This window comes from Panicum virgatum, chromosome 2N, assembly GCF_016808335.1.
Source record: "Panicum virgatum strain AP13 chromosome 2N, P.virgatum_v5, whole genome shotgun sequence".
In the NCBI taxonomy this organism is placed as follows: Eukaryota; Viridiplantae; Streptophyta; class Magnoliopsida; order Poales; family Poaceae; genus Panicum; species Panicum virgatum.
The window spans coordinates 584,667-718,639 of record NC_053146.1 but is presented as its reverse complement, the minus strand read 5'-3'; the positions used below and the strand labels follow the sequence as shown (position 1 = coordinate 718,639).

The 133,973-nt window shown below is 46.7% G+C and overlaps 9 protein-coding genes, 1 long non-coding RNA gene and 1 pseudogene across 13 annotated transcripts; 5 read left to right on the top strand and 6 right to left on the bottom strand.

Moving 5' to 3' along the window:
- Positions 1-5,090: 5,090 nt before the first annotated feature.
- LOC120659220 (casein kinase II subunit alpha) lies at positions 5,091-10,151 on the top strand. Its single transcript, XM_039937277.1, has 10 exons — positions 5,091-5,440; positions 7,057-7,186; positions 7,334-7,528; positions 7,860-8,017; positions 8,491-8,581; positions 8,694-8,759; positions 9,079-9,161; positions 9,254-9,317; positions 9,406-9,474; positions 9,723-10,151. The coding sequence occupies exons 1-10, from the start codon at positions 5,355-5,357 to the stop codon at positions 9,777-9,779; spliced, it is 999 nt and encodes a 332-aa protein (XP_039793211.1). The 5' UTR covers positions 5,091-5,354; the 3' UTR covers positions 9,780-10,151.
- A 255-nt stretch (positions 10,152-10,406) lies between these two features.
- LOC120659221 (uncharacterized protein At2g23090-like) lies at positions 10,407-12,010 on the bottom strand. 2 transcript variants are annotated; one of them, XR_005668938.1, is made up of 4 exons: positions 11,761-12,010; positions 11,624-11,664; positions 10,552-10,773; positions 10,407-10,498 (listed from the first exon to the last, which is right to left on the bottom strand). XR_005668938.1 is itself a non-coding variant. In XM_039937278.1 (3 exons), the coding sequence occupies exons 1-3, from the start codon at positions 11,831-11,833 to the stop codon at positions 10,654-10,656; spliced, it is 234 nt and encodes a 77-aa protein (XP_039793212.1). In that variant the 5' UTR covers positions 11,834-12,010; the 3' UTR covers positions 10,407-10,653. The 2 variants fall into 2 exon arrangements, 1 of the variants encoding a protein (XP_039793212.1); XM_039937278.1 differs by having other exon boundaries at positions 10,407-10,773.
- A 2,927-nt stretch (positions 12,011-14,937) lies between these two features.
- Positions 14,938-17,126, bottom strand: LOC120659070 (GTPase activating protein 1-like). The gene is made up of 3 exons (XM_039937135.1): positions 15,651-17,126; positions 15,346-15,441; positions 14,938-15,270 (listed from the first exon to the last, which is right to left on the bottom strand). The coding sequence occupies exons 1-3, from the start codon at positions 15,759-15,761 to the stop codon at positions 14,938-14,940; spliced, it is 540 nt and encodes a 179-aa protein (XP_039793069.1). The 5' UTR covers positions 15,762-17,126.
- An 18,145-nt stretch (positions 17,127-35,271) lies between these two features.
- On the bottom strand, positions 35,272-42,458 carry LOC120659219 (MADS-box transcription factor 15-like). The gene is made up of 8 exons (XM_039937276.1): positions 42,030-42,458; positions 38,957-39,035; positions 36,677-36,741; positions 36,424-36,523; positions 36,229-36,270; positions 36,019-36,060; positions 35,787-35,938; positions 35,272-35,696 (listed from the first exon to the last, which is right to left on the bottom strand). The coding sequence occupies exons 1-8, from the start codon at positions 42,212-42,214 to the stop codon at positions 35,558-35,560; spliced, it is 804 nt and encodes a 267-aa protein (XP_039793210.1). The 5' UTR covers positions 42,215-42,458; the 3' UTR covers positions 35,272-35,557.
- Positions 42,459-64,736: 22,278 nt separating this feature from the next.
- Positions 64,737-65,033, top strand: LOC120659158. The gene is made up of 3 exons (XR_005668917.1): positions 64,737-64,771; positions 64,846-64,914; positions 64,996-65,033. It is a non-coding gene; the product is annotated as an uncharacterized LOC120659158 (long non-coding RNA).
- A 5,025-nt stretch (positions 65,034-70,058) lies between these two features.
- On the top strand, positions 70,059-71,755 carry LOC120659068 (probable C-terminal domain small phosphatase). The gene is made up of 7 exons (XM_039937134.1): positions 70,059-70,320; positions 70,430-70,511; positions 70,593-70,659; positions 70,902-70,984; positions 71,022-71,088; positions 71,178-71,238; positions 71,343-71,755. Exons 1-7 carry the CDS (start codon positions 70,059-70,061, stop codon positions 71,498-71,500), a joined length of 780 nt encoding a protein of 259 aa, XP_039793068.1. The 3' UTR covers positions 71,501-71,755.
- Positions 71,756-74,117: 2,362 nt separating this feature from the next.
- Positions 74,118-76,880, bottom strand: LOC120659218 (probable LRR receptor-like serine/threonine-protein kinase RPK1). The gene has a single exon (XM_039937275.1). The coding sequence runs from the start codon at positions 76,796-76,798 to the stop codon at positions 74,642-74,644; it is 2,157 nt and encodes a 718-aa protein (XP_039793209.1). The 5' UTR covers positions 76,799-76,880; the 3' UTR covers positions 74,118-74,641.
- A 3,021-nt stretch (positions 76,881-79,901) lies between these two features.
- On the bottom strand, positions 79,902-86,713 carry LOC120659217 (protein LEO1 homolog). 2 transcript variants are annotated; one of them, XM_039937273.1, is made up of 11 exons: positions 86,344-86,713; positions 85,409-85,791; positions 85,139-85,253; positions 84,533-84,715; positions 83,744-83,920; positions 83,253-83,384; positions 82,988-83,167; positions 82,138-82,269; positions 81,322-81,429; positions 81,003-81,233; positions 79,902-80,261 (listed from the first exon to the last, which is right to left on the bottom strand). In XM_039937273.1, exons 1-11 carry the CDS (start codon positions 86,611-86,613, stop codon positions 80,109-80,111), a joined length of 2,064 nt encoding a protein of 687 aa, XP_039793207.1. In that variant the 5' UTR covers positions 86,614-86,713; the 3' UTR covers positions 79,902-80,108. The 2 variants fall into 2 exon arrangements, with proteins under 2 accessions (XP_039793207.1, XP_039793208.1); XM_039937274.1 differs by having other exon boundaries at positions 85,451-85,791; positions 86,344-86,709.
- Positions 86,714-98,036: 11,323 nt separating this feature from the next.
- Positions 98,037-111,620, top strand: LOC120659216 (sister chromatid cohesion protein SCC2-like). 2 transcript variants are annotated; one of them, XM_039937270.1, is made up of 28 exons: positions 98,037-98,530; positions 98,615-98,745; positions 100,820-100,953; positions 101,021-101,126; positions 101,212-101,462; positions 101,611-101,712; positions 101,812-101,923; positions 102,784-102,874; positions 102,971-103,157; positions 103,239-103,670; positions 103,832-104,358; positions 104,426-104,633; positions 104,701-104,751; positions 104,879-105,037; positions 105,115-105,279; positions 105,833-106,132; positions 106,206-106,358; positions 107,318-107,487; positions 108,362-108,467; positions 108,720-108,881; positions 109,165-109,269; positions 109,355-109,588; positions 109,670-109,803; positions 109,886-110,137; positions 110,222-110,519; positions 110,631-110,723; positions 110,811-110,936; positions 111,056-111,620. In XM_039937270.1, the coding sequence occupies exons 1-28, from the start codon at positions 98,295-98,297 to the stop codon at positions 111,311-111,313; spliced, it is 5,283 nt and encodes a 1,760-aa protein (XP_039793204.1). In that variant the 5' UTR covers positions 98,037-98,294; the 3' UTR covers positions 111,314-111,620. The 2 variants fall into 2 exon arrangements, with proteins under 2 accessions (XP_039793204.1, XP_039793205.1); XM_039937271.1 differs by lacking the exon at positions 98,037-98,530 and having other exon boundaries at positions 98,614-98,745; positions 100,812-100,953; positions 111,056-111,574.
- A 1,149-nt stretch (positions 111,621-112,769) lies between these two features.
- LOC120659215 lies at positions 112,770-125,448 on the top strand (annotated as a pseudogene).
- A 221-nt stretch (positions 125,449-125,669) lies between these two features.
- LOC120659214 (probable WRKY transcription factor 57) lies at positions 125,670-128,649 on the bottom strand. Its single transcript, XM_039937269.1, has 2 exons — positions 128,212-128,649; positions 125,670-126,870 (listed from the first exon to the last, which is right to left on the bottom strand). Exons 1-2 carry the CDS (start codon positions 128,520-128,522, stop codon positions 126,129-126,131), a joined length of 1,053 nt encoding a protein of 350 aa, XP_039793203.1. The 5' UTR covers positions 128,523-128,649; the 3' UTR covers positions 125,670-126,128.
- Between the last annotated feature and the right edge of the window lie 5,324 nt (positions 128,650-133,973).

Here is a 133,973-nt window from a genome sequence, read left to right as displayed (position 1 = left end):
GATATTAAAATAATAATATTATGAGTTTATTTACATCCTATTATAAGAAATAAAAATAGGATAACATGAATCTATGCGAATTAGAAGAAAGTTTAAATAAGTAAATAAGAGAAAAGAGGAAGAAATAAATAGAAAAAGAAATATTTATCGGTTCATCCGGTACTACTGTAATTTTACTGATCGTTCGGGCAACGGCTCTTTGAAGTTGTTGGGCTATTTATACCCTATTTTTCGCCCATTTGAGTTTGCTGGAATTTAGAGTAAGCACATACACATTGAAGAATACATCCTAGCCACCATAGTGCTTAGGTATCGAATGCGCGTGAAGGCTTTAACATAGGCTTTGAAAGTGTTAGTGCTAGATTAGATCTAGAGAGAGTGAGATAGAAATGGTTTGCTGCCCTATCTTTGGTTCTAGAGTGAACCACCGCTATAATCTTGGTGTGTCGGCATCTTGGAGTCTTGGTCGCTCGTCGGCAAGTTATCGATCCTCTGATTTGGTGTGGAGTGGGGATGATGGCTGCGTTTGGGGGTTGAGGAGCCACCTCCTTCGTAAGAAGCTCTATAGTGAATAGTGACCGGTGCAAGAGGTGGTGAGTATTGTCTTTGTGGCATGCTACTTGGTGTGAGTCTTAGCGGTGAGATCAAGTTCTTGTCCGGAAGAGACTTGGTGATCGGGACATATCTTTGGTGGAGCTCTAATGTCGACTAGGGGTAGCTTTAGCCCACCGATACCATAGGAAAAAATTAGCATGCCGAGTTTGCATTTCTCCAACCCTCTTTCTTTACATTTTCGTATTATTCATTCTTGTAACTTTGTGTGCCTTTATCTTCTTAGATAGAGTAGTATCTTGCTAGGATTAGCTATAGGTTGCAAAAATCTTATCTAGGTAGGGTTGAAACACTAGGTGAACCGTAGTTGCACATCTAGATAGCATATTCTAGTTTATGTTTTGTGCAATTTAGATATAGACCATGGGTTAAGTAAGATTTTTAAGTTACCTAATTCAACCATTTTCTCTTAGGCTACGAGTATGGATTCATTTGGTCATGTTTATTGCCATGGGTCGCACACGCCTCGTCAGCAGGTTAGTTAGTCAGGTCGAGAGGCTGGCTGGCTTCAGGGAAGGCTGATCGATATTGAAAGCTCGAGTTGATCACGCTCGCACATATATATGTTGCGGTTTTTGCTAGAGTTAGGATGAGTTCATTTTCAAGTCATCAACTTGTGTTGTCCACTTAATTTTTAAATCAGTTTCTGGTTACAGGGATCCTAATGTACTGCAAGCCATGCTAGGGTCGATACATCATAAGGCTTTCCTAACTTGTTTCTTAACAAGGATCAGAGATCCAAAACAGTCATCCTCACAGGCAGGTGCAAGGGTCATACTCATACTCTTCTTCCTTGCATTGGCTAGCTGTGGAACGGTCGGTGAGGAGCTTGCTGTTCGCCGGCGGCAGCGGCCACTGACTCATCTGAAATGCTTTGTCACGTTGGTCATGTTCGCCGTGGTTGCGAGGGTGCGAGTTCTATTTATGATTAGGAAATGATGTGCACACACAGACAGACACACTGTCTGCCAGGCGATGTCCGATCCGAACTAAATTACAAAGCGGTTACTCCATCTGTGTTGGTAAAGTAAGTCATTTTGAGTTTATTGTAAGTAAAATATTTTAAATTTTGACTATAAATAAATTTTTAGAAATAAATTTTTAGGTTGAGTTCAAAAATATGAAAGCGATGTAATAAGTAGATTTATCTTGAAATATAGTTTCGTAATAGTATATATTGATTATATATTATAATTTTTTTATAGTAAAAAATAGTGGTTAAAATTGTTTTTGAAGACCGTGTCGATGGCTGAATGACTTCCTTAAGAGAGTACCTTAATTTTGTGTCCATCAATCGAAATCAGAATCAGAATCTGAACAAATCAATTGAAATCATAATCGGATGTCGCATGATCACGACACGGTCTATACATGGACTGAATGAGTATAAAGTTGGTGATATTATTTTGTTGGTGATATTATATAGACATATTATATTACCTATAACAATGCACGCGTACTGTACTAGTTAAGTTACAAAGTGATTACCTTAATTTTGTGTCCGTCCTTGAGTGCACCGCACCATCAAATTGGCACGACGCTCGGACCAATGGGAGAAGGCAGGTGCCCAAGATGGTCGTTGAAACCAAAAGGGAAAATATTCCGCGAGACGCGTGAGCAAGAAAGAACGCGCATACCTGCACATCGAATCCTACGAACTTGGATCACAATGCCGTTGGTTCAGATCAGATCAATCCCTATATCACCAAGGTTGCATTGCTCAAGCGACCCCAAGCAGCGCGTTTGCAATGTCTCGGCCCAAGCGCAAGGTTGCCGACCTCGGCGACGACGCGCTCTCGGCGGCGGTGGGCGACGTCGTGGCCCGGACCATGTCCGCGGCGGTCGGCAGGTACGACGCGCACGCGGGCGCGGACGACCAGGTGGAGCGCCTGGGCACGCTGCTCCTCATGGTGCACAGCGCCGTGGACGAGGCCGAGCGCGTGCACATCGCCGGCTGGTGGCTGCGCCGCTGGCTCTGGAGGCTCCGCGACGCCGCGCTCGACGGTGACGAGGTGCTGCGGCTCTTCAGGCAGCGGCGGGCGGACGCGCTGGCGGCCGAGACGGGGCGCGGCACGCTCTGGAACGCCGCGAGGCGCGTCGCGCGCTCGGCGAGGAGCTTGCTCGGCGACGGGGACGGCGTGGACCGGCTGAGCCGCACGGTGGCGAGGCTGGAGAAGCTCTGCGCGGGCCTCGGCGACTTCCTCAAGCTGCTCGAGCTGGAGATCATGCGGTCGCTGCGGGCGCCGCCGCCGTCCGGTCCCGCGGAAGCTCGCGGCGATCCGGCCGAGTCCGGCATCCTCAGTCAGCCGGACTACCCGAGCCTCGACGGATCGGAATCCGAGCTCGACCTCTCCTACATCTCGGACGACGAGGAGTGCATCTCGCAAGCGGAGTACATTGCCTGCAAGGTCTCGATCGGCCTGCAGATCGTGACCCGAAAGCTCCGGCGAGCGACGGGCAGGCTGAGGACGCCGGCGCCGCCCGGCTCCTGCAGTAATCCCCTGACGCCACCGGGGCTGGAGCCCGACTCGGGCAGGCTGCAGTGGATGGTGGCCGACATCCGCGACGCCGTGGGCATAGGCGGCAGGGCGGGGGTTGGCGGCAGGCGCAGGTGGCTCGCGGAGTGGCGCCGCGAGCTGCAGGCCGTGGCGGACAGGGCCGACCGCGTGCTGCCGCAGCTCGCCGCGCCGCCGGTGGCTGTTCCTGCGCAAGCAGCCGGCGGTGGAGACGAAGCTGGTGCCGCGACCTCGCTCGGCGACGATGAGGTGTGGAGGACGGCGCGGAGTGTGGAGACGGCGGCGGCCCATCTGAGGGCCTATGTCACGTTGGTCAGGCTCGCTGTCGTGGCTAATGCCGTGGCCTAGCTCGTTTCAACACATTTCACTTTCAGAGCAACGCCTTGTGTCGATGCATAAAAGTAAATCTCGTTTGTATTTGATAATTATTATCTCGCCATAAGTTAACTAGGCTTAAAAAATTCGTCTCGCAAATTATAAATAAACTGTGTAATTAATTATTATATTTAGTTACATTTAAAACTTTATGCATGCGTTTAAAAATTCGATGTGACGTGAAATTTTATAAAATTTTGTAATTTTGAAGGGAACTAAACAAGACCCAGGATGGAATCTCTGATAGCCCTTCAGTCAGTCTGCTGGCTGTAGTCATAGAACAACCTTGTTTGGCTAGCTGTGGTTGATAGCTGATACTGATTTGTTGTCAGAGAAAAGTATTGTTGGTTGGTTGCTAGCTGGTAGCTGATACTGATTTGGTGTAAGAGAAAAACACTATTAACTGACTGACTGATAAGATTTTTTATGAAGGAAAAAACATGTAAGCAAGCTAGCGAAATCACATGTTCAATTTTAGGCTTTGTTTCTCGGCACCCTACCCTGCATATAGAAGCTATGCGGTGTTCAGGCTTCAAATATCGAGGTCGGAAGAAATTCACGAAATCAAGGCAATTTTTGTCGAGTGAAACAAACTGGTACTTTTCTTTTTGTTGAGGGCACTGTTAATTATATTTCCAGCTGAAATCATACGGCAACAGGATGAACGTTTCTTCTTCTCTTTGCTGGCTCAAACAAATGGTCAGCTCGCAATCTCTTCTTCTTGGCCGGCCGGAGATGTCCCATCCTATTCGGTTGCACTTGATGGGCTGGTCTGGAGTTGCTGTAGTTACAGTAATACAATGGTATGTTGCCCGTTGTCTGCTAATTATATATAATAATAAGTCGCTACAGTAATCAGCCGCTACAATATTTGCTCTCTCACAAAATCAGCTGGAACAGTAATCAAGCCCAGCCATTCATTTCAACCGAATAGGCTCTCGACAGATCACCGTCGTCGAGCGAGAAAGGTGCCGTTGAGTTCGCAAACCAAAAATTTTTGGTTGTCAAATCAACAGTTTGATTAGATATTGGGAAGATTTTTCGGACACTAATTAAAAAATTAATTTTAAAACTCAATTGAAAACCGCGAGACGAATTTTTTGAGACCTTTGACCGCATCATTAGCACATGTGGGATACTGTAGCAGTTATGGCTAATCATGCACGTACTAATTAGGCTAAAAAAATTCATCTAGCCGTGTACATCCAAACTGAATAATTAGTTTTGTTATTTAACTACATTTAGTATACTATACACGTGTCAAAGTGAGGGGCACAAAGTTTGAATTGAAAATTTTTGGGAACTGAACACGGGGAATCTGATCGCCGGTCAGGTCAGGTGGCCCCACGCCCCTACCGCCGTCCCGACGAGGCTCCGCTGCAGTTGGCTGCCATACAGTTGAGTCACTGCGCGTGGGGCCCGCACGCGTGGGGCCCACGTGGCAGTGACCAACTCGAGGGGAGGTAACTGCATCCGGTTCCCGCCGTCCCTTTCCCTTGCCCTTTCGGCTTCCACTCGCCATCCCCCGCAGGTGGACAAAGCCCCGTGGGGCCCACACGTCAGCCACCGCATCTCACGTGTCCCCCCTTAATCCCAAAACTCCTTTCTTTTCCGGGAGAAAGAGGAAAGAGAGGAAGGAGCAGATTCCTTCCTCCTCTCCCCCCCTTCCCCACCTCGTCGAAACCCTAGCCCCCGCCTCGCCGCCGGCGGTGGTGGCCGCCTGTCCAGCGCCCAGCCCCGCCAGCCCGCTGTACACACTCTCCCCGCCGCGCGCTCCCTCCCGGAGCCGTCGCGCCCCACCGATCGATCGGCCTCGCCCGACCGTCGGCGGATCCCGATCGGCCGGCCGCCATGTCGAAGGCCAGGGTCTACACCGACGTCAACGTGCTGCGCCCCAAGGAGTACTGGGACTACGAGGCGCTCACCGTCCAATGGGGGTCAGTCATCATCCCTTCCCGTCCCCTCCCTCGAATCCTCCTCTCCTGGCGCGCGTAACCCTAGCTTAAAGTCTCGTTTTTTTTTCTACGCGGTACGAACTTATGTCCGTGTGGCGAATTGTTTGGTCGGTTCGTAAGGTTGGGGTCAGTAGTAGGCTGTTCAGGTGGAGTTCAGAGACGTGGTTGTGATTGCCCCCATGCTTATCTTGATTGGATCGTGTGATTTGTTTGGTACACATGTTCAATTTAGTAGTAATTGGGCAACTGGCATGGTAATGAGTTAGTTAGGCTGGTTGAACTCCCTGATAACACAGGTTCTATTTAATTGCACCCTCCCGTCGCGCTGTATCCGGCTATCCGCCGCTGATTATTAGGTTTCGAAGCGTTATTTACAAAGTTCGGCAAGGCGACGCCTTAGGTGCGCCTAGGCGCGCTTACGCGCTGGGCGGAGGGGTGCCGCCTCGCCTAAGGGGTAGGCGGAGGGATAGGCGAGCGGAGGTCACCAGTGGGGGAGAGGAAGACCGGCGGCCGGCGGGCGGAGGTCGCTGGTGGAAGAGGACGAGCGGACGACGAGCGGAGGTCTTCGGTGGGGGCAAGGAGCGGCGGGCGGCGTGCGCGTGCAGGCGGCTCGCTGACCAGAGGAGATGGGGAGAGAGAGATGCGGGAGGGAACGAGCGGCGGCGGCGGCGGCTGTATGCGTATGCATTGCGGGAGACCGAGCAGAGGAGAAAGGGATAAGCTGATAAGGTGTTTGGGACTTGGGCTTTGGGCCGTTTACTGTTTTATGGGCCTTTCTCTTCCCTGAAGTCCAGTTATCTGCTGTTTTCTTTTTCTTTTTTAAACATATTTATGTGTCTATACTAACGCCTAGAAAACGCCTTGCTAACGCCTAGGCTGGCCTAGGCTCGCCTAGGCTCTAGGCGGTGACCCACCGCCTAGAAAACGCCTAGCGCCTTGCCGAACTTTGGTTATTTATGAGCTCAAGGTATTTATTTAAGAGAGATTTAATGGAAGATTCATCGCATGCTTATGCTGCGAATATCTTACTTTCGCCATTCAACTTAATTAAGAAGCTGGGTTAGTTTGGTGATCTTGCGTGACGGCGTGTTCCTTTCCTTAGTTTTGCAGTTTGTTGATTGATTTGGCTTCCATTAAACTGGTTTCAATGTTCGGAACCGCAGCCAGCCAACTTCCATTATTACTGTTATCTCCGAGCCCAGAACATATATGGCTATTTCATATGTGCTGATTCTGTGTAGTCTTAAAGGAAAAAAGGAGCAAACTACAACTCTTTTGCAGCTGCATTAACAGCTCTGTAGAGCAGCACACAATGAATAAAATCCAGTTCATGCAATGGAATCTACTGCAATCCCCATGGTTTCTGTATTACTGAATTGGCGTAGCTCCTTGAGTTAATTTAAGATTGTAGTCAACACTTGATATTTATAATGATGATTGCAATTATACTTTAAATCATTTATTTAGTTATTACTCTCAGTCCTTTGGACAGTCATGCTGTGACTGACAGCTTTAAACTTTTTTACTATATTGTGCAGTTATCTTTTCTAACCCATTAAATTATTTGTTTCTGACAAGTATAATATCTCTTTGATCAGTGAGCAGGATGACTATGAAGTTGTCAGGAAAGTTGGTAGAGGAAAATACAGCGAAGTCTTTGAGGGCATCAATGTTAACAACAATGAGAAATGCATCATCAAGATCCTGAAGCCTGTGAAGAAAAAGAAGGTAGACCTGAATCCTATTATTTGTTCTTTATAGTTATCCCTTGAGCCTACTGGCTTAGCAAGAACAGGCTACTGTTTTCATTACACATGTTCAGATTTTGATGGCATTCTTATCAAGATTTTAACCTACACCTCTCGTGCGGTGCAGATCAAAAGAGAAATTAAAATCCTTCAGAATCTTTGTGGAGGCCCTAATATTGTGAAGCTGCTTGATATTGTTAGGGATCAGCACTCAAAAACTCCCAGCTTGATCTTTGAATATGTCAACAACACAGATTTCAAAGTGCTTTACCCAACATTGACAGATTATGACATTCGCTATTACATCTATGAGTTACTCAAGGTTTGATTCTTTCTCATCCTTTTCTTATTGCATAACAGGCTAACGGCTAATATATTTCCTTCTCTAAAGAAGTCTTGGTAACTCCAGTTTGCTCTGGGGTAAAGGCTTGGTTTATGTTGTTTGCGTAAAGAAGCATTGGTTATTTAGAATTATCTATATCTGCTGTTGAGTTCCAATGTCCCAATAGTTTCTTTTTGGGGTTCGTTGTGAAGGAAATGGGAACTCTGCGTATGTAACAAATGACCACACCAAGTTACTTTTGATCTGATTATCAAGTAACTATTAGTGAGTCTGGCTCCATTATCTTACTGTTTCTGTTTTATGTGCACAGGCATTAGATTACTGCCATTCACAAGGTATCATGCACCGAGATGTGAAGCCTCACAATGTTATGATAGATCATGAGCTTCGTAAACTCCGGCTGATAGATTGGGGCCTTGCTGAATTCTATCATCCTGGCAAGGAATATAATGTCCGTGTTGCCTCAAGGTAGCTGCAGACCTTTCACAATAGTAATTGCTGGTTACTTTCAAAAAAAAAATATATTGTATTGCTAGTTCAGCATTATTGCACTGACTAATTAATGGCAAAACCTTTGTAGTGTGCAATTTTGAAGTTGCAATTAGTGAGACCATAATATACTTCATGCACTATTATTTCTTAATTCTTATGCCTTTATTGCAAGACTAAATTGCAGTTGTTTTCTCTTGTTTGGAACTCACGTTAGTTGTGGTTCATTCATGCACATTTTTTTCAGTAAACATATAGATTAAGAACATTACATTAAATGGTGATATTATGAATGCACTATATGACTTCTGTTGTCACAGAATAAAATGAATGACATTCCACAGTGAATCATATGGCTCAATTGACTCTAAAGCATGCAGTATTTTCTCTTCGATCTTCCTCAACCTTTCTTTCTCAACGTTTTCATTTGTTATTTTTCACCTGGAATTCAGGTACTTCAAGGGACCTGAGCTTCTTGTTGACTTGCAAGATTATGACTACTCTTTGGACATGTGGAGTCTTGGCTGCATGTTTGCTGGAATGGTATTTTTCGCATGATTATTCTACCTATTAGTTGTCCATAGCTTCATATATTTTGGGAGCTTTATTTGAAATAACTGATATTTTATTGTTGACCATATGCTGCCAACTGCAGATATTTCGTAAGGAACCATTTTTCTATGGCCATGACAACCATGATCAACTTGTTAAGATTGCTAAGGTATTACTTCAGCCTTTTTTTTCATTTAACTATCTATGTTGCTTATGTTTTCATGTGCTGTAGCCAGCGACATCGTTTTATCTGTCGCTGTTAGCCCTGTTGCATTCAGAAGCAACAGTTTGGGCTATTCTTTTTTGAATGAACTTATACTCTGGAAATAATTAGTTGTTTACTTTTAGTCTGTGCCTGCACATTTACTTGTTGCTTCGTTTGTTCATATCTGCTGATATATTGTGTCATCGGACCATTACTGCTGCTATATCTGCAGAACTTTTTGAAGCATCAGCATTAATTTTTGTCACATTCCTTCATTAATCAGGTACTTGGAACAGATGGGCTGAATGCTTATTTGAACAAGTACAGAATTGAGCTTGACCCTCAGCTTGAAGCCCTCGTTGGAAGGTACAGTATACCAATATACCGTGGCTCACCAGGCCTGTGATGCAAGATAATTATTTATGTGAAAGTACATTTGCATCCTTTTTTGGATGCAGGCATAGCAGGAAACCCTGGTCGAAGTTTATTAATGCGGATAACCAACACCTAGTATCTCCTGAGGTGTGCGCTAATGGTTCTTGCATTTCAAATTTACTTAACTAGGATCGTTAGTTCTTGGCTCTAGCTTGATTTCTTTGTTTATCTATAGGCCATAGATTTCCTCGACAAGCTTCTGCGTTATGATCACCAGGACAGGCTTACTGCACGTGAAGCAATGGTAAGTGTACTTATGCTTATTTTGGTCAAATGTAACTGCCTGCTCACTGATACAAAAGGTCTCCAGATTCTCAGTTGCGAATGGTATTTTTGGCTGAGCATTTTGGTTTCTGAGCCAGAGCTTTTTGCATGCAAATTCATAAGACCCAACAGATTTAATTGATTTATGCTGCATAGTATTTCCTCTTGATAATTTATTAATGTTGCCACGTCTGTCTCATCTTATACTGGATACTTGTATTCTTGTAGGTGCACCCATACTTCCAACAAGTGAGAGCAGCAGAGAACAGCAGGACACGCGCATAACAGGCAAGGGCAGAGATGCGCTAACCGATCATCAGCTGCGCTCCATTGATGTTCAATCATATATAATAGCGGTTGGGTCACTTGACAGAAACAAAAGATTGTGAGGGAGCCTCAGTTGTAGCCTGTCTTTAACCGCATTGAGAAGGAACGCAAAATTATCCGTGTTGTGAGCTTGAGATGTGATTGCGAACATTATTCATGTAAGGTGTTTGCCATAAAAAGGTTATCTGTTGGCAGATTGTACTACTGTATTATTGAGCTTGTAAAGACTAAAGAATACCCCCAACCTTTTGTTTGGACTCCAACGAGCTCTTGTAGACAATTTCTTCGCATTATTACCTTAAGAAGAGAAATGCCATGTTTGTTTGCACCCTTGCCCTTGTAAATGTTTCCTTCCTTCCACTAGCTAGCAAGGTTGAGCCAAGAAATCAAAGACTTGAAAATTTTCGCTTAAATAGACTTCCAGGTGATTTGTCAGTCCTCTGGTTACTAATCATCATAGTGACATGTATGCATTACAGCCAGCCTGACGAGATTAGATCCAGGCATGGATTCTTCTAGAATCAAAATCCCAAGATGTCATGGTTCCACAACACGCCCAAATTTAGAACACAGAGCACGGTGAAATTATTGAGCAAGCACGGGCATCACAAATCCACACAATCGATGTTGTAATGCAACAGGTTGACAGCGAAGGATTACATAATTAGATGGGGCAAACACAACCGAACCAGCAGCAGCGACAGCAGTTCAGACCCGTAATACAGAGCAACCAGTCATAACGTACATGATGACGGTAACAATACTAGTAGATCACGGAAGTTCTCTTTGTGGTTCTGGTGGAGCATATGCCTCTTGTCAGATGAGGCATATACTAGTTCTTGAGATGGGGGAAGCACTGGTAGAGGTCGTTCTTGGGATGCCTCGCCTCAGCGTGCTCTTTGCACTTGGCCTCAGAGGTCGTGCAGATGAAAGTCTGCATGCAGATCTTGCACTACATTGAAGAAATTTTCAAGATGATCAGCATCAGAAATGTTTGAAGAAATCATATATGGTACGGTACATCAGACAAAATGCAGTTAACCACATTACACAGCAGGTAACCAACCTGTTATTTGCAAGAGCTATCTGAAAACCCAAGCCCTCCAGTGCAGTAGTGACTAGTGAGTTTCAAGGTTCATCTGGGGTTAAGAAAAAAGGACTCTATTCCAGTAGAGACTTGCCTATCACTATCATGGGTAATTGAAGAGGTAGGCTAGAACAGCTGGGGGCCACGTTCTGATGTTCCTGAACAAGACCAAACGATTAGTGGGTTAACACATCTGGTTGCACCTATCTCCCTGATGATAGGTAAGCTGGTACGGTGAACTCGCCTTACCACTACAGGTGCAGGCAATAATGCCTGCGATTGGACGCAAGAGTTGCGGACTTGCAGCCCTTATGAAGGTATAGGAGTAGAAGCAACCGAGGCAGCCAGCTCCCACTGCTACCATGAAAAGCTCAGGTCCATACACACACGAGTGAGGATTTTGTAACGGAAAACTAGTGGATCGGCGTGCACCGAGGTTGGGCGCGTGATTTTAGGTTCGGATCAAGTGATGGACGAATGGGAGCAATTAATTTAATTATTAAGCGCGTTCTATTCTCATGACCCCCCGGGCGTGGTTGTAGTTGTTAAATTCGGGGGGAAATCAGGCAGGCAATCGAATCCAATCCCTCGTCAGTGCAAAAATCGCAGGGAGCGATGAGTTGTAGAGGCCTAGGGTGGCAGATCGGGCGGGGGGCCAAGGGGGCACCAAAGGGAAAGGAGAAGGGGGGGAATCGAATCCGCATCGCGCACGCACCTGGATGTTCATGGCCTTCTTGTTGGCCTCGAGCTGGCTGCCTGCAAGGAATCGAGAAGAAGCCCCAATTTACATCATCATGGAGTTGAGATGGATCAAGACGAATCGACGGGAGGGATCTAGTAGGGCGTGCGTACCCTTGGATGCCTTGTTCTTCTCGGCGTTCCTCTCGCGGGCCATCTTGGACTTCTGGCCGTTGCCGCCGCCCATGGCTTGCTGTGGTTCTTCCTCCTCTGCTCCGGCTGCGAGGGCGACAAGGGTTTCGTGGCTAGCTTCGGGTGCGGCGCGGTGCGGGGTGGGGAAAGAAGAAGAGGAGAAGCCTCCTACCCGTGGCGACGCGTTTATTTAATTTAATAATGCCAACCAGTAGGGTACACCCAGGGCAGGTCGGCCGCGGACCGGTCCAAATCCAAGCCCGTGTGGTGTGTGCGCATCTGGACCGTCCGTTGGGGAGCGCCCCCCGCTTCGGCACGACGCAACCAGAAGGCCAGGCCAGTCTTGCTCGAGCCGACTCCGTGGAGCAACGGGTGGCTGGAGATCGCCGGCGGCGGGGCCCACGGATCGGCCCTCTGCGCTGCTCGCTGCGACTGACCTGATCCCACCAACTCACCCAACAAACCCGCACCCACGTCACGTGGGGGCGCACTCTAATCGGCTGAATCCGACTAGGAGAATAAATAGTATTATATGAGAGGAGATAAATTAAAATAAATCGAGACAAGCTGAAATTGGATCGGCCGTCCAACCCCAAGTCAGTCACCGCGAGAACCTTCCGGCATCTGGACTCCTTGATTTTCCCTCCTCCCTACGCTAATCCTGTACTAATCATCCAATCCAAAGCCCACCAATGGCAGGCAATTGACTCTCGGCAAGACCAAACAGCTGGTGGGTTACAGCAACATTCGATTAACGATTGTTAGATAAGAGCATCTCTGTCAGTTTGTCAAATCGAGTTGTCATCTTTGATTTTTAGCAAAAACATTAAAAATACTCCTCCAACAGTTTGGCAAAAGACTTAGCAATTTTTGGCAACTTGGGAAAAACCAGCCTCCAGCGCGTAAATATACGCGCCCGGCGCGCGGTTGTCATCGTGGTTTCTAGTCAGGTGGGAGGGTGAAAAAAGAAATAAATAACAGAGAAGGGTTCCTGATTTAAGTTTTCAAGAGGTGGAAGGACATAAATATAATTTTGTTTCTCTCTCAGGGTTCCTGATGTAAGTTAGATCTGGATTTGTCAAGTGAATTATGACAAACTGTTGGAGATAAGCTCTTTTTTTTACTTGGCATATTTTTTTAGAAGTCGGCAAAACACAAAATATGCCAAGTAAAATATGGCAAACTCTTGGAGATGCTCTAACAGTTGATGCAATCAACTGCAACTCAACGCATGATAGATAGGAGAAGCACACAACCTATGTCAGTTATATCTTTTTTTTATCAAATGCGTAATAGATTTGTACATCTTTATAATTAATTAAGGTAGAAAAAAATATCCTTATAAATGACACACTTATTAAAAGCGCCCTACAAGGTCGATAGCAATAGCTGGAGCTGTTGAACCGTCATACATACAACAGATTCAGAATTCGAAATTACACAAGATATACCGTCGAAGCATGCACAGCGGAGCAACCTAAGAGGATGTTTGCCCCTTCGCTGTTGCCGGCACGACCCTCTCCCAACGTCGTTGAAGAGCGTGTCCAAAGCCTCCCCGCCTCGTTTGGGTAGAAAGACCCGAGGCGAAGCCCGTACTCTGGAACGAAACTGCAAATCACTAGTTATAACAAGTGGTCTGTTTGATTTTACGGGCTAAACTTTAGCGCTTGTTATCAAATATAATCTGTTTATAAAACTTTTTTTTTCACGGATAGGTGCTTATTTGCGAGACGAATCTAATAAGCTTAATTAATTCATGATTTGCTATATTGATCCTACATTAACCATCTATTAATTATGAATTAATATGCCTCATTATATTCATCTCGCAGTTTAGCCCCGGGTTATGCAATTAAATTTGATACTTCTAAATACTAAGATTCTCTTTGACGTGACATGGTGTAAAGTTTAACCCTGGATTTGTACTTTTGGGGTGTTGTGTTCATGGTTATGTTCCTTTTCTTCTTTATTTTTTTCTCTCTTGTAACTGCTTGACCTCTCTTTTCCCACTATTACTGCAAGAGCAGAGCACCTATTATAATTCTTTAAAAAAAATGAAACGCAAACTTCAGTGACAACGCCATTGCTAGCCATGGGCAGCGATGGATGTTTTGCCCGCGCTCTGAAGCAATACCTTACCGTTTATCAGGATCGATGCAATGGCAGGAGAGGAAAGCAAACAGTTGCAGGCCGCACGTCCTAGGATGGAGGGCAGAGATTGGTAGCATCAATTGCTGCGTTCGCTGACCGATTTCTTAAGCACATGGCGATCCATCAATACAAGCATCGGTCTAGCATTGTTCTTTATCACCGATCTCTTTCTTTTCTTCATGCAGAGAGGACCATCAGTTTTAGATGATTCTCCGCTCCGGTGTCAACAACACCAAAGAGAGGAAGGGGATTTCTGTTGAAGAAGAACAACCAACCAGGTGACTGTAAAAAGTAGCTCCTGATGCTAGTCAGACACCAACTGATGCAACAACTATCGCAAACCGTGGACAGAAATTCAGAGTGCAGATTATTTACGACCTCACAATGGCCCATGGCCTCATCCTCATCGCATACATAAATCAGCACAAAGTGAAGACTGAAGCAAAGTAACAGCTTCGCTGCTTTTGACACTATACAATCTTCACTCCACAAAACTTAACTTTTCCTCCATCTGGAAAACAAACCGGTTCCACTAACAAAGATACTCGTTCAATAATTTGGAGTCGTATCGATCGAGTCAAATAGTCATATCATATAGAGTAAATCAATAGCATGTACCCCGGTATATGTTACAGTTACACAAGAAAGCAGAATACTGAAGTAGTAGTAGGTACTGATTTTTTTTTTTTTTTGAAAAAAGCATCTAGCAGTATTGATATGCGGGATGGATATTGCTTGTCTGATTGTCTTCCTCCCAATGCTCACATTGGGTATCATGCCAAATCTGCAATACCATCAGATTGAGTCTGTTAAACGTCTCTCGGTGCCACAAAATTGACTGGTCCAGATGAAATGTTACTAGTAAAATTTGCATACCTATCGTGCAAATTCATTGACAGCAGTTCAGTTCCTTTAGCCTGACGTAAAAGGAAATTCATCAGCACTCACCATTTGTGATCTACTACAGCAAGAATGTAAAGTTCATGTGCCCTTGGCAACTTGCTGTGTTTAGAGTAAGTGATCTGAATGTACTGTGTAGTAGCAGTGGTATTGCAGTTTGTTGTTACCTGGGATGCTGACCCATCTGAGCTGCAGGTGCACGACGCCGGTCTCGACATTCCTGAGCTTGAGGAGGAGGTCCTGCACCACCTGGCCGTTCTCCCAGATGATGTGGCTCTCGTCCGCCAGGCAGCAGTGACTGCCGGGGCGAACGGTGCGGACCACGGTGCCGCTGCGGATGTCCTCCAGGTCCATCTGGATGATCTGCATCAGCGCCTCGATGTCGAACTCCGCGTCGCCCATCTGGTCGTCTTTGCTGAAGGTGTCCTTGTCGAAGACCTCCTGCATTGAGTTGTGCAAGAGGTATCGTTGAACTGAAGGGCTGGATCGGACAAGCAAGGAGATGCAGATGCTCACTAGCTTGATGGGTGTTGATGCGTTCTTCACAGCTAATGTCAGATCCTCGTTCCAGACTGGGTTAACCGTCTTCTTCATCACACCTGTCTTCAGTTTCTGAAGAACAGGTAAATAATAGAATAGATGGCAAGCCAAAAAGAAAAAAAAAGGAGTCAGATCAACAATGTTCAGAAAATCGACCGAATCCGGATAGACTTTCAAAAATTCCATCAGCTATGAAATCAAGTTACCAAGCATGCATGGCTTTCCGGTTGAGCAAGTTACCAAGTTAATAAACATGTTACCAAGTTAATAAACATGTCTACCTGGCCGTCCAGGTTGAGCACAACATAGGGATCGCTACCCTTTGCATCACGGCTAACAAGGTTTACCCCTCGCAGCACGCGCACGGACAGGAAGCCCGGCAGCGTAGACATCTCTCTAGCTTGTTCTTCACGACCACCTCAACCTGCCGAACCACCCCCAGGAGGACTGAATTGTGGATGGAAGAGCCGATCATCCATTCCAAGAGTCATTCAGATTCAGCTACCAAGCATGCATGGCTTTCCGGCTTTCGTTGACGGGCTCGACAGCTGGACGAGTCTCGGCCTCAGGCTTTCAGGATTTGACCGTGTCTTCTGGACATGTTTTCCTCAAAGTTTCAGCACTGGTGCCCCTTGTTTGGGTGGCCTTCTATTCTTGGTCTCTTTCTCTCTTGGAAAGAGGCTGCGAGCATCATGGGCACAACGAATGTGTACTGCACAACACCGTGCCTGTATAAATGTTCAGACTACAGCAAGAAAAGCAAAGGGCAGAAATTGCGAGATGGTAATGCTTTTGAGAAACATTAGCCATACCATGCAGTAGCATTTTGTTTAGGATCAAATAAAGGAGTCTGCAGCAAAAATCAAATCAAATCAAATTTAGGACAAGCTAGTACAACTGATCAAGGGGAACTTGCAGGCCAATTTAAGCCTGCGTCCAGCGCGCCAAATTAAAGGCGTCCGCAGCCCAAATGCGCAACTTGGAACGGGCGGGCCGCAGACCTAGGCCCAAACAGTGGGGTCCAGCCTATTCGACGGTGTGTGTGGGCTTCGGCCCGGGGTTGGGGACGGGCCCACGGGCTAGGTGCAGCAAAACTTGAAGTTTTTTCGTTTTTTATTCCTACTCCTCCTCGTTGTGAACTGAGTGAGCGTCTCCAGGGATAGCTCCTATTTTGGTTCCCTATTTTAGAAACTATAATTTTTACCCACAGCTCCAGCAACGGTCCTCAAATTTCAGCCCCTACTCTCCTATCATATGTGGGTCCAACTTTCAGCGTCTCATTTCTTTTACCCCTTTCTTTTCCCCCCTCCCGGGTCCCGATGCATCTCTCCCTCTCGCATCTCTGTCGCATCTCTCTGGCCTCTCTCTTGCATCTCTCTAGCCTCTCTCCCTGGAGGCTCCATGGAGGCATGAACTATCTCCGAGCATCACCGCCCACGTGAGGAGCAGGTAGATGTTGCCGCCATCCTTCTACAGCAAGGGTGGAGTCTGAGCAGGAGCGACGCCGCGAAGCTGATGGCGAGTTGAAGTAGTAGAAGACGATGTAGTGCCTGTAGGTGGTGGATGTAGTGCCGCTTAGGTCCGCCCAGGTGGTGGACGCCGCAGTGCTCGGGCCCGCGCAACGGCGTGGAAGGCGTTGCCTTTGCCGGATCCGGAGGCCACGGCGGCGGCGCCCCTGCATCGGCATCGTGACCATGGGCGGCGGGCACCCTCGATGCAGAGGAGGCGGTGGGGGAGTTCGATGTCACGGGCGCCGGCGAAGCTCGAGGTGGCGATGGAGCTCGAGGTCGCGGGCGGCGGCGGAGCTCAAGCTCCGGGCTGCACGGGAGCCCAACCTCCGGCGGTGCGCATAGAGATCCAGGCAGAGGCACGCGATCGGCGGCGCGGAGGAACCGAGTAGACGGTGCGTGGGGCCGGCCGCGCGGCCTGGCAGGGCCGCGGCATGGACACCGGGGCGGTAGAAGAGCACGGAGGGAAGGGGCGGAGCGGCCGGCTCAGAGCGCGGCGGCGGCGGCAGCGGCGCACAGGAGCGGTCCTCGTCTCCGCGGAGCTCCTCACCGGATCCGCCCTCGCTGCAGGCCCGAGCTCCCCACCATGGCGCAAGGACCAGGGCGGCACCGCGAGCCTGGCCTGCGGCGGCGGCGCCGACGAGAGGGACTGCGCTGCGAGCCCGGTCGACGGCGGCGGTACGGAGCTGGAATGGCGCTGCAGGCCCGGCCCACGGCGGCGGCGCACAGGAGCAGTGGCAGCGCTGGCGGCGCGCAGGAGCCGAGTAGGGGCCTCCCTAGCGACTCGCGGGAGATGGGCCTGCTGGAGTGTGTTTTTTTTATTCTCAGCCCTTACTTTGAAAGTAGGGGGGTTAAGTAGAGTTTTTACTAGAATTGCTATAAGTAAAAGACACAAAATCTACGCGATGGCACAAAATCTACGCGATGGCTATATATTTGCTGGCGCGACAAACCATTTCCTGAAGTGAAACGAATTTGGCCCAAACAACCTAGCAGCTTCTTTCTTCTCTCTCAAGCTCGCGGTGCTTGCCGGCCTCCTCACCGCAGTTAGGGTATGGAGATCCTTTTGAATCTACACTGAGATCGGTGCAGAGATCGAGACGATCACTAACGCAAAACATATCAAACCGTGCTAGCTCCTAGCTCTACTTTCTGCCGTTTTTATGTTGCCGGAGTACTTTGTATTCATCGCGAGTACTCCTTGAGTATTGCATTATAAATAATTTTGACACACTTGTTGTTCTATTAATGTTACTTTTGGGGGGGGGGGGGGGGTGGGCTAAAATAAATAGATAATTCCATTTTATATTTCTCCATAAACTTTTTTCGTCTACTTTATTTTTATGTAAGAGTTTGAGTGACCATAAGATGATATATACATTTTTTTAAAGAAAATGTACTATAAGGGCGGATCCAGAATGGAGGTAGAGGGGTTGCTTCCCTACCCTATTGTAAGCATCTAGGCCCTCAAGGTATGTTTCGGTGATTAATGACAACCATTATTGTGACTAATGAGTTTGTGCAGCTTAAAAGATCATTATCGCTCATTTGGTCATATGTCAAAAGAGGCCCCTCAATTTCATTATTCAAAAAGGCGATCTCGGTATTCAACTCAATTTTATGTCAAGGCTAAGGATCTTTCTAGTCCTAAGTGTCACAAGGTTGAGAAGGACACTTAGGTTAGTATATGTTTTATAGTTTTGTAGTGATCGCACTATTAAGAGGGGTTAAAGCTTAGTAACTTGAGCATGGACATGGTCATTTGAAAATGGATGCACACTATGGTCACTCAGGTTTCTAGAAGTTCAAATAAGTGGTTCTCAAACTATATCTCAAGAATATTTGGATTTCATTCAAGACTCAAATCAGAAAAGACAAAATCAGAAAAAGTCTATACACCGGTTTAACCGACGCTCTCAATTTTCCATACGTCGGTTAAACGAAGTCAGCAGAGTCTGGACAAATTCAATACACCGGTTAAACCGACGTGTTTGAATTTAACGTCGGTGCATTGGTCCAGAGTTGGTTTTTCCAGGGAAATTCAAGTTCTATTCACCGGATTAACCGACGCTGTTTGAATCAAGACGTCGGTGCAATGGACCAGTGAGATGGTTTTTTCAGAGGAATTTAAAAGTTGTACTCACCGGTTAAACCGACGATAGGTTTGAGTTAACGTCGGTGCAGTTGTCCAGAGACTTGGTTTTTCAGTGGTTCAGTGGACAACTACACTCACCGGTTAAACCGATGCTACGTCGGTTAATCTGCCCCAGTTGTAACGGCTAGTTTTCAGAAGAGGCAGTTTACATTCACCGGTTAAACCGACGATGACAATGGGGGGTACGTCGGATTAACCGGCGCTACGCAGTTTTCTGGCAGCTTTTCTCCAACGGCTCTATTTGTGTGAACTGCCTATATATACCCCTCCAATGGGTCATTTCGCCTACTCTTGACACCAGGCAACATCCAAACACTCATACCATAGTCAAGAGCCACCTTGAGCTTCATCATTCACATACTTGTGCTTTCAATCAATCAAGAAGCAAGATTAAGGACTTGAGTAGAGAGAAGCTAGTGTGCATCCGTTCTTGGTGATCGGTTCTTGCTCAAGTGAAGGCCTTAGCTTGTTACTCTTGGTGATTGGCATCACCTAGGCGATCTTGGTGATCGAGGTGTTTCTCGCGGAGCTTGCCAAGGATTGTGGGAGCCCGGAGAAGAAGATTGTACGTGGCTTGATCTCCACCACGCCGGGATGGTGAACGGAGACTCTTAGTGAGCGCCCTCGTCTCGGTGACTTGGGAGGTGACAATACTCTTTGTGAGTGTCACAACGTGGATTAGGGGTGTGTGCCAACACATCGATACCACGGGAAAAAATCCGGTTGTCTCTTGTCCATTCCTTTTATTCAAGCATTTTCTTTCATGCAATTTACTCATGTGCTTGACTTAGAGATCATAACTTAGCTCTACCTTGCTAGGCTTTACTTTGTTTTAGCTCTCTTAGCTTGTGTTAGAAGCTTAGTTATCCGGTTGGTGAATTGGTGCCCTACTAGCATTGCATAGGTTAAGGTTGCTTTACTCTGTTTTAGAATTTGAAAAAGGCCCAATTCACCCCCCCTCTTGGTCCATCGATCCTTACAATTGGTATCAGAGCCTCGTTGCTCATTTGGATCATTAGGCTTCACCGCCTAGAGCTATGGCCAAGATGGGTGGTTCTCCGCCTCACTTCGAGGGCAAGAACTTTGCCTATTGGAAAGTTCGCATGGCCGCATACCTTGATGCGATTGCCCCCGAAGTATGGTTGGCGACTAAGACCGGGTTCATCGGAACTCCCACCACCGAACAATTAAAATGGAATGCTAAGGCTAGAAATGCAATTTTCGAAGCCATTAGTGAGGAAGTCTTTGCTAGAGTTAATGGCATGGACTTAGCAAGTGATATATGGAAAGAACTAATTGAAATTCATGAAGGCTCCACAAAAGTCCGTGAACAAAAATATCACATGTTTAGAGCTAAGTATGATTCTTTTAAAATGCTAGCTCATGAAAATTGCAATGATATGTACTCTCGCTTGAATGTCATTGTCAAGGACATTAATGCACTTGAAATATCCAAAATTGACAGTGCCTCCATCAATCGCAAGATTCTCATGCTCCTCCCGAAGCCCAAGTATAACATCATCAATGCTATGCTTCAAAAGGAGAATCTTGACACAATGGAAGTAGGAGAACTTGTGGGCGAAATTCGCGCTCATGAGATGAGTATCCTTGGTATGTCCGAAGAGCCAACTTCAAGCAAATCAATTGCTCTAAAGACCAAGGCAAACAAAGCCCGCAAGCTCAAGATGATCAAGCAAGATTCAAGCTCAAGCAATGAAGAAGATGATCAACATGAAAGCTCATCCGATGTTGAAGATGATGGAGAGCTTGCTCTTATGATGAGAAAGTTCACCCGCTTGAATGACAAGATCAACAAGAAGGGGTTCAACTTTGACTCTAAAAAGGGAATGTTCCGGCCAATGGATGTCAAGAACAAAATTTGCTACAATTGTGGAGAAAAAGGTCACATCCGTCCAAATTGCCCCAAGCCGGACAAAAGAAACAAGGATCACAAGAGCAAGCATCGCCATGATTCAAGCGATGATGAAGAAGAAGAAAGGAAGAACAAAAACAAGAGACTTGGGAAGAAAAAGAGCCATGACAAGAAGACCAAGCTCTTCCCAAAGAAGAAAGGGCACACCAAGAGAAGCTTCTTGGTGGAAAAACAAGAGTGGGTGACGGATGTCTCATCAAGCGAAGATTCAAGTGATGAAGAAGACATAGTCACCATCGCCCTCACAAATGAAGAACCATCACTACCTCCACTTCCAATGTGCCTCATGGCCAAAGGTAACTCTAAGGTATGTGAGAGTGAAGATGATAGCGATGATGAGCTTGACCCTAATGAGTTTGCTAACCTCATTAATGAGTATACATCCGTCATCAAGAGGGAAAAGGGCAAAGTCAAGGTTCTTGAGAGCACTCGTGCCAAGTTAGAGCTTGCCCACTCCGATTTGCTTGGCAAGTATAATGACTTGCTCAAAAAGCACAATGAGTCACTTGTACTTGCTAAGCAAGTTGAAGAGAGCCACAAAAAGCTTAAACAAGAGCATAGGGAGTTGGCTCACAAGTATCAAGAACTTGAATTTGCCTATGAAGCAATTGACCCAAGTCTTGAGAACTTTGCTCATGAAACTATTGAGAAGGTCAATGCTTCTACTTCATGTGATGACCTACTCATTAATGCAAATGCTACTAATGCTTTGCCCGAGCTTGCACCTTCTAGGGAAAAGGAATTGATGGATCAAGTTGCAAGCCTCAAGAGTAGTGTGGAGAAGCTCTCAAGAGGAGAATACATCCACAAGGAAATTCTCTTCAACAATGCACGTGACTATGGCAAGAGAGGTCTTGGTTCATTTCCGGAGCCAAATCAAGGCACTACTCCTTCTCCGGAGATCAAGATTAGCTTCATCAAGGAAGTTGGATCATATTGCCAACATTGCCAAGTCACCGGGCACCACACTAGGGAGTGCACTTTACCATCACGTCCTCTTCCTAATTTACCCAAGAATTACTCTTCAATGTTTCAAAATAACCATTTTCTCTTGAGTAAAGTGAAGGGCAAGGTGAAGGCCAAGTTTATTGGCAAACTCACTAAGGAGTCAAAGAAAAAGCTCCCCAAGCAACTTTGGGTCCCAAAAGCTCTTGTCACACATGTGCAAGGCCCAAAGCTTGTTTGGGTTCCCAAAACTCAAAAGTGAATTCTCATGTGTGTAGGTGAACTACAAAGCCGGTGGAAAACATTGGGTACTTGATAGCGGTTGCTCTCAACACATGACCGGCAATGATAGCATGTTCACCTCTCTTGAAGACCCCGGCGATCATGAACATGTCACCTATGGTGATAACTCAAGGGGAAAAGTTTTAGGTTTGGGTAGAATAGCTATCTCTAAAGATTTATCAATTTCTAATGTCTTGTTTGTAGAAGCACTTAGTTTTAATCTTATTTCTATTGCTCAATTGTGTGACCTTGGACTAACGTGTACCTTTGACAAGAATGGTGTTGTAGTAACTCTTGAAGAAGACAAGTCAATGGTATTCACGGGGTTTAGGCATGGCAACATCTATTTAGTGGACTTCTCTTCAAAGCAAACAAGCACCATGACATGCCTCTTCACCAAGTCTTCTCTTGGGTGGCTTTGGCATAGAAGAATTGCTCATATTGGCATGAGCAACCTCAAGAAAGCCCACAAGAGAGGGATGATCACCGGCTTGAAGGATGTCACGTTTGACAAGAACAAGCTATGTAAAGCATGTCAAGCCGGGAAGCAAGTTGCAACACATCATCCCATCAAGACGATGTTGTCTACCTTCAAGCCGCTCGAGCTACTTCACATGGATCTCTTTGGTCCAACTACATACAAGAGCATTGGTGGTAACCTCTATTGCCTAGTAATTGTTGATGATTTTTCACGTTACACTTGGGTTATGTTTCTAGGCGATAAGGGTGAAACTCCGGAACTCTTCAAGACATTTGCAAGAAGAGCTCAAAGGGAGTACAACTCCCCAATTGTGAAGATCCGGAGTGACAACGGCACCGAGTTCAAGAACATGAAGATTGAAGAATGGTGCGATGAAGAGGGCATCAAGCATGAGTTTTCCGCCACCTACACTCCTCAACAAAATGGAGTGGTGGAAAGAAAGAACAAGACACTCATCACCCTAGCTAGAGCAATGTTGGATGATTATGGCACGTCCGAGAAGTTTTGGGCGGAAGCAATCAACACGGCGTGTCATGCATCCAACCGAGTGTATCCCCACCGACTCCTCAAGAAAACTCCATATGAGCTCATCACCGGGAAGAAACCAAATATATCATACTTTCGAGTCTTTGGTTGCAAATGCTTCATCTATAAGAAGAAAAGGCTCGGTAAGTTTGAAAGTAGATGTGATGAAGGTTTCTTTCTTGGTTATGCATCAAATTCCAAAGCATATAGAGTATTCAATCAAACCTCCGGGTTAGTTGAAGAAACATGTGATGTGGAGTTTGATGAATCTAATGGCTCCCAAGAGGAGGTTGTTGGCTATGAGAATGTAGGTGATGAGGAGATTGATGAAGCTTTGAAGAATATGTCCATTGGGGATATCAAGCCGGAAGAGGTGCATGAAGACAATGATCAAGGGGGAGGACCTTCCTCATCTACACCAAGCACCTCCACGGCGCCCCAAGTGGATGAAGATCAAGAAAAAGATGATACACAACCTCAAGAAGATGTGCCAACGCCAACACCCCAAGTTCAAGAACAAGAAGAGCAAAGTGTTCCACCACAAGCACAAGTCACTCATGATCCACCCCAACAAGCATCAACGCAAGTACCGCTAGTGAAGCATGGTCGGATCTCCAAGGATCATCCAATTGGTCAAATCATTGGTAGTCCTTCCAAGGGAGTAAGAACTCGCTCTAAACATGCTTCATTTTGCGAACATCACTCGTTTGTTTCTTGTATTGAACCCACTAGCATAGAGGAAGCACTTGAGGACTCGGATTGGGTGATGGCCATGCAAGAAGAGTTGAACAACTTCACCCGTAATGAAGTTTGGGTCCTCGAAGCTCCTCCGAAAGACAAGAACATCATCGGCACCAAGTGGGTCTTTCGAAACAAGCAAGATGAACATGGGGTGGTGATACGCAACAAAGCAAGACTTGTGGCAAAAGGGTTCTCTCAAGTCGAAGGTTTGGATTTTGGTGAAACTTTTGCTCCGGTCGCAAGACTTGAAGCTATCCGTATCCTTCTTGCTTACTCTTCACATCATAACATTAAGTTGTATCAAATGGATGTGAAAAGTGCATTCTTAAATGGCGTTATTAACGAACTTGTTTATGTTGAGCAACCTCCCGGGTTTGAAGATCCGAGGAATCCTAACCATGTTTATAGGTTGCACAAGGCACTCTATGGGCTCAAACAAGCTCCAAGGGCTTGGTATGAGAGGCTTCGTGACTTCCTAATCATGCAAGGCTTCAAGATCGGGAGGGTGGACACCACGTTGTTCACAAAAGACGTCAACGGGGATCTTTTCATTTGTCAAATTTATGTTGACGATATTATCTTTGGCTCAACTAATGATTTACTAAGCCATGAGTTTGCTACCATGATGTCTAGGAAATTCGAGATGTCCATGATTGGCGAATTGACCTTCTTCCTTGGTTTTCAAGTCAAACAAATGAAGGAAGGGACATTCATCCATCAAGAAAAATATACTAAAGATATCTTGAAGAAGTTCAAGATGGATGAGTGCAAGCCAATCAAGACACCCATGGCAACCAATGGGCATCTCGACTTGGATGTGGACGGTAAACCGATTGATCAATCCCTCTATCGTTCTATGATAGGGTCTTTGCTTTACCTTACCGCATCTAGGCCCGATATAATGTTTAGTGTGTGCTTGTGTGCCCGTTTTCAAGCTAACCCAAAGGAGTCACACCTTTCGGCTGTGAATAGGATCCTTCGTTATCTCAAGCACACCCCTAGCATAGGCTTGTGGTACCCCAAAGGCGCTAGTTTAGATCTCTTGGGATACTCGGATTCGGATTTTGCCGGAAGCCGTGTGGATCGCAAGAGTACCTCCGGGGGTTGCCACTTGCTTGGGCGTTCTCTAGTTTCTTGGTCGAGTAAGAAGCAAAATTCCGTGGCCTTGTCCACCGCGGAAGCGGAATATATAGCGGCCGGTGCATGTTGTGCCCAAATCCTATATATGAAGCAAACCCTTTTGGACTTTGGTGTGAAACTAGATAGGATCTCACTCCTTTGTGACAATGAAAGTGCCGTAAAAATTGCCAAAAATCCGGTTCAACACTCTCGCACAAAGCACATTGATATTCGCCATCACTTCTTGCGTGATCACGAAGCCAAGGCGGACATTTCCCTTCAAGGTGTGAGATCCGAGGAGCAATTGGCGGATATATTCACAAAACCTTTAGACGAGAGTACCTTTGTTAGGCTAAGGAATGAGCTTAATGTGTTAGGTGCGGCAAACGTCATGTAAGTTGCCATGTCATATAGAAAAATGCATACATATAGGACACTTGTCTAACCATGGTAAGATAGTGATGAGCAAGGGTTTAGCTAGAGGTGGTGGTCCACTTGTTTTCCTCTAGGCTTGTAGAAAGGCTCATCATGAAGAAGCTTCCCGTGGGTTCAAACTTGACAAGTATATCTTAATTTCTTGTTATGCATTTCTTGTCATATAGATGTGCACTTCATGTTTACTTTACTTTCGCATGTGGTTGTAGCTTGCATTATCATTGCATACGTAAGGGTCACAAAGGAGATCACTTGATGAAAATGAGACTTGTTTTCATATACAAGATCTTAATTCATGAAAAGTGAAAAGAGCAAAGTGTTAGGTGCGTCATTGCCTAGTGAGCAATGTCATGATGAGTTTGAAGTTTTCTATCTTCAATATTCCTATGACATGGCTCATACATTTTATTTGGCGCCTTGTCTCTCTTGCGGCTTTTCCTTGTGTTTGAAAAGAAATTTATTTAAGCAAGTGTGCTATCCTATTTATTTTGAGGGGTAAAGTCGCCTATGCAAGTCCATTAACTTGAGTTTATTTGAATCTTATAAGTTTATTGGACTTAGCATAGAAGAGTGAGCTGAGTGTGGGGTTTTTGGCTTCACCGGTTAAACCGACGTTCAAAGGATCTATACCCATCGGATTAACCGGCGTTACTAAAGTTTGTCTCAGCTCAGTCAAGTTTCAGGCGTTCAACCGGCGTATACAAAAGTCAGAGCATCGGATCAACCGGTGATAGTAAATGCAAATCAGACCTAGCAATCAACCGGTGTTTTGATCAATCAACCGACGAGTTCATTTTTGACAGCATCGGTTCAACCGGCGTTCAAAAACAGATCTGGTAGAGTCTCGGGTGAACTACACCGACGCAATCAACCGGCGTTCAAACCCTACGCGTCGGATCAACCGGTGTTGAAGAAAATCGCGGGCCCACCTGTCATATATGTGTCTTGCCCGCTCAGCCGGTCTCTGCTTCTTTTTCTCCCTTCACGCCGCCGCCGCCCGACTCAAGCCTCCACGCGCCGCCGCTCGCGCCGCCGCCGCCGCCGTCCCACTGCGCCGCCACCTGCGCACCGCCTCAACCGCCACATCTCGCCACCGCGCAGCAGCCCTTCTCCTCTGCGCCGCCCGCGCAACAGCTCTGCGCCGCCGCCTGCACGCTTAGCCGCCGCCGCCGCCGCACCACGCCCTCACCGCCGCACGAGTCTCCCTCGCCAAGCGCCGCCGTACTCCACGCCATCCTCGTGCTCAGAGCCGCAGCCCCGCGCCGCAGCCACATCCGCAGCACCTTTTCACCCAGTGCTCGCCAGGTGCTCGACGTTTTGCCTGAGCCGCTGCTTTCGCGCCGCGTTCGTGTTCCGCACACCGTCAGTCAAGATGGGTCGCGAAAAGAGAAAGGGGAAGGAAGTCGTGGTCGAGAAGCCCGCTCGCAAGCGGACTCGTGCAGAGAAGGAGGCCGAGAGGGCCGAGATGGTGGCCAAGGCCGCCGAGGAGCAGGCATCAGGCCGTGCTCGTCCGTTCCAGATCAGGGAGGACCCCAGAGGCAGAGGCAGAGGCAGAGGCAGGGGCATGGGCAGAGTGAGAGGTGCCAGGGCCACCAGAGCCGCGACAGCAGCAGCAGAGTCAGATCAGTCAGATACAGCTGCAGATTCAGATTCAGAGGCAGAGCAGTCCGAGCAGTCTCAGGGGCAGAGCACACAGGAGTCACCGACTCTACGACGGTCTGGCCGCACTCGGCAGACATCCCCAGCAGCAGAGACTTCACCAGCGATCGAGCGTCGCACTGGACCGAGGACGAGAGGAGGTCACCAGCCACAGGAGCCTCGCAGGTCCACAGCTGCAGCAGCAGCAGCTCGTAGAGCCGAGGCCCTAGAGGCCGAGCGCGCAGTGTTCCGTATGGACACTGTTGTGCGTCTGGAGCCAGGTGTGCTGCTCCAGAACTTGACCAAGGCCAATGCGGCGAAGGTCAAGAGGCTCAGGTGGAGTGTTCAGGAGGAGGACTGGTTCCCCGTGACCCGTGACAGCCGAGTCGACCGTAGGTTCTGGACGCTTCTTCAGGCCAGTTTCTACGAGACTTACCAGAGGCGGGGTCACAGGATCTTCCCGCACAGAGTGCTTGACTGGGTGTCTCTGAGGACAGCCGCAAGGGGAGCAGATGTCAGAGAGCACTTCGCTCACTTCAGGGGCCTGCCCAGGTTACTCCAGATTGAGCAGAACAGATATATTGAGGACTGGGTCAGAGTCTTCTATGCCACGGCTTGGATTGCTCCCGAGCGTCGAGCAGTACACTTTGTTTATGGAGGCCAGGTCTTTGGTTTGTCGAGAGCGACGATAGCAGGGATTCTCGGAGTTGACTTAGTTGACGTCTCCCTGCACGAGATGGTTTACGGAGATGCAGATCCACCGCGCAGAGCGATGATTGGCGGGATTGCACCTTCTCATGAGGCGATCTCTCAGTGTTTCCGCCAGCCGTTCCCTGCCTCCTACGCCAGAGTTCCCAGCCTGCTGACCCCAGAGGCATACGCAGTACACATGGCACTCCGGAGGACTTTGCTACCGAGGAGTGGCTACCCAGAGGGGTTTACAGGACTGCAGCAGCTCCTGCTTCTACACATCCTCACTCACGAGCCGTTTGACATAGTTGACTTTATTCTGGCCGAGATAGAGGATGTGATCACAGACGGGATGGGTGTGGTGCGACAGTTTCCCTTTGCACACTGGATCAGCTATATATGTTCTATGATTGTGCCAGCAGAGTCACCCATCAGCGCTCCCTACCGTCACGACGAGTCTCCCCGGTTCCCAGTTTACCGACCGACAGCTCCATAGGACCGGAGGAGGGGCAGACAGGCAGAGAGAGCTGCCATGGCACAGTTGTCACCAGAGGCACAGGCCCGTGTAGCACAGGAGGACGAGGCACTGCTTGCCGCCGAGGCACAGCTTCCCGGAGGAGAGGATGAGATACACTGGTCTGAGCTTGAGTCAGACTCCTCCGAGGACGTAGAGTACTTCCCTGCAGCAGCCCCAGCTAGTCACGACCACGAGGCAAGGGGGTCTAGAGAGCCAGCTCCAGAGTCACCAGCACCTGCTACAGTCTCTGAGTCCCAGGTGTCTCAGCCGTCCGAGCTCACCGCACTTCTACAGCAGCTCGTGACTCAGCAGAGAGAGGACAGACTTGCACAGGAGGAGGCCAGGAGAGCTCATGAGGCTCAGCTTGCTGCTATACAGAGAGAGGCCGCCCGAGAGCGGGCTGCGACCGAGGAGCGTTTTGTCGGGCTTATCGACAGAGTTTCACAGAGGACAGACGCTCAGTTTCAGCAGATGCAGCAGGGGATGATGGCGATGTTCGGGATGATCTCACAGCTTTACTCTCACACCGGACTCGCCCCGCAGCAGCCAGGACAGCCAGGCCTTCAGGGTGTTGGAGCACCTCAGCTTGCCGTCACACCAGCTCTTCCTCCTCCAGCTCCTACTGCAGCCCCAGCTACTACAGCGACACCGGAGACCACGTTCTCGATGTCAGCACTCTTTGGGTCTGCCGGTCGTCCGCTCTTTTCACCACTGCCGGTGACCACACTCTTTCAGGACTCACCGTCAGCGGTTCAGTCGGTCGCCCTCCCTTCCTCACTTCAGGCAGCACCTTCAGGGGGAGGAGCAGTAGAGGAGTCCCTGCTTCCACAGTCGACGCAGCCGGCAGCCTCAGCAGTCACCTCTTCAGATATTGATACTTCTTCTGCTGACCCGGTTACGACTTCTACGGATCCTCTACCAGGCAGTGCCAGCACGAGAGCCTCCACGACAGTTACTCCCCCAGTGAGCTCAGACCCAGACCAGCAGCTTCCGTCTGTCACCGAGGGTGAGAGTTCTCCGTCCGACGACGACGACCCGGACCGCTTCGTCGCCGTACCACGACAGCACGACCCGTAGCTCGCCTTTTGGTGCTTTGATGCCAAAGGGGGAGAGGTGTTAGGGGGAGCACCAGAGTTAGGGGGAGGGTAGAGCTAGAGAGAGCTCGTAGTTATCAGGACTTTGATTCTTTGTATCACATTTGGTGTTAGTTCATGGATATGTACATTTGTCGCTTGAGTATGCCGTGCTTTGAGACATATCTATGAATTTCGTTTGAGCCGTTGAGCTCTTTGGTCCTTCTTTTCGAGTTCGCTTGTGTTTATCTTGCTTTTTCTCTCTCGCTCTCTCGTTATTTATGGTTATGTTGTCATCAATCACCAAAAAGGGGGAGATTGTAAGCATCTAGGCCCTCAAGGTATGTTTCGGTGATTAATGACAACCATTATTGTGACTAATGAGTTTGTGCAGCTTAAAAGATCATTATCGCTCATTTGGTCATATGTCAAAAGAGGCCCCTCAATTTCATTATTCAAAAAGGCGATCTCGGTATTCAACTCAATTTTATGTCAAGGCTAAGGATCTTTCTAGTCCTAAGTGTCACAAGGTTGAGAAGGACACTTAGGTTAGTATAGGTTTTATAGTTTTGTAGTGATCGCACTATTAAGAGGGGTTAAAGCTTAGTAACTTGAGCATGGACATGGTCATTTGAAAATGGATGCACACTATGGTCACTCAGGTTTCTAGAAGTTCAAATAAGTGGTTCTCAAACTATATCTCAAGAATATTTGGATTTCATTCAAGACTCAAATCAGAAAAGACAAAATCAGAAAAAGTCTATACACCGGTTTAACCGACGCTCTCAATTTTCCATACGTCGGTTAAACGAAGTCAGCAGAGTCTGGACAAATTCAATACACCGGTTAAACCGACGTGTTTGAATTTAACGTCGGTGCATTGGTCCAGAGTTGGTTTTTCCAGGGAAATTCAAGTTCTATTCACCGGATTAACCGACGCTGTTTGAATCAAGACGTCGGTGCAATGGACCAGTGAGATGGTTTTTTCAGAGGAATTTAAAAGTTGTACTCACCGGTTAAACCGACGATAGGTTTGAGTTAACGTCGGTGCAGTTGTCCAGAGACTTGGTTTTTCAGTGGTTCAGTGGACAACTACACTCACCGGTTAAACCGATGCTACGTCGGTTAATCTGCCCCAGTTGTAACGGCTAGTTTTCAGAAGAGGCAGTTTACATTCACCGGTTAAATCGACGATGACAATGGGGGGTACGTCGGATTAACCGGCGCTACGCAGTTTTCTGGCAGCTTTTCTCCAACGGCTCTATTTGTGTGAACTGCCTATATATACCCCTCCAATGGGTCATTTCGCCTACTCTTGACACCAGGCAACATCCAAACACTCATACCATAGTCAAGAGCCACCTTGAGCTTCATCATTCACATACTTGTGCTTTCAATCAATCAAGAAGCAAGATTAAGGACTTGAGTAGAGAGAAGCTAGTGTGCATCCGTTCTTGGTGATCGGTTCTTGCTCAAGTGAAGGCCTTAGCTTGTTACTCTTGGTGATTGGCATCACCTAGGCGATCTTGGTGATCGAGGTGTTTCTCGCGGAGCTTGCCAAGGATTGTGGGAGCCCGGAGAAGAAGATTGTACGTGGCTTGATCTCCACCACGCCGGGATGGTGAACGGAGACTCTTAGTGAGCGCCCTCGTCTCGGTGACTTGGGAGGTGACAATACTCTTTGTGAGTGTCACAACGTGGATTAGGGGTGTGTGCCAACACATCGATACCACGGGAAAAAATCTGGTTGTCTCTTGTCCATTCCTTTTATTCAAGCATTTTCTTTCATGCAATTTACTCATGTGCTTGACTTAGAGATCATAACTTAGCTCTACCTTGCTAGGCTTTACTTTGTTTTAGCTCTCTTAGCTTGTGTTAGAAGCTTAGTTATCCGGTTGGTGAATTGGTGCCCTACTAGCATTGCATAGGTTAAGGTTGCTTTACTCTGTTTTAGAATTTGAAAAAGGCCCAATTCACCCCCCCTCTTGGTCCATCGATCCTTACACCTATGCATCCACTACCGGATTCCTCCTATTTGCCGAGTGCCGCAGACACTCGGCAAAGCCAGAAAAATACTCGGCAAAGGCTTTGCCGAGCGTGGCACTCGGCATACAGCACACGGCGACCATTTACTCGGCAAAGGCGTGTTTGCCGGGTGTTTTCCATCGGGCACTCGGCAAACACTTTGCCGAGTGTCTAGACAGCCCTCAGCAAAAAAAGTAGGTGCGACAGAAGGATAACAGTGACGAGGACTTTGCCGAGTGTCGTAACGACAAGGCGAGCTCGTTGCCGAGTGTCCGCGTTTATGCGCTCAGTAAAATTGTTTGCACTCGGCGCATAGCCGGTTTCCGGTAGTGACCCCATGGAGAGCCCCCAAAGCCCCCCTTCCCCCCAATAATTTTTAACCATGACAAAGGAGAAGAAGAAAAAATTAGAGAAAAGTAAAGCCTCTAAATTTAAATTGTTAGATCTGCCACTATATGGTCAAATAAATATTAAAAAGCCAAACTCAACTTTTTAGTCACAGCCTGGAGATACGAAACCCTGGCATCGAGATTCGCGAGTCAATCATGCTAGTGCTGTGTTTCGGCTTTGCAGAGACACTACACAGGCAGAGCCACAGATGCAAGTAGCCAAAAGGTGGAACACATCGATGGCTCTGGCAGCGTCACATCATATGCACATCAAGAATCAATTATATTCCACCCATGCTCCCCGGCATCCGACATGTCTCAATCATGACGGCATGTGTTCATCTCAAAATCCATCTGCACTCTGCCTCAAATCTTGGGGAAAATTAGGCTTTCGTTTATCATGCATCAGCAGCACAAGGGCGACTTTTATTCATTCTCCCATCAATTCACTTACTGGCAGAGTTAGGGATCCTAATTAGTACTATTTAGTATTTACACAAACCATGTCTTTTGAGATCTGCACCCTTTCAACAAAAGCACTAGATTCATGGGTATCTTGGCCAATAACACATAGGCATATTGTCACGACCCCAAATTTACCGGACGGTCCAGTTTAAAGTCCGGACGGTCCGCCCGGTGCCGCACGTTCGCTGCCGACTCCACGTGTCGGTCATCCTCGTTCAATGTGCCACGAGCCGGCCATCCTCGCGCACCGTGCCGCGCGCGTCCTCCCGCACGCATCCTTATCCGCCCCGCTCGCCCTCTCCTCGTCCTTCTAGAGCGCCCGATCCCTTTCCTCTCCAAACCATAGCTTCCTCCACCTCCATTGCCGTCGCCGCCCGAGCTCCTTGCCGCCGTCGATTCGTCGTCTCCGGTGAGCCGCGGCTCGATTCCTCGCTTGGGGAGCATCTCCTCCTTCTCCTCGACCCGTTCCCCTCCTAAACCGGCCCATTCCCTCGCCGTGTAGGGCCGTCGGCGCTGCCCTCCGCCCGCCGCCGCCTTCCTCTATCGGGACGCCGCCTCATCGCCGCTCTCCGCCCGTGCTCTTGCCGGTGAGCCTTGCCGACTCCGGGACCGCGCGGTGCGCGCCTCCCCTTGCTCATTCCGGCCTCGCCTCGCCGTTCCGCCGCTCGCCGTCGCCGCCGTGTCGCGCCAGCCACGCGCCGTGCGCGCGCGCGCCACGCCCACTCCGCGGTCAAGGCCCCGGCTTGCCTTGACCCGGCCTGGGGTGGGCCGCTGGCCCTTGGGCCCACACGTCAGTGGCCTGGGGTGCCGATTCCGTGTGGATCTAGCATTTTGTTAGGGTTTGTGTTGTGCAGTGAACTTGTAAAATTCGTATAAATTCGTGTATAGTTCATATAAATTCGTGTATAGCTCCGAAAAATGTGAAACTTGTTTTGTTAGCTTCCTCTTGCTTAGATCTACTCATGAAAAATATTGTTTTGCATGTTATCTTGCTGTATATTTATCCATGATATAATGTTGCAAAAATGAGTTAAATGCTTAGTTAATTATGTACTGCTCTAAAAATGTCAGACCAAAATTTGCTAGACTCCTTGTGAAGTGTAGTTTCCAGTGGTGCAACTTGCTCATATGTTTCTCTACTGTTTATTAAGGTTTTAGTGTGATTTCATATCCCCTATCTGAAAGCTTGTTTAATGTGTAACTTCTTGCTGGATAGTGATTGTTTGCCGTCGCGTGTGTTACGTTTGTGCATCATCGCATGTTGTGCCCCTCATTCTTCATGTCATATCACTCTTGCATAATCCATGGCATTATTCTAATGTATGCATCTCATTCATGCATTATAGCGACCGAACCGTCGGAGGTCGATCCCGTGGAGCCCACCGAGTCCGTTGAGCCCGAACCCGAAGTCCAATTCGTGGTCGAGCTTGAAGTTAACCCAGGCAAGCAGCTAAGCATAATTTCTTGCACCTATTTAATTTGATTAGTTTAGTTATCTCACCGAGTAATGTTGGGTATATATATATGTTATGTATGTATTGCATTCTCTTACCTACTTTGATGCATTGTCCATCCTTGAATTGTTTAACCCTGTCCTTGGCACATGCTAGTTAGATAATAACTTAACTTGACTAGATGCTTAGCCCTGCTTAGAGTACTCATATTGATTATTAGGAAGGGTACTTTGGAGAAGCACATTTACCGATTACCCTTGATCGCACTGGTTTGGTTTGGTTATTAGTGAGATGGTAGTACCGAGATTCGAGCGGAATGGTAGGGCCTAGAGAATGAAGTCACATGGGCATAGCCCGCTTGGATCGATTAAGGACCGAGTTGATGCCATCGACCTTGAGCACCTTTTCGTGCTACCACATATCCAATATAATGGTATGGATGAGCCAATTACCTTCTTTGACTTGATCATTGATGTGCAGTCCTAGATACGTGGCTAAGGGCTATGCAGAGAGGCTTAGTGTATCCCCGGGTGGAACTATGTGTAGGAAAGTTTAGAGATGTCCCTGGTGGAACTAAGTCTCTACGCGTAAGCTAGGTGTGAAAATTTCAATGATCGAGCCTTGTTGGGAAAGGTTGACGCGAGTACCCCTTTGCCCGATGTGATCGGTTGGGTAAGTCGCATGGTCCTTGCGTCGTGTGGGTAAAGTAGTACACCCTTGCAAGGTTATAATCAATTTGAATTGCCGCGCTCTCGGATATGTGCAAGCTCTTAGTTCGTCGAATTCTTCATAGAGAGTTTTGGTATTGTTGGCTTGGATTCACGTTATAACTATGATCTGTTATATTATATTACTCTCTTAATTAACTAAAATTATTTGGGGGTTGGGCAAGATTAATTAATTTTGCTAGGTAATAGTATAGAGAGTTTAGGCTTATGCAATAATTACTTAACCTTAAAGTCTTTAATTGAGCCTTTGCATGATCCTTGTTTATTTAATCGCGTAAGACTTGCGAGTACCTTTTGTACTCAGGGTGCTTCTAACCCTAGTTGCAGGTGAGCCGGAAGTGGTGTTCGGCCACTTCTACCCCGCCGATCCAGGTGTGGGGAAGGAGTAGGTCGATGAGGCTGGGATGGTGCCCTTGAGCAAGACACCATCATCGTAGTATATTTCTATCATAGCAGAGCTCCGTGAGAGCATGTAAATATAATAATCTTTAAGTTTCTGTTTAATATGGCTTTTGGGAGCCCTAGGCTTGTATTGGAAGTTTGTTTGAACCCACATATGTCGAACTTGTATTGTTAAATGTTGAACTCTGGTAATGTAAAACTGCTCTTTGTGGATTATTGGCAATGTATTTGATTGTATACGGTATGTGCATATGCTGATTCTAGACGTATGTTGGAGCACATATCGGGACTACTGGATTTGATATTATTTTGGATGAATGACGTGTCGGTTATTCGTGTCTATAGATATGTGATAACACATGGCACGCTCTCCGGCAAGCATATGTTAACTCTCATCTGGATGATAATGACCGGCGATTCATTTAAAATAGTATCAAATTGGGCGGTTCTCACACATATAGGGGGCATGCATCAGTTGATACACACATGCTGGACAAGATTATACAGTGCTTACCCTTCTTGTTGCAAACATAACAATAGTTTAGCTTAATCGCTGCCATGAACTTATGCTAGGACTCAACGGTGAGCAACCACTTTGCAGGCGCAGTTGCTCGCAATCGCTGGATAGGCACGGCAATTGATCATGGGGTAGTAGCGTCGAGTTCGACGTGCTCGTCGCCTGTTCAAGCATTGAGGTGGCTGATCATCCATGGTGGAAGGCCCCCGATGCGAAGTTGCGGTTGCGCCTGCCCTGGCTGCTGCTGCTGCTGCGCCGCTGCAGCAGCCTCTTCGCCTCTCTCTCCCATCGTCACCGGCGGGTAGCTAAACAACAGCATGATACATACTTCGTTGATCAATTGAAGTAACAACAGGAAGTGAGCATATATATATACAACTGATGGGCTTGTGTACCAGATGTTTTGTGGAGCCTGCAGTGGCTGCTGATCCTGCCTCATCAGGAAGGAGGAAGATGATGAGCTTGTCTGGGCCTGGGTCTGGGTGTGCTGGTCCCACTGCACCTGCTGCTGCTGCCTGCTGGCGACCGCCTTCTGCCTCTCCGCAAGCTGCACCAAAGAGGAGCGCATCAAACCCTTCTGTGGTCAATGCAATGAATAGCCTCAGTATATGCTATTTGGCAACTTACTTCCTTCTGTAGAGCCTTGTTCTCCTCCTGCAGTGATCTCTCCTGCACGTAACAGCAGTAACATTCATCAGTCATTTCTGTATGAGCAGTTTACAGTGACGACTGTCAAGATGCAGGGTCTTTTTAACCACAAATTATCAGGTAAATGACCGCTCCAGTTCAGTTCATTGGTTTGTGTACAGTTGCAGGAAACATTTCAGCTTTGGTTACCTTCTTCTGTAGCTCAGAAATGGACTCGACCATAAGGTGGCTCTGCATATCCAAATAAAGGCTTGTTAGATGCCAAAAAGTTACATATAAACAATATTACAGTAGCCAAACCATTTGGAGCAATCATAGAAACATGATTATACAGTAAGCACAAGAAGAGATTCGATGTGAAAAGATAAGCAAAACTGTTACTACCTTTCTTGATCTGATGTGCTTCAGTGAGCTCTCCAGCTGCTGCTCTAGTTGTTGGAGCTCTTTGAGATTCAGAGACTCTAGATCCTCTCCCATTAGGTGCCTGCAAGACACATAGGTCATTTGGCGTGCGCCACCTATACAGTGTGCATGCTACACAAGATGATAGGGTTTTCTTTTGAGGAAAAATATACAATGATACTAGGTCGACAATTATTCAAAATTCAAATCCAAATCACCATCAAATAGTTATTACTTGTGGCATTTTTGTATAGTCTCAATTTTGGCCTTCAGTTTCCTGTATTCATGGCACCAATTTCCCTGAATATGAAAGTAAATTCTGTCAGAAACTTTAAGGGATGAGCAGATAATGGATGGCCCAACAATGAGAAAAGTTACTTAACATCAGTTTTGCAAGGATAAAAACTTTGCCATATATGTTTATCTAAATATTAGTGCCCTACATTCACACATTACCACTTCCACACTCATCAGCAAAAAGAGGAATTTTCATGAACTCATAATCATATTTGGTACAAGAAGTGCTGGCATGAAGGATCACACCACTGCATCATGAGATACAAAAGTGGAACAAAAATACAACAAATTCAGTGCAAAGCTGGGTTATCAGCAGAATAATATATATTCATCTAAAAGCAACAGAATAATTATCCTATGCCTTTTATTAAAAAATCTCAGCATGTTATTGCCTAAAAGCAATGAATAAGTATGAAGGAACAGCATACTGATGAGAGGACAAATGAGGAGCCTGAAAATATGTTTTATAGGTCGAAGAAAAAAGTACACCAAAACTTACTATACTAAACCTACAATAGAAACTAAATTACTGTTCAAGTGATTTATTATTTCCAACTGCATATACAGCAAGACCTATAAATCAGCATTGAGAATGGAAAAGGAAAAAAAACTCTAATGAAATTATCTCCTATTCATGGTCATAGCCATATGTTCTTCGGAAAACGGGGAATATTTTTAGTAAGTTATTAATAGCCAACCCAGCACCAAAGAAATATTACAAAGCTAACAATTTAAACAAATTTTATTAGACTGAACATCAGTAACATGATGTTCCCTTTATTTTGATACATTGAAAACCAGCGATTAGTATATAAAGCTCAAAAAAATCGACATCAAAAAGTTCATAATGTTCTCAACATTGTGCCTCGCTGGATAGCATTGGTAGATTAGTGATAAATATTGAATTACAGTCCTAGTAGAGAACCTACAATTTTATAACAATTTTATTGTTGGTTTATTATGACTATATCTAACTCCAAAAAAATGTTTTATTGGTGTTCTTCAGATAATTATTCCTATAGATATCTAGATAATATAGTGGAAGTAATATTTGGAAGTGTTAGCAGGAGATATTTTTGACCTAAAGTTCTAGTCTTTCTAAGCAAATGAAGTCATGTCATGGGCATGCTACATGTATTCCCTGCTTATGAAAAAAGGGCTTATTATACTAATTATAAAAACTAAATTGGAACTACAATTTTTTATGAAAAATACCTTTTGACACATTTGTGCACACTGGCTATTAGTGATGATTTATATAAAATAGCACTGAAGATGAAAATGTATCCTCATGCTAAAATAATGCAACTTTTATTTCATCAGGATTTTTCTGGCAAATTATATAAAACACATAACATGCATGGAGCCACTGGACGTAGCCTCCAATTTTGAGAGACATGGATTCCATTAGCATTTTTATAAAGAGTTACAATCATCACTGAAGGCATGATGCATGTATCCTTACATTTAAATGACTGTACATTTAAATTATAGCACTAGTATTTATCAATATTATTGATGACTTAGAAAGGCAGAAGATTTTTAGTTATGCATACATACACACATATTTAAATTCAAAGGCCATACATAGAGTCCCAAAGTAATCACCTTTTGTGCTATGACAGTCAGATATTATTGTCACACAGATACAAAAATACAAGCTCGAAATATAATACAACTACAAAATTGGTAAACAAATTACACAAGAAAAGGCAAAGCATTATTCGAACATTCAAATGAGTTGTGAGGTTCTGTACTTCTGTCAAGGCCTCAGTTGGACAAAACGTAATGATATTTGTGGCATCATGTACAGTTTCTCAAACTGGGATATTTATAAAATTTCTACCCGTGTGCTCTTTAAGCTTTAAAAAACAAGTATAACAAAACCATGCCAAATTGCTATAATTTGACTATGCTATTTTGTACCATAAGATGAGTTCAGGTAATTAGGCATATCCTCTTATGTATGTAAATGTACAAAATATGCAATTGACTATATTTAACATAAAATATAAGGCCATACTAGTATCCTACATCCTTTTGTTAGGTTATACTGTTTCAGCAAAGCTTTTGTTTTGTTATTTAAAAGACAAAACTGAAAATTTCCAGATATATTGTCATATATGAGCAACCTTACTCATAGTGTAGGCGTAGAATGAAGCATTGGTGCATGAGACAAAGTAAGATGTATCCCAAGTTTCCCGACCTATCATCTTACCTCACTCTCAGATTCAGCTGAAATTAGAGCCTTTTCTGCATAGGAATAGCGCTCGTAACGTTCAAGAATTTTGTCCATGCTGAAAAGAGGAAAAAATAATACCATATCATGTCCCTGAAGGTCATCAAAATAATTCGGTAACCAGTTCATGCATTAAACCACAGAAAATTGCAGGGGATAAGTAAATGATGGGTATTTTCTAAAGGCAGTAATGCAAGAAAAAGCTGTCAGGCACACTTATTATTACATATCTAGCATGACAATAGGGAAATCATCAACATAATTAAATAAAAGCAACCATGATGCATGCTTCTACACGCAGTCCAACATGTAAGCTAACATAAAAATTGTAAAGAAGCTATGCCTGAAATTAATTACCGTTTACTTTCATATTATGTTAACTTCAGATCTGACAGTACTGTTTAGGTTAACAAGATATTAACAAGATATATAGAAGTGTATAGTAAGAACAGTAATAAGCAATACAAATAATTCATGTTCTATCTTTAAGCAGTCAGGGTTATTAGGCACCTAGGGATGTGGAATGCGTGAAGAAGCACTCATCGCATGTGATATTGGGCCGGGTTTACAAAAGGGTTCAGCCATTACGGTAGCGCAAGTGATCCATTTTAGCTACCAAAGTCAAGACTAAAGCTATAACTATATCAGTTATACTCATGAACAATTTATGATGCTATATCAGTTATACTCATGAACAGGTTATACTCATATACAGTTTGCTCTCTCTATCTACATTTGATAGATAGAAACCCACCATTTCGACATAAGAGTATTTGGAAACTAAATATTCCTCTCAAAATTAAAATCTTCCTTTGGTATCTGCAAAAGGGAGTGGTTTTAACAAAAGATAATCTCGCTAAAAAGAACTGGACGGGTAGCCAAAAATGTTGTGGCTATAATATTAATGAGTCTAGATCATCTTTTCTTAGATTGCCCGTACGCGAGAATGGTTTGGAGGATAATTTCTTACGCTACAGGTTTGACTCCACCTAATTCGATTAGGCATATGTTTGGCTCATGGCTTTCTAATCAATCTAAAAAGATTAGGAATTTGATTTGGGTGGGAGTGGCTGCTGTTTGCTGGGCAATCTGGAGATGCCGGAATGATATAATATTTCACAAAGTCAAATATCATTCGATTTTGCAGGTTATTTTTAGGGGGACGTACTGGTTACGTTTCTGGGCGCAGCTGCAGCTTTTTATTGTTTGCTGTAATTTTATCTTTGAGAACGGCTTCGCTCTCCTCTATTTTTCCCATTTATGCGAACCCTGTAATAATTGGTTGTGTACGCCCTTGGGCGTAGAGGCCGGATGCTTGTCATCCATTATCTAAAAAAAAATCTATTAGCGGTTGTTGAACGACGCTACACATAACTTAATTATTACAGACAATGTCACAAGAAAAGTAGGTGTAAAAAACAAATTCTCATATATATACATGTGCATGAAAATTAAATGGTTTGCTGAGTTCCAAATCAGTGTTAGTAGCTGTAGTTTCACTGAGTTTGACTAATTAAGTAAAAATGATCTGCTGCTCAAATACATCCATGAATGAGTTACACGTCTGTGAAACGTATCTAATAAAAGTTATATGAAAAGTGTGATGTACATGAAGCATTATCGCATTTTCACCCGAGATGGGAGTCATCATTGAAATACGGAACGCCAGAAAAATGCATAGAGCTTGGATGTAGAGAGGACATAAAGAGGAGGGGAAAGAAAAGTGAAGAAACAGAACCAAGTACCTCACAGCTTTACCTTATTTTTAGAATATAACACTGTAAAACACGGGGTGCATCCTGATAAGTGCATATAGTGTTTGTAGTACAACTCATATAACTGTTGTAACATCGGGTTTACCTTAGATGTATAGAGAGTTATATTAGATATATATCACATATATCAGTTTGGGTGATATGTTGCAGGCTTGCAGCCAGCAAGATTTGTTGCACTTATTACTACTTGCTTTGTACACCTTGATTCAACTATATACGCTAGTCAACGGAGGACCGAAAATCACAGAATAGAGCCAAATAAAAATAAAATAAGCCATTATTCATTGAAACAGCAGCATAAAAGGATCTGTTCTTGAAAACCAGTATGGAAGGATTGCAAGAGAAGGAAACGGCCGGAGAAGTCGAAGAATCAGAGAAAGAATAGCTAGATCTATCCATCTTCTTGTCGTCGTGGCTTTCAGATTTTCAGGGATCATTAGCTCATAATTTGCCGTAGTTTGAGCTAGAGAGAGAGAGAGAGAGAGAGAGAGAGAGAGAGAGAGAGAGAGAGAGAGAATGAAGAGCAAAGCTAGCAGCTCGAAGTCCCAAGCAGCAGCAAAGGGAGAATGGTGAATGGTGGCCAACTCCTCGGAACATGTAATAATTTACTCTTTTGTTGAGAAATGGGAAGGCGCTGCATGCCATTAGTTTATCCATGGTGGATGGGAAATCGAAAAGGCAGCAAAGCAAAGATTTTGGGCGACCAATAAAATAGCACCCCAAGTACAAGTCGGACGACAGGAACGATGAACAAAGACTCAAAGAGCAAGCACAAGATCTGATATGGAATCATCCACATGATGTACGTTAGCGAGCTTAATAAGACGGATTAAAGAAGGAATTGAAGAATTAAAGCGACTGGAGTCACCAATCCCCAGAAAAGGCAAGCATCTGCAGCACTTGCAGCAGAAGGCAACAGCAAGAAAGCAAAAAGGGCATGGCATCACATAAGCACAGCACCGGCAAAGCAATTAATAATGGTGAAATTTCCCGAAATAAGGAAGCAGCTGGCTGCAGATGCAGCATGAAATGATCAGCTGTAGCACCAGAGATGGAAGGGAAGGGAAGGGAAGGAAAGGAAGCGCAGCAGCAGCAGCAGCATCAGGGTGCAGGAGGCATGGACCATGGTCCATGGTGGCCAAAAACGGCAAAACCCAGCAGGAGCTTTCGGCGGGGAATCGGCGGCCCGGAGCCAAAAACGGCAACGACACCAGCAGCAGCAGCAGTCGAGAATGAATGGAAGCAACCTCTAAGCAGGAGGTGCAGTGGGCGCGTACCGGTCGTCGGTGGCGTACTCGTAGAGCTTCCCCTTTGGGGAGAAGACGATGACGGCGACCTCGGCGTCGCAGAGGACGGAGATCTCGTGCGCCTTCTTGAGGAGGCCGTTGCGGCGCTTGGAGAAGGTCACCTGCCGGTTTATCTTGTTCTCTATCCGCTTCAGCTGCACCTTGCCGCGCCCCATCTTGGTCGATCCCTTTCTTCTCCTTCGAGCTTCTCCCGCCGATCGATCCGCGTGCTGGCCTGATCGATGCAGCGGCAGAGGCAGCAGCTAGCTAGTGAGGGACGGACGGCGGATGGGTCGCCGCCGGTGAGGTCAGGCAGGTAGGTAGGTAGCTCTCTCGCTAGCTAGCTTTAAAGGGAAGGAGAGGAGAAGAGGGATCGATCGGTGGTGATGCGTGGTGAGGGGAGGGGAGACGACGCGAGGCGAGGCGAGAGGAGAGAGTGTGGTCTGGGTGCTGGCTGCTGTCGAGCTCCCATTGGTCAAGCCCCGCCGGGCCCACAGATCAGCCTCTCTTTCTCCTCTTGGCCATCGGCATATTAGCTGCTGTAGCAGTACAGCACTTAAATCATAAATAAATCAACAATAATAAAACAAAAGGAGAATAAATCATCGGGCAGAGCTGGGCAGGCCTGGAAACCAAAAGTGGGGATTCATGTGTCCACACCTCCTCCTCGTACGGTCGAACAAACAAACACAGGCAGCCAGGCAGATTTGTTTGTGAGAGACCGAAACTGGCGACCAGAGGGGGTGAATGGGAGCCGATTAAAATTTCTTCCGAAATTGAAACGTCGACATATGTCCCAAAATCACCGCAAGCCCTCCAACCTAGGTCAGCGAGAATAGCTATGGACAATCTATCTCGAAGGAGAAGACCCAGGTCGCAGCGCGGAAGCAAAGCGAGTCAATACGCAGAACTAGACTGCAGAGACCGGTCAGACCGGTTGCACATACCGGTCAGACCGGTCGGGCTGGGAATTCAAACTGCAGACCGGTCAGACCGGTTGCACAGACCGGTCAGACCGGTCGCTCCCAGACAGCCCGCCAACAAAGCTCCAAATGTCAAATCTCGAGCAAACGAAGTCCAAATCAAACGAAACTTGGAGGAAAGCTTCGCATCTACCCCATGAATATATTCCCAAAAGATCTTTTCCAAAAGATTAACAGATCATGAGAAATTAAGGGAAGATCAAAGAGAATTGGGGTTTTCTCAAAAACACAAAAATCTCAATCCGTGAGAACTCGCGATTCCTGCAGGTTTGGCACTAGGCTAGATAGATTAGAATCGTCACAACGAGTCCATCAAACCACGAATCGAAGAACTTGACTCCTCCAAACACAAAACACCTCAAATGAGGAAAGATCAAGTCCAAAAACACAAAGGGAAGGGGAGGACGAAAAGCTCAGCACACACGGGTGAATCTCAACACAATTTCATTCATAATTCACGGAGGAATTCACCTATACAAAGGCTAGAGCCGACCACACCATCATCCACCCTCTAAATCGAAGAGATCAGCTATAATCTAACCTCCATTTGCGTTGGAGACCTTGGCCCTAACCTAGAGCAGGGGCAGGGAGAAGGAAAAACGAAGAGAAAACAAAAGGCTCAAGAGACTCAACCAGCCACGGGCTGGTGGGGGGTATTTATACCCGGCTACTGTGGCCAGACCGGCCCAGGGGACCGGTCAGACCGGTCGGGTCAGCAGCACCCCGCTGTACAACCTCGATCGACGGCGGAGCTTCTTTCTTCGACTCGAAGTCTTTGCTGCGATGCCGCCACGTCGACGAAGATCCGGTCCGCGGTTTTGGAGGGTCCGCGAAACCCGGGTAGGTGGCCGGTTTTGAGAAAACCGCCAAAATCTCACACGCGTGAAGATTCCCGCCTCCACGCCGTGGCCCTAGACGCCGTTCCCGCCTCGGCCTCCTGACGGCCCTGGACGCCGCCCGACGCCCGTCACCTCCTCGCCCGCAGCGAGGCCCTAGACGCCGTCGACGCCCATCGCCTCCGTCGGTCCCGAGAGCGACGCCCGTCACCTCCACGACTTGACGTCTTCAACCGTCGTCCGCCTCCTTGGTTTTGTGGCGCAAACCAAGAAACCCGTCTTCCGTCGCCGCTTGCGCCCTCGATCCAGGAGTGGACGCCACAGCTGCCGCCCGGTCCGAGCTCCAGTCCCGGCTGCCCTTCACCGCCGTCCACCGCACGGTCCATCGGCCACAGCACCTCCACGGCAGCTCTCCGTCGACACTCGACGCCCGTGTCCCTGCAATCCAAAGACCAAGCGCACGATCACACCGCACGGTTGACAATTCACTCATCACAGGCAGGATAGAGTACTCTCGTTCCTCAGTTTGAGATTAACCTTTTCTTCCCCTCTCTTCTTTATATGTTTGTATATATGTAAATATAATATATATACATATATGATGTATATATATATTTACAAACTTGCATTACATTGTGTTTCTTGATACTCCTATCTACCAGTATTTCGGTATTCCGATAAAAATAAGTCTAGTGGGGAGTGTCATTCCACATTTATCAAAACCGTGATCTTGGTAACTGTGCCGAAGGCTCATCCCAAAATTCTCTTTTCTCTCCCTTTATAAATATCTCTACCATATTAGCAAATTTGCTGATGTGATATAATACTCAGGCCCTGTTTAGTTCCCAAAAAATTTTAAAATTTCCCGTCACATCAAATTTTTTGACACATGCATGAAGCATTTAATGTAGTTTAAAAAATAATTAATTGCACAGTTTAGCTGAAAATGATGAGATGAATCTTTTGAGCTTAATTAGTACATGATTGGACACTAATTACCAAATAAAAACGAAAGTGCTACAGCAAAACCCAAAAAATTTCACCAACTAAACACACCCTCAATGTTGATGATATTTCTAGAAGTGGGGCTCTATTGGTTGATCTTCTGCCAGATCAGTGCTGCCAGCAATTAATTACCGATAATCCCAGGGCAGCATGCTGGCACAGTGGGCACTGCAGGCGGTGAGGTACTGAGGTGTGGTGAGTGTGAGTGGCGGTGCAGTCGCAGCTCGACAGCAACGCATCCGCTATTGTTGCGTCTGCATCCGTCCGTCGCGTCATCACCACACACCACCTTCCCTCCCATCCATTCAATTCCCTATTCCTTCGTCGTTCCATCCTTCTTCCATACTACTTCAACAGAAATTTTATTAATAAACATCCCAATGCAGCAACTCCTCCTTGTCATTTTGTCAATAAGTATATATATTTATGCATGCATCTGGAATAATACTATACATTGCACTAGGTAATGCTATTATATTTATATATTCACTCAAGAAAGAATAATTACGGCATTTACTGTTCGATTCCAAATCCTTTGAGGCAAAGTTTTGAAAAAAAAATAGAATTGTTTTTTAATATGGCACAATCTAGAATCATCCTTTAGTTTCAAAAGGTACAAGTTGAGGCAAAGTTTTCTGAAGGCACAAATCATGAATTAGTTTTATTATTCTCAAGAACCTAAAAGCTCAAAATAAGATAGGCCAGCCCTAATATAGCAGGGAACTCAAGTAACAACTAGTGTGAAACACACAAGTTGTTAATTTATTTGACACTATCACACTATTTTGAGAGAAAAAAGAGGGTGGCCTTAGGAGACCCCCTCCCCCTCCCTCCCTTGTGTCGCCTCCCTCGCAAAGCAACTCGAGGGTGACCGGTGGCTGCCGAACTTCTTCCTCCCAATCCGGATCCCGCGTGGCCCCCGCCGCCCGCTGGGGACGGTGGCCACAACGGCGACGACCAACAGGGATACTATGTGGCTACCCCTGTGAGCCCTCTCCTCATCTCCCCCCGTCCTCGCAACCCCCACCCTCCTCCTAGATCCCATCAATCTCTCTTCTTTGGCCAATCAAGGTGCGCAATGGCTAAATCCGTGTGCAAGTTGACTGGATCTGCTGCTGCACCACATTAGCAGCCTACAACTTCGACCCTGTGAGTAGTAGCCTGCTCAGATCACATACTGCCGACAGGTGTTGCGCGGACTCTACCGACACCAGGCAAGTCCCGAGCTGGTGGCAAGCTGCTTGGGTCGTGCCAGTCGCGTTGTGCCTCGGCTTGGCGACGTTAGTACGTCACTGGTATGTCGTCGGTGGCACCCCATCCCCTTGTGAGCTAGATTTGCTGGCTCTCTCTATGCGCGCTTCCACGGACTCGTCAGCTCATACGAGCCCTTAACAGCACAAGGGGTGCGCTGCTCGGTGCCACCTATGTTACTGGCTCGCAGTTGCAACAGCGCTTGGCTTCCCAACTCAAGAGCCTTCCTTGCATTGGTGGCGGCGTTTTGCACCAGTGCCATTGCAGGAGGACGCGGGTGCTGGGACACGAAATTTGTCATGGTGTGTGGGGTTGGGGAGCCTACGAAAACCATACCCAATTCTCAGGGCGGACGTCGGCGGTGCTTATTTGCATCGCTCACCTTCTTGGAGGTGTCATCATACTCCATCCCCATCCATCCAACCATGAGGACTTTCGGGCGTCGTTGTGGAAATCCTTGTTACCTGTTGATTGTGTGATATGCCTTCTTCTTCCTCCCTGCTCTTCATGGGTGAGGTGGCATTGGCTGTTGGGTGTTGTGTCAATTCAATGAGTGACCTCCTCTAGCATCTCTGCTTCGTCGGCTTCTCCTTGTTGGTAGTGCCTTCAAATCAAATGCCAGGTGGTATTTCCACCGCTTCCGCCATTCCCCTTCGAGGATTCCTTCCCTTAGATGGCATTGGATGGCAGTACATGGAGCCCGGATGTGCTATAGGATGCCATTATCAGCTTCAAGGGAGGTCGTCATGTTCGGTGAACTTGGCTTGTGCGTTCTTCACCATCTTTAGTCCCATTTCCACTAGGTGGTCTCTCATATGGAGGGCCGCAGTGGGCCGGCGTAGCTATGAGGGGTGGTGCTATGTGCATGGCGGTGGTGTAACCGGCAAGTATGTTGTTTCGCTGGTGGCACTAATCAATAATCATCGATGGTAGTCTTTCATCTAGTGTTATGGCTTTATCTTTTGATTTGTTCGTGAGTTCTCTTACTCCTTTGTTGCACCCTAAGATGCTGAAAATGTAATGTATAATCTTGGCTGCCAAAAGCTATCAATGAAATTCGGGTGGGGAGGCTCTCCCCCTTGGTGATTGTCAAAAAAAGAAGAAAAAGGTGGCTGCAACTTACAGTAGCTTCGCGTTTTGAACTTGTGCAAGTATATATTGAAATTGTAGCACTAAAAATTGTTACAGAAAGCTTGTGCGATAAACATGTCTCGACATGCACAATCAACATCCACTTCAACAACCAATCAAGGAAGTGCCGATGCACGTACGCTAGCCAATGCAAAGCTAGCTACCAACCAGGTCAAATCAAATGAAGCATACTAAATGGTACTAGATTGCCCAAATAAAGCCACAAACTAAAGGAAAAGGGGGGCAAATCCAGCATTATTATAGTTACCATAACTACATATGGGCAAATCCAGTAGAGAAGATGTAATCTCCATTTAAGGCCAATCTCAATGGAAATGTTATGAGCATTAAATGTCATAGCATATCAGCAAAATTGATGATATGGCTGAGCCATTTATGAGGAGAGAAGATGGGGAGTTTCATGAGATATGAGAGAGGAGTGTCATCACTATAAGGTCGGTCTCAATGCACATTTTTATAGCATAGTTACCAAAACTGAGGACTAGCTAACCGAGCCAGCTGAGTTTCATGGGGAACTCCTCTCACATTCTATGGAACCCTCACATTCTCTCTCCTTACCACGTCAGCAAAATTGATAGTGTGACACAGAATTTAATGCCATGAAACTCTCCATAAAATCCCCAGTGAGACTAGGGAGTGTCATCACACAGTTACCAAAACTATGAACTAGTTAACAGAGCCAGAGAAGTGTCATGGTGATGACACTCCTCTCACATCCTATGACACATCCCTCCTCTATCTTCATATTGACTCTGCTATGTGAGAGTCAATATAAAAGTCAATATTGACTCACATCCCATGTTAGCAAATTTAATGCATATGACACTCTATGACATCTCATTGAGAATGGCCAACAATTCTCGGACACAGGTAGCAAGTTTTTAGTCTTGGTAACTATGCGATGATATTTTCCAGAGACTGGCCTAAAGCCAATCTCAATACAAATTTCATGGGAGTATCATGAGCATTAAATTTACACCATACCAACAATTTTGTTGACGTGGTAGAGTCATTATGAGGCGAACGAGAAAGGAAAGTTTCATGAGATGTGAGAGGAGTTTTATCACTATAATACTCCTTTAGCTCGGTTACTAAGTTTTCAATCTTCGTAACAGTGCTATGACACTCTACACTGAGACTAGGACTCGGTGCGTACATATATATATACATACTAGTATGTGTATGGAACGAGTGCACGATCATCGAGATGACTCAGATTTAGCATCCAATGCTTGATTTGTTTGTATCAGAGATCGAGACCAAGCTTTGTGAGTTACATTTACACAACTGAAGAAGATGGTCGATGCATCGACGACGACAAAATGTGTACGTGCTACCCCACAATAATCATCGCAACAGGACATGCATGATTGACGGCTTGGGTCGGAGCTACTGCAGGGGCAGAATCGGAAGACAGCAATAATACTATATACACAGTTGATGAGTCACATACAGAAACGCGCAGCATGCATGCATATGGCCAAATCTAGCGAACCATGCATGGGGCTGTGATGACTGTGAGGCTGCTGCCTGTGCCGCGTATAGGCGTAGGACGGAGGTGCAGTGTCTCCTTGCTTCCTTGCCCTCCCTTTTTTGTGCTTGCCAATATATATATGGCCCCTCTGCTGATTGCTCCCATCCTTTTCTTGCTGCTCGATCTCCTCATCACAATATGTAGTATCATGCATCGAGAGATGTACTCACGAGGGAGGGTGCGCGGAGGAGGGGAGGCGTAGTGCGGTAGTGGGGATCGGGCGAATGTTGGGAGGGTAGGCGGCGGGGTTTTTTTTGCAAAATGATATGGATGGCAGGTTCGATTAGAAACAAACTGAAGGGTCTATTTGCAAAAGAACCAAAGAGCAGCCTGGATCAACCTCCTGAGACAGATCGGACGGCTCGCGTCGGGCGTCCGCTCCTGTGGCGCCACGCGTCGCCACCGGGAGAAGGGGGCGCGGAGAGGGCTCCCTCTCCACGCTGTATAGGAGTTAGAGTATATGTATTTCGGATGATAGATATCAACTTCGAAAATGAAACGAGGGGAAGTACGATCGATCGAGTGAGGAGCTAGCGAGGTTGCTTGCATTGTGAGAACAACAATGTCAACTAAACCAAAGGGGTACGATTTTCAATTGATGATGATTTGCGCATGCATGCATACATATACATACATATTCCACACAGTGTGTTGAATACAATTCAACGCACCGGCGGCGGCGTCCCAAATTCGACGAGTAAAAATCATAACCTCCGGTCTGAATTGTGTGGCAAAGCTCTGCTTGCAGGGTTTAAATTTAGGGTTAAATACAGGGTTTAAATTGTGTGGCAAAGCTCTGCTTGCAGTCTGAATCGATGACCCAATCCGACCAGACAAATAGTTTAGGGTTAAATTTAGCGGCACTTATTGATATCCCAATCCAAGCGCCATGTGTTGTTGGTTCTTCTACCTAGTGTGTGTTTATTCTCTTTTTAATGTAATCGGTAGCTCTTGTCCATTTCAAAAAAAAAATGTTATAGAAAAGAGTGATTTTATTTTAACTAACAAATATATTTTCATAATTTACTTATTTATTGCTTTAGATACTAATATTTTTCTCTATAAATTTAGTTAAAATTTAAACTATTTAACTTACGATAAAATAAAATGTCTTACATTTCAGAATGGAGCTGTCTAGCTAGCTACTGGCTTATAGCTAATCCTACGCTTCGAGTGTGATGTTAGATGGAGTGCGACGCGTGACGGGTACGGTAGTAGTGATGCTGTCCAACGGGTAAGCCGTTCATTTTTCTTGGTTTTCTTCGCGTCCTTGACCACAAAATTGGGAACGACAAGGACTCTCTCTCTCTCTCTCTGAGTGGTTGATACTTTCCCATGAGAACGACGGTTGCCTCTCGCGGGACCCAAGCATCATCTCTTTTCTTCCCAAAGTATGTATCAATATATATGCTCTAAAAAAAGAGTATGGATCAATAGAGAGGGTGAACGAAACACATAAAGCAGAACCAACATATCAGTCCACCACTACTAATCCAGCTATTGAAGCTGGAAAAATGTAATAATTGAAGGCAATGTACACTAAACCGTAGAGGCCGGAAAATTCCATTATCTAAAAAACCCACTACTAACATGACGAAAGCAGCCACAATACAATCATCACCTGAAAGAGATCGGGTGCTCTAGCCTAAGAGGGGGAGGGGGTGAATTAGGCACTAATAAAAACTTAGACCTATGGCTCCAACTAGTTTGCACAAAACTTAAACTAAAACATGCTATCTAGATGTGCAACTAGGTTGTTCTAGTGTGAAACCCCTATCCCAAAAGAGTTTAGCAATCTATAGTCTTTCCTATCAAAAAACTACTCTATGAAAGTAAAGGCATATAAATTGCTAGTATGAAATGCGGAAGCTTAAAGAGCGGGATAGGAGATAGCAAACCCTTGACGCGGGTATTTATCCCGTGGTTCGGTTAGCCACAAAGGCACACCTACATCCACGTTGTTGTAGCACTCACTAAGAGTATTGCTACTCGGCCACCAAGTCTCTTCCGTGAACACAATCACGGTCACCTTGGCCCCGGATTCCACTAAGGAGCTTCTCCACAAAGGATGGGGTCTCCACGTCCCCCGCACAAAGATGTCGTCGCCGCTCCACACTAAGTCGGAGGGTCGATGACGTTGCCGGCGAGCTTCACGCTCCAAGGTGCCGGCGCACAAAGCTCTTGTTTTGGTTCGCTAATGAACCACAGCACAAAGGCTCGAAGCCTTGCAATCTCACTCACTAAGAGCTAATCCTTTACACAACACTCTCAAAGTGTGCTAAGGGCTAAGGATATGATCTTGATGCTTTTGTATGGCTTGGAGATGTTCTTGAGTGTGTGTGGGATGTCCAGCAACTCCAGCAATCTTCAAATGGCCGAGGTGAGGCGTATATATAGGACACCAAGTCTTGTAGCCGTTGCTCCAACGGTCAGCAGAAAATCTGCATATCACCGGATGAACCGATGCCTCTGCCTAGGGTAGCGTCGGTTCATCCAGTCACTCTCAGACCCGAAGTAGCCGTTGAGCTTCTGTCAGCTGACACAGTGACCACCGGTTCATCCGATGCTTACCCGTCGGTTAAACCGGTCACTCACAGCACTCAACTCTTCTGCTGACGTCATTACACCGATGATATGTACCGATGCTTCACCGGTTCAACCGGTGCTGAAGAATCTTCTCCTGGGCTCTTGACATCGTCTCTAGAACATAGGACGCCCAATGCACCGATGCCCCTTTTTGACCCGTCGGTTCATCCGGTGCTCATAAGCGGAACCCCCATAGGGGCGGCCCTTCGGGCCTTGCTACGCCTATCTTTTCTTTCTCTTTGTCATCACTTGAACCTAAAAGCCTGAGAATGATCATCTTAACAATCATATTAGTCCAAGTATTGTGTTGTCATTCGATCACCAAAATTACTCGAAATGGCATAAATGGTGCCATGTTCCTTACATCACCTCAAACAAAGAAACCGCTAACCTTCTCTCTAATTCGTTGCGGTCGTGTTACGCATGTTCCGTCACTATTCAAGCTAATTTGGTCACAATCAAGCACCAAATCGAGCAAAGATACATCGACAAACAAACAATTTCCGCTCATGCATGGCTCCGTGCATGTTTGCCCTTTTTCCATGTGCTTGGAGCCTTGGACACACTACTCGAAACCGTTTTTTCTTCTTATGTGTGCCCAATTTCCTTGAGAGTTTTTTCTGGTATACATAGGGAAATTCACATTTTTCGTGTCGGTATTGAAAGAACACACAGGGAAATAACCGATTTGAACAATGGACCATCTAAATACCAATAATTTAAACAATTCTACACCTACTAATTGCTGCATTTCATATACTATAGTCTGTCACCTGCTGTTTTTTTAAACTTTCCTTTTCTTTCAAGGTTATAGTGGCGTTCAGACTGCAAAAATGTTTGTTATTGTGCATGAGCAAGATGTACATTGGGGAATCTCTGCGTGGTGATCCCATTCCACAAGAAACTAACATCACTTTTCCTCAGGCTAGCTACATTGGGGAATCTCTGCGTGGTGATCCCATTCCACAAGAAACTAACATCACTTTTCCTCAGGCTAGCTACTCCTATCCCAACTCACCGCACAACTTTGGCGAAATCGTTGCCAAGATTTTACTAATATTGGGTGCAACGTAGTAAAGTTCATGTTTGCCTGGCTTTGTTTAGAAAAAAAAAGGAAAACCAGTTCATGTTAGCTGTGTCTGTGCTTAGCAAGTATTATGTTATTTGGCACTCGGCACACAATTTTCCGGCAGCCAAAACAACTTTTTTTTATATATGGTATTGGCCCCCAGCTCTATGGACCCCCATCGATCAGGATGGCAATAGGGTGGGGCAAGGTCGAGGGAGCGGTTCCCGTCCCCGACCCGATCCCCGATTCACTATCCCCACCCTAGCCTCGAAAGCACTAACGAGGCAAAATTGGCCCTGGCCCCGATCCTCGTGGATCCCGATCCCCGATGGGGCTCGTAGGGAGGAGGCACAGTTAGATGGTGGGGGCGACGTGATGGCACTGGTGTCAGGCGACGGACGGTTCGCGGTCGGGGCGAGCTCCCGAGCCTACAGATGTGGTGGCGGCGGATGAGGTCGCAGGGGAGGAATAGATGAGGAGCGAGGCACGGTGTCGGGTGTTTGAGATTCAAATGGGAAGGAGACACGGCTGTGCGTAAGGGGTGGCGCGCCGGCACCGGTGTTAGGCGATGTGCAGTTCGCAAGCGGGGCGAGTGCCCGATCCTGTGGATGCAGCAGCAACGGCGGATGTGGAGGTGAAGGAAGATGACACCGCGAGGTCTCCTGGGCATGCGTGGAGCTCCAAGCGGCGGCGAACAGCACCACTACCAATGGCTAGGATGATCACCCGAGCATATGCGCTCAGAGCTCAACTCCTAAGCAGGCGAGCGGCGGCGGCATGAGAGACCGAGAGAGTAGAGAGGGAGGAGAGGAGCTAGAGTTTGCTCAGGAGAAGGTTGGGTTTTATTGGGCCTACTATTACATGAGCCATATTTCTATTTTGTTTCTTTTCTTTCGGGTCTCAACGGCCCCCCACGGTGCAAAATGTCTCCCCAGACCCACCACAATTCAATTTCGAGGCCCGCCCCGCCAACCCTGCGGGCAAAAATGTCCCCCTTTCCAGCCCTTAACGGGGCGGGTCCCCACGGATCCCCGGAACCACTGGCGTGTTGCCAACCTGACCCGTCAGTCTCACTGCCTCCCCCTCCCCCTCAGTAGGCCCTGCAAGTAGTGATTCAACAAGCATCTCTGGAGAGAGCTAGGAATCCAACGATGCAAGGACTATAGATGAATGCCCTACATACATGTAAGAATATGGGGTAGCAAAAACAAAATTTTCTACCACATAAACCAGGATTACTGCAGTTATAGATCACGGGATTACCACTAGACGCGCGGTTGCGGAACTTCTGTAGCACGTCGGTGTAGTGCAGATGGAAGCCGGCAGTGCAGTTGCGTGAACCTCCTCACGAACGGCTCATCCTTGTGCAGCATGCGCAGCAACTCCACGAAGTCCACACGTACGGGAAGAAGCTTCGCACTCCGGATTGCTAGATCCGCGAGAACGAACTAGGGATAATGCACGAGGAGGAGGAACAGGGAAGGGGGTGCTACTGTAGCATGTCGTTCCTGTTCACAGTACTATTCATCTGCGTGAATAGTAGCAGGCTTAGGGTTTTTAGGCACCCCTCCCTCTGTTTATATAGCCCCTTAGGTAGGCTGCCTTGGGCGCCCCTTTTGGGCCGAAAAGGCCCATTAGTGCACCTAAACCCAGTCTAATTTGGATCTCATCCTTATCAGACTTCTTTCCCTTAAGTGTGTGACTCTATAGGCTCACATGCGAATAGACATGGCCCGAGTACTCTTACTCGGCCCAATAGTAGACAGTGGCCTCTAGCAAGACATGTCAACTCCTATACGCACACAAAGATCATATCAGACGAGCCGCCACAATATCATATACATGTTGTTCCCTTTGCCTCACGATATTTGGTCTAGCTTGAAGCCGACCACTCTTTCTCGATCCTATGATTTGTAATCCTTGGTTAACTCTTAACCCTGGCATGGCCATGCATTTCTTGATCCGAATCACTCGAGGGGCCAGAGATATCTCTCTCTTGTAGAGAGGGGCAAATCTCATCTTGACCGACTATGTGTCACAGCATGCTTCTTGACAGACCCGAAAGCCACCATTATAACTACCCTATTACGGTGTAGCGTTTGATGGCTCCTAAGTAAGTCGGTTCACATCTTGAGTACATACGACGATCTCAGGTCTTAGGACACATCGTACATATTGTGTAATGAGAAGTCATCATCTCGTGTTGGGTTAGTTCTGTCTCATGTCTCACATGAACCCACATTATTAGTTTGACATCCCCATGTCCATGACTTGTGAAACGTAGTCAATCAACTAATACATATGCTAGTCTAATATTCATGTGTGTCCTCACATGAACTCCGACTAGGTACATTTTAGAATATCCATACAAGTAAAAGAGTTTCGCAAATACTTCACATAAGCATTAATCAATACAAGTTGTCATCCATGGATATTCAAGAAACACTTTGTTAATCATGAATACAAGGAAATATGATTGTCTCTAGGGCATATTTCCAACAATACACACCACCAATGGTTCCTTTTCTCTCTTTTATCATGAGAAAGCTTTATTTCTTACAGGAGACATGGATATCTTGGGGCCACTTTGCTGTTGGCGCAGCTAAGAAGTACACCACTGTCCAAAGAGAGTATTCAGAATTCTATAAATATTGCTCCAAAGCTGCTGTTTGAAGTGGGTTTAATTTCTCGATATCTATACATGCCCTCTTTGGCAAGTTTTTGCTTTTAAAAAGCCAGCTGATCACTTAGGGATGTTAATTAGTGATCTTTAGGTGCACCTCCAAACCTTTTTAGTTCAAATTTTTGTACTACTTCTTTAAAATAAGATCTCATTTTGGAAAAGTAGTACATAACTTTGAACAAAAAAGGATTGGAGGTGCACCTAAGGGTCACCAATTAACACCCCTAAGCTAACTTATTGGACAAGCTGGGTGAAGCGTCCCCTCATGAGAGAATACTTAAATGTGATACAAACATCAGTCCCAGGAGGCCGATGACACATTTATTACATCAGATAGTTCATTACCGTACAACTCTACGCGGTAGTGAGCAGAGAAGCGCCACTATCGCGAGGATTACAATCCACACACACACGCAACGATATTAAATACAAAAAGGGGGTCATCAGAGTATTGCGCCATGCGGTATCTCCTGCGGGTGACCCTAATCCACAAGCAAGGCTGGGTGCAGGACGGTACCCTACTCAACGTCCTCTGGAACGAAGTCTGGGTCTTCCTCTGTAAAAATTAAGAATGGGGTGAGTACAAACGTACTCAGCAAGTCCAACCACACCCACGGAGGGGGTATAAACAGAATATAATGCACAGGGTAAATCAAGGATAAGGCTAGGGTTTGATTTGCGGAAAGCAATATTTTTATGCAGGGGTTCATTTGAAAGAAAATATTTTCCAAAACCAGTTTTCTTGTACCGAGTAACACGAGGGGTTGATCCACACAGGATCCAAGTTTTAAGCTGCTACCGGACTCCTCATCCGCCGTAGCACACGGCACAACTGCCGGACACATTTCCAAAACAACTCACGTCAACCCATCCCAAAGTAAACACTAATTATGTGACCACACCGTAACTCGCCCAGTACCGTGGGCACGGCTATTCGAATAGATTCTTAACTCTGCAGAGGTGTGTAACTTTACCCACAAGCGGGGTACCGCAACTCGATCACCTTAGTGTCGGTGCAGATCCCAACAAAGCCATTACCCACCTTAGCTAGACCTGACTAGCCATCACGGGATGCACCAAGGGGTCATTGACCTATCACAGAGGTTGTAACCGGGGCATAAGTCACACAGAGCTAATCCCTTCTCCTTGATCACCCGTTGCTCTCAGCTCTTCTGATGGCTATCAGACTAACTAGTGGGGTTTATGCTAAGCCGTTGTCCATACAACGGTCGAGTGGTTTGCACGATAGTGGAGTTAGGTGAGATGACACACCAACTCGGTCCTTAGTGGTGACAAGATGGATATCTCCCTTCCTTGTTCTGCCACACAGGCACGAGCACACCAATCGGCAAATCACACAGAAATGCCATCCATCCCGTCTAAACTCATCTTTCGAAAATTCCACTTTTATCCCTTCCCACACACACACACCTTTTCTTTATAAAAACAATTTGTATTGTGTATAAGATCCTAAGCGTTCTAGCAGCTATTAACGTCCAAACAAAACACATTCAGACATTAATCTAGGTGGTCAAGGAATGGTTATAACAAATCAAGGGGTGGCTATCAACCGTGTTTTCAGCAGGTAAAACATATACAATTTTATAAAACAGGTCAACAGGTTGTGTTTATACAAACTGGGACAAAAGCATGAATCAAAGGATGGGATTGAACTTGCCGTCTTCAAAGCCTTCGGGGAGGTCCTGATCGAAGCACTTTCCTCCGGGTTCGGGGTCGCCGAACTGGTCCTCGTTCGCCTGTTCACAGTGCCGCCCATCGACGGGTTCACCCTCGTTCACATCGTGATCTACGACGCATACAAACATGCACACAATCAAGAAACAGAAATAAAAGTTTTATCGTTGAGCTCGAATCGGGAAATAGTTAAGATATGGAGTTCGGAGTAATATTATAGGGTGGTTTCCTAGTGGCATGGGCAAAACTATGTCATGAGAGGCGTGGTAAAGTTTTAGGTAGATCCGAGGTCGTTTGGCGCATGAAATGATACGTTATAGGAAGGTTTAGGGGTTAAATAAGGGTCCAGGGGCCTATTTGCAATTATTTCTGGGCGTGGAAGGGCCTGATTGCAATTTCTAGAGATATCCGGGACATACTAAAAAGATGTAGGGGTTTATTTATAATTAAGTTTATATGGTGGGGGTTTTCTTTGTAAATATTGTAAAGGGTAGGGCTTAATTAGCAAAAGGGCTAAAGGGTGGAGGGATTTTTAAATAAAAGCATCAAAGGGCGGGGGCGTATGGGCATATTTGCCCTGTCTCCTTCCTCCCCTCGCGCTGAGAAACAGGGGAGGGGGGCGATGCTCGTCGGAGCTCGTGGGCCCGCGGCCTGGAGGCACGGCGACGGCCCGGAGTAGGGGGGAAAAAGGGAGAGAAGGGGGAGGCGAATCGATTCCCCTACCTAGCTCAAGTTGGGATGGAGCGAGGCGGCGGGGCTACGAGGGCAGGCGGCGGCACTAGGCGGCTCTAGCGGCGGCGCTAGGGGAGCAAAGGAGGAGCTAGGGCGGCGGTGGTGGCTCGTGGTGGCGAAGGGCGACGCGGAGGGCCTCCTTATAGCCCAAGTAAGGCGGTGGAGCGGTGCGGGTAGGTGGCCGGCTAGCGAGCTCCGCGGGCGGCCATTAATGGCGCTCGGCCGGTCTCGCGTGTCGCGGAGCGGTGCGAGCAGCGAGGCCGCAGCACAGGGCGAGCTGCTGTGCGCGGGCGTGGCTCGGCGTGCTTGGCAGCGGGCCCGAGCGTTGGCGCGACGCAGATGGCGGCGTGCGGCGTGCGTGCAGCTCGGCGGGCGGCGCGGCCAGGCGACGTGACGCGTCGTCGAGCAGCTCAGCGGGCAGCGCGGCCGTGTGGGTCGCGTGGAGGCAGCCGGGAACGGGCGCGTGCGCGTCTGTGTGAGGGGCAGGGCCGGCGTGGCGCGCGCGGCTCGGTGTGAGCGCGGTGAGCGCGTGCGCGCGCAGCGGCGGTTCATGCGGCGCGAGCGGAGGGGGCAGCGGCAAGCGGCGCGGCGTTGCACGTGGGGCGCAGGGGCGAGCGGGACTGGGGCGGCGTGGCCGCGTGCGCGCGAGTGGCGCGACGCGCGGGGCCAGGAGCAGCATGTCGCGGCGGGTGGTGCGACGAGCGGCTGCTCTGCAGCGCGCGGGAAGGCGAGGTCGGGCTGGGGCGTGCGCGCCGAGCGGGCTGCGGAGCGGCTCGGGTGCGGCGGGGTGCCCGGGCCAGAGGGAGGGGAGGCTCGCGCGGGAGGGGGCAGGCCGGGTGCGGGGAACGGCCGGGCTGAGCAGCGCTCGGGAAGGGAGAGAGAAAGGAGAGAGGAGGAAGAAAAGAGAAAAATAAAATGGAAAAGGGGAAAAGAAAAAGGAAAGGAGGGAGAGGGAGAAAAAGAGAGATTCGCGGCGAGCCTTTCGGCGGCGACCACGACGCCGGTCGGGCACGCGCGGCTGTCGCGTCCGCGTGCCGCGGCTTTGGCGGGAAGTGGCGTGCGCAGATCGAGGGAAACAGAGGGACGGAATGGAGACTGGATTCGAGTGTTGGGACAGGGGAAAGATTTTGGGGAGTTAGGGTTCAGGTTTTAGGAGGTTTTGAACTCAACGACGAAAACTTTTGCAAATAAATAATTTAGCGCGTGATTTAATTTTAACGGATTTTCGGGATGTCACACTGGGGTATAACTACTTCAGCTTCTTCTCTGTTAGATTCTATATATTATGTCTTCTCATGCATATATAGAAGCTAAGGTATACTCTAGATTATAGACGTTGTCGTTCAAAAGCATTCGAGGATTTCACTACGGACGACGTTCCTAGTCACTACAACAAAATCAGGTGGTAGCTACGCTTGCATTGTTATGCTATTAAAAGTGTGTCAACATTTGGTGTGGTTCCACTATTAGATATGGTAGTTGATACGTTTCAGCAAGCGTTTCAAAACGTACAACTTAGATAAGTTTTTAAACTGGTATTGACACGTTTTAATAAAACACTAGTAATCTTACAGCATGTTTGGTTACAAACTTTTTTCAGAAGTCCCTATCACATCAAAAAGAATCTTACTATTTTATATTATTAAATAAAATCTGTTTATAAATGTTTTTTTGACAGCTGAGTGTTTTTTCGCGAGACGAATCTAATGAGCCTAATTAATTCATAATTTGCTACAGTGATGCTACAGTAACCATTCGCTAATCATAGATTAAGATACGTCATTAGATTCGTCTCGCAATTTAGCCCCAGGGTTCTGCAGTTAGTTTTATAATTAACCTTTATTTAATACTTCTAAATACTAAAAAGTCCTTGGGACTTTTTTTAAGTCTCTGTTCCAAAACACCCTCTTAGTATCTAGATACGTTACTAGATAGTGTTGACATGTATTAAGAAAGCGCATCAAAAACTTGATGCTGATGCACATATCGGCTTACAGGTAGAAGTGTTATAAGCACAATTTTTAATATGTCTCAAGAAATAAATTAGAGTGGCTTTTTTTTTGAAAAATGTAAAAAAAAAAACAATCAGGCTGTCCTTCAAACCTGCAACCTCCAGATATGAAAAAACTCTTAGCATACCAACTAAGAAGCACAATCAAACATGTATTCCTTTATATATTTTATAAATATATGGTCCATCAAAGTAACAAGAAAATTTATACATCGAGTCTTTGTACTTTGTCGAATCTATTTCGTGACTCGTGACTGATGCTGCACCTCTAGTGAGTGCGAAGGTCCGCTCCCATGATCCTGTCTCTATTCCTCAATGTGTTGGCAACATCTGTGCAAAATAAAGATCAGGACCACACAATGTGCCAGCAGGGAGGAGTTCTTGTTTTTGAAATTGAGGAGTTGGAGGAGCTGAAATCAGGTCCATGGCAGCACTTCGATCAAGAAGTAGGTGATAAAAGAAATATAAGCGATGCTAGTACCATTGAGTTGGTTGGTGCGCACTGGTTATTGATCCTGCATGCGTTTCAACAAAGCATCTCATATTTTCTAGATACGTTTAAACAATGTCTCTACAAATCTTGACACGGTCCATGCGGAGACCCTCCAGAAACATATCTACACTCCATTATCCCCAAATTAATGCGGAGACGCTCCAGAAACGTATCTACACTCCACTATCCCCAAATTAAAGCGTATCTACATGGGTTTTTTTCTAGTATTGACAAGTTGAGTTCACAAAAAGGAAAAAAAAAGGCTATCCCAAGTAGTGACTATATATCTGGTTTTTGCTTTGCTTTTGTAGTGACCAACAAAAGGAAAGAAGGGCACATTGGCACCTGGATGCTTGCTTGGTAAAGGTTGTACAGCAGCTATCAGGATGGCGAGTTGGCGACCACCGCAAGTGCTCCCAATGGCTGACTATGACACCTTTCAAAATCCTGCCTCCCTAAGCCTGGTGGATGACAGCCACATGCTGTGATATCCACGCACTGTTCATGATGCTTGAGCAATGTAATTGCTCAGATTTGGTTCACACGACAAGGCGATCCGGTGTAACCATGACACCGGCGAAGATTTTTTGGAACACTTGGATTCTGCTGGAACCTATTCTTTTTAGGATTGACAAACTGATATCGTTTAGCAAAATTCTGGTGGAACACTGTAATTTTATTATTGGACACCATAATTACGATTAAATTACTTTGCAAAATTCTGTTGTATGTGATGCAAAAAACAAGAAGAATAAAGATGTGGAATCCGTCACACAAAAGGTACGGAGCTATATATCTGTCCTTCTAGTAGAAATTAAATACCCGATAAATTTCACTTTAACTATTTGTACTTAGTATCTAGCAACATTTCTTTTTAAGAAAATGGAATACTCCATCCATCCACATATGTGTAAGGACTTCTAGTTTGGCTCAAGTCAATCTATCCTAAATTTGATCAAATTTACAAAGAAGAGTATACTGCATGGAAGATGATCATGCACACAAAAAAGTTTGCTTATTTCTATCTCAGAATATAGCTACATTTAGACTTTCTTAAAGTCAAACGTAAATAATCATAGAGGCCAATAACATAAAAAATTATGTTAGTAGATTCATCATGAAACCAACTATTATAACATGTAATATTTTTTGTTTGAAATAAATTATTTTTAGAGATATTGTTAGTCAAAGTTTAAAAAAAGTTTGACTTGGAAGAGACCTAATAATAAACCTAGAATATTATAGGACGGAGGGAGTATGTGCTTGTGAAGAACAAAAAAAAGTGGCACTACTACAATTCTGGATTTTGCGAGGCACTTAAAAAAGGCCTCTGAGGCGGGCACAAAAAATGACCGCCCAGCATTAACAGAGACGGTCATTTTTTATTAACTGAGGCGGTTATGAAAACCGCCTCAGAAAATCGTTTAACTGAGGCGGTCAAACATAACATGACCGCCTCTGTTAATACTTCTATTAACAGAGGTGGTCAAACATAACACGACCGCATCAGGCGCCTTTTTTATTTTTATATTTTTCGAAAACATTTTTTACAGAAATATATTTTCAATATCACAATTTAGAGTTATGTACCCCTGCCGCCCAGCAGCGGGGCGGCAGGGACTTATATGTAAATTTAAAAAAAAATATTTGCGCGGGAGCCCTTGGCGGGAGCCTGCCGCCCCCCTGGCGGGCGGCAGGGCCCCTGCCGCCAATCCACTGGGCGGCAGGGGGCCTGCCGCCCGCCAGGGGGGCGGCAGGCTCCCCAATCCTGTATAAAACGGTATCCCTCCCCCTCCCCCCTCATTTGCTTCCCACGACATCCAGAGAGCGGGAGGGAGAAAGGAGGGGTGAGGGAGAGAGTTGTAACGGCGAAGCCCTGCCGGATTTTGGATCCTAACCGCAGGTAAAAAATATTTCTCAACTTTCTCAATTTAAATTTATTGTATGTTTAATTCTATAATTAGTGTATGCAGCAGTAATGATATTTTAGCGATTTAGGTAATGTTTTTAATATAATTTAGGTAGAATTAAGATTAGTTTTTAGAAAAACCAATTAGGTTTACCAACAACTTTTGTGGTATTGATTAGTTGTTTAATATGAGAAAAAATTTCGAGAAATAGTCAGAAATTGTAGAAAATATTAGAAAAGTATATGAAACATTCAGATAAATTGTAGAAAATGCAGAAAAATTTAGAAAATGTTAGAAAAATATATTTATAAAAATATATTGTAAAAAATTGTAGGAAATGCACGAAAATGTTAGAAAAGTTTATGAAAATTTAAGATAAATTGTAGAAAAATGCAGAAAAATTATAGAAAATGCAGAAAACTTATATTTTTTTGTGTTAGGTATGGCCGGAGATACGCCAGCTCTACTTGACGGAGTCATAGACTCGTCGCACCGGTCCTTTCTTGCTGTGGTTCAGCGCGTGAAACTTAACGTGCTGCGTCCACGTCCACCAGCGGAGTTTATTCCTGTTGAGCCACAATGGGTGCCCAGGTGATATGTCGTCGGATTATGTTTTTAAAAATATGTTTGTTTCGTATACGTTTCGTACATAATGTACTTACATTTGATCGTTCTATTTTTCAGGTTGAGTGAGGCTGGTCTTCTTACTATAGCTCGTCTTGCTGAGAGTGGTTTAGTACAGCTGGACAGGTCTCTACTTACGGCTCTAGTTGATAGATGGAGGCCTGAGACAAACACCTTCCACCTCCCTTGTGGGGAGATGACACCGACCCTACAGGACGTTGCGATGCTGCTGGGTCTTCCTATCAGTGGAGATGCCGTAGGGCCTCGTGTCGTCCCGCCTACGTGGTTGGACGATCTAGAAGAGCGTTTTGCAAATATTGACATCGCGATTGATGTAGAAGAGCACCCAAAAGCAACAGGCCCTGCCAAGGCATGGATCCTCCAGTTCCAGGTACATACCTTGTTATGGAACAATTAATGTTAGAGTTATGCTTTTTACTAGTGCAGTTATGGTTTTATTTTATAATTGATCTCGTACTCATAAATATTCATCATTTCTATGCACCCCGACAATTTGGCACATGATGCTGATGATGATAGCGTCACTCGATCCCTTGAGGCATACCTGTTGTGGTTGTTTGGATACATAATGTCCAACAACTCACACGGGGCCTATGTGGATAGGGTGCTTGTGCCTTACGCACTGGAGATCGCAGAGGCAGCTGTGGAGGAAATGCCTCAATACAGTTGGGGTGCAGCGGTACTTGCAGCCACGTACCGTGGCCTCTGCAAGGCATCGGTGCAAAATAAGCACAATGCAATTCTTACAGGATGTCCAATTCTGCTACAGCTTTGGTCGTACGAGAGGATAGCAATTGGTCGCCCGCTTGTCGACCACTCACCGTATGAGCTGGATATGTACGGTGACACTGAGGACGATAGGCCCACCATGGGGACTCTCTGGTACGCTTGTCAGGTACGGAAATAACTGTTACTCGTACTATTCTGTTGGCAATTCTGTTGCTTTGTTTTACCCTCTTTGTATTTCTTATTTGTACATATTTTTATTAATTTTGTGCAGAAGAGGTGGGCCCACGTACAGTCTCGTCGGGCCTATCTTGATTTTGTGGCTGAGTTTGATCGGTTGACACCTGAAGACGTCGTGTGGGAGCCCTACTCCGAGTTGGCTATAAACACTCGTGCACCGATCGGGATATCTTCGGTTTGCTTTCAGGACCAGGCCTTATGGATGACAACTACAGCGTTGGTGTACGACGTTTACATTGAGGCTCACTGCCCGGACAGAGTCAGGAGATAGTTCGGTCAAAGGCAGTTGTATCCTGTGCCGTCAGCATTGGATCGGGTCGAACGCCATGACCACATGTAACAATTCATATACTATTTCAGTGACTATGCATTGTATAGTTAACTAATCATATTTGACTAAATTGTTTTCAATATTTAGTTTATCGAGGACTGGGCAACCCTTCTCCAACATGTGGGTGACAAGGGTGCAGCCTTGGGTCGATGGCTGGGACCAGGCAGAGGAGAACGTGGCGCTTGCGACCCCTGCACACACGGAGGCTTCGTACAGGGCGTACCTGAGCTGGTACCAGCCTCAGACTCGTTGCCGCTTGATATATGCTGACATGCAACCACAGCCGCATGTTGCGACAGCACAAGATGGGTACGCACGACATAGGGACGAAGCATTAGCTGGGGCGGTGAGTCAAAGTTATCATCGCTTTTCAAATACTTTGGATTACAGTGTTAATGCCTTTTTTTCTTGCTTGCAGTTTGAAATGTGCATGTTGATGGACTTAGATGCCAGGGCGAATTTGATGAGGATTCGAGGGGGATCTATGATGGATAGGAATGAGCAAGAGTCGGCCTGGACCCGAGTTTCACAAAGAGCTCATTCCATGCTTGAAGCCTTTGGTAGCCAGACATCGTACGATGACTCGTACGGTTCGTCTCAAGCCTCGACGTCGTTTCCTTGTGGTCCCACACAGCAGCAGTCTTCCCAAGCACCTTATTGGTCTCAGCAGCATTATCCAGGTACGTGAGGATACTTACTAACTTCCTACTTTGAAGCCAACAATTAATTCTCAGTCCATACAGGTGATGCACACCCACCTTACCAACCTCACGGAGGGACTCAGTTTAGTACCATGGCACCAGCTGCAGGGATGTCATTTCAACCAACACAAGCACCACCACGACCTTTCGGTAAACATATAGTCAATATCTTAATTTCAATTAATTGTGGTATGAAGTCTAATTCCTTTTGTATTTACATATAGGATCACAACAGGGGTATGATGCTGGACTTTCTTCGTATTACCCTACGGCGACAGCAGAAGGAACGCAAGGTAAATACCTAATCTGTAGCCCGAATTTATCATGTGCTTCTTATCTCTATGAATATTTTAAATAATTTGAACGGTTTACAGGATCGCACCACCAGCTTCCTGATATGGGTCATTCCTCGTATCCACCACCACCAGGTACGTATGATGAATATATACCAAAATATATGACTTATAAGACGATATTAAGATATCTTAATTGCTACTGTATAGGGCCCACACAGGATACCTTTGAGGCGAACTTCGAAGATTGGAGTCGGTTATTTTCTACACCTAACCCGCAGGCCGATATTACCTTCCAGACACCTGTGCCCACCGGACGTCCAGGTAGAGACGTAGGGCCTCCAGAGCGACACACCTACTCTACAGACCACGTCCACGCTCAGCGTAAAAGAGGTCGACATGGCCGTTGTGGCCGGGGTGGTTAGGATGTGCTTCTAGTTGTTTCTGTATTTTTGTTATGGACATGTCATCATGTTATACTTATTTCGTTCTCATACATCACCTATTTCGTTCTCATTTGCGTATGTGTGTGAATTGCTAGCTTATACTTTTCATATCCATGTTCTTTACTAATGGTTTTTATTTGTATCCATATCTAAAACACATATAATGGCCACAGCAAGTTGTCCACAGCAGGGAGCCTGCCGCCCCCCTGGCGGGCGGCAGGCCCCCTGCCGCCCAGTGGATTGGCGGCAGGGGGCCTGCCGCCCGCTAGGGGGGCGGCAGGCTCCCGCCAAGGGCTCCCGCGCAAATAAATTTTTTTTAAATTTACATATAAGTCCCTGCCGCCCCGCTGCTGGGCGGCAGGCCCCCTGCCGCCCCCCTGCCGGGCGGTAGGGGTACAAAACTGTAAATTGTGATATTGAAAATATATTTCTGTAAAAAGTGTTTTCGAAAAAAATAAAAATAAAAAAGACGCACCGCATCAGTTAATGGACCGGCCCAATCAAAGCCCAATTGAGCCCGGTTGCAGAGAGAAGTATAAAACAAATCCTAACTCCCTCAAACCCTAACTCCCTCTCTCTGGCGGCCCCACTCTCCCTCTCTCTCTCCCTTCTCCCTCTCCGATGCCGCGGCGGCCGGCGGCCATCGGCGGCGCGTCACCTCCCCGGCATCCTCCAGCGGCGCGTCACCTCCAACGGCGGCCGGATCCAGCGTCATGGCGGTTCGGGACGCGCAAGCTCAGGGCGGCGCGCAAGCTCAGCGGCCTCGGCGCGGCGGGAGGCGGACGGACGCAATAGCGGCGGCGCGTCACCTCCCCAGTGACCTCCAGTGGCGCGTCACCTCCAGCGGGCCCCCGTGGCGGCGTGGCGGCGGAGCGGACGGCGTGTGGCGGCGGACCGCCGTGGCAGCGGTGAGCGACGGCGGCCGCGGCGCGGCCCTAATGGGCTCGTCGGGCCCGTGATGGGCTCGACGGACCTGTCACGGGTTTTTCCTTTTTCTTAATTTTTTTTATTTGATTAACTGAGGCGGGCACAAAAACGCCTCAGAAAATGCTCTTTTTCTGTGACCTTAGGTTTGAGGCGTTTCTTGTGGCCGCCTCAGAAAATCAATTTTGCACGCCTTTGTAAAGATTAATATAGTAGTGTGGACAGTAGTGGAAGTTTAATAGTAGCCTTAATGATATGGCTTTTAATTTTCCAAGTGATGGTTTTGATAATGATCTGCCCCAGAGATTTATTTTCACATGCTTGATGCTTTTGAGCATATCATCAGAGGAGCACATTGCGCACTACATAGAACAGGGAAGTAGCTAGCTATATATTTTTGAACGAGGTAGCTAGCTATATATTGGTGACAGGATCGGAAATAAAAAGAGGAGAGATAGATTCCATGGCGCGATCGAGGATGCGCGTTGCACACATGTGCCGTACAGCCGCGCGAACCGATGGCCGGGCCCCACCGGGCAGGCAGCCTTGCTTCGTCAACCTCTGAAGCGATCTCTGGGCCTACCCGAGCCCACACACAATTTATGGTGCTACAGTAGCATGCATTATGTATTACCAAAAGCCACGACGTTTTTTTGGGACTAGGGAAAAAAATCCAAAAATCGGCATCGTCTAAGGCACGGATCATAGTTATTAAGATCGGATCGGAGATCGAAGCGGTGAGGCTTCGCTTCGCTGGTTCACTGTTCCAACCATATAGAACCGGTTGAATCGCTGGTTCGATAGTATCGGATCGAAAAACCGAACCGCTCATAAATACTTTCAAACCGGTGCAATATCATGCATAATATTATATAAAAGATAATTAGAGAGCTGATCATATGTACAAATAAGTTGTTAAGTAACATAATTATATAAACAAATTCCAACTAATCTAGCCACAAGTCCACAAAAGATACTAAAAAATATCATTTTGTGTGTTTGTGGTTGCTACTACTGTAGAATAGATCTCGGCCGGCCGGGGAGCAAGCAAGGCCTGCAGTGCAGCTGTGTCAGTCTTACTACTGGCTGGTGGAGTATCTCTCTAGCTATAGGGATGGATGGAGATGCATGTCTGGATAGATGCACATGCAGCACCACATATATAGGCCAGGCATGCAGGCATTGCTGTGTCCTCGAGTCAATCGCTGTGCTGTGCTGTGCTGTACTCACGGTTCACCGTTTCGGTCGGAAAGACCGAAATTTCGGTACTTTTTCCTGTTTTCGCTACTCACCGGGAAGCGAATTTCGGTCCGGAAAGTGGGTGATTTCGGTTTCAAATTCAAAAATATGAAAGTCAAATTTTGATAAAAAACGAAATTCGGAACAGTAAAAACGAAATGGTGAACCCTCCTGTACTACGTGCTCGTCCGATCAGGCCTTGCCAGTTTAATTGCATGCCATGGCGACGGAGATCAGGACACGCGGTACGTGTTGTCTTGGAGTGGATGATGAGATGCCATCTCCTTTGATTATATTCATTCGTTCTACACTGACGGCATGTCTCCATATATATCGATCACATCCTATTCCTTCGTCTTGCTCCTCCAGCCTGCGTATCTCCCAACTCCGATCTCGTTCTTCCTTCCTGATAGTATGTACCTGTGTATTGTCCTCAGCAAGAGCAAACCAACTGGTCGTTGCAGTATAGTGGCGAGTATTCCCGTCTACTTTTTTTGTTTTTTCTTTTGTCCTTCCTCTGCTCCGGCCAACATTTTACAGTTACTTGGGCCCAACCAACATACAATGTCCATCTGGGCTTGTAATCTTCCAGTGTCTGCTCATGCCCTGCTGCTACACCTGCTCCTGTTCCGGCGACACCCGGGCCTGGAACGACGCCCAGCACGCGGTGTCCTCGTCCGCCTCCAAGGCGTCCATCCACGCGGCGACGTCGTCGATCATCTCGTCTTGGTCGGCGTCGTCGCCGTGCCCTTGCGCCGCCGTCCAGGAGGAGTCGTCCTCGGCGTCGCTGACGAGCGGTGGTTCGTCTTCTTCGTCGTCGATCAGGAGTTCAGGACATGGCGTACTCCGACCACGCACATGCCGAGGGAGCATCGTCTCCGCCGCCGTCGTCGCCTTGACCGCAGCGCAGCAGGTGGCGCTCCAGGTGCTTGTCGGAGCAGAATACCATTGCCTTGTCGCAGGTGCCGCATGCCCTGTCGGCCCCCCACGTGCCGCACAGCGGCGCGGCCTCGACTCCGGTGCACCTCGCCTCGTCCGGCTCGTCCTCGGCGGGGTGGTAGTAGCACGCGCTGTCCTCGGCCAGCTGGCACCGGAACACCCGCACGCTCCGGCGCCGGCTCCCGCCCGCGAGCGCCGCCCGCTGCTCGCCCTGGTCCTGGAGCAGGCACGCCATGGCGGGGCACATGAAGACGAACAAGGCGCGGTGGTACGCCGCGTCCGCGCCCTCGCCCTGCGCCGGGGGCAGCGGCGCGTACACCTGTAGTGGTGGGGAGCTTCTTTATAAGAGTTATAGAAAATAAAATGGGAGGAGCCTGACGTGGGCCGAGTACGAGTGGGCCAGCCAGCCCAAATAGTAGGAGTTTGCCCCGGCCCACCCAAACGTTTTTGCGAACCCGGAGGCGCGCGCGCGGGGAAGCCGAGGTGGGGGACAGGGGAGCGGGCGCCGCGGCGGCCGGCCAATGGCGTCGGCGACCGCGTGCTCCAGCGGCTACAGTGCTCTGCTCCGCCTCCGCCTCCTCGTCTCCCCGTTCCTTCCCGAGGAGCACAACTCCTATAGAAGGAGAGGGCGAGCTGGGGGCCAAGGCATTGCAGCAGAGCTTGTTGCCTGGGTTTGCTCTATTTCCCAAGCACCAAGCTGAAGCGAGGTCGAGGGAGAACGTCGCTTCGCGTGACAGATGCGGCCGGACGAGCTCAAGCTCACTGCCGCCGCCGCGCCGGAGGCGGTGGAGGAGGAGGGGATGGCGGCCGCTGCTGCTACTACAGGTTCGCTTCAGTTCGTCGTGCAGGGTCTGGGGGTGTGGTGACACCATGCTTAGGTGACTTTTTTTTTCTCGGCTTCTGCAGATGATGGTACGCTGGGTGAGGTGGTGAGTGATTTGGAAGATACTTGGAGGAGCTCTGTAAGCGCAGGCCCGTATCTAGGCACGTGCAGGCCGTGCGACCGCACAGGGCCCCCAAATTTAAAGGGCCCCCAAAATATTAGATATACATTAGATATAGTCATGTAAAGACTTTAATTTAGTTGATTGTTGATCCAATTTATGGAAAAATATGGCCTAAATAGCTCCTAAAAGATAAATCATTGTAGGCGTATCACTTGTCACTTCCTTTTACATAGGTGCTACTCGGGGTCACGTGTGTGATCTCGAGTGGACCTATCACAGCACCACAACCTCTCCAGGATTCCATGTTTTGAACCTAAAATCGGCATAATAAACCAGACCCCTCAATGCTTTGTTGCTAGAACAAATTTTTTTTTGGAATTTTTTTGTTGCTCAAACAATAACAATTGTTCCAGCAATAAAAGAAATTATTCCGGAACAAAAAAAATAGTTATTGGACCATTTGTGATGATTTAACTGCCAGTCACACGTGTGACTTCTAACATTTGTGCTTTCACACAGCACATCACGCTTGCCGACTGCTATCGTTTGGTATTCGCGATCCTGCACTAGGCCACTAGGGCCCAGTCCATTGTTTCGCACAGGGCCCTTGAATTTGCCGGTACGGCCCTGTGTAAGCGAGGAATCAAGGATGCAGAAGAGGAAGACGGATCAAGTGACTGTTTCTGACCTACCATTCATGGATCTTGTGACCAGCACGAAAGCTGCGGGTAATGGCGGTTCCTCTGAAAAGAAGGATGGTGAGGAAGCCAGCAAGGTTCCGGACATGGTCTCACCGATCAGGGTGCAAAGGAAGAAGCTCCTTATTCTGGATCTCAATGGTCTGCTTGCTGATATTAACCAGGACGACCGCAACTCGCATTTGTCGCACGGGAAGGTCCGAGGCAAACTAGGTAAATCGATCAATCTGCACGTCTAATAGTTAATATATAATGCCGTCGTTCTTGGTAAAAAAAATTTGTCTATAAAACTGACTCAGATTTGCTGTGGTAATAATAACAGTCTTCAAAAGGCCCTATTGTGACGATTTCCTGAGGTTTTGCATCAGCAACTTTGAGCTGGGGATATGGTCGTCAAGATTGAAGTAATAGTTCTTCCGCCTGGGTTTCTTTTACTTGTGTAATTCCTTTTGCGTGGTTCTGACTGCAAACTTTCATTTCTTCAGAGCAAATACGGATGCGGTTGTTGATATCCTTATGAAAGATCTGAAACAGCATCTCTTGTTCTGTTGGGTAAGTAATGTCTTTGTGCAGTCCAAACAATGCTAGCTAGTGTGCATTTTCTTTTTTTCTATTTTCAAGTACTGCTACAGAGCAAAGTGTTACTAATACTAAACAAAACAAAGGATGCGTTCATTTATTTCGTTTTGCCAGAGCTTAAGCACTGCTACAGAACAAAGTGTTACTAATAGTAAAGGAACTTTGTCTGCAAGTTATCCAGTTTCTAATTGTAGATGCTGCTCTGGTTTGGGCAGGACTCATCTAAATGCACTGCGACTGGACATTACACTGTTGAAAACAAGAACAAACCGTTAGTGTTGAAGGAACTGAACAAGCTGTGGAACAAAGAGGAACCTGATCTTCCCAGGCAGCAGGGGGGAGTTCTCACCCTCAAATACTCTGCTTGTGGATGATTCCCCTTACAAAGCTCTGCGCAACCCGGTACTGCTTGCCTTCTCCCCTGTTCCTATACCTGTAACATTGTGAAGGCTATTCACACATAATCCTCTTTTGATGTCTGTATTGTGCAGCCACACACTGCCATTTTCCCTTACTCCTACAGCTATAAGAATGACAAGGATGATTCATTGGGTAAGCAAAGAACTTTACCAGTCAACATTATAAGAAATTAATTCGTACATTGGAATATCAACAGAAATGTTTTGTGTTTCATATTAATAATGTCCCATGAACAGGACCAGGTGGAGATCTTCGCTTGTACCTGGAGAACCTTGCTACCGCAGACGATGTCCAGCGTTACGTCGAGGACCACCCTTTTGGCCAACTTCAAATCACAGAGAGGAACCCAAATTGGAAGTTGTATGCACAGATCCTTGATGGAAGGGTTCCATAGCTTGATGGTGAAATCCATAGTTGCTAAAGGTTTCTGTCCGCATTCGAGGTTTTGACTGTTGAGTTTTGCTCACTTTGTGTGAGAACTTGTGTTGGCTGATTTACAGTTTAGCTTGCAATGCTGCTGTCCCTGCTTATCCTCGAGTACCAGTAAACTTCTAGTTGTGCTAGTTCCCTTAAATTAGAGAAAATCTGATGAATTCTTCTGGCAGTATGCTGTGATCATCACAAAGTGCTGTAATCTTTTATTTTTATGGGAGTGCTGTAATCTTTTCAAGTTCACTGAGCTCTGTTGCAGATCCATTTGTTCACCTATGTTTTTGCCCCTTCCCTTGATACCACCGTCACCAAACATATGTTGAATGACGACAGTTATCAAGAGAGCTCAGTTCACAGATGGTCGCTGAGCATGTCTTGGTCGAAAGCTAAACAACGCGATGCCGATTACTCCATCTGAAAATCGTTATCGTTTCATGTTATTTGCTCTCCTCCTCTCAAGGGGAAAAAGAAGAAGGAAATAGAAAAGCAGCTTCGCATTTAAGCCGGCCGTCCCGAGCGGTCCTCTCGAGGGCCCTCTCTGGCGGCCTGGCGCGCCGGAAGAGCAGGTTCCTCCGCAACGCAAGTTGATGAACACCAAGCTCTCGCAGAGCCAAGGGAGAGCCGGTCGGAGACCATGGTGGACGCATGCTGTAGCAGCGGCGGAGGACTCTCTTGGACGGCCGAGACGCGGCAGCGCTCCGGCGAGGGGCGGATGGCGACCCCGGGAGCGGACGGTATTTCAGATACCGACCGGGTGGACGGTGTTTGAAATACCGTCCACCCCTAGGTCCATCCTGTCCGTCCAATGTGTATTGTGCGGCTGGGATAATTTCGAAATCGCCTCCTATTTTACATCCTTTTTCCCTTCCCTCGCCATCCAAGCGCGTGGCTAGGGATGAAAACGGTCGGAAACGATTGGCAAAAGGCTCCACCATTTTCATTTTCATATTTTTTTCATCGGAAATGAAAGCGATACGGTATTTTCGAAAACGAAAATGATGTACGTATTCTGGTAATTTCGGAAACAAAAATATACGGGCGAGAACATATCGATAACGATCGAAACCCATCAAAACAATATTTAAAAATGATAAACATATCAAATAATAGAGCATAACATTAGCTATATGACTTGACACATCTCACATGTAAGTAGTGAAGATTCGATTAAGATATTAGTCCAAATATCGAACCAATCCGTGATAACCAACACATAGTAGCATGCACGATAGTATGACACAAGGTTGCACATATCATACATGACATAGTCCATGATCATTAACATCAAAGACGGTGGCATCGATCGTCCTCGAGATGATGCATCTCCTGTTGGTGCCATCGCCCTGTGCTGTGTCGTCGGCGGTCGCCGTTGAGGGATAGCACCGGAGGCCAGAGGGTAGGGGGTCCCAGGTCACCGGAGGGTGTAGCCGTGGAGAGGGGGCGATGCCAGCGCGCGGCAAGTAATGAGGGCTGGGCACTGAGGAGTGGAATCAGGGCCGAAGCTAGAGCTGAATCGAAGATGATGCCTTGTTCATGATTCTGCTGCTAATTATTTAATTTATAAGATGAAAATTTAATAATTAACATTGAGTTTTTATTTTGGCATGGGTGCCCGGGCACCCCCTGGAGTCAACGTAGCTCCGCCCCTGAGTGGAATGGGGGACTCAATTTCTTTTGAGGTTAGAGGTAGCTTGAGAAGTTAGGCCAGTCGGAAGCCCACGATCTAATTAGACGAGGGTCCAAGGAAAGCAAGTGTTGGAGTTAGACCCCAAATATAGTAATACCAACGGTAAATTATCAAATAAATACGGTAATTCTCGAAAACGGTCGGTAGAGGTTGAAATCATTTTCACTTTCAGTTTCGGATAAAAATATTATTTTCGTTTTTATATTTTCGGTAGCCGTTTCCGTTTTCGTTTACACCAGAATCCCGGTAAAATCTCGAAAACGATTCTCGGTAACCGAAAATTTTCATTTTCATTTTCATCCCTACGCGTGGCGCCGGCGAGCCGCCGGTGATAGGCTCGAGCGATGGAGCGCGTGCACAGAACTCGACGGAGCAGCCACAGAGTCCTCTGCAGCGCCGCCGCCGACGGCGGGGCTGCTCACTGCCGTAACTGCGTCGGGCAGTCCTTGCGGTGACGTCCGGGGGGCACCACAGTCGCCGTCGGCCAACCTGCCTGTGAAAGCAGCCACCGTTTTATCAGAGCAGTTTCTATCTCTGCTGCTCATCCAGTCCTCACCGTTGTTGAAGCTATCAGTGTCTGATCATGCTCTTTTGTCTTTGGGGATTCTTCTGTCACGAGCGGCATCTCATCAGTCGTTACTCCTCTGTTCATGGAGGAGAGAACGCAGGCGCACTACTCCGGTGAACAACGATGCATTTGAAACGAGCCCATGATCTCGGCTGCAACGCAACCTGAATAGGAGCAAACGCAAACACAACTCTACAAGAGTACAAGTTGTAGCAGCTGCAATGCATATGCACCACCTGCATTCAGCAACTGTCAACAGCACGAGACAGATGCACCGAGCAGATTACGCAATTGGCAGGGGCAACGAAGGAGCAGCTCAGTTCGAAACACCACAAAGTATTTAGCACGTTCTCACAATCACGTCAACTCACACATTCGCGCCCAGTTCCAGGCACAAATCCAAGCCATGCATGAACATCGATCAGTTAATGATAACACCACATGACCACAAACTCATCAACCCATTCATGTCAAACTGTACATCATGTTCAGAAACCATGATCAGCTATACTAATATATGAATTATGTAATACTTCCAGAAGGCCGAATGCTTCAACAGTCCTGCAACTGCACAACATCTCAGTGACAAGAAAAAGAAAAAAAGTAATGCCACTGAACTGCTGTGCAGTTGCAGAACTGTTGAAGCATTCGGTTTTCTTTCTTTCTATTTATTAAAGAGTTAGAGGAAGCATTCAGCTTCCTTGGTGGAGATGAGGCTGCTGAGGAGATAAAATCGATGGCATCTCAAGCCACCACCTTGTTGTAGCGCACCTCCTTCCCACACAGCTAAACTTCCTGGGCAGAGAAAACAGCCTAGCTATCAGCACATCGGTGCATGCCTTGTGTTCCTAGTAAGGAGGTCGGAGATCCCTTAGGCGTCGAACCACATTCTTCATTGTGGGCCTAGCAGCAACAGACTCCTGCGTGCACTGGACCGCCACGTTCAGGAACTCAACCAGATCATCATGTGGGGCCTTATCCCACAAGCCTTCAATGAAGAATTCACGAACTCTGCTTCTCTGGATAAGCTTCTGAGCCCAGCTAACAATGTTGAAACCATTTCCATATGGAGAAAATGATGGGTCCAGGGCTTTCTTGTCTGAAATCAGTTCGAGAAGCACAACACCATAGCTGTACACATCCGCCTTATCAGACACGCGGCATGTCATTGCATACTCGGGTGCGACATAACCAAAAGTACCAGCAACATCTGTCGTCGCATGAGTTTCTGAGTTCCTGAGAAGCCTTGCCAATCCAAAATCAGAAAGATAAGCATTGCATTCATTGTCAAGCAGTATGTTGTTTGGCTTCACATCTCGGTGCAGAATGCGGGGGATACATTCTTCATGCATGTATGCAAGAGCACGAGCGACATCGAGAGCAATTTTGTGAAGCTTTCTCCAACTGATTGGTCTCTTTGTTCTCTCCTGTATGAATTTTTCCAAGTTGCCACCTGGCAGGTAGTTGTATATCAGAAACATCTCCGAATCACTGATATGGTAACCTAAGAGAGTGACAAGATTCGGATGACGGCACTGCCCAAGAATTCTCACTTCTGCTTGGAACTCCTTGTCGCCATGCTGCTTCCCAATAGCAAGCCTCTTTATTGCCACAAGAACTCCAGGGGCAATCTCGGCTCTGTATGTCGGACCAAAGCCGCCATTACCAATACAATTGCTAGCATTGAAATTTCCTGTGGCACGGACAACCGTCTCATAAGTCAGGGGGGCTCCAATATCAACATTGTCAAAAACCTTGACTTCAATTCTCCTGAAAGAGCATCTTGACGGCCTCAGAGCACATTTCCTTGTGCAGATGCACATGATAAGTGCAACTAACAGAACCACAAAAATGGCTGATGCTGAAGCTATGGCAGCAATCTCTTTGGTTCCCAAACCACCAGGAGTGCCTGTGCTCTTCTCAATCAGCACACGCATGCCTGATGTGGGAGAAACTGTAAATAGCTCACTAGGTTGCCATGATGGGTTGACACTGGAAGTAGCATCTGTAACTAAAGAAATGTTAACCACTGATACTGATGGCATGGGAGGATTGGCCGCTGCAGTTATCTCTCCAGAAAGCCTGTTGTTGTCAAGAAGTAGAACAGTGCGATTTCGAATAGCTTCAAGATCAATGGGAACTGACCCTGATAGAGAATTGTTGGACAGATCAAGAAATTTCAGTACCCTCAGCCGGCCCAAATCGGAAGGTATCTCACCGCTGAAATTGTTCCCAGATAATGAGAGGAACTTCAACTTCTTCAACACCTTGAGGCCCAACGGCAGCTGACCGCTGAGCAAGTTCCTGCTGAGATCCATCTTGACGAGGGCCCTGCAATAGAGGAGCTCCGGAGGCACGCCGCCGGTCAGCCTGTTCCCGGACAGCTCCAGGACACGGAGCTTCGCAAGCTTCCCAATCTGCTGCGGGATGGAACCATCCAACGAATTGGAGGACAGCCGCAGGCGCCGGAGTGCCGCACAGCTCCCCAGCCCCGGAGGGATTGTCCCAGAAAGCCGGTTCCCGGCAAGGTCCAAGCTTTTCAGACCTTCCGGAAAGGTAGTCGGCAGGCCGCCACGGAGGGAGTTGCCGGCCAGGTTGAGCACCTCGAGGTGCCGCAGCCGCGAGACTTCCTGAGGAATCTCGCCGCGGAGCCCGACGGCGGGAAAGGAGAGCGCTCTGAGCTCGGTGAGGCGAGCGACCGCCGGCGAGAGCTCCCCGGCGACGGCGAGGCGTCGGCCGGGTGGGGACGGGGGCGAGAGGGCCACGACACGGCGGGACCGCGCGTCGCAGGTGACCCCCGGCCAGGAGCAGTGGTGGAAGCCGGATTCCAAGGCCCACTGGCGGAGAGGGTCGCCGGAGCCGGAGGAGAGGCCGGTCTTGAGCTCAAGGAGCGCCGCCCTGTCCTGCTCCTGCGGTGGCGACGCCGCGCAGGAGGCGGTGAGAAGGTGGAGAACTAACAGTACGGTGGTGGTGGAACAGACCGCGCTCCAGTGGCGGAAGGCCATCTCCGGCTAGTCGCCGACGAGGACCTCGGCTCCAAACCAAGCGGTGGTGGAGTCTCTGCCTGTGGCCGTGTGGGGTACCAGACTAGTAGCACGCGGTGGGGGCCACGCCAGAATTTTCATGGACCGGATGGAGGATCGTAACGAAATTTCAGAAAGTTGCAGGGTGCAGAAAGTGACTGATGCTGGGTTTTGTGGTGTTCATTTCTGCGTGGCCGGCTTCTTGGCTGCTGCTGCCGCGGTCCTTCTTCAGTCACTTGCTATCAGTGTTTTACTTTTCGTTGGTTGCTCATTTAGAAATTCCATTTTAGGGTTGGAATTATCCACCACTGGAAGGAATTGTAAGTGGTTCACATTTTTCGGTGAACATGATCGTCAAACATGCATATGCATAGTTGTAGCTTGAGATGTGCCATTCTTTTCTTTCACATGTGGTCATGTGGATAATATTGGCTAGATTGCAAATTGGTGCCGAGATTGGTAAGTTCGTATGCATTCCAAGTCAAAGAGGTTTTGGCGTCAAATTTAGTATCTTTCAGCCTGATCGGCAAAGATTGTTGTAGCTGCGGCTGCAGCTACTAGATATCAATAGTTGTAGCAGCCAGAGTAGCGGGTGCTGTAGTTCTAACTGTAGTCTAGCCGCAAGAATGGTAACTGAACATGCCGTTTAAATATTTCTAAAGAGAAGCCCACATTTTTCTAAAAAACATCGGCCTACCAGGCCGCTAACTCAAAGCCCAAACCGGTGGGATCAATCCACGACATGACTGAATTCCGCTACTCGCACTTACTAGTCTTTCTCACTTGTCCATGTAAAAGTCCCGACCAAATTCATAAGACCATAGTCCATTAAACGGCCCAATGAACTCGTGCGATTGAAGATGGGCGGGTGTGAGCCCACGAGGAATCTATTAGGGCTGCGCTCGCTCCCTCTACCTTTTCATTCTCGCCGGCACTTCCTCCCGTACTAGATTTGCTTGCTCGTCATAAATAGAAGGTTGTCGGGTGGATGCCGCCATGTTCCTCTACTCCCTTTCCTACAAGGGACATAGGAGTTCCCATGTGTGGTGGTTTAAGTGCCACTCTCAACGGAGGAATTTACGGCAGCGGAGATAGGATCTTAGACAATAGAGAAGGAAGTTAACAAAGGTCAGATTTGGTTTTGATCTTTTGTTTCTTAAAAACATTTTGAGTGCATTTGGGACATGCTAAAGTAAAATTAGAACAAAAGAATATAAACTAGGGTAAAGTTTGTAAAATCATATATAAAAATTTATCATTGAATAGCTCAACTTTATCCTTGGTACAGGCTTTGGGTATGGCTACAGCTTGTAGGGTCCTAGGATTTGAGAGTATAGGAGGTGTAGAGTGGAGTACTCAAGCGAGCTCATTCTAGGAATCTAGGGTTGGGATCAGGAAGGATGGAGGACCTAGCGAGTTTGTAAGAGGAAGAGGAAAAAAAACTAAGAAGGGAAAATAGAGTTCCCAGAAATAGGAAAAACATGGTAGTGCCATTGCCTAAATTTGTTGCTGATATTTTTTCCCACCTTAGAGAAGCTTGTATTGCGTTTGGCACCTATCTCTAATTATGATGCTTGACAACATTTCATCTCTCCATTATTTCAAAGTAGGATCCCCCTAAACAGTTACTCAAACTGTATTGGTACAAGTATATAATACTTGGAAAACTAAAAAAAATCCTTACTCTCCCATGGCATTCTAGGTGGTAACCAAATTAAGATATTCGTCTGTAGGATATTTTAAGCACTTGCTAAGGCTACAACATCACAAGGATAGCATGAAACAGGAATTGCCAAGATAAAAGTAGGGGTACAAGTCCATGGCCTATAGAGTGTATTTTTTTATCTCCAGTCCTTCAACCATTTTGTTTTTTAAATTTACACTCAAGTCCATTCCTACTTTAGCCCCAAATTAAAGCTAGGCTTGAAACACTAGTAACTCCTTCCTACCAAAATTCCTCTCGTCTTTATCGAAGGTAAGTAACTAACCATCATAAGTCCATTGGTAGGTGGGCCGTACAACAGACACAAAGATTTAATTAGTTATGTACTTATGTGTTGCTTGAGTTACACATTGCTTCCATGCATAATGCCACGATAGGGTAGTGTACCACACCGCCTCACCAAGCGGCGGTGCCTTGTCTCTCTTCGTATAACATGTCAGCCGCCAGTTTCCCTCGACTCACCATTTTTGTCCTTTTATCTTCATTTCCCTAACCATTTTTGTCCCTTTATCTTCATTTCCCTAAAGATTCATTTAAGCAACTTTTGCTAGGGACAAAAGAAAAACCTCTCAACGACGACGTCACATGCCCTTCCTATGGGCAACGCTACCGACGGTTCTTGCCCCTTCTTATACCAAAGAAAAGAAGCACCTTGTTTGATTATTCATTTATTTTTTACTATAATTGTTGTGATTATAGACTTAGGATTATTTGATACTACATCTGTAATCAAGGCCTTGTTTAGATCCCAAAACGTAAAATACAAAAATTTTGTAAATCGTTTGTATGGTGTACTAAATGTAGTCAAAAAATAAATCGCATTACACAAATAGACTGTAAATCGCGAGACGAATCTAATGAGCCTAATTATGACGTGATTAGACACTAAATTGCTACATAAATGCTACAGTAAACATGCTCTAATGATGGATCGATTAGGCTCGTTAGATTCGTCTCGTAGTTTACAGACGAGATCTGTAATTAGTTTTGTGATTAGTCTACATTTAATACTTCAAATATTGAAGATTTTCTTCAAAAAACACAAAATGATCTAAACACACCCCAAATGTATCCATATCAAGTTTGTTCATAATAGTTAAAAATTGATGCCTCTTGATAAAGGTTTGTTCATAAAAGTTTGCAATGCAGGTGCAGGGGATGGATGGTGTTGGTGACAGCCGGAGACGACCGGTGCGTGGGCGCCGACGTGGAGTGTCGGCGACGACGCGGTCGCGGGTCTCCCAAGACGAAGCCGCCTCGGCGACCGTCTCCATTCCGGTCAGCGGCGACCACCACCAAGGAGACATGCAAAGTTTCACCGGAATTTCGTAAAAGCACGCACGTGGAATTTTCACATAATTATAACTCTGTAGCATATGGACGGGCCTTTCTTTTCCTTTACCATTATAAACTAAATAATACCCGCACGCTGAATAATAACAATTAACGTGACATCCTGTTTCCAGGGAACAATTAATTCTCCTTGAGAGAAAAAAAATTGAAACAAAACCGTAGCACCTGGTCAATACATCAATGTTTTACAAGGTTTTTTTTCCTGTTCATCGTCAATCAGTCCTCGTCGCTGTCGTCGAAAACGACGGCCTTCCTGCGATGCTGAACGGCCGGCTGCTTCCTCGGGGGAGAGTCGTCGTCGTCGTCCTCGGAGACCAGCTCCTCCCGCCTGTGGCTGCTGCTTCCTGATTCTCTCTTCCGTTTCGGTGCCTGCAGTGCCAGTACCAGTTTGATTGTAAAAAAATAATAATATAGAGATGTGCAGTGGCGTTTTCTTTTCAGTTTCCAAGTTTTGGTGTCCCACTCAAGGAGCGCAATTGCATAACCTAAGAATTCAGTGTGCACCAAATTCAAAAAGGTAAAGGTGACTGCACAACAGAGATTTAAAACGATAGCAAGTCACTTGCTTTCAGCAATGAGGCAATTATTCCCGCTTTTCTGGATGAATAAATCTTTCTGTTCTATAGTCAGCAGGACTCGACTGCGACGTTGCTATCATTTTCTTGCCCAGGAAAACTAAATAGACTATGATCTTGCTATCACTTTCTTGCCCAGGAATATACTAAAATAAATAGACTATGATCTTCACACTTTCAAATACATACCGCAAAATAAGTTTCCTCTCTACTTCATTTTGTTCTTGTTTAACAGTTCAACTTACGTAAGATCCGCAAAACTGAGAAGCTGCCCTTACCAATCTACTAACAATTAATCCAAGTTTACTGACTAAAAGTCTGCCCACACAATTCTGGCTTTTAAAACGAATTTCAAATAAATTCTAGTTCTGCAGTCCAACTTTCTGGAATTCTTATTATTGTGTCATGCAAAGTATTCCATTCTTTGAAATGTTAGCTTAAGAAAAACCTGAACCTTGCTATTTAATGCTATGAAATCCAGAGTGCCTAATCTATGGGAAAAGCAACACTGTTTTTCCAGGCCCAGATATCTAACCTCCATTTCTTCATCTGACAGAGGCGCTTCATCCTCAGCATCTTCCTCGTATTCATCTTCCTCATCCAGCTCATCTTCCCTTCCACGGGTTGGTGAGTGCTCAATATCCTCGCCATCAGTTTCATATTCTGATTCCTCCCTCTCACTTTCTGAGTATTCATCAGCTTGACGTCTCGGTGGACGAGCAGGAGCATATGATGGTTTGCGGGGAACATTTCTGCTCATATTTGACTGAAAATGTGCAGGGCATATAGATAAGTACAAATATTATAAGTTTGGTTGAAGTGAGAACTGTGAAATAATGAGCTAAATTGCTCACCTTCTTTGCATTAATGATACGCCTCTCAGCTAGCGCTTCAGCTTCCAACTCATCCTCAAAACGTCTACGAGCTGGCATCCGCCGAGAACCATAGTCAGGCTCCTCATCCTGCCAAATATGAACAACTTCAATCAATACTTGGCACTGTCCTGGCTAATACTGAAGCACAGCACGGCTCTTTATTATCCCTAAAGACCAGCTATTCAAATATGTATCTAAAATACTAAATCCTAACGAAACATAAGCAACAATAACAGGGTAAGATTATCATGTAGCCCAATTCTGCATGTATCCATTCAACAAGGGGTACTCCCAAGAGTTGAGTAACACATCATACACAAATGAGAAATATCTCATCATTAAAGACATAGCTGGAATCATATAAAAAAAGGCATAGCTGGAATAAGCTTCAACCAGTTTACACTAATTTTGTTGTAAATGAAACATATGTAAGTGTGGTATAGGCATATTCACACAGTAGCTCAGATAAAAAGATTGGTTAGTGTAAAAAGAAAAAAAAAGGAAAAGCAGTTATTAGGCACAGTTCTCCACTTGCTACGCTTCCTGAATTCAATTGTGCCTAAAAAATCTCAACTAGGCAAAACTGTATCATAAACTTGTTTTCACTCAACCAAACTTTTTTCTTCATTTTTCTTTTTCCATTGTTTCCATTTTGGTGATGACTGGGTAGATGAACCTAACAGGAGTGGCACTGTTGCAAGTTGCAACAGGAGTTGATGTGCATATGGCAATAGCTGCTAATAACAATACTATCTAATTGGCAAAAAAAAAGCAGCTAAACAACAAGGAATCAACCTCATCTAAAGCATCTTCCAAGAAGCCTGGAGAAAGCTGTCGCCTTGGCCGGGTAGGTTGTGTGTACTTGCGGTTCACCTTTTCTCTTTTGCGTTGAAGAATTGAATGGGCCCGGATATTTTGGCCCAAACTCTGCACAATTACTGTATCAGTAGAAAGGACAACATCCGCCCAAATGCTTATGAAATCAGTTTTGAAAAAAAAAGAGGGAAAACCAGAACAGCAAGAAACAAGACTTGAGTGTCGTTACTGAATTGAGTTGACAACCTATTCCCTCCAATCCAAATTATAGATCGTTTTGGCTTTTCTAGATAACATTTGCTATGCACTTACGTTATGTCTAGATACATAGGAAAAACCATGTATCTAGAACAGCCAAAACGGCCTGTAATTTGGAACGAGGGGAGTATTTTTTTTGTGCCTTAATCAATGACTTTTGCATGATGCAACTTTTACTTTTGGGATACTAATTTGAGCATGTCACACTAAATTATCATAACACTAATAAAACAGTGAAACTAATAGAACTTTTAGGCCCCTCATTAAGCAGGTGAGACCTGAACTGACATAGAAAACTATATATGGAAAACTACAGAAAAGACTTTGTAATTGAAAAATCAGTAGGTTTATACATTGGGACAGACCGGACAGTCCCAATCATCTTAAGAAAACGCTAGCGATGCAAGGAATTATGTCAAGCCCTAGTACTGCCAACAAGAGAAACAGATGGGCAGGAAAAGCATAACACAAGCAATGCACACCTGAGCTAGGATCTTAGTTCGAATGGGCAGGGAAAAAAGTCATGCACATACATAATGTCCAGTGGATAAAGTGATTGTGAATTAGTTACCCTTTCCCTTTCCTGTTTCACTTTCTCAGGATCCTTAGTCTCAAACCATTTTTGCATCTTAACAGTTTTTTTATTCTGAGAATCAACCAGAGCAGTTAATAAGCGATGCGACTTTGAAGACAAGGAAGATGGCATAAATCTCATTTTGTGCAAAAGCCTTCCTTGTGATTGTAGAATTCCCTGCATTATAATGTTCAAAATTACTAATGTCAATGAAACTTAATCATTGATGATTGAAAAAGAGCTGTAAAGAAGACTTATTTACCTTCCCATTCCTCAAAAACAGATGGGACTGGTCATGATGGGCATCATGTACAGATATATCAAGAACTTCATTGCCAATCAGAAGCTGCATACTTCCATCTTTCCATTTTACAAAGCGTGCATTGCTTTCACACTGTAATAGTTAAAAAAAGCTTCAGTAACCACAGTAAAAAGAAATGAAACCTCAGAAAGTATCAACGGAGAAATTTATCTACACATAAACACATAATCATCAATACAACCCGCACAAGCATATATGTAACTACCAAATAAAAACTGAAAATGGCCAAACTCTTTAAGTTAAGCATGGCAACAGGAAGCCTAGCCTAGCCTTAGAGTTGCTTTCTTTGAACATAACACAGAGAAAAGGAAACGGCAGTTAAGAAACAAAAGAAAATTGCAAACACTCAAACACAGAGAAGAATCAGTCAAGCATCATCAGTAGCTAGTGAGTTCCTAGCCTCATTGATACATGGACAACATTTCACTTACAGATGTAGTGCCATCGGCGTTCCTAACAGTTCTCCACCGCACAATATTGTCCTCTAGCCGTATCCTTTTCTTAGTCCCAGATTCATCTGTGACAAAAACATCTTCTTCCACATATGTTTTTGGATCAAAGGGTTTAGGGTCGATCCCCATGATATTTGATACCTTGATCACATTCATCTACAAAATAGGAGAACAGTCAATAATTGCCTATGTGAAAAGCAGCAGAGGTGCAAACCTTTGACCATGGATCATAAAACTCCTAGCGAAGCATGAAAAGGTTGAAAGGGAACATGTTTGCTAAATTATCATATTTAACATAAAAGAACAGCAACCAGATACATGCTTTCTTGGACAAGCATAAGCACAGTGTTTCACAGAAGATCGAGCTCCACACTTCTTCGGTTGTGTTACACTAGCCAGGTAGCAAGGTGTAAATGCTAAATAGAGAACATCATCAATGAAACAAGCATCAGACAGTAACATTGTAGATATCAAGGAATATTAACCGATGTAATAATGGATATATACAGCAAGAAAAACATGACATGGCATTAAACAACATTAAATTCTTTGGTGTAATGAAGGCAAATACACAAGTGACCTTATAAATTCATTAAAAACGCTATTAAACTGCATGCTACAAAAACATGAAAATTTTCAAATTGAGAATGGCAATCGATAAACATCAAACAATGAAGAACATGGAATTGTCTCATCAGAAAAAGACAGCAGCGATGTGGTCAAATATAAAGAGTATGGCTTAAATGTATTCACATGGCAATAACTCACTTTTTCAGGTCGAGCTGGTGGTTGCCTAAATGGAACTACCAAGTCCAGCGGTGGACCAACTGGTTTCTCTTTTGGTTTCAGTTCACGATTTTCATCAGATTCATATTGCATATCTTCGTCAGCCACTACATCATCTGGTTGCATGTCCTTCTCATACTGTCCTTCATCCTCCATAGGCGATCTCTACAAAAGAAAAGGAAGAAGAATTTTATTGAGCACAACAGGAATTTGAAGAAAAAAAAGCTATCAAAAAGAATAACAGGCAATGGAAGTGAACATTTATCAAAGCTGACCGGATCAATGGATTTGAGTAGAACACATGCAAGACATGAAGCTAAAAAATAGCTTCCGTTCAGACTTTGGATAAATCAAGTGCCAGCAAAAAATGTTCACATGAACGACTTAAAAATCTCAGATTTACGTATGCAAGCGTGAAAGGAAAATAAAAGGGCCAATTTATCGAGTTTACTCTCTACATTCTAAGCAGTAACTTGCGTGGATTCTGCAAGACGTTTTTTATTTATTTTTAAGGCAATTAATCCTACTTCTCACTTAAAATTGGGGGGAAAAGGGGGCCGACATGATAACGGAATCTTAGTATCTTACATGTGAGTCTTCATCAATTTCATGGCGTGCACCATATGGAGCCGGTTCATCTTCATCACTATCACCAAACACATCGCGAACAACTTCCTGATCTCTTTCTTCCTCCATTGGGGAGCTGCGCAATAAAATTGTTACTACCACAAGCTACTGCATGATTATAAAGGGTCAAAATAAGCGAAGAATGTGTAGATAAAGTCACTGCCAAAATAACTAAACATTTAATAAACCAATGAGTTGACTACTCAAAACTGTAAGGCTTAACAATATTACTATTTTATAGTTTGATATGCAGCATTCTGGTTTTCCCTTAACCTTGGTTTCCTTGTTTGGTGAGCCTCCTCATCTTCTTGACCTCCATCAGCATAGTAATTGTCTTCAGATCCCTCAGATTCAGAGGCAACAACTCCCCTTCTTCTAGATACTGTCCTCTGCTGGTAGCCTTCATCTTCACTATCCATTCCTCTTGCATCAGGTTCCATCCTTTGGTCATTGAGTTCTCTTTCGGGGGAGCTCTGGACCTTGTCCCCATCACTTTCTGCTTGATCAAGATCTGCACGATGAGCTTCACCTTCACTTTCCTCTTCCATTCCAATTTGCCCCTCACTTTCGCCTTCACCTTCCCCTCCATTCTCTGCCTCACCATCCACTTCTTCCTACATAAATCCATCAATATAAGTGTTAAATCAGACAGCTTTCCTTTGAGTGCACAGTATTAGAATGTAAGGATGACAGAAGGAAAATTACATGAGCTGATCTTGAACTCTTTGGTGGCACTAGCAGAGCACAGTGGCCCAAATTCACACTAGATAGGTTCAGTGCTGTTCATTCCAGAGATGTATATAGGTTTAGAGCTATGCAATTTTCATATTGCATTTCTTCCCGTAGTGTTACCATGATGTTTAAGTTGGATTTCATGGTAGACAGGACTGGGCTTGAAGTCAAAATGAAGCAAATAAATTCATGGATTCATCTATGTTTCTCTGCATCCACTACCCAAAAGTGAAAAATCAAGTGCGTCCCCAATTTTCCCTGCAAAATTCCAATAAATCCGCCCCCCAAACCAACTGCATCCCCAACCGCGAGGCTCCCAACCTGACGAATCCCAAAACCTAACCGGTCCGACGGGAAGCAGAAAGCTACTGCGGGCGAATCAGAATCACGGGGGCAAGGGAGATACTCCAAGATTGGGAGCTGGGCGGGCTTACGGAGTGGTAGCCGCCGGAGCGGGCGTGGGCGTGGGCGTGGCTGCGGGCGTCGTCTTCCTCCTCGTCGTCGACGTCGTCGTCCAGCTCATGGAGTCGCTGCTGCGGCGGGTGCTGGAGCTGGGGGCGGTAGTCCTCGCCGACGACCTCGACGACGACGTCGTCGTCGTCGTCCGCTTCCTCCTCGTCCTCCGACTGGTCGCCGAAGAGGTTCTGCATCATCTGGTTCCGCGTCTCCTCCTCGACGTCCCGCTCCCGGTCGCCGCCCGCCATCGCCGCCGCGGCGCCTCCCCTCCGGTCTCCTCCACTACCTCACCGGCGTGGCGTTGTGCTGCCAAGACTTGGCTGAGATTGGAGTTGTTCTTACTGGGCTCCTGTTAGGTTACGTATTGTTTGGGCTGGAAGCCAAAACGAGTTCAAACTCTGATGCGCGTCGTGAACTGATCAGCGTCTACTCCTGTTATAAATTCGTAATAACCTGTTCACAAATTTATAATAAACATGTTACAAAATCATCACTGCCAAAATCGTTGCGGATCCAGCATTATCTGCATAGAGCACATCTTTAACCTGGGCTAGGCGTTACTCATCACGAACGGATATTGGTGTGTATACAAGTAAAAAAGGGCAAGCAATAGCACACAGGCAAAGATCATGTTCAAAACACGTGACACTTAGAATGCTGACATCCCAATTTACGTGATAATACATCAAACAAATGGCACAAGCATTTTTCAACACGGTTTGATAACATGTCTTGGTAATAATATAGTCATGATCCTAGCAGCGTTCTTGCAACACAGTTGGATAACATGTCTCGGTGTCCTAATAACATAGATACCTAACTCAATAACATCTACTCCAAAAATGGGTACCACCCAGACCTATCTAACATTAAAGCATGAGAGAAAGAACGAAGAACCTCCCACCCCTTGCCCTTAGGCATGTTGCCAAGCACTTGGACGAGAGAGTTCACAAGCACTCAGTCTCTCTCCCAACCAACATATGCCCGAGATCACTTCTTAAGTGATTGAGACATGGTGCCAAAGGCTACCACGGTGAGCACAAAGCCGAGACAGAGGGCCATACGGTGTAAGCCCCATGCCGCGAAGATTCATGTCCAAAAACCTTACCCAAAATGGATCCCAATAGCGTCGCTCCCTATGTCGATGCGTGACAATGACCATTAAAAGGTAACTCAATACCAACGTTTTAGGAGGAAAATCATGGACTAAAAGTGTTATCCTACTGATCAAGGGGCGAAACGAAGAACCATAAGTCATACCATTCCAAATATTGAACTCTCAGCAGGGACATCAAAGTACTGATCAAGGGGGAAACGAAGAACCATAAGTCATACCATTCCAAATATTGAACTCTCAGCAGGGACATCAAAGTGGCTTGTCTGCGCCAAGACATAGCTCCCAATCTGGTTTGCCTTGCAAGGCACATTTAGTTTATTATTTCACCCTGGTAGGCTGGCATAAATGATACAGTGCCTCATCTCTCCACGAGGCTTTCCCTACTGCTTTCCTTCCTCTCCTCAACTTATCATATTCTAAAACCAACGTGCTCCCAAATGTCAACCCACTCGTGATTAGTGCATCCATCAGCCCGGCCTCGTTAAGCTTCCAAAATTACCTTATCCTCACGAGACAGATCAATACTACAAAGCCATGGAAATTGAGTAGGTGAAGTAGAACTGATCACCACACAAATATAAGCACCGGATAATACTTCAAGGCAAAGGTAATGTCCTAATCTACATACCTATAATCAGTTTGGTGTACAAATTATGTTCATTAAAGAAACACCTCTCTCCTTCAATGTCTCAATCTACAAATGAACATACGAATACATGTTAACCCAGCAAAGCAAGGGATGAGAAATTTGTGATTGAGCACACAGGAACACCTATTTCTCATTACCCAATTAGCAAACTTAAAACGATGGAATTGTCCACGCCCACCAAATCTAGCAATAAATTGATAACTCAGCTTGAGGTTCACCTTTCACCTAATAGTTGACCTAGTAAAACCACCTACACAGAGTTTGGTTACACTAAAGCAGCTCGGTTGGGGCTACTCGACTAGAGCATGGCTTGAGAATTTGAGAGCACATTGGATGGTATGATATGAGTAGACGATGGTATGCAAAAATTGATTTAAATATGTGCAAGATTTCACCAAACACAAACAAACTATGTTAGGAAACATATGACTTTAGTGCCAAACAACAGTTTTAGGAAACTTTCGAAACTACATTGGTTATTGGGTTGGCATGTTATTGAACAAGCATATGTTTATCATTAAGGATAAGCACATCCCTCAAATCTCATTACATGCTCTACTAACTACTGCCGGCTCAAAACACCCTCCGTATCTTGATCCAAAACACCAACACATACTGCATGCTTCACTATATATGCAACCCTGAATAAAGACATGGTTAAAAGCCCAAAAATGCATGATTAGAAGCGACACAAATTAGTATGCTACCACTTCTTCTGTGGACCTTATACCCACACTACTCTAGAAACTTTTACATTGACACCAACATGGGAGAACAACTCTCTACAAGGAACTCAACTTCTCTATTCATAACACAACTAAAATACAACTCTTACACTTTTTATGTGTCAACTCTATCACACTCTACTCATACCATCCATTGGCATGTCATTCAAGTCTCCATGGTGGCTACCTATGCCATCTCCAAATGGCTTCAACTTGGCATGGCTCGGGGGTAGGGGAGTGACTCCATCCATATATATAGGAGTCCATGGCTAATATGGTGTTGCCCTGTGTCCACCTTCTACACTCTTCTACAATTCTAGAGTTTTCTCTATCTCTATCATATCATACAAATACAAATATTTCTTATGTATAATGTTCCTCTGTATAACATTCCACACTTCACCATGAAGCATGACAACTATGACTCATATATGCTCTCCACTCTTCTAGAACATTCTTATCTTGCCGAACTTATCCTTATGCTTTGCACAGTTAGTTTTTTGTGATTTCCACAATCTTCAAAAATATTCCAAGTATGCATTGCATATTTCAACATGGGATTTTAAATTGCTACACAATCAATTTTAGAAATCATCATGTGGGGTTTCAATCGAACCCTAAATCCGGAACAACAAAGAGATGAATATCCCCTGTCGTGCGGAATTTGCATCACATTACGACCTTTTGTTTTTAAGTTTTGATCCTAGCGGCGTTGCCGCGTATGGCTAGTGTGTGGGCTGCATCCACTGCTGATGGCCCCCTGATTTTCTGTCGGCTATGGTGAGTTGAGGTAGCTATGAGTCGGATGGGTACCATAGCTTCTTATATGTTGATTTTGAGATATCTTGCATGTGTTAGTAATTTATTTATTTAGTGATCTCTGACATTATAATTATTACTTACAACTTTGATGCCATGTAAACTAATATATAGAGTAATAGTTATTTGATGCAGGTAGCTCTATAATTTTTATTAGGCAACATAGGTAAGGCAAATCCGTCGCTTCATTGTTTTCACATAGGTGTCATGGTTTGCAGCATGTTTTTGCATTTGGTATATATTTGGACTTCATATTGTCATAGTATACATTTGCATTTTAAATTTGATCTACAATTATTTTTAGTATTTAAATTTTTGATCAAATTTCATTTTGGACAACTTTTAATTTTAATGCATTTTGGTGTTCAAATTGATCATTTTTATTAGGCAACATAGGTAAGGCAAATCCGTCGCTTCGTTGTTTTCACGTATGTGTCATAGTTTGCAGCCTGTTTTTGCATTTGGTATATATTTGGACTTCATATTGTCATTGTATATATTTGCATTTTAAATTTGATCTAAAATTATTTAGTATTTAAATTTTTGATCAAATTTTATTTTGGACAACTTTTGATTTTAGTGCGTTTTGGTATTCAAATTGAACATATAATGTTGATTTTATGAAACAGGCTGTGGTTTGATTTAATTAAAATTCAAGCATTATATAATGTTGATTTTATGAAACAGGTTGTGGTTTGATTTAATTAAAATCTGAGCATTTTTGTAAAGCAACTATTGAGTGAGGATCAGGACTGCGGGTTGATTTTATGAAAATCTAAGATTTTCTTTACAAATTTCCATGAACCGAAAAAGTTGGGCTGCGATTTAGATTTTGAAAATATTGAGTTTTTTGTAAATTATTTGGGAGAGAAGACCGGACTGCATGTGGCAAGTGAATGAGCCATTTGAGTTGTACATGCATTATTTTTCGTATTACATGTATTTATTTTGTTTTTTCTGAGTATGCATTCTTGTTTGGGCATCTACGTATCCCTTCGGCACCTATACGTATCCCTTCGGCACCTATACTGTTGTTGGGGCTCTCTTTAACTGTAGAGACAATTAATGTTGAGCTTGAAATTGTCAAATAAAAATTAAATATTTGTTGATATATTGTTTTTGCAACTGTTCTGCTGCTGCGCTATGTTAGACTGTCCGTACTTGTAATACTCTAAATTCATCCTCTAAAAGAAATAGTCCATCGTGGTCATCAAGATTCTCTCCTCAATATCTAGTTCTTCTGCACCCATCCGCACTCTATATCTCGTTCTGTACCAACTATCATATATTTTATTCAACCATTTGGAACTACCATCTCCTCTCGTTTTTTAATTGAATAAAATAGTTTTTTCTTATTTATTCTCTCTTTTTTCTTTTTTCTCTCTTTCTCTGTTGTTTTCTCTTTTCTTTTTTCTCTTTCCCCTTCTCCTTTTCCTATTTCGCGGCCCTCTTCGCTCCCCATCCACACCCTCCCCCCCTCTCTCTCTCCATGGAGCACGTCGGCGTCGGCGCCCCCTTCGTCCCTAGCCTCCTCTCCCTCCGCCCTCGCCTCCTCCGCCTCCACCTCCCTCTCCGCTCTGTCCTCCTCCGGCTCTGCCTTTCCTTCCGCCCTAGCCTCCTCCCCCTCCTTGCCATGGTCTTCGGGGAGGGCAGAGCCGCCGCGTGTGCGCTACGCTCGAGCTCGAGCGTAGCGCCGGAGTTGCGGCGCCCGGCACTTCGCCCTCTCCTGCTCCCTCCTCCAGTGCCCTTCCATGGCGGCGGCGCTGGCGAACGGCTGCGCGGCGGGGAGACGGCGGGGCTGGCTAGATTCGGCGGCCTCGAGCTCGGCCCGTGGCGGCGACAGCCAAATCTGGCGGCCTCGACGTCCGGCTACAGCGGTGTCGACACCCTCCTCGAGCTCTGTGGTAGCCCGATTTGGCGCGCCCTCCTCCGCCCCTTCCTGGCCGGCGGCCATGGCGAGTGCCCGCATGGGGCCATGGCGGGGAGCAGATCCCCGGCACGCGGTGCGGTGGAGCGGCGGCGGCGGCTCCTCTAGGCGCGGCGGTGGAGCAGGAGCGGGTCGACGTGCTAGAGGGACTGCGGGTTGATTTTCCATTAGTACAAGGTTTTTTTTGCAAAACTTCTAGGATTTGCACGATCTGGACTGTTCGTGTTCCCGATCGGACGGCCGGAAAAAGTGGGCGACGTGGCCACGCTGGCTGGCCAGCTTTTGTTGCGTGAATCGTATTGTAAAGATGTGTATAGACTAATCAAAATGATGGAAAACATATCTTTTGTTTTGGAAATCAAAGAGTAAACTTCATAAAGGGGCGGTCTTTGAGCATCGTATCAGAAATCATTTTCATGGTGGCGTGTGGGTTGGATCGAAACCCCCAAATCCTGGGGAACAGAGCGAAATAATTCAGTTGTGATCCCCATCACATGGCAAGAGAATCGACCTTGGTCTTGCAGTTGCAGCTATGAGGGCTCACAAATCACAAGGACGACGCCGAGGACAGATGGGTGGGTCGATCCCTGTTGCACGCCTCGACCATCGTCAGGGAGAGAGGAGTGGAGGTGAGGCCCTCGGTTGGCTTTCGGGAGAAGGAGGCGTGGTGTGCGCGGCTACGGCGGAACTGAAGAACTTCTGGAAGGTGGTCGATTTTGTTCCGTTCCCTCATCCTTCGCTCCTCTCCTGCCACGGAGACCATCCGGATGACCCTATCCCTCCTTCCCTATTATGTAGTTTTTAATAACATGATACTACCGGATAGGATTCTTGGCATGATTGGAATCTCGTGGGTGGTCATCCTACTTAACAAAATTATTATGAGTTTTGTGAAAACACAAACAAATTATTATACGAGCTTATTTGTTTACAGGGTGAGTGTGTGTGCATGTAAACGAGTGTATGCTATACTACGTTTCAAAAAAATATCATAGACATATGACCATTTATAAATAAAAAAGTACATTTGTGAACTTAATGTACACCAACTTGTCCTTTTTAACTATTGTACACAAATGACCATAATTTTCCTGAACTTTTGTACTTGTTCGTATAATATTGTTCGCCACGTGCACAGCCTGCAACTACCTTTTGATTCGATGTATGTATTCTTCTCCCTAAAAAAACAAAGTACATATTTGTGTAGTAAAACGCTTGCTCACACACATGACAACACACCACAACTGCCGCTGCCGAGTAAGTGCTCCGTAGTCTCTACGCAGTTTTGCTTAAAAAGAAAAGGAAAAAGTCTGTTTTTGCTCCTCCAACTATTGCGAAAGTCTAATTCTGCTCCCACAACTACGAAACCGGGTACTATTACTCCTTGAACTCCCCAAACCGGATCAAATGTTCCCCCTTCCTGGTTTTGACCCCGGTTTTGGCTGTTTCGACGCCACGTCGGATCTGATGGGTGGGCCCACCGCCGTCTCACCTTGAGGCCGATAGAAGGGACCGGCCCGACCCGTCCTTTTCACCATTCCTCCTCGTTCCCTCCATCTCGAAAACCTAGCGGCGGCAAGCAAGGCGCCGGCGAGCAAGGTGCGGCGGCGAGCAAGGCGCCGGCGAGTAAGGTGCGGCGGCGAGCAAGGCGGCGGCGACCAAGGCGTGCCGGCGAGCAAGGAGCCGGCTAGCTGGAGCCATTCCGTGGGATTTCTAGCCTCCTTCTTTGCCATGTCGGAGAGCTCATTGAGTAGGACTGCAAGGCTGGGTCTGGAGGCAAGGGCGACGGAGCCAAGTGGATTGCCATTGATTCAGTGCCCGATCTGCAAGAAGGAGCAGGTCCTAGAGCTTGTTTCGAAGTCGCTGAGGAATTACATAGAGAGGGTCTTCAAATGCCCCAAGAAATACATCCAGGTGAATGATATCGATTTTTTATTTAGGTTTGATTTCCTTCTTGTTTTGATTGGATATAAGTCTGAGAGCTTTGGTCTTTGTGTTTGAAACATGCAGAACCCTCTCTGTTCATACTACATGTGGGGAGATGATTATGCTAGATATATTGAGAAGAAAGGCTTCGTCAGGTCTGAGGTGGTGACACACTATTTACTGAAGACACAAATTCTGAGGCTAGAGATGGAGATTGAATGATTGAAGGAAGAGGTGGAGTTCATAGGAAAGGTGCTAGGAGGCACTGACCAGCGGAAGGAAGAGATCAGGGTGTTGAAGATGCAGCTTGTTCAGCATAAACAAGTGGTGGAAGGCACTGTTAAGATGGCAGTCCGATGGGGAAAGATTTTTGCTGTTTTATATGCTGCAATTGCAATCCTTGTTGTCATGCATATTTTTCTCGCAGTTGTGAACTGAGCTGGTATAGTAGTGTTGAAGTAGGCCTTGAACTAATGTAGTGCTGTTGAGTAGCAGAACTTATGTACCACCAATGATGTGTATATGAATCATGTTACATTTATGTGATGTGTGTATGTGCAATGTCGTTGAGATCAATTTATCAGCTAAGCATATTAGCTGGATCAATAGTGGCAACCAAGTCTGGCATAGCAGTTTACATAATCCAACACACTAACAAGCCACATAGTCTGGCATGTCATCGATACTTAAGTTACATGATAACTAGCCACATAGTCTGGCATGACAACAAAAGATTACATGAGCTGATATCATAGAGTCACAGTTTGTCACTCTGCCATGGAGGAAGTAGCATCAGTGGTGCATGAAAGGGTCTTTTTGGTGCTGTTTTCTTAGAGTTTCCAGGTTCATGAGCTGAAACATGAGCACTTGCCGTCCCAGAGTTGATGTTGACCTTCACACTTGAACTGGCTTGAGAAAGTGAGACATTAGCATGGAGCTTCAGATCGGCATAGCCACCAACATTTGTAGACACCTTTGCCTTTGCGCTTGTAGTGGTAATCTTCTGGTTTTTGTTGTTTGCCTGGTGACAAGTTTGTAATAAGAAAATATTATAGTGCATAAATAAGTAGGAAATAAGGCATTTTAGTGTGAACATGCATCACCTTCTTGCCACATCTACCACTCATTTCAGAAATTTCAGGAGATGTAGTTGCTTTCCTCTTTTTTGTGCTTTGGCTTTGTTGGGTGTTTGACACTGCAGGCACCATATTTGAAGTGCCAACACTTTGAGAAGTACCAGGGGCAGATGTTCCTTGCTCATTTATCTTCTCACAAGTTGATCTGTTGTGACCAGAGCGCTTACACTTTGTGCATCTGATGACAGTGAACCTGTTATCCCAAGAACACTCTTTTTTCTGCAAGTCAACTGTGAACCTGTTATCCCAATGCTTGACTTCATATGGATCATCACCATTGCAAATAGCATGACAAGCATTAGACAGGCTGATGTATAAATTTAACTTCTTTAGGATATTTGGGCATATAACAGTGTTCCACCTATCACTTTGGCTCCTTTGCTCTTGGATCCTCACCATCACCTTCCTCCTAATTGTCTCCAGCATTGTGATAATCGGGAAAAATCTAGACTCAACTATCCATTTGTTGAAAGACTAACAAATATTGTTGTCTACTGAGTCACAGTTAGAGCCTAACCTGAACCAAGCCCTACTCCAATGTTGTGGATGGGTATTCATTATTGCTTGTGCCCCTGCAGGAGTGAATTGAGCCAACCTTGCTCTGGCCAAATTGAACAACATAATGCATGGTGCTTTAGCACATTTCCAGAATCTCTTTTGGTACTCCTTCTTCTTGAAGTCCTTTTTCCAGTTGGCATAAATGTGCCTTGCACAATTTTTGTGCTCAGCTTGAGGAGCCCACTTTGCAACTACATTTAAAAGTCTCTTTTGCTGATCTGATATGAAGACCCAGTCAGTACCATCACCAACACATATGTCCTTAAACAACAGATCACAGAACCAGTCCCAACTATCATTTGTCTCCTTATCCACTGCTGCCCATGCAATTGGGTACATCTGATTGTTTGCATCACGTCCTAGTGCACAAAGAAGCTCACCATTTGTAGCCCTTTAAAAAAGCATCCATCAAGGCCAACTACTTTTCTGCACCCAACAAGAAATCCTCTCTTACAAGCATCTAGACAAATATACATCCTTTGAAAAAATAGGAGGGTCCATGTATGGTTCCTTATTGACAACAACAGTACTGCCTGGGTTACTCCTAAGTATCTCTAGCTGATAGTCATAGAGCTTTAGGTACTGTCCCTTAGTTGCATCCATGGCTTTTTTCATAACTAGAGCCTTGGCTCTCTTCAGTTTAGAGATAGAGACATTAGCAAACATCTCTTCTTGGACTGTTACCTTCATTAGTGGTAGCTTCCATGATGGGTTAGCAAATATGAACTTTTCATACTTGGCAGCTATTCTACCAGTAGTCACAACTCACAAGCTTGTTATCTCTCCTGGGTGGACACATATGTTCATCCACAAATGTAGCAATCTGCCAGCTATCAGTTCTGGAATTTGTGGACAGAAGACAAACCCAAGGACATCCTTTCCAGTCACATTTGGCCCTCACTCTTACTGGATCATTCTTGATGAAGTTTATGACTTTCCTTTCAACTAGCCCATACTTGATAATAGCTTTTTTGAACTGCTTCTTGCAACTAAATTTCATCCCTAATTCAAACTTAGGAACAACTTGATTCTAATCATATCTTGGGTAATCAGAAGCTTTCCTTTCCATATGTCCATCGCTACCCATCTCCGACATAGAGTCGTCATCATTGCTATCAGCATAAGGGGTGCAATCTCCATCTTCATTAGCCCCAGGTCTTAAGGTCTCTAGTACAATATCATCTAACTGGGCCACTTCTCATTTCCTCATCTTGTGCTTGAATTCTTTGAACTTCCTCTGAATTTCTACAGCTTCAACATCATCCTCTGATGCGCCAGAGTCACCAGGCATGTACTCATTGTCACTACTAGAATCTAAATCTTTCTTCTCAGTTGCATGGCTTCCAGACTGGTCTTTTCTAGTTTCTTGAACTACTTCTTTACCCTTTTTGAAGGGGGCTACTATAAAACTCTCTCACACGCATGACTTGCGTCTCAATGTCTTCTCTTGATTCAGTCATGGTTTGCATTTCCTTCCCCAAGTCATCTTCTTCACTTGTTTGTTCCATCTCATGCTCATAGTCACTACCACCATCACCCACTGCCTCATCATCAGAAATCTCCGCATCTATTGGATCTTCAACATATACCTCTGCAACACCACCTTCTACGATTGAATCAGACATGCATTGACATGCTTTATCATCAACCAAAACACGTAGTCCAGTGGAAAAATCCTTTCCTGGGAACAACCAGTGCAGCAAGGTGCCTTCCTTTACTTCACAATGGTCACGAAGATGTCCAACAATCTCAGGAAGCGACAACTTATCTCGATCTATATAGGACATTGCATCTCTTCCTCCACAGTAATGCACTTTCTTGCCATCATTTAAGAATTCTCCATTGAAGTGGAATCTAACTGGCAATGTATCAAGTACATCCATGATTGTCGTAGCCCTACATGCAAATCGTGGACAAGAAATCACTTCCTAGGAAAAGAAACAATATTCAGACCGATTCCCTATAACATACCACCCCTCGACTTAAACAAAACACTTATTCATCTAGCCTAGTGTTAAATTAAGCTTCCAAATTGGCAGATTCAAGAATACTGGGCACCACTAACTCCAAGTTCAAGGTCAATTTTATACCTCTGAAGGTGACCCGATCGAGGTCTCGCCGACAAGCCCACCCCTGGCCGTCACCCGTGAAGGAATGGGCTCCAGCTTGCCGGCGCCTTGCTTGCCGCCGCGCCTTGCTCGCCGCCGCCTTGCGCGTAGCCGCTAGGGTTCCGAGATGGAGGGAACAGGGAGGAGCAGGGAAAGGACGGGTCGGGCCGGTCCCTTCTATCGTCCCCAAGGTGAGATGGCGGTGGGGCCCACTCGTCAGATCCGACGTGGCGTCGAAACAGCCGAAACCGGGGTCAAAACCAGGAAGGGGGAACATTTGATCCGGTTTGGGGAGTTCAAGGAGTAATAGTACCCGGTTTCATAGTTGAGGGAGGAGAATTAGATTTTCACGATAGTTGGAGGAGCAAAAACAGACTTTTTCCAAAAGAAAATCAACCTCACACCCCGCTCCCAGGCCCACACTATGCCATGACGGCCCGGCCCAGCCCATCAGATTGGCCCAACGAGCACATTGCCGGGGTATCGGCGCACCCAACAAACATATTTCATCCCCCTAAAAAAAACAAACATATTTCATTTCCTCTCAAAAAAAAACAAACATATTTCATTTTGAAACACGCGACGCAAAAAAACATTTCAAATTGAGAGGGTTCGTCGTGGAGTCCGGGCCGCCGGCTCAGTAACCAACCAACCCAACCCCACTAGTCGTCTAGTCCACTACTGCTTGCCTTGCCGTCTCGTCTTCCTTCCCTCGTACGATTCTTTGCTTGTGTTGTGCTGGCCAAAAATTACAACCACCAGCAGGCCGCCGCAGTAAATAAATCGCAAGCATTCCCCTCCCCGGGATTTCCCCTTTGGAGCTTAGAATTGGAACTGAAACTGAAATCAAAATCAATTCGAGCAAAACCAATCCCCTCCTCCTCCTCCAACGAACGAATTCGAGCCCTCCGCTCCCCTCCCGCCCCTCCCCGCATCTAGGGTTTTGCCCGCCGACGGCGCGCCCATGGATCCCGCCGGCGCCGGCGGAGGGGGCCGGGCCGGCTTCGAGCGGGCGTGCCGCCTGCCCAACACCGTCCACTCCGAGATCGCGCCCGCGCTGCCGCTCCCCACCCTCCCGCCCACGCTCGGCTTCGACGACCTCCGCGACGACGAGCCCCTCGCCGCCCCCGACCGCCCCGACATGATCATGCAGGCCGCCAACATCGCCCGCATCCTCGCCGACACCGACGTCTCCCACCTGTGAGCCGACCCTCGCCCCTTCCCTTCCGCTCTCGGCTCCTCCCCCCCGCGGGCTCAGCTTTAACTGCCCTTGCTCTTCCGCAGGGGCTTCACTGATGCGGACAGCGTCGACGTCGATCCCAGCCAGTGCTCCTGGCTCTGGAGGGAGGTGCTCAAGCACAACCCCGACGCCTTCAAGCCCAACAAGGCCCCTGCGCCCCCGCCTACCTCGCAAGGTAAACGCTCTGCAAATTGAGCCTTCCTTACTTACTCTCAGTGCCCTACAGCTTTGCTAGGCACATTTAATTTTTGTTGGAGTCAACATTGTAGTCTGTCTAGTTCTCTCAGCTTCTGCTGCTGTATGTGCTAGCAAGCTCACCAGCTTCAACTTTCGGATGCTTATTATCTTTCTCAACAGTACTCTGCCATGGCCTGCCTTGTACTGAACATTTCTGAACCTCCTGTATGTGATGCTGTTTTGTACTGCCTTCGTAATGGTTTGCTGCATGTATTTTCGTTTTCGGCGCGGAAGCAGTTACACATAGACTCCTTGGTCTTTGGTGTGCTGGTGCCTGCGGATAGCCAGCTGGGAGACTCCATATTGCACTTACCATTTCTGGATACCTGTGTGCCACGTAACTCCTCTTCACGAACCGAGTGCCCACCAAGTAACTGGAACTTTCGTTCGAACCTGTATCGACCCTCGCAACGCAGTTTGACTGATGATGCTGTTGTGCACACATGATTTTCTGCTGCTGTGCCGTTTCATTTGTGGGTATCCGTATAGTAGTGCTGACATGCTCCTAGTTCCATTGACTGGTTCGGGGGACATGACGATTAATGGATATGACACGTACATAAGAATGGTGAGCATATATGCACAGTTGTCCGAGCACTTGTGCATTCCGCCACGTGTGCATTGTCACCAACCTAAATGTGTGTCCATTAATATTTCAGTAATGACCTGCATGTATTACTTGGTGGGATCAGAGAAGCATGATTCAGCTTCTTATCTAGTATAAATAGTTTCACCGTTGTTGATCAAGCTGCGAGTCCCAGATTCGTTTAGCGATATGACAACCAAGGCCACCACCCCACACAGCACTCAACCAACCTCACATGTCCTGGCCTCATTCTGAATGAGGTGGTTACAATTTCCAAAATGGTACTAACCGGATTCCACATAGTTCCTTTTTTGTTGTTCTGGTGCATACGGCAACTTTTAGTGCTTAAAACTTGTTCGTTCAATGCGCATGCCATGGCCACCTATATATAGCATTGAGGAAACACATAAAAAAAGATGTACTGAATGCTCATTTATACCTCACTATTATGTAAAATACGGCGGATTTATTTTCATAAACTAAGGGGGAATTATTTAATTTTATTGACACATTTGGCCCTTCCACTTTGATCAAATGTTGTTTGCTGTTTTGTCACTTTAGTCCCTTTACTCACAATCAGGGGCCGGAGCTGGGTTGGGTGTGCAACTCAAGACGTTACATTCTGTTCCGGGCTAACAGCTATGCTCCCTTTTTTTTTTGTGTGTGTGTGAGGGGGGTGGGGGGGTGGGGGGGGGGGGGGGTTGGCAGAGCACCCTGCTGGTAGACTTTTGTCGTATGGCCCAAGGCTACATCTGTCCACTTTTTCTGACAACATTTGACATAAATATGCAACAAATTCCACATGAAGAGACCAACTAGAGCTACAATAGACTATTGGGTCTAATTTAATCATTTGACAAATTAGAAAGACTAAATTGCTACTTTCCCTTAATCAATACTTCCTATTTTAAAACAACTGTTTTCCTTCGATTCTTCACCCACGAATGTAAATTCATTGTACCAACGGTCATCTGGAACTGTTAATTTCCCTAGTACATACCCTTGGCTGTACTGCATCACATGCATGCTGTTTATGGGAACACAGCAAGCTCTAGCGGTACAGTAGGGAGTTTGCAACGGTCCGTTGTGACCTTGTAGTTTGTGGGTGCAACCATTAACATTTGGCAGCTCATCTTGGCAATATTGTGCAGACTTGTTATTTATTTGTGATCTCTATTTTTGTATCATGTCAAGCTGTCGTACGCAAAACCATCGTGGCAGTGTGCTAATTTAACGTCTGTCGGCTAGTTCTATGGACTAATAACAGTATCAATGTAGTAATGTCTATTCATGTTGCCTATGAGTTGAAACAGCTTCTATTTAATGTTAGCAAAGCATTTCCACGGAGTTGTAAATGATTTAGATTTTGTAGTACCTTTTATCTTGCAGAGTGTAATTTTTTTGTTACTTTGGTCAAGTTTTTCAGGTGCACATGAAGGCCCAGAATATCAAATTCAAAGTGAGAAGCATTTTGAGCATTTTACAACTAATATGAACAAAGCACGGAAGGAACCTGTATTTCCTCTGGATGACATCAACTCACGCAGAGAGAATCTTCGTGTAAGTTAGATACCATCAGTTTCTTATTGATATTAGTTCCTTTTGCTAAGAGATTTTTCTGTTGTAGAATGAACTAACCCCAGATTCAGTCGCTTCAAAGAAGCCAAAAGTTAGGAAGAAAGAAATTGATAATTCTGTTTCAAGTTCTGGCCTCAGCATTCCTAGTAGTCAAGGTTTGTTTCTGTTGATCTGTACATCTGCATCATGTACCTATCCAGTTAAAATTCGGCTGACTCTGGTTACGATTACGCTTTTTAGAAGTAATCGCCAACTTCTGTGAGATGGTGGAGGATTTCTGCGGAAGAGTCGAAAATCTTGATGATGTAGATGGCGGTGACTGGTTGTCAATACCACTAAATGATGTTAAGGATCTTGTTAATGAAATTACATCAGTTCGATCCAAAAGGATATTGCATGAGGTTCCTATGGGCACAGTTACAAGGTTATTACATGTGATAGACCGTCAGATCCAATGTTCTCAAGGTTTGTCGATAGATGCCAAGGAAAATGTGAGTTACCTCCCATATCATTAGTATATGGCTTTTTAATTCAAATTTAAATAATCTTTTTATTTTATTTTATTCTAATTTAGAAGTCATTGGGTAAAGTTGTTGCATATTATAGCTTACCAACTAACAAGTGCTTGGATACCTTCAGCCTGATGCTGAACCTCTGGTTTTCTCGGCTTTGGAGTCCGTTCATGCAGCGTTAGCAATTATGACGCACCATAATATGCCAAAGCAGCTGTATCAAGAAGAAGTATGCACACAAAGTTCCTTTTCCATCCTGTTTTGAAAAGTTATTATCACGGTTGCTTACTCTTTCCTTTTTTGCCCCCCCACCCCCCCGGTAAAACAGCTTATTGAGCGAATTATTGATTTCTCAAGGCGTCAGATCACTGATTGTATGGCAGCAAGTAACCCAACCTTCCGAGCTATCCACAAACCAGCTGAAAATGTTGCAAATGATGGTAATATCAAAGTACATGCTGGCATTTATTTTTATTTTTATCGAATATGCAGGAGAGCTGCATATTGTTGCATTATTTGAGTATATATTAAAAAAACTAAGTACATCAGTAGACTATTACCACCTGCCAGCACACACATGTACACAAACAAACAATTGAGACATGCAAATTGTTGTGAAATATTAGTGGATTGCCCACCTCTTCCCAAGAGCTTAAGCTTTTGGGTTCATCTGGTTGGTGCATGAAACCTAACATGGTATCAAAGCCAGAGGTCTCGAGTTCGAGTCTTGGTAGAGGCATCTTTTAAGTCCTCCGCTCCCTTCTTAATATTTCCACATTTGCGCCTTGTTCCGGCTGCATGTGAGTGGGAGTGTTGTGAAGTATTAGTGGATTGCCCACCTCTTCCCAAGAGCTTAAGCTTTTGGGTTCATCTGGTTGGTGCATGAAACCTAACACAAATATGCGCACCACTGATCTGGCAGCAAAGTCGTAGACCAAGATCCATGCGTAAGCTCTGCTAAGACTTCCTCACCAGCCATGCACCACAGTTTGGCCTCTTCGTGAATTGTACACTAGCCGTGCAGCGCTAAGCTGATATTTCTTTCTTTGTATTGTGCAGCCACATTCCTTTCTAAGTTGGCTATATACAATTCTGTGTTTTCATTCTTTATATGCATTTCCTGGTTGCCAAGGTTGGCTAATGTTGCATAATTTCATCATGCCCGAACCCAACCAATATTTGTGCAATAATTTAGTGCTCTGGCTATGGTGATCGCTAGTGATCACTAATCTTTCCTTTTGGGATCAACTTATACATCACATTTTTCACATTTGTGTCTTTCTGTTTCGGTCAAATCTAGGAGATGATGATGAAGAGGATGTGGAAAATGGACCGGTTAGCAAAAAGAGACGTACTACTGCTAATCTAAACATGAGAAAATCTTCAAACAGGTACATGATCAATGCACTTTAAATATTTTCCTTTTTCTTGTGTGTAATAGGGTATTGCAGTGCACTAATAGAGTTCCTTTTTCCTTTCCGTGGCAGAGTTTCTGCTTCTGTTTACTCTGCTGTGCAGAAACTATGCTTGATATTGGGTTTTCTTAAGGAACTGCTCACAACAGTGCGCTTATCAGATAGTTGTATTCTGCAGTTAGCAAAAACCTGCTTTACTACATTCTTGGTGGACAATATGCAGCTACTACAATTGAAAGCAATTGGGGTTATTTGCACGGTAATTTTCTCCCTGCTTGCTCAATCATTTTTTGCATGTTCATTTTTTGAATAATTTGCTCACTTCCAAATCCTTACACAGGTTTTTTCATCATACACACAACACAGGAGTTACTTGGTTGATGAAACAATTGCCCTTCTTCGTAAGTTGCAGTTTTCAAGAAATGCTGTTAGAACTTACCATCTGGCAGACGAAGAACAAAAGCAAATCCAGATGATAACAGCACTGTTAGTTCACCTGGTTCAGTTTAGTGCAATTGTTCCTGATAGCTTAAAGGGAACAGTTGATTGGAGCACTATTGTCGATGCCCCAGTTGATGCTAGTTATCCAATTAAATGCCATGAAGCGGCAACAGAGGCTTGTTGCCTTTTCTGGACTAGTGTCCTTCAACGTTTTACTGCAGCTAAATCTCAAGATATGTCAGAAGCCAAAGGAATAATAGATAATCTTGTTCAGGATTTGCTAACGATACTAAACTTGCCGGAGTATCCAGCTGCTGCTTCTATTCTTGAGGTAACTTTGCTCAGCAGTGATATTGCTAAATTTGAGATCTTAAATGTAGGCATGAGCCAGCTTCAGCACTATTCTTCAAAGTTAATGCATCACTTTTTTAATCAGTGTAACTTTGTTACGTATTTTGCATTGCCCTTAACTGCCATTTGATTGATGTACAGGTCCTCTGTGTATTGCTGCTTCAAAATGCTGGATTGAAATCTAAGGACACTAATGCTCGGTGCTTTGCTATTGACATACTTGGTGGTATTGCATCGAGATTGAAGCGTGATTCTGTAGCCTGTAGTGAGGAGAAGCTTTGGATATTGCAAGAGCTCACTGATGCAGGCAGAGATGGCTCGAAAATTTTGAAAAACAAATGTTGTGTTTGTCTTGGCGGAAGAGGTATCAATATAGCCTGTGATGTTTGTGGAAGATGTTTCCATTCAGATTGTATGGGGTCTGGTAGTCATGATAATTTACAACGTGATAGTGTTTGCCCCTTGTGTTTTTGTAATCAACAACTCACTGTGTTACAGTCATATTGCCAGTTACAAACCAAAGAGAACGGCAAAAGAACTGCTGCCTCGGTTAGTAAGAAATCTTCTGCACCAGCTGAGGTGCCAGCAGTGGATATTGTGCAACAGATACTACTGAGTTATCTCCAGGAAGCTGGTCCACAAGATGATGGGAACCTGTTTACTCGATGGTATGTTGTTTGGAATCTGTCTTGCTGTGCAAATGTCTTTGGAGATTGATAACCATTTTGTATGCAGGTTCTATCTATGCATCTGGAACAAGGATGATCCACATTCTGAAGAGAAGATTATCTACTATCTTGCTAGATTAAAGTCTAAGGAGATTCTGCGTGATTCTGGCAATTGTTTGGTAATTTCCAGAGATTGGGCAAAGAAAATTTGCTTGGCACTTGGCCAGAAGAATTCATTTTCAAGGGGTTTTGATAAAATTCTTGCCCTTCTATTGGTAAGTGATTGATTCCTGACATCATTTAGTCTAGATGTTCTAGAGTTAATACCCAGTGTTTTTTCAGGCTAGCTTGAGAGAGAATTCTCCTGTAATAAGGGCAAAGGCTTTACGTGCGGTAAGTATATGTGTAACTATGTTTTTTATTCTTTATCATTGAGTATATGTGTAACCTATTAAACTATATGTTCTGCATCGCTCTCATTTGGGCACCATTCATCAGTATCTAGCACTTTTCTCTGTAGGTCAGCAGTATAGTTGAAGCTGACCCTGAGGTCTTGGGTGACAAACGTGTCCAGTCTGCCGTTGAAGGGAGGTTTTGTGATTCGGCTATTTCTGTTCGTGAAGCTGCCCTTGAGCTTGTTGGAAGGCATATTGCTTCACATCCTGATGTGGGCCTAAAGGTCAGTAGATATATCAAGTTACCTTATGACATATTTGTGCCAATTGACATGACTCACTAAGCGTCCTCCCATTATAGTATATTGAAAAAGTTGCCGAGCGAATAAAGGACACAGGACTAAGCGTTCGCAAACGTGCAATTAAAATTATAAGGGATCTTTGTGCTTCAAATCCAAACACGGACACAACACATGCCTTTGTGGAGATTATTTCTCGTGTTAATGATGAGGAGTCCAGTGTACAGGTGAGCTGATATGAAAAACCATACTGGTGTCATGACAATACATTATATAGCAGATCTGATATGTGACTGCAAATGTTTTATTTCATTCATTAGCCTATTACTGCAATTTAATTTTGTAAGGTTATTCTTAAGTGTGTGTGCACTTTAATATTTGCTCTCATACATCAGTGCAGGTAGTGTAGTTAGTCATGTTAGTTTTGAAACTCTCTTGCATCTTTTTTCCAAAGAAAAAACATCCATAGCAGGAAAATTTTTCTACAACACAAGGAAAGAGGAAGTTGTTGGTGCAAATTTTTCTGCCTTTTCTTTTCCTTTTGCCAAATTTAGATGATCCCCATACACATGAAAGAATTTATAACACCAATCTTGAAGGCACACTATAATAAGTCTGATCAACTGTTTATTCTGGTTTTCTTGTTTTTGCCATAAAGGGTAAAGTTAGAAATAGTGGTTTATGACACAGAAGAATGTTTGACATCTTTGGACCTGCAATATTTATGTTGCTTTTGATTTCCATATAAGTTAAGTTAAACTATATTCATTGTTTTTGTAGGATCTTGTATGTAAAACATTTTATGAGCTATGGTTTGAAGAACCAACTGGGAGTCATAAGCACTTGGTTGCTGATGGTAGTTCAGTTCCAATGGAGATTGCTAAAAAGACTGAGCAAATTGTTGATATGTTGAGGAAGATGCCCAATTACCACCCCCTTATTACTGTTATAAAACGTAACTTGACTCTTGATTTTCTCCCTCAGTCAACCAAGGCTTCAGGAGTTAACTCGTCCATGGTGGCATCACTTCGGAAGCGTTGTGAATTGATATGCAAGCGCTTGTTAGAAAGAATATTGCAGGTACTTTATGAATGAGTAATAGTAATTAGATCTTGGTAATTGAGATTGATTGTTGCACATCTCTGTTGTCAAGGTTGAGGAAGGAGCTGCTAATGAGATGGAAATCCATGCTCTTCCTTATATTGTTGCCCTGCAAGCATTTTGTATTGTTGATCCCACCCTCTGCATTCCAGTAACTGATCCTTCCAAGTTTGTTGTGACGCTACAACCATACCTTAAGATTCAGGTGAGCATGGTTTCCTCCATTTGAACTTGTGGCTGTCATCTCCTAGCCGAATAAGGTCTATCTCACATTATCCTATTTGATCTCTAATCTTCTACATTGAGTCTCTTTATAGTTCTGTAAGTTGAGCAAAGTTCCTGCATTTAGTAAGGCATCATGGTGGGTGATGCTAATGTTTATAGTTCAGTTGCTCACCTGGTAATGTTATTCATGGGCGGTTCCTTTTCTTTGTTTGTGCTAGGCAAGTGTTTCATTGTTGCTCTGTGGCTGCAATGCTGCACACCCATGTGTGTGCTGTCTCCGAACATTTGTATTACATAATTCAGTTCATCATGCTCCTCTGCTAGTTGTGCTGTAGACATGAACCTAGATGTCTGTGTTCAAAAATTCTGGTGTCTTATATTCGGCACTGGAATATACCAAAAGCATCAGAGCCTAGAGTATTGATTATTTTTCTCACGTAGCTATATTCTTTTCTTCTTTCATACAAAGATACGCAGCTCTCCTATGTGTTCGAGAAACAAAGTAGCTATTTCTTGTTTGATGTGATCAAGTAAAACTTGTGTGCAGTGTAAATTTGTGTAGTATTTTCCTGCTATAAACCAACTACAAAAATATTCTTAATATTTTCACATAGTTATCTGCACAATAAGAAAGGGCAGCCTGGTGCAAGTGGTAGTGCTTGCCGCCTGTGAACCGAGAGGTCACAGGTTCGAGCGGTGGCCTCTACACATTGCACGGTGTGTGGGAAAGACCTCCCGCTAATAACCTCCTCCAGACCCCGCACAGTGCGGGAGCCTACGGCACTGGGTACGTCCTTTTTTTATGTGCACAATAAATGTCTGATATATCTTATTTGGAACTGAATGAGATCACTAATGGATACGGTTATCAATCATAATCTGTCATTATTTTGCCCTACCACTAAAATTGCATTTGCTCCTGATCATCTATGTCAACAGATCGACAGTAAATCAGCTGCCCAGTTGCTTGAAAGTATAATATTCGTGATTGATGCTGTTCTTCCACTCATAAGGAAGCCACCACAAACTGTGGTTGTAGAACTTGAGCAGGATCTGAAGCAGATGATAGTTCGGCATTCCTATTTGACAGTTGTACATGCATGTATCAAGTAAATACGTTCCTTCCCCTAACTATCAATATTGTTTGATGAGCATTCTTTCTCCTTATGTGCTTTATTTGGGAATTCATTTTGTGAGTTTGTTTGTTATAGATGTGATATAGAATGGTATTTGTCTTTTTAAAGTTTTCTGATTCTTGCTGCTTGTTATGCCAGCTTCTGTAGCATTACTTAAACATGTTACTCCATCAGCCTACTCTCTCGTAGCAACTTCCATATATTTGTTTAATGCGGTGATGACTAATTTACTATCTTGTTTATGTGTTGAGTATTTGTAAATATTTAACTGTAGTTATGGGATAACTTATTCGTATGTTAATCATCACTTGCGGTGATGACTAATTTACTATCTTGTTTATGTGTTGAGTATTTGTAAATATTTAATTGTAGTTATGGGATAACTTATTCGTATGTTAATCATCACTTTATTATATATCGGGGGCCCGAACTGCTGACAATCAGTGATAATCAATTCATATGTTGAGGGCCTGATCTAATGCTAATCAGTTACTCCTTCATCCTTTCAGTCACAAATAAGTGATGTTTTGGATATTAACATATTCTTCAATCATAACTTTGACCAGTACCTTTTGTTACAAAATAGAACATAGCAAAAGTTTATGAAACTACATTTCGAGACAAATGTAATTGTGTCATTTTTCAAAATTTCAAACTCGACACATAAAAAGTAATATGCAATCAATGTTTAGAATGGTTGACTTAAGGTAGATGCAGTTTTGGCTGCATCAGTCAGTTTAACGCATTGATCATTGAGGTCACGGTGTTTTATCTTGGTCATCGTGCCAGACTTGTCCTGAAATATTCTTGTTTATTTATATCTCTTTCCCCCCTTTTTTTTGGACAGGTGCCTTTGTGCCCTTAGCAAATCAGCTGCTAGAGGTCCATTATTACTGGAATACCTTGTTAATGTTTTCTACAAGCATCTGTCTGGCACTAATTCAGATAGTCAGGTATTATTCTATTTTTTTATTCATCGAAAAGGAGCTGCAGTCTTATACAAATATATGGAAAATGAAACTTGTTTGCACACAGGAGTTTTTGTATTCTGAAGCCTATAATTTATCTATTATCTGCAACTAAGGACAATTGTAGAAGTACATTGATACTGTATCTATTGGGCATGAAAATTACTGTTTCTCTCTCTACCATGTCTCGTATGCTTACTGCATTCATTCTGCTAACTGTTTTCATTCTGGACTCAGCTATTAGGTCGATCCCTGTTTTGTCTTGGAATGCTCCTTCGGTATGGTTATCAATTGATGTTGACATCTGAAAATCAGCTTGATTATCCAAAGATTATCAATTTGCTCCAGAGAAGATATCTTCTCAGGGATGATTTCAACTTGAAGGTTCGAGCTTTGCAGGTGTGTGAGCCATCCTGTAGTTCATTAAAGATTTAAAAATCCACTTAGTGATGGGACCATCCATGCCTAGTTGTATTCTGTATTCATGTAGTTTTTAGCGTAATTCTATGTGGCTTGTGAAGTTTGTATATAATCGGTTTAGAACTTGTGGCATCTTTTATTTGAGACCCATAGCACTCATGCACCTGTGCACATGACTTGCTTTGGTTGTTTCAGGCTTTCAATATTTTTTTTCCACCTGAACTGTTCCCTATAAGATGCCAATGTTCATTTGTACATGCAGACTTTGGGAAACATACTTATCGCGAAGCCCGAATGTATGCTACAAAAGGAAATCATGAATCTCATAGAGGCAACACTATCTTCTGGCGTCGATCATAGGTTAAAGGTATTCATATTTTCTGTACTTGCATCTACCCTTCTCTAGGTAACCCTTTTATAATAAAATACTGTAAATTAATCTTCTTGCCCAGATTCAAGGACTTCAAAACCTCTATGAGTATCTCCGAGATGCTGAAAGCCAACTTACTGCTGAGAGTACTGGGAAGCCTCCTGTACAATCTGCAATAAATGGTGGAAGTGAAGTTCCTGTTGCTGCTGGTGCTGGAGACACCAACATATGTGGTGGTATTATCCAATTGTATTGGAGTTCTATTCTTGAAAGGTGCTTGGATACAAATGACCAAGTTCGCCAGAGTGCGCTTAAGGTGGATTAGGCAGACATTATATTTCTTTGCACACTTTATCTTATTATTTTAATTATAAATCAATAATTCTTCTTCTTGTAGATTGTTGAAGTTGTACTTCGCCAGGGTTTAGTTCATCCTATTACCTGTGTTCCGCACCTTATTGCACTTGAAATGGACCCAGTGGAGGGGAACTCGAAGTTGGCTCATCATCTACTAATGAATATGCATGAAAAGTAAGTTGGTCCAACTTCTCATGTTTATGTTTTTTTTTTCCTTTGGAGTAAAACATTATCTGATCGGTTGGAATTGTGGCAGGTATCCTTCATTTTTTGAAAGCCGCTTAGGTGATGGCCTACAAATGTCATTTATATTCTTTGAGACCACACTCAGCAACCATAAACTTGCAGCAAACGCCAAATCAAATCCGATTGCATTTGTCAAACCTGGGATAACTAGAATATACCGTCTTATCCGTTCAATTCGAAATTCAAGAAACAAATTTGTCCACTCAATAGTTCGGAAATTCGAGCCTGATGACCGGAACCGCTCCACAGTTAGCTTTCTTGTGTAAGTAACTTTAGTTAAACTACACCTGTTAACCCTCTATTCTCTGATGGTTATTTGACTATCAAATTAACTGCTACATTGCAGATACTGTGCCGAAGTTCTTGCCTCACTGCCATTCACATGCCCTGATGAACCACTTTATTTGATATATGATATAAATCGAGTTATTCACTTTAGAGCAGGAGCAATTGAGGCCAATTTGAAAAAGTGGACTTCTATGGATCAACCTCAAGATGCGGCGGGTATGGCAACATTGCCAGGAGAGAGTCATGTTGTCATGCATGAGCCTGGAGTATCTTACAACAATAATGTGGGATATATTCCTGAAAGGACGAATAACAATCCTTGCAGTACATCAGATGTAGATATGGCCAAAGTTCAGGTTTGTTATATGTCCTGGGTAGTCCATCAGTATATATAGGTAGAATGGGTGTCTGCAATCCTCACATTATTTAATCCTATAACTTTCCACTAACTTATTCTTTGTTTTCAGGAGGATTGCTATGACGCAATAGCCCTCCAACTCCTCCTCAAATTGAAGAGACATTTGAAAATTGTTTATAGTCTAACTGATGCCCGCTGTCAGGTATGGGTCGCTCGTTATTTGCAGATTAGTACAGCTATGGTGGGTGCATTTGCATGACACATGTTCTGTTTGTGAGTTGAAATACAGGCATTTTCTCTAAAGGAACCACCAAAATCTGGAGAAACACTCCCCAAGCAGAATATTCCTTTTAACATTGGAAACGATAACATCAGTCTGCCAAGCTGCCTGCAGGATGTAGCTTCTGTGTACCAGGTACTAATACTGAACTTCAGATTTATTGACAAAACAAAGCTGTATGATTTGTGGTTTAGTATGCAACATTCCCTACTCTTCTAGAACTGAACTGATGTGGCCTTGGACATGGTGCTCAGCATTTCAAGACGGTGCTGCGCGAAGATTCCATGGACTTTGGTGTGTACACCCCTTCTGTGCAGAGGAAGCGCCCAACCCCAAGAAGTACGTCGAGAGTAAGGAGGACAGCCGCCACAAGTGTTACAAGAGCCCGTGGTGGTGGCCGTGGTGATGATGATGATACTGATGACGATGACTGGGCCGGGGGGGCAAGAGTGCTGGACTTCAGCGCTCAGTCGAGTGGTGGTCGTGTAACAAGGCAAAGGGTCCAAGTATGACTGATCTTGGTGCTTTTGTACATTGTTGGGAGATCAATACTAGCTGACAGGAGACTAGGGGGAGTTTAGGTTTAAGCTGGTTAGGTACATAGAAGCAGAAAGGAAAGATAGCTTTTTACTTAGATGCCATTAATCTGGAGCACTCCTTGCTCTGCCCTTGTCCTCTTTGTAATTTTGGTTGGGCTTCGGCAAAACTGAGAAACAGGTTGTGCTCCGTCTCTGATCTGATTCAATTGGAATGAAATGGTTCCTTTTTGCTTTGTTTGTAACACAGTTTCTGTATGTGTGTATTGTTCTGGTTTCCTGATGTTGTATTTGTATGTGCTGTGGTTTATGTTCCTGTAATCGTCATGCTTATGTGATGCATTCTGTCTAAACTTCACCTGATGGATTCAGAATCTAGCATGTTACCAAGCATGCCACGTTAAGGTGTACTCGAATCTCAGTATTTTTTTTTGACGTGTCATCTCTACTTTTTTAGACTCTATCACTGCGTTCGGCAGGCTGGAGCTAGAATAGTGTGAGAGAGAAATACTGTTATCTGTCTGGAGGCTGGAGCTGGAATAGTGTGAGAGAGAAATACTGTAGGGCTGGAGTTGGAGCCGAACACGGTGTATACTTGTAAATGTAGCAGAATCTGTAGGCGTTTTCAGCTCAGACCTTGTTTAGTTTGCAAAAAATTTTACATTTTGGTATTGTAGCACTTTTGTTGTTATTTATCAATTAATGTCTAATCATGGACTAATTAAACTTAAAAGTTTCATCTCATTGTTTTTTTAACTGTATTTAATACTCCTGTATGTGTTAGAAGATTCGATGTGATGGGTACTGTAGAATAAATTTTGAGAACTAAACATGGCCAGTTAACCGCATCCTGACATTACAATCTCTAGACGTGTTGAGGTGGCGTATACCCTGAAAACCTTTCAGATTATAAATGGAGGTTTGGGAGGATAACAAAATGCATTTTTGTTGGTCGGCTGCTGCTGCTTAGACCAGCAGCTCATGCTGTTCCTTTATTCTCTGCTTCCATTTCTTCAGCCATGGTAGGATTAAAGGTGCTGCAATGGAATCTGGGGAAGGGAGGAGCTGGCTACTTCTGGTATAGTCCTGTGCTGTGTGATTCTGTTTATGGTGTATTTAAAGAGCTGTACACACCTCTATACACCTTGCATACTCCTTCCTCTTGTTCAAGATCTTAGTTCTTCAGGACTGGTAACGTCCCCTGATCCCATAACTATGTTGCCCTAAATATGATCTTGACTCCTGATGCCATTGTCTTTGATGCAATATTGATGCTACTGCCTGTTATGTTAATGATGCTTTGTGTTCTGGGATGTGCTAACCACTGGACCTCTTAGCTTTGCAGTTGTCATCTTGTTTCGCTTAATTATCTCGCTTCAGCTCACAGACAAGTGAAGTGAGCAGAGCAGCAGAGAAGTACGGGCAGGCCGGCATGGTTAAGATCTGCTGCATCGGCGCCATCTACGTCGGCGGGCCGTCCATGGCCGTTATCGCGCTCAAGTGCCCGGCCATCGAGGTCGCCGTCGTCGACGTCTCCCGACCGCGCATCAACGCCTGGAACAGCGACCGCCTCCCGGTCCTCGAGCCGGGCCTCGACGCCGTCGTCAGGGCCTGCCGCGGTCGCAACCTCGCCTTCAGCGCCGACGTCGACCGCCACATCGCCGACGCCGACATCGTCTTTGTGTCCGTCAACACGCCCACCAAGGCCCGGGGCCTCGGCGCCGGCCGGGCCGCCGACCTCGCCTATTGGGAGAGCGCGGCGCGCGTGGTCGCTGCCGCGTCGCGCCCCGGCAAGAACAAGATCGTCGTCAAGAAGTCCGCCGTCCCCGTCAGGACCGCCGAGGCCATGGAGCGGATCCTCCTCGCGCACAGCGGCGGCGGCACGTTCCAGGTCCTCTCCAACCCAGAGTTCTTCTCCGAGGGTACTGCCGTGTGGTGTGAGAACCGTCAAATTTAATATTATTTTAAACGATCCGCCAGTCATTATCTTTCAGATGAGAGTTAACACGTGCTTGCCAGAGAGCGTGCCACGTGTTACCCCACATCTAGAGATACGAATAACCGACACGTCATTCGCCTAAAATAATATCAAATTCGGTAGTCCCGGTATGTGCCCCAATATGCGCCCAGAATCAGCATATACACATACCGTTTATAATCGAATACATTGTCAATGAACCACAAAGAGAAGTTTTACACTACCAGAGTTCGAAACTTAACATTACAAGTTCAACATAGGAAAGTTCAAACTAATTTCCATTACAAGCCTTGGGCTCACGAAAGCCATATTATTCAGAAACTTAAAGATTATAATATTTACATGCTCTCACGAAGTTCGATTACGATAAAAATATACTACGATGATGATGTCTTGCTCAAGGACACCATCCTATCCTCAACGACCTACTCCTCCCCCGCACCAGGATCGGCGGGGTAGAAGTGGCCGAACACCATTTCGAGTTCACCTGCAACTAAGTTTAGAAGCAACCTGAATACAAAGGTACTCCGCAAGACTTACGCGAATAAATAAACAAGGATTATGTAAAGGCTCAAGTAAAAGCTTTACGGTTAAGTACTATCACCTAGCAAACTTAATTAATCTTGCCCAACCCTTTAGTTGATTAAGAGAGTAACATAATAAACATAATGTCATTACTATGACATGAATCCAAAGCCAACAACACCGAAACTCTCTATGAAGAATTCGACGAACCAAGAGCTTGCTCATATCCGAGAACGCGGCAATTCGAATTGATTATAACCTTGCAAGGGTGTACTGCTGTCGGTACCCTGTAGCAGGGATACCCACTCTTACTGCGGCAAGGCAGGACCCGCGTAGTTATCCGTAACTGCGCGGGAAAGATGGAGTAGCCAGGTCCCACGGGCCAGGCATTTCCCTCACCAGGCCAACGGCCCCGGACCGTTCCCCGCCTGGGGATGGGTTCGGAGACGCCACGTGTCTCTAAGGAAGGGAAGCTCCGAGCTGACCGCCGGGGACTCGGACCCCCATAGGGGTCCGGGACCTCCTGCGCCCGTCCGGACTCTCCTCACCGTGTAGGGGTCCGGAGCCGCCACGTGTCCCAGAGGCGCGAGATCATGCGCGAGTCTTCCGCAGGGAGACTCGCCCACCCACCGCATTTAATGCGGTGGACAAGGCGTGCTCTGCCGCCGCGGTACACGAGACAGCCTTTGTCAGGCCTCGCTGAGCACCGCGTATTACCAAGGAGCACAGTGCAGCCGCCTGTGCCGCACCCGCGCAGAGCCCGCCTGCAGCATTAAATGGATACGACAGCACGACACTTTTCCATCATGCCGCCTACGCCGCAAGCTACACCACCCGCTTAAGCAACGTGGCGGGCGATGCCACTAGCTACGACAGGCCCCGTCCTGACAAGACAACGCCAGGACATGATGGACGAAGGGCTCCGGGAGCAGGCGAGGGAATCCAAGAGAGAGATCTCCTTTGCCTGCGACGCCATAATGTATGAACAGAACGTTATTTTATACTGCAACGTTGGGCCCACCTGTCGGGGACCCAACAGCTGTGTACGCGCCCCCTTGAGATATAAAGGGGAGGCGCTCGCTGTGCACAACGACAGCCAGACAGACTCAAGCTCTCGCAACCTTCTCACTCTCGTGGGAAGGCAATACAACACACAGTGGACGTAGGGTATTACGCTCCGGCGGCCCGAACCACTCTAAATCCTGCCGTGTTCATCGTGTTCTTGAGTGAGATTGATCTAAGACTAGCTAACCCCCGAGTACACACCCTCTGGGCTAGGGCGGGTGCCTTCCGCCACCCGGCTGTGGTTAGCAGCACCACGACATTTGGCACGCCAGGTAGGGGGAGTTAGCTGGTCACAGTTCATCTCTTCTTCGTCCCCATGGTTCGTGTGGACGACGTGGAGATGACGGAGGGTGTGGCATCCTCCACGCCACATGCCTATCGCGTTCCTGCTCCAGGGGCAACTGTGCCTGTGGAGCAGCCACCGCTGGCGGCGGCGCGCGCCGCTCACCGGCAAGAGTCAGGGCGCCCATCAAGGGCCCCCTCGCAGGCCGCGAGCGGCGGAGCGCTGGCAGCGGCTAGGGAGTTGCTTCGCAACCCTCCGGCTGAGGCAGCCTCGCCAGACGCCCTGGCGGGATGACGTTGACCGTCTCCTCCACCTGGCTCAGGCCCCCTCCAGTTCTGCAAAGACTGGGCAACGACCTCCGCCCGGCAACGCGGTGGTACCTTACCGCCAGCGTCAGGGCGGGGCGTCGGCGTCCGTGCGCTCCCCTACCGTGAGGGGTGCACGAACAGAAGACTTGCGGGCGGAGCTCAACCGCCGGCGCGCAGGAGAGGATGCCCGCGTCTCCGTCGAGAGGGCGCGAGAGCGCCGCCTCAACATTGAGGGTCGCAACCTCAATGCTGATCTGGATGCGCTGGCACCCAGGCCTCCGGTGAACGCCCGGATACAGTCAGGCGCACCGGTGGCTGGGGTGGGCTGTGCTGCACTTGCGGACCACCTCCGCGCAGTGGCATGGCCGCCCAAGTTCCGCCCCCACCTGCCGGAAAAGTACGACGGTACCACTAACCCGTCAGAATTCCTGCAGGTGTACGTTACCGCCATCACAACGGCTGGTGGTAACGGCACCGTCATGGCAAGCTACTTTCATGTAGCATTGTCTGGGCCAGCCCGGACCTGGCTCATGAACCTCACTCCTGGGACGATCCAGTCCTGGGAAGAGCTCTGTGCAAGGTTCACAGCGAACTTCGCCAGTGCATACCAGCAGCATGGTGTGGAGGCACACCTTCACGCCGTGAGGCAAAAACCCGGGGAAACGCTCCGGGCCTTCATCTCACGCTTCACCAAGGTACGGGGTACCATTCCCCCCAACCGCTCAGAGCGGTAGAGGTCCGACCTCGTAAACCCGGCCTCTGGCATCCATCGCGCAAGCCATGTACATCAAGATTGCAAAGGAAAGATTTTCTCCTAGTTCTGTCTGTGTCAAGGTTAAATTACGCATTTCAATTCTCGGGGATTTTGCTTTTCTAACCCCCGCGGGGGCCTCTACTCTTGTTGCTACAACTAAGATTTGCATTGAGCTGCTGGACTGCCGTGCAGATCCGGGCCCTCTTGCCGCTGGAGAGGGGTCCGGACCCCTAGCGACCTACTCTAGAGAGCGAGAGCTTGTTTCCTGGGGTGGTCCGGAGTCCTGTGTAGCCGCTTAGCTGGTTTCGTACCCAAAAGCCTACACACTCCACCACCCTGTAACAAGTCCTCTAGTACCTGGAGCCGGGTAATTAGGGGTCCAGACCTCATTCCGGCTCAAGAGTTGGCTTCCTAAGACCAACACGGCATGTCCAGTCCTATATCTCAAAGGATCGAGTGCGACAAAGTGTCCTCGCCCACTGCTGCGAAAGGTCTGGGACGATGAAGTCAGGTCCGGAAAGATCGTGCTGTTTCCTGGAGTGGTCCGGAGCCCTGTGTAGCGCCTTAGCCTGGTTCCGTACCCTAAGCATACGCACTCCACCACTCTGTAACAAGCACTGAGCTGCCCGGACCTGAGCATCTAGAGCCCTGGACCTGGTACCAGCCTAGGATCGGTCAGGAATGAGCCCCGCGGGTCTGCTACTAAGCTATAACTTTGAAGTGGTACACAAGTTAAGCCCTGATTGGTGGTAGTCAGTCTCAAACCATTGAGCCTATCTACCAGGGGGTCCGGGTATCCGCTTCAAAGCTTTCATGCAGGATAAGATCCAGTCTCGATGGTAGACAGACTCATAATAACTGAGTCTATCTCCCAGGGGGCCCGGGGCATCCGCTTTGTTCCAGACGACATGAATGGATTCTGCATGCGTCAAATAGCTAAGTTGCAGTATCATTGCTACTGTGTAAGCGAATGTGATTTTTCTTTCTGTAGCTCCGTATGCTACACAGGGAACAAGGCGCTTGCTCGTCTTACAAACTATGCGGCACCTATGCCTAAGGAGATCCGGAGTATCTTCTACGGCTCGCGTGGCAGACAGGTCCAAACAACTGAACCTATCCGCCAGGGGGCCAAGGCGCCGGGGTGCTGCATACCGCAAATCAACAAATAGACAAATAGCTAAGTTGAAGTTTCTTCTATTTCAAAAATTTCAACTAATACAATGTTTGTTGCATAATGCAAAAGATACAATCCCCAGCTTAAGGGTCTGCAGGCTCTCGCTTGAAGTAGGCGGCGACGAAGTCAACGACCTCCCGCACGCTGTCCCGAGCGGCAGCCTCCGTCTCTGCTACAGGGCCATTGACCACGGGCACCAGCGAGATGGCCGGGTCGTGGCTCCGGAGGCAGGTCAGGATGTGCTCCGCCACCATCCGGATCAGCTCGCGACCCTCGGCTTCGAGCTGACCAGCAAGGACCGGCTCCAGGTGATGGAGTCTATCTGAAACAAAACTCAGCACTGGAAGGGCGTCAGCTATCGAAGCTGGCGGCTCCGCCACCTGGATTGGGCTCATTCCAAATGGCACCAGTGCTAAGCTCTCTTCAGCCGCCCAGTCAGCAATCCGCTGGGCTCCCGCGCGCTGGTCCTCCTGGTGCTTCCGGACCGCCTCCCGGACCGCCTCCTGCACCCGGGTGTCCAGAGCCGCCTTGGCCACCTCTACCTCGCGGGACCTCTCCTCCACCTCGCGGGACCTCTTCTCGAGCTCGCGGGACCTCTCCTCGAGCTCGGCCTTCCTCTTCTCCGACCACTCTTTTAGCTTCTTGAGGGAGTCCCGCTGACGCCCGAGTTCCTTCTCTATGCCGGTGGTGTGGGCCTCCCGCTTGGCGAGGGATTTCCGGCCCTCCTCCAGATCCGCCTCGTCGACAGCCAGCTTGCTGGCTCTCTCCTGCAGTTGCTCGCGCAATCCCTGCAGGGTAGCAGAGAAGATGTCGAGCTCCTGCCTCCGGAACTCGAGGTCCTCGCTGCGAGTCTCCAGCTCGGACTGTTGAGCCGCGAGGTGAGCCTCGAGGTCGAACCGCTGAGCCGCGAAGCTAACAACCTCCAGGGTGAAGTCCTGCTCCCGCTGCGCCAGGGATCTCTCTCGGTTCGACACTGCGAACTCCCGGTCAAACACCTTCTTAAGGCTGGCTCGGTAGGCCTCTTGGTCCGCCTTGAGCTTCGACCGGGCTTCCGCAGCACGGGAGGCTTCAACCTTCGTGTGCGCTTCCAGGCGGGTGTGCCAGTCGGAGAGGCGCTGGCGCTCGCTCTCCAGAGCAGACCACTCCCGCCGGAAGGCCGCCTCGGCGGAGGAGGTTGCCTCCTCCATCGACCACCGGACCTTGAGCAGCACCTAGGGGAGGGGAGTCGCATCCTCCTCCGGGAGTTGGAGCTGCAGGAGCCGTCTGCCAAAGACCACCTCCAACTCCTCCTCTGCTACAGGACTGGAGCTGGAGGTAGGGGCTTCCGCTGCAGCACTTGTCTCCGGCGCCCCCGCTGCCTCTGCGGTGGGTGCAGCTGTGCCCAGCTCCGGCGCCTCCGCTGCCGCCGCGTCAGGAGCGGCTGTGCCCTGCTCCGGCGCCTGCGCTGCCGCCGTGACGGGTGCGGCTGTGCCCAGCCCCGGCGCCTGCGCTGCCGCCGTGACGGGTGCGGCTGTGCCCAGCCCCGGCGCCTCTGCTGCTGCTGAGTCGGCCACGGCCGTGCCCAGCTCCGGCGCCTCCACCGCCGCCGCGTCGGGCGCGGCCGTACCCAGCTCCGGCGCCTCCACCGCCGCCGAGTCGGGAGCGGCCGTGCCCAGTACCGGCGCCTCCGCCACTGATACGCCGGGTACGGTTGCGCCCAGCACCGGCGCCTCGGCCGCCGCATCGGGAGCAGCCACGCCCAGCACTGGCGCCTCCGCCGCCGCAGCGTCGGGGTAGCAGCACCCAGCACTGGCGTTTCCGCCGCCGCCGCGTCGGGAGCGGCTGCGTTCGGCGCCGACGCCTCCGCTGTCGCCGCGTCGGGCGCGGCTGCACCCAGCACCGGCGCCCCTGCCGCCGCAGCGTTGTGCGCTGCTGAGTCTGAAAAAGACACGCCTGTCAGCATCACGTCACGCACTATTGAGCTGGCATAGGACGCTGTACCTGAGGGTCGCGCACCCGCTGTTGCTGTTGCTGTCGACGCCGAGGCCGCGGCCGCCTGGTCACCAGCCGACGAGCCAGCGGTGGTGGAAGAACCACCGGGGCGACGACCCCTGGCAACAAAATGGCGAAACCTTCAGGAGAAAAGCAGAGCACCAGGTGCCAGGCAAGAAAGCCGGATAATACTAACCCAGAAGTACCGGGTACCCAGCGTCCCCGGAGCCCGGGCCTCTTCTCTTGCGGCTGCTGCTGTTGCTGCTGCTGCCCCTGCTGCAGAGATGCAGGCGCAACCCGGGCTTGCTCCCGCTGCTGCTGTCCCTGTGGCTGTGGCATGGGCGCAACCCGGGGTCGCACCTGTTGCTGCTGTTGCCGCCCGCGTGCCTGCTACCGCTGTTCTTGCTGCTGCTGCTGCTCTTGCTGCCGGCGGGAGGAATTTCTCGGCGGCGATGGTGGTGGTCCAGTCGCCCCAGAGGACCCGTGGGGGCCGGCGGTCCGGGAGCTACCCTGACCGGCGCCCTCAGAAGACCTCTGGCATTTCGTGGCGGGCTCCGACACCAGGGTCCCGTCGCCCCGGAGTAGCCTCCGCCGGCCTGCGTCGCCCGATGATGCACCGGAGCTGCTCTGTGCCCGGCTGGAGCCGGCTGCGGCCGCGCTGCTAGCCGCGGCCTGCTTCCCCTTCGTAGTGGCGCCGGATCCGGCAGCGCTCTGCGTAGCTTGATCCCCGGACGCGCCAGGGATCCGGAGCCCACGGTTCGGGTCGCCTCCGGTCTGGCGTGGGGCCAGTCCCCCGTCGTCCAGGGTTGGCAAGGTAGCCAACACCGCCATCCTCGCCGGGTCCTCGCAGAGGGGGACTATGCTCTGTGGGAGGATCAGGTTCTCCGGGATGAAGGCGTCCCCCGTCACGTTCCGCGCCAGGACCTCCAAGGCCTCCTGGGTCAGGTCGCTCCCCTCCCCGCGGTGGGTCCTGCTGCAATCATTGAGGCCGGTGAAGCTCCATGCCGGTCGCGACCGCTGCTTCAAGGGGGGCGATCCGGTGCTTCACGAAGTCTCCGAGCACGTGCCACGAGGTGAGGCCGCTCTCCGCCAGCGACCTGATCTTGTCCAGCACGGAGTCGAACTCCGGCTGCAGCGACGGCTTGGCCCTCCAGGATGCTTTGTCGGAGGCGGGTCCCTCAGTCGGCAGGGCAAGGCGCTCGTTGGCTTCGGTGGTGGCGATCACCCAATCCCTGCGCCACTCCTCCCACCTTCCGCCAGCAAGACCGGGAATGTAAGGAGTCGGCAGGTCGCTCCTTATCTGGAAGTAGTACCCCCCCCACTTCGTCCTTGCTCCTTCCGGACCTCACCAGAATGAAGAAGTAGCGGAAGAGGATGACACAGGGGTGCACTCCCACGAACATCTCGCATAAGTGCACGAAGATGGATGCTAGGAGGAGAGAGTGGGGCGTCAGATGCTGAAGTTGGAGGCCGAAGTCTTCCAGCAGCAGCAGCAGGAATGAAGAAATCCGCAGTCCCACGCCGGCGGAGATGTGCGAGGTGAATAGCACAAACTCCCCGGCGCGGAGGTTGCCAAGAGGAACCGAGCCTGCTCGAACCCCCCAGCCGGTCTCCTGTGCACTCCACCCGAGTAGGCGGCGCACTGTGTTCAACTCTCCCTCGGTCTGGAAGCGGCGGGGATGAACAAGGGATGCCATCGCTTAGTGGAGGTGAGAGGCAGCCGGCGCAGGGGAGCAAGGGGCAAGGAAAGCTCGAAGGCAAAGGGGTGCAAGGGATGGAAGGAAGAAGGCAAAAGTGGGAAAGAAACCACGGAATGTGGTTCACCCTAATATAAAGCCTGACTCAACCGGCGCGCCCCGGAACCGTCGCTGGAACCCGAGCGACGCCCGCACCTAGGGTTAACCGCCCGGTCCATGGCAAGGGGGGCCAGGCCCACCTGTCAGGGAGAGCGGGTAACCAACAGAGGTGTGAAAAGGCGGGATCCGAACCGTCGCCCGCGCGCGTGAAGCAAGGCGGAAGCTGAGCTGACGTGCGCACATTAATCGCAGGCGTGGCCGAGCTTTTCGGGAGCTGCGCCGGTGGTAAATGATCCGTTTACTCCGGCCGCAACAATGCCGAACGTCGCGCGCGTGACTAGGTGAGCCACTGTTCGTGGGGGCCATAGTCAGGAAGTTGTTGTGATGTGATGAGGCAGCAACCAACCCGACGGGTAGTCGAAGCCGGTCAAGACCCCTGCAGAAAGGAGCTTCAAGCTATACAGAGCCAAATCGCAAAAGTGGCCCCACCTGTGGGTTCATACCTCCCCCAAGGTGGGCCCGGGGGCCACTGTCGGTACCCTGTAGCAGGGATACCCACTCTTACTGCGGCAAGGCAGGACCCGCATAGTTATCCGTAACTGCGCGGGAAAGACGGAGTAGCCAGGTCCCACGGGCCAGGCATTTCCCTCACCAGGCCAACGGCCCCGGACCGTTCCCCGCCTGGGGATGGGTCCGGAGACGCCACGTGTCTCTAAGGAAGGGAAGCTCTGAGCTGACCGCCGGGGCCTCGGACCCCCATAGGGGTCCGGGACCTCCTGCGCCCGTCCGGACTCCCCTCACCGTGTAGGGGTCTGGAGCCACCACGTGTCCCAGAGGCGCGAGATCATGCGCGAGTCTTCCGCAGGGAGACTCGCCCACCCACCGCATTTAATGCGGTGGACAAGGCGTGCTCTGCCGCCGCGGTACGCGAGACAACCTTTGTCAGGCCTCGCTGAGCACCGCGTATTACCAAGGAGCACAGTGCAGCTGCCTGTGCCGCACCCGCGCAGAGCCCGCCTGCAGCATTAAATGGATACGACAGCACGGCACTTTTCCATCATGCCGCCTACGCCGCAAGCTACACCACCCGCTTAAGCAACGTGGCGGGCGATGCCACTAGCTACGACAGGCCCCGTCCTGACAAGACAACGCCAGGACATGATGGACGAAGGGCTCCGGGAGCAGGCGAGGGAATCCAAGAGAGAGATCTCCTTTGCCTGCGACGCCATAATGTATGAACAGTACATTATTTTATACTGCAACGTTGGGCCCACCTGTCGGGGACCCAACAGCTGTGTACGCGCCCCCTTGAGATATAAAGGGGAGGCGCTCGCTATGCACAACGACAGCCAGACAGACTCAAGCTCTCGCAACCTTCTCACTCTCGTGGGAAGGCAATACAACACACAGTGGACGTATGGTATTACGCTCCGGCGGCCCGAACCACTCTAAATCCTGCCGTGTTCATCGTGTTCTTGAGTGAGATTGATCTAAGACTAGCTAACCCCCGAGTACACACCCTCTGGGCTAGGGCGGGTGCCTTCCGCCACCCGGCTGTGGTTAGCAGCATCTTTACTCACACGACGCGAGGACCATGCGACTCACCCAACCGATCACATCGGGCAAGGGGTACTCACGTCAACTGTTCTCAACAATGCTCAACCGTTGAGGGTACGCCTAGCTTGTGCGTGGAGACTTAGTTCTACCGAGGACATCTCTAAATTTTCCAATACATAGTTCCACTCGGGGACACACTAAGCCTCCCTGCATAGCCCTTAGCCACGTATCTGGAACCGGGCCCCAATGATCAAGTCAAAGAAGGTAATTGGCTCATCCGTACCATTATATTGGATATGTGGTAGCACGGAAAGATGCTCAAGGCCGATGGCATTCACTCGGTCCTTAATCGATCCAAGCGGACTATGCCCATGTGACTTCATTCTCTAGGCCCTACCATTCTGCTCGAATCTCGATACTACCACTTCACTAACAACCAAACCAAACCAAACCAGTGCGATCAAGGGTAACTGGTAAAAGTGATACTCCAGCTGCTCTTTCTAGTAAGCAAGATGAGTATTCTAAGCAGAGCTGAGCATCTAGTCAAGTTAAGTAATTATCTGACTAACAAGTGAGAAGGACATGGATAAACCAATCAAGGAAGGACAATGCATTAAAGTGGGTACAAGAATGCAATACATACATAATTTATATACCCAACATTACCCGATGAGATAACTAAACTAAATCAGATTAAATAGGAGCAATGATTCATGCTTAGCTGCTTGCCTTGATTAGCTTCGGGCTCGACCGCGAACTGGACTTCAGGCTCGGGCTCGACGAACTCGGTGGGCTCCACGGGTTCGTTCTCCGACGATTCGGTCACTATAATGCATGAATGCGATGCATGCATTAGTGTGATGCTAAGCTTATGCATAAAATAAAATGCATGAGATGTTATGCACGAAAAGATATACATGAAATAGCATTTTGGATATACAATCCTGACAAAACCGGAGGTTCCGGCCTGACAAAACCGGAAGTTCCGGTTGCAAAACCAGATGTTCCGGTTTCTAAAACCGGCAGTTCCGGGTTCAGCCGGATTTTACCAAGGCGTGCGCGGCGCGCGCGTGTGCGCACGTCACGCATGGCGACGGTGGCACGAGGCAGGGCTGGATAGGGGCAGGGGGCACGCGCACGGCGTGTCCCAGGCGGCGGCGAGTCTCACCGGCGGCAGCACGAGCGGAGAGGAGCAACGGCGGGGCGGCGCGACGACGAACGGTGGCGGCGGGCGGAGGCGCTCGCCGGCGGGCCTGCACGGCCAGAGGGAGGGCCGGATGAGGAGGGGAACGGGTCGAGGAGAGGGAAGAGATGCTCCCCAAGCGAGGAATCGAGCCGCGGCTCACCGGGGAAGGCGAATCGCGGCCGACTGTGAAGCTCCAGGCGGCGGCAATGGAGGGCTAGGATTTGAGGGGAAGGGGCCGGTCGGACCTTAAGACGAGGAAAGGAGTGAGGGGGCGGCACGGCAGCCGAGAATGGCCGGCACGTGTCGCGAGAATGGCTGCCGGCGGCGGCGACGTGCGGCGCGCCGCGATTCGTGCTCTGACTACCGGAGCAAAGTTAAAACCGGAAATTCCGGTTTTTAAAACCGGAGCTTCCGGAATTTACTCGGGATGTTACATGCGGGACCTGCTCTGCCCCGATCGCGTGCTCATCGGCGGCCGGGGCACGGACGCCGGGGGCGCCGTGCGCGCGCTCAGGGAAGTGTACGCGCACTGGGTCCCCGGTGACCGGGTCGTCACCACCAGCCTCTGCTCGGCGGAGCTGTCCAAGGTCGCCGCGAGCGCGCTCCTGGCGCAGAGGGTCTCGTCGGTGAACGCCATCTCCGCGCTGTGCGAGGCCACCGGCGCCGACGTCTCGGACGTGTCGCGCGCTGTCGGCAGGGACGACCGCGTCGGGGACGGCTTCCTGGACGCCGGCGTGGGGTTCGACGGGCCGAGCTTCCAGAAGGACGTCCTGCGCCTGGCGTACGCCTGCGAGTGCCACGGTCTCCCGGAGGCGGCCGACTACTGGCGGCAGGTGGTGGCCGTGAACGAGTACCAGAAGAGCCGGCTCGTGCGCCGCGTGGTGGCGTCCATGTTCGGCACGCCGGCACGGTGGCCGGCAAGAAGGTGGCCGTGCTGGGGTTCGCGTTCAAGAAGGGCGTCGGCAACACGAGGGAGTCGCCGGCGGTCGACGTGTGCCGGGGCCTGCTGGCCGACAGGGCCCACGTCAGCGTGTACGACCCGGCGGTGAGCGAGAAGCGGATCCGGAGGGGCACGGCGGCGCAGGTGCGCGTGGCGAGGGACGCGTACGAGGCCGCCGAGGGCGTGCACGGGCTCTGTGTCCTGACGGACTGGGACGAGTTCAGGCAGGGTTTGAAATTTCGGCGAAAAATTTCGTTTTCGCTAGTTACCGGGAAAAAATTTTCGGGTTTTTTCGGAAAATTTCGTTTGAAAATTCAAAATTCAAAAAAATTAGGCCAAAATTCACCGAAATTTACCGCTAAACACCGGGATTTGCAACGAAAACGAAATGGTTAACCCTGAGTTCAGGACGCTCGACTACCGCCGGATCCTGGACAGCATGCGGAGGCCGGCGTTCGTCTTCGACGGCCGCGGCGTCGTCGACGTCGGGAAGCTCAGGGAGATGGGCTTCGTCGTCTACTCGGTCGGCAAGCCGTTGGATCCCTGGCTCAAGGGCTTGCCGGCGGTGGCTTAATTAATTAGCCCAATTCTGTTGTAGAATGAATCCGACTAAACTCTCGATGTTTTTATCCGAACGAAGCTTCAAATACATTAGCGTTTATCCCCTAAAAAAAATCAAACTTTCCCGGCAACGAAATTCTGATTCTCAAAGTGGCACACAGCATCTGAATGTGGGATCTCGCAGGCACGCACACATACAAACTAATATAGTTACGATTATTACTGAACATTCCATTCGCACAAGACTGAAGATTTTTTATGTTTTTTTTCTGAAGAGAATACAAGACTGAAGATTACATTCCAGAAACTGGGCCAAAAGATAACATCAATGACTCAAAAGCTACGATTACATCATTGCAAACTAGAATTAGCATACAGAAGCACACAAGCACCCATTTTCTGAACTAGGGTGACAAACTGACAGTATCAATTAATTCCTATGGCACTAACAGCAGGTGGCCTTGTGCAACTAATATCTTTATCCAAGACTGCTGGTGATTGATTGATCATATGCATAATAGTATATATATATAATAACACCACCGTACTCTATATGTATATGCAACAATTAATTCGTATCTCTGCCGCCCAATCAGAAAGCAACAACTAACAAACTGATGGATCAAAGTTTAGTAACTAGTATATATAACAAATCAGATGCTTAATTGTACTACTAACCGATAAATCAACCAACTATCCGTGCCTCATTGCCGGCGGCACCATGTCGTCAAGAAGCCCCTTGTCAACCGCCGCCGGCGATGAAGAAGACACTGCCGTCATCGGCGAAGACGACTGCGTTGATACGGCGAGGGAAGAAGCCACTGCTGGCATCGTCATCATCGCAGAGGACAGAGGGTAGGTTGCCGCCAAAAGCTCCTGGTTGTTGCAATGCAGCGGCGGCCGCAGCAGCGACATCGCCGGCATGCAGGCGAGCGAGTCACCACCACTAGTAGTAATAAGGGCGGCGGCGCTCTGCTGCTGAGCTGCGGCGGTGGGGTGCTGCTGCAGCAGCGGCGGCGGCAGGTGGTCGTCGTTGCTGGCGCTGTAGAGTAGGTGGTGGTGGTGGTGGTGCGCGGCGGAGAATGCCATGTAGCCGGCGAGGGCGTGGAGGTGGGCGGCGCGCGGGAAGGTGACGGTGTGGTGGCAGTGCTGGCCCTCGTAGGTGGTGATGACGACGGAGGGGTCGTCGGAGGAGCGCTCCACACGCTTCTTCACCGTGCACTTGCTGTTGGTGCACCGGTAGTAGCTCCTTGGGAATGGGCTGTTCTTGACGGCCTTCTGGCCGTACTTGCGCCAGCGGTATCCATCCTCGAGGTGGTCGACGTCGCTCTTGGTCATGAAGGCGAACCGCGCCTGCCGCGCACGCTTCTTCTGCCCCGATTTCTTATTATTATTATTGCCCCCCGTCGTCTTCCCCGGCGCCGGCGGCTTGCTCCTGCACGCACCCAGTACACATCATCATGTCCTTGTGAAAAACAGCAAGCACACGCATGCCGTACGTACCTAGGTACGTGTATATGTGCGCACGCGTACGTACTCATCTAACAGTGTGGCGGTGACCTATCTACTAGCTACTTGCATGTGACGGCCGATCGTGATTGATCTAGGCCCAGGACGTGACAGTATAATTAGTATTTAGTTCTACATATATGTTTACCATGTCGACGTCACAATTATTAATTATTAGCACTGCGCCGTACCTTGCGCAAAAGATACATGCAGCTACGGGTGTGTTTAGTTGGCGAAAAAATTTGGATTTTGGTACTGTAGCATATTTTGTTGTTATTTGACAAATAATATTTAATTATGAACTAATTAGACTTAAAAGATTCAGATCGTGATAATCAGTTAGACTGTATAATTAGTTATTTTTTCAATTGTATTTAATACTCCATGTATGTGTCCAAAAATTGGATGTGACGAGTACTATGTAAATTTTTTTTGGAACTAAACGGACCCTACATACACTAACCAAGCAAGCCAATTAGCTCATATATAGGACATGATTATTATTAATAGTGTTTTTTTAAACATTAACTCGGCGACTCAGCAGTATCAAAAGAAATGATAATAGTAGAAGAAAGCGCGTGGCTCAATTGTAATTTACTGGCTACTAGACTAGATTTTGGTATGACGCTCTTCAAAAAAAAAAGATTTTGGTATGACGCACGCGAATCCCGGCGCAACGTCCGCTTCCATTCCATTCCCATCTCTCTCCCTCCAACCCATGAAAAATTTACCCAACTGCCCCTCCGTTCCGTTTCAAATTCATCATCCACGGACACAAAAGGTAAAGGCGCCTGCCGTAACAAATACTACTAGCTAGTATAATCCCCCCCCCCCCCCCCCCCCCCCCCCCCAAGAAACAGGAGCAACACACACAATGGTAGAGGTTAAAACAGATCCAAAAAATCACCAGCAGAAATTCTGGATTTTGTTTAGAAGAATAAAAAGGACAACGAGAAATAAAGAGGCCACAGATGTGCAAATTGATCCGCGTACACAAGTGCATGCAGAGAGTAAAACAAATCACCAAAATTCTACATTCATTAAAATTTTATTAAAAAAAAGAAAGAGGAGAAATGGGCAATCAGTAGGCTAATTAATCCAGGTGTGAATTACGGTTTTGCCACTGGCGGTGGTGCTGGCCGGATCAGAGATGAAACTAGAGCGCAGATCAGAGGAGCTTATTGCTTACTATTAGCAGCCGTGATGCTCGCATGAATATAATTATTACTATGCATGCTAGCTACTTCATAAAGCAGTGCTTGCTTACGCTGCCTCCGTCGCGGCTGCCGGCTTCGCGTCGGCGGCGTCCTCCTCCTGCGCGGCGCCGTCGTCGGTGGAGCTGGACGACGCGCCGCCGTCCACCGACACCGACCCGGCCGGCTCCGACAGCGGCGACGGCAGGAGAGTGTACTTACTGTCCTCCGGCGGATCCAGCGCCGGCAGCAGCAGCTCCCCGCCGTCGAGCCCCGCCGCCCAGCACCCGAGCTCCGCGAAGATCGCCGAGGAGTCGGCGTACTCGTCGGCCGAGAAGGGCCACTCGCCGGCCCCGACGACGCCCGCTTCACCGGCCCCGGCCATGGCCAGCAAATCCGGCACGTCGGCGGCTAGATAGCTTGGGTTTCTCTGAGCTGAGCCTGAGCTAGCTTCTCTTCTCGCTCTTTGGGGCCCGGCCCGGCCGGTGGTGGCTGTGTCTGAGAGTGACAAGTTTGCTTGCCAGGGCCGGCCGGCCGGGGTTGTGTGTGTATTTATGTCACTCTAGCTAGCAAAGTGGAGAGCTAGTCGTACTAGCATCAGATTTGATTACTCACTTCATTGCTTAATTTATTTTATTGTACCCATTGCATGAATTCCTCCCCACTCTGGTCCATTATTTCTCTTCAACTGCTAAAAAAAATGAAAATTATATATTACAAACTTGAATCATAGGGCACAAACTTGAATCAAAAATGAAAATTATATATTACAAATGATTTATAATTCATCACATAAGTATTCGGATCTTTAACTTTGTTCAAGCCCATCACTTATTAGGTGGCATGCATGAATATATTGAAAAGGATTAGGGACATATATATGCTTTTGCATTTTGTTAGCACAAAAAACACATAGTTACACTGCATGTGCTAACTACAACTATTCGGATGATGATATACACAATAAATGATCAATACAAATGGAATCAAGGGTTGCTTCTTATTGCTTGAATTGGTCCCATGTCCCGTGAGCAAAATTGCCAATGAATGATGAAACTTATATATAATCTGTACAATCAACATCACATTTTTTATCGTCTACAGAAAAAAGTTTTTTAATGAGACGAACAAACCATTTATACTATTATAATGCCCAATTTAAATCGGTGACGGCTCATCCATAGTACTAGCTAGCTAGCTACAGTGTTAGCTGCTGAGCTGCAGCAACATGCATGCATAGGAAACGAATAGACTGTTAGGTAGGCCCACCGGAGAATTCATGTTGAGTTCACTCACATGTCCGTTCTTCTCTACTTGTGGCAGTCGTTTCCATTTCCCACCAATCGATGATCAGCTCGATCGGGTTTCCCTGTGTTTTGCACTGTTTCTGCAAAAGGAAAGCTTTTTTTGTGTGCCGACTCTTGGCTAGCTACAGCTACTTGCATTGCCAGATCAATCGTGTCTTTGGCGTGTCCAGGGTGAATAATCCCTACTTGTTGTGATCATATTTTATATATATGATGGAGATCGCTTGTCTGGGTAAAGTTGGGGCACGATATGTACATGTTTACATGCCCATTCCCCCAAGGTCAACTCAAATCATTGCATTGTTGTGATCATCCACGACAACTGATCAACAATCAACCAAGTTATTGTGTGTCGACATATATATGAGATTCACTGCAGCGGCTTCTCGTTTCGATCGTATGCTTCCCCTTTCTTTTCTTTTATTTATGCCGGTATTTATCGACAAGCGTCTAGATATAAGCATTTTATTTCCATTCCAGACTAAAAAACTCTTTTTTTTACTAATATCTAGTAAACAAGCACTATATATTACTTTACCTAAAAAAAAGCACTATATATTACTATTTTGTCCAAACCCGCATAAAACATGCCTAACAAAAATTTAATAGAAAATTATGGCTTACCCCTATATTATTCTAAAGTAAAATGTGACGAATGAATGGTGAATATGGAGAGCCCATAGATCGATTGTTGTACAAATATAAATATGTCTTTACCATTTGTGTACGTACGTTGGGTTGGCCCTTTGTCCTCATTGCGAGCGGTGCCCTATATAATATCGGCTGGAATATCTCCACGCAATAAATTAATAAGCCACCTAATTAAATATAAGGCACTTTGCTAGATTGTTTACATATATATATATATATATATATATATATATATATATATATATATATATATATATATATATATATATAACCTAGCTAGTAGCAGTACTATTTTATTAATTAGCGTATATATTGTGTGCCTCTTGGTACCCACCTCGACAATTTAGGTCAGCGCATACAGTGAATATGTTGGTACTGAACTGCATGCATGTATTTGTCTTGGGCAACTTTTTAGATAATATATTTATAAAAGTCAAAACGACTAATAATTTGGGACTGAGAGAATAGTTGCTATCTAGTAGCTAATTATGATTAAGGTTATGATTATATGATGGCGTGGTAGTGGAATCATATGCACAGCCGTTGTTCATATCTAAGTGTTGTTGGTTTTTTTTTGAAGGGACTGGATCCCGAATATTAAAAAAACCAGGCTCCTACAACCAGCACCGTGGAGGAAGAATAAATTACAAAGCAGTCCACAGCATTCATCCTCCGGGAACGAAAACTACCGTACAAGACCCTAAGAAAAATCAAATTTGAAACTAAGATCCTCGGGTCTTGACGAAGAACCCCAAGACATGGCACTCCCTCTGGATCCGCCGAAGTCGGAAAAGGAGCGCGTCGCCCAGGCGAAGAACTCAACCAAGATGTCGATAGGGACCTCCAGCTTGTAGCCGCAAACCATCTCCCCTCTGGCGTTCGTCGGCTGTCGCCATCGAGATCCTGGAAGAGAAAAGAACCGGCAGCACCAACTAAATGGATGCTCCGGACTGAATCCGCAGTCGCTGACGAAGTCACCAACTCGGAAAAGAGCCCCATCAAAGGGGAATCCAGTCCACCCTCTGCCAGAGCAAAGGAGAACACATAGCTTCGCAACCGCCAGTACGGCTCGCCGAACTTCTTTATCGTGCGTCAGAACATCGATCCCCCATCTTCCACCTCCATCCGGACCAAGAAACCGACTCCACACATTGGAAGACCGCAAGAGATCCGCAAGACGTGAACATCGACCGTTAAGCTTCGAGATCCGGCCATCCACTCCCCCATGGCCGTCGATGACCCAAAGCACGATCTCAGCAGATCCGGCGAGAGCACCAGGAAACCAGGAAGCAAACCCACCAGAAAGCAAAGCAAAATCCACTCTGCCTCCACAAGCCACATTCGATCGACCAAAGCCAACCAAAGGCAGCACCAACAAACCGGCGGCAAACCAAAAGAGGAGGCCCACTGACCTCCAGGAACAACGTCGGAGCAGCACCCCTACCGCCGCCACTCCGGGATCCGCAGCACCGCCTTCACCGACGACGAGCTGAAACTTTATTCGCCGGCGAAGTAGCTCCATCATGGCCGCTACCCCCAGAAAGCCTAGCTCCACCGCCGGCACCGACGGCGAGCAAATCGTAGGCCTAGATAAGAACCTAACTAACCTATATACATCCGCACGACAACTCACCGGCTCACCTCCCTCTCCGGCGCCGGACCGGCCGGCAGAGAGGAAGGGAGGCGGCGATGCCGCCGGAACACAGGATTGCCTCGGTGTCGCCCTTTTCGCCTGGCTCTACTGTAGCAAGGGATGAGGACGACTGAGCAACAATATATAATAAAATACTTTAAATTTGTTGCTAGTACTCTATCATTCAATAATGAATTGAAAAATCATTTGAAAAGAACGCATTACACACACTCTGTGAGCGCGCACACACGTATTTGTGTGTGTGCGCAAAATATTCGAGAAATTATTGGCACACATGTATATTAATTCTAGCTAGCGGCGTTGTATCGGGTTAATAATCAATATGTTTGTAGGAGTAGCAAACGCGGCAAGTTAGGTACTACAATGAATAAATTAAATTACAATTCTGTAGTGTTAGTTATAATTTGGAGTAGCTAATAATGTACATGTACAAAGGGGACTGGCTCCCTTAAAAAAATACATGTTCAATGGTTGATTGGGTGGGTGTGGAACAGGGAGGCTACTAAGTTGGCTCATTTTTACCATACTAGAACACATAGCGCGGCAGAACATTAATAATACACAAGGGTAATCCAATTATATATTACTCTATGTGATTAGAGCCGACAGATTCAATAGAACACTATGGCGGTAAACACATTATTTATCCTTCTCTAAAAAAAAGATAACAATAATAAATTGCTGAATGGTACTTGAAGAAAATATATATTCGAGGGTCTAGTACTCCTAGCTAGGGTGAGGCACATGGCGACCCAGCAGCGGTGACTAGTTTCCGATTTGTTAAACATCTTATTATTTGGATTGATGAATTAATCAAATGGGCCGACGGGACTTAAAATAAAAGAGGATGAGTAGAAAAGGACGGCGCGAGTGTAGTGATTGAGATTGACGGATGATCGAGGACGGTGACTGCAGGGCCCACCACGAATCTTTTGGTAACCTGCTAACTTGCCCATCACGAAACCTCGCATCACTCCTTGTCCTGTCCCCACCCAAATAGCGAATCCAAGCACTTCGGTGAAAGGTAAGATTTTTAGCATTTTACACGCACCTTCATTCTTTTTACAATATTTTCCTCGCATTAGTAACCTAAGAAAGGAAGAGTATGTAGATCGAATAACCCACTAATAAGGCATGCACAATCCATTTCCGAATGGTGGGAGGAAAGAGAAAATACCACCCAAAGAGCATGCAACAATTTTCAATCATAAATGAAGAAGAGAAGAAGAAAAAGAGAGGAGTAGGAAGAGGAGGAAAATGAACCCTAAATTTACATCAAAGATCGGCCACTATATACAATGTGTGAAATTAAGGTGTGGAACAACAGAATATAATTATCCGGAACGAGTGCAAATCAACCCAAGCTATGGTAGCAATTAAGAGCTAATTGAAGAAGACACTGATAAGAGAAGGCATGCTTTCTTACCGCCTAGTCTTTTTTTCTTTTCTTTCGAAGAGGTAGATTTATTATATTAATTTGGAGCACGGTACATCCTTGGTTTTACATAAAGGACCTTGAAGGAATAGGTAAATACATCAGAGCACAATTTGATCCTCAGTAGCGCAGGGCTATTATTCTTTTTTCCCCCTCTTTTGCATGTGTTTTCCCCTGGGCCTGGATCGGAGAGACTGCCACGAAACATGTATCGATCAGATAACACAATGCAAATTAACCAATACATATATATATACACACAACTGTTAGAAATTTAGGCAATTTCGGGCACAATTTAATTCCAAAATTAAATGTATAAACTAGCAATATTTCTATGACTTTAAGGAGTAAAATAAAACATGTGAATATGTTTATACTTATCACACAGATAAGCATAAACAATATAAATAACCAAAGTTTCAGGGAGTACCCTGAAGCGGGGCCGTTGCCGGAGGCATTGGCTGCGCTGTTACCAACTGGAGTAGACATCTACTCGGTTGGCCTCAGTCGAAGTAGTCGAACTAAATCGGTGCAGGAAGAAGTTCGCAGTGCAGTCCCGCGAACGGTCACCAAGATGTAGTCGACGTAGTCGTTCGGCCACCAGAATGTAGTCGACGTAGTCATTCGGCTCGTCCACCAGGAAGTAGTCGTTCAATCGGGCAAAGCCTTTGTATTTTTGAGCAGTCACGCTAAAGCGTTACCCAAAAACCTGATTGCCCGCCTATCCCGTGCAGGATCTCAAGGCGAGCAAGGTTTCGGAGGCCTGCTCACGCTAATTCTGTGCGCGCA

What these genes read in the sequence shown, in the direction of transcription:
- LOC120659220 (XM_039937277.1), top strand. Translation starts at nt 5,355, where the DNA reads ATGTCGAAGGCCAGGGTCTACACCGACGTCAACGTGCTGCGCCCCAAG. An exon ending in ACATCTATGAGTTACTCAAG is followed by an intron (nt 7,529 to 7,859) that starts GTTTGATTCTTT and finishes TTATGTGCACAG; the next exon opens with GCATTAGATTACTGCCATTC. An exon ending in AACTTGTTAAGATTGCTAAG is followed by an intron (nt 8,760 to 9,078) that starts GTATTACTTCAG and finishes TTCATTAATCAG; the next exon opens with GTACTTGGAACAGATGGGCT.
- LOC120659221 (XM_039937278.1), bottom strand. Translation starts at nt 11,833, where the DNA reads ATGGGCGGCGGCAACGGCCAGAAGTCCAAGATGGCCCGCGAGAGGAAC. An exon ending in GAAGAACAAGGCATCCAAGG is followed by an intron (nt 11,665 to 11,760) that starts GTACGCACGCCC and finishes GATTCCTTGCAG; the next exon opens with GCAGCCAGCTCGAGGCCAAC. An exon ending in AGAAGGCCATGAACATCCAG is followed by an intron (nt 10,774 to 11,623) that starts GTGCGTGCGCGA and finishes TCTTCAATGTAG; the next exon opens with TGCAAGATCTGCATGCAGAC.
- LOC120659070 (XM_039937135.1), bottom strand. Translation starts at nt 15,761, where the DNA reads ATGTCTACGCTGCCGGGCTTCCTGTCCGTGCGCGTGCTGCGAGGGGTA. An exon ending in TGCTCAACCTGGACGGCCAG is followed by an intron (nt 15,442 to 15,650) that starts GTAGACATGTTT and finishes CCTGTTCTTCAG; the next exon opens with AAACTGAAGACAGGTGTGAT. An exon ending in CATCAACACCCATCAAGCTA is followed by an intron (nt 15,271 to 15,345) that starts GTGAGCATCTGC and finishes AACTCAATGCAG; the next exon opens with GAGGTCTTCGACAAGGACAC.
- LOC120659219 (XM_039937276.1), bottom strand. Translation starts at nt 42,214, where the DNA reads ATGGGGCGCGGCAAGGTGCAGCTGAAGCGGATAGAGAACAAGATAAAC. An exon ending in ACTATACAAAAATGCCACAA is followed by an intron (nt 36,524 to 36,676) that starts GTAATAACTATT and finishes TGTGTCTTGCAG; the next exon opens with GCACCTAATGGGAGAGGATC. An exon ending in AGCACATCAGATCAAGAAAG is followed by an intron (nt 36,271 to 36,423) that starts GTAGTAACAGTT and finishes TTGGATATGCAG; the next exon opens with AGCCACCTTATGGTCGAGTC.
- LOC120659068 (XM_039937134.1), top strand. Translation starts at nt 70,059, where the DNA reads ATGCAGAAGAGGAAGACGGATCAAGTGACTGTTTCTGACCTACCATTC. An exon ending in AGCATCTCTTGTTCTGTTGG is followed by an intron (nt 70,660 to 70,901) that starts GTAAGTAATGTC and finishes TGGTTTGGGCAG; the next exon opens with GACTCATCTAAATGCACTGC. An exon ending in TTGAAGGAACTGAACAAGCT is followed by an intron (nt 70,985 to 71,021) that starts GTGGAACAAAGA and finishes CCCAGGCAGCAG; the next exon opens with GGGGGAGTTCTCACCCTCAA.
- LOC120659218 (XM_039937275.1), bottom strand. Translation starts at nt 76,798, where the DNA reads ATGGCCTTCCGCCACTGGAGCGCGGTCTGTTCCACCACCACCGTACTG.
- LOC120659217 (XM_039937273.1), bottom strand. Translation starts at nt 86,613, where the DNA reads ATGGCGGGCGGCGACCGGGAGCGGGACGTCGAGGAGGAGACGCGGAAC. An exon ending in GCATATCAAACTATAAAATA is followed by an intron (nt 85,254 to 85,408) that starts GTAATATTGTTA and finishes TTTATTGCGCAG; the next exon opens with CTCCCCAATGGAGGAAGAAA. An exon ending in ACGCCGATGGCACTACATCT is followed by an intron (nt 83,385 to 83,743) that starts GTAAGTGAAATG and finishes TAACTATTACAG; the next exon opens with TGTGAAAGCAATGCACGCTT.
- LOC120659216 (XM_039937270.1), top strand. Translation starts at nt 98,295, where the DNA reads ATGGATCCCGCCGGCGCCGGCGGAGGGGGCCGGGCCGGCTTCGAGCGG. An exon ending in CACGCAGAGAGAATCTTCGT is followed by an intron (nt 100,954 to 101,020) that starts GTAAGTTAGATA and finishes TTTCTGTTGTAG; the next exon opens with AATGAACTAACCCCAGATTC. An exon ending in GCACTAATTCAGATAGTCAG is followed by an intron (nt 108,468 to 108,719) that starts GTATTATTCTAT and finishes TTCTGGACTCAG; the next exon opens with CTATTAGGTCGATCCCTGTT.
- LOC120659214 (XM_039937269.1), bottom strand. Translation starts at nt 128,522, where the DNA reads ATGGCCGGGGCCGGTGAAGCGGGCGTCGTCGGGGCCGGCGAGTGGCCC. An exon ending in GCAGCCGCGACGGAGGCAGC is followed by an intron (nt 126,871 to 128,211) that starts GTAAGCAAGCAC and finishes GGGTGCGTGCAG; the next exon opens with GAGCAAGCCGCCGGCGCCGG.